Source organism: Heteronotia binoei, chromosome 13, assembly GCF_032191835.1.
Source record: "Heteronotia binoei isolate CCM8104 ecotype False Entrance Well chromosome 13, APGP_CSIRO_Hbin_v1, whole genome shotgun sequence".
Taxonomy (NCBI): Eukaryota; Metazoa; Chordata; class Lepidosauria; order Squamata; family Gekkonidae; genus Heteronotia; species Heteronotia binoei.
In genome coordinates this window covers 37,359,772-37,497,172 of record NC_083235.1, presented here as the reverse complement: position 1 = coordinate 37,497,172, position 137,401 = coordinate 37,359,772, and the positions used below count along the sequence as shown (strand labels likewise).

General features: G+C 45.2%; 2 protein-coding genes across 5 annotated transcripts; one reads left to right on the top strand and one right to left on the bottom strand.

The window, feature by feature from the left end:
* Window positions 1-6,073: 6,073 nt before the first annotated feature.
* BLOC1S1 (biogenesis of lysosomal organelles complex 1 subunit 1) lies at window positions 6,074-19,780 on the bottom strand. Its single transcript, XM_060252261.1, has 4 exons — window positions 19,527-19,780; window positions 17,292-17,364; window positions 10,846-10,978; window positions 6,074-6,591 (listed from the first exon to the last, which is right to left on the bottom strand). The coding sequence occupies exons 1-4, from the start codon at window positions 19,585-19,587 to the stop codon at window positions 6,481-6,483; spliced, it is 378 nt and encodes a 125-aa protein (XP_060108244.1). The 5' UTR covers window positions 19,588-19,780; the 3' UTR covers window positions 6,074-6,480.
* A 36,170-nt stretch (window positions 19,781-55,950) lies between these two features.
* Window positions 55,951-135,774, top strand: ITGA7 (integrin subunit alpha 7). Of its 4 annotated transcripts, none has more exons than XM_060253450.1 (26): window positions 55,951-56,126; window positions 93,132-93,259; window positions 95,405-95,484; window positions 98,841-99,096; window positions 100,896-101,018; window positions 106,408-106,615; window positions 108,647-108,840; window positions 111,338-111,426; window positions 111,594-111,721; window positions 112,881-112,976; window positions 114,269-114,330; window positions 114,638-114,807; window positions 115,470-115,619; window positions 116,963-117,075; window positions 117,452-117,641; window positions 120,792-120,878; window positions 120,985-121,064; window positions 121,394-121,471; window positions 124,955-125,057; window positions 126,612-126,794; window positions 127,466-127,567; window positions 130,068-130,181; window positions 131,056-131,154; window positions 131,772-131,897; window positions 132,627-132,739; window positions 135,205-135,342. In XM_060253450.1, the coding sequence occupies exons 1-25, from the start codon at window positions 55,951-55,953 to the stop codon at window positions 132,735-132,737; spliced, it is 3,246 nt and encodes a 1,081-aa protein (XP_060109433.1). In that variant the 3' UTR covers window positions 132,738-132,739; window positions 135,205-135,342. The 4 variants fall into 4 exon arrangements, with proteins under 4 accessions (XP_060109433.1, XP_060109434.1, XP_060109432.1 ...); XM_060253451.1 differs by having other exon boundaries at window positions 132,627-132,778; window positions 135,205-135,333; XM_060253449.1 differs by lacking the exon at window positions 132,627-132,739 and having other exon boundaries at window positions 135,205-135,774.
* Window positions 135,775-137,401: the final 1,627 nt, after the last annotated feature.

Here is a 137,401-nt window from a genome sequence, read left to right as displayed (position 1 = left end):
CAAGTTTCCACACACTCTTTGCAACATGCAAGCTTCTCAGGGCTCTCTTGGTAGTTCATAGGTAGGGGACCAACCACACAAGTACATACATAAAGTGTGAGGGGGTTTGATTTTAAAACAAAGACTTTTACAAGCCTATGCATTTTTAAAAAATCTTTTAACAAGGGGGTTGTGGCTCAGTGATTTACATGCAGAAGTTCCCAGGTTCAAGCCCCAGCATCTCCAATAGAAAGGAAAAGGCTGCAGGTAATGTGAAAGACCTCCACCTGAGACCTTGCAGAGAGTGGCTGCCATCCAGAATAGGTAATATTGACCTTGACAGACCAAGAGTTTGACTCAGCTCCATGTGTTCATAGACCATATCCAACAGGATGGTCTTGAGTTTCATTTTCTAGCTGCAAATCACTATGTGTCTCATGGAAAATTCTAGAGACAATTTATAGCCCAATTAATTGAAATTCTTCAGCCAACAGGGCTAGTCATATTTGCTTTGCTTTGCCTGGATGAATCACTTCATCTCATACTGGTTTAACTCTGTATAGGATTGCACTGCCAGTGTCTCTATTTTCCTTGCAGCATTTTGAGCTGTCATAATTTAGTATTGGGCAAGTTAGTTCAATAATACTCAAGCTGTGATGGGATCTCTGAAGTTGCGCAAACAGCAAGGACAAATTCTGTTATCAATAGATTTCTAATCCTGAAAGCAAAGAGGAAATCTCTCCAGAAATCGGTGGGGATTATTTTTTATGTGAGAGTGGAGGTATTGAGGCCAGTGATAAGATCTCTGAGTTGAAACATAGGTTAGCCTCAGTTATGGAAATATGGGAAGAATTTGAACCTGATGAGGTTCTTAGCCTGATTCATCACCTAAAACTAGGATTGCCAGGTCCAACTCAGGAAATATCTGGGCCTTGGGGTGTGGAGCCAGAAGATTTTGAGGATAGAACAAGGGTGTGAGAAGCACGATTGAACTCCAAAGATACCCAGATACCCACAGATCTCCATTCTACCTTATGGGGACCAGTCTCCATAGGATATAATGGAGTGCCCAGAAGACGTTCAACCTTCGCTCCCATCCCCACTTTTTGATAACCCTGAAGCGGCCCCCCCCCCTCTAAATTGGGGGATCCCCTGCCCTTCACTGGGGATTGGAGAAAAACAACACACTCACTCCGTGTAGAAAATACTCAGTGTAATCCACAATAAGTGATTTTTGTGAACTCATAAACAATTCAGTGATACAGATAATAAACCATCCTATGCATGACACTATTGTTCAAAGAACCATGCCATTTTAACTGTAGTCCAACTAATGATAAAAGAGCCATTGTGTTGAGCATAGGATGGTTTATTACCTGTATCACTGAATTGTTTATGAGTTCATAAAAATCACTTATTGTGGATTATACTGAGTATTTTCTACACGGAGTGAGTGTGTTGTTTTTCTCCAGTTCTGTTTACCTCCATAGTCCTGATCATTGCTGACCTCACTGGGGATTGGCAACCTACCAAACACAGTCATTTAATTCTTTTAGCAAGAAGTAATTCAGTCGAATACACAAGAAGGCTTCAAGGTATTCCCTGGATTGAAAGAAATTGTTGTGTGCCTGGAGCAACAGAGACCAGCTCAGATGTGCTGTTACACTGTCCTTTGTTTATTGAAGCTAAGTGATATATATTGGGATCTCTTGTCAGCTCTGATGCTCAGTGCTCTGGTAATTATATTATTCTTAAAATGTTGTTTTTCAAATGATGTGGGCTGGCTGGAAGCTGTTGCTTGATTTCTTTCATACGTTTTAAATGATCTTGATATTTATTGTTTTATTGATTTGCTCTGTTTTTGTTTTATCCATAATCCCACCAATCTATGGTTGAAGAGATTGAAAATGAAATAAAGAGCTCCCAGTAGATTTCTAAGCTACAAATACTGCCATTTTTCTAAGATGACAAGGGATACTGATTTTCAGCATTCCAAAGTATGGCAGGACTCTGTTTGCAGCTGTATTAAGCCCAATGTTTTCAATTAAACATTTCTCCCTCTCATTTTACACATCAGGTTATGCCATACCAGGAAACCTAAATTATGATAGAAATCTGCGTCTTTTTGAGAGCAATCCTAAAAGGTCTCCTCAGAATCTTACTCAGTTCCATTCCATTGGCATTTACCCCCAGGACAGTGATTTTAGAATGGCACTATTTGAGCTACAATCTGTTTACATAGTTTTGATTTATGTTCATTTACACCTCCCCTTTCTCCAGGGGTCTTACATTGTCTCCCATCCTCCATTTTTCCACAATAACCTTCTGAGGTTGGTTATGCTGAGAATGTGTGTGACTGGCCCAAGGTCATCAAGTGAACTTCCATGACAGAGTAGAGATTCAAACCTGAGTCTCCTGGATCCTAGTTCAACAATGTAACCACTATGCTACACCGACTGTCTTGCGGTTTGTTATAGACCATCTTTTTCAATGGAGACAGATCACAAGCTAAATCCAGTTCAGAACATTTAAATCATATTCACATCAGTAAATAGCCTGTGCTAAGACTAACAGTATGTGATCCTTACACAAATTATATGGCCCCTTGACTAGCAAGTGTACTTTAACATGTACTTAATTCGATCTGCCCAAGTGTTCTTCAGGGGTTTTCTAAATATATCTAATTTTTAAGGGGTGATTATAAATCAGTGAGATTAGATAAGGTAACATTCATTTGGAGGACCAAACTAAACTTGGAATACGTTATGAACTCCTTATAACAAAACACCAGGCTTCAATAATCACTCACATATGGATATAATTTGTCTAAATAGAATACTAATACACATGTGAATATACCACCAAACTATTTGATGGTGTACTCGTACATGTACTGGTATTGCTATTTTGACCAGTTCTGGGGCTCTGTGGTTTATTATGATTTTTTAATTGTGTGAGCGGGATAGGATATAACTGTACAAATGTTTACAACATAAGTCGCAGCTTAAGCCTGTTTACCAGAATGCATATGGGACTTTTGTCACATTTCTTGTAGATGTTTGAACTCTGTTTTTGAATTATTATATCAAATTATTTTATTTTATTACATATTGCTCATTTCTCTTCAGCCTGTAGGGAAGGGGAAGAGGAAAGGGAAGCAAAGTGAAATCACACTTGCAGAGAATGCACATATTCACTAAGCACGATTCTATCACACTGCCAGAGATCTTTTTAACTGTGGAGGTGAAGGAAAAAGGATAAAATAGAGGAGGAAGAGGAAGAAAAAGAGAAGGAAGAGATTGTATTTATATCCCGCCCTTCACTCAGAGCAATATACAGTCTTCTTCCCTTCCTCTCCCCACAGCAGAGGTGTTATCCTGCACACCACTCCTGAATAACTGAGAGTGCCTAGGTCCTTTTCAGGATTCTCATGATCTCTCATGGTCAGATCCACAAATCAAACTAGTTTATGAAGCACAATAGCACGTTATTCTGGTAGTAGCAAATAATCAAGGCAAGTGCATACAAACATTTTACATTACTTCTGATGGTTCTTATGATACCAACTGAAAGTTACAAGGTGGTCCAGCTTCAGGTAGCAGTAGAGATGATTTTGGATGGCAAGGAGGCAGCAAACACCCACAGATTGACCCTGCTACTTTAAAGGGCATAAAAAAGTATCCCTGGAGGACACTTGAAGGCAGGGGGTAGGGGAACAGTAATTCTGAACTTCTCCCACTCTTAAGGCGCTCAGAGCTTTGGTGGGCCACATACCACAAATATGAAGGAAAATGTTTCTGCTGCTTTCAGTGAACATGTCAAAAGGTCAGTTGCTTTCCCCACCCCCATGTGAACAAGCAACATCTAACCACAAAGTTTGCAATAGGTTAAGAAAATTTTGCTATCCTATGTCCAGTGTGACATCTCCCATTTCTAATGTGGATGCTTTGCTTAGTCAGTAGCTATTTATTGAACTGGTATCAATTAATAGGTAGTCCCTCCTCCCACAATATTTCAAACCATTCATGTAGACAGTCCCCAAGGTAAACTTCTGGATTCTGCTCAGTTTAGTCACGGATTAATTCTTGCTCCAAAACAATTTGCTTCTCCCTTTGGAATATGGACTCTGCAGCATTATATCCTCCTGAAGCCCCTCCCCTCCCCAGATCCTGCCCTCCTCAGGCTCCATCCCCAAAATCTCCAGGCATTTCCTAACCCAGAGCTGGCATCCCTGTACTTCCATGAGTGAGACATGCATGGGAGGCTGTTTTGGCTCCAAGAGCCTTGAAGGTGGAAAACAATGAGGCTGTTAAATAAGGATGATTTCTCTCCTACTTTTAAATGGGGTGGAGTCTCCTGACTTTAAATGAAAATGTGGGAGTTGAGGCTGTAAAGTAGGACTCCCTAACCATTTTGAGCCTGACATGCCATGGGAGGCACAGCCAGCCACAAAATGATTGTCACAGCTTAATTTCAGCAACACAGTGGAGATTCTTGTGCTGTGGCAGCAGCTGCTGCCAAAGCAACATTTTAAAAAATCTGCACAGCCAATCAGACGCCTTGCTGGGAAAAGCCCTACCTGGCCTTACCTACTTCAGAAAAGGCATTGGCAGGTGCCACGTGATCACCATCTTCCAGTACCTAAAGGGCTGTCTTTATAGAGGATGGTGCGGAGTTGTTTTCTGTTGTCCCAGAAGGTCAACCCAGAACCTGAAATTATATCAAAAGAGTTTTTGGCTAAACCTTAGGAAGAACTTCCTGACAGTGTGGTTTCTCAGTGGAACAGGCCTCCTTGGAAGGTGGTGGATTCTCCTTTTGAGGTTTTTAAATAGAGGCTAGTTGGCCATCAGATAGCAATGCTTATTCTGTGAACTTAGGGGGAGGTATTTCTGAATTTCCTACATTGTGATGACCCTGGAGGTCCCTTCCAACTCTTTAATTCTATGTCACCCACAGGCACCAATTGGAAACCTCTGCTGTAAAGGGATAAGGAAGCATCCTTCCAAGTAAAGTTAGAAAAGGTGGAGGGAGGTGTGCCCTGGAAGCAAGTATTCCATTGCCAAGTTCTGTCTCTGGGGCTGTGACTCTCTGTATTCTCATTTATAAGACCAGATATTGATAAAGCATCAATCAAGAGCTCTCATCGGCCTCTTAACAGGCTCTGTAGCTATGGAGGCAGGTGGAGGGTGGAAGTCTGCCCATGCAGATCCCTGGAGGCAATCTGCCATGAAAAACCTGCTTTGAAAAGAGCAGTGGAATTGAATAAATTAAATATTCAGTAACCAAATTGGCAAGAGGTAGAGTGGAGCCGGGGGAGGGGAGCTTTCTTGACCTAGGGAGGCCCTTTTAGAATGTTCAGAGTGCTGGGCTGGCAAGGGAGGGAGGGGCAAACCGGGACGGGGGCTGAACCCTCTTCTTTCCCCAGGCCACACCCCCCCCCCCCCCATTTAGCAAGCGTGTCCTGCATGCTGAATCACGGTAGATTAAGACAAGCTGCTCCAAGAAAGGTTCCTTTGTTAATGCTTAAAAAGAACTTTCAGAAAGGAATTTAAGAACTAAAGAGGATGAGGAGGCCAGGCAGGGAGATGCAATAGGCATGAGGCCAGTGATACAATCCTATGTGTTTTCCACCACCCCAGACTGAATACCACCAGAAGCATGGAGAGAGGAAACTGAGAGCTGGTTTTGGCTTGTATTCTCTGTCTCCCTAGATACAGATGGAAGGAAAAGGAAAGGTCCCCTGTGCAAGCACCAGTCGTTTCTCACTCTGGGGTGACGTTGCTTTCACAACGTTTTCATGGCAGACTTTTTACGGGGTGGTTTGCCATTGCCTTCCCCAGTCAGCTACACTTCCCCCCAGCAAGCTGGGTACTCATTTTACCGACCTCGGAAGGATGGAAGGCTGAGTCAACCTTGGACCAGCTACCTGAACCAGCTTTCACTGGGATAGAACTCCGGTCGTGAGCAGAGAGTTCAGATCACAGAACTGGAGTACTGCTGCTTTACCACTCTGTGCCACGGGGCCGTTAGATACAGATGAGCAGTTGACAAAGCCAACACATCCCCTGCCCACTAATAAAGGCAAAACACAATATTTCAACCATGTGTTTTATTCAGTTCTGTAATTTCACAATACGGATCAAGATAAGCTGGTCCAAAATTGGCATGACCCGTTCTCTCCCATCACGGTGTTCTTTCCTTCTCACCTTGTGGCTATCTGGTTTCGATTCACAAAGTACCATTCACACTGGGCTCAGCAGGAGCACAGGTAGAAGCCCAAAGCTATGGAATTACAGCCCAACAACACCCCTTGCAGCAGATGGGGAAAGTGCTCATTCGCTGCTGCAAAAAGGCAGCCAGGGAAGTTTAAATAAAGAACTTGCCATTCTACTGGCCCCCAGCAGGCAACTATGGCATGAAAGAAGTTGCCTCTCTTGTGCCGTTAGGGACAGGAACCCAAGTGGTGCAGGCAGCAAAAAGACCAAGAGGGACTCTCTTGCATCAGGAGGTGGAGGGCTGCAGCTGCCCTTTGTGAACATATTCCAAGGCTGTGGCAATGGTTCGCATGTCCATCTCGATGCTCCGTGCCCAGTTTTCAACATCACCAATCTCCTGCACAGAGCAAAGAAGTCATGAACAACATCCTGTCCTTTAATATTTCAATTTTCCACATGTGCATCAAAATTGCATTTCCATCTCCCCTCTCAGTTGGAACTGAGCGTCTTCTGATGTCTAGTCTCTTCTCTCTCACCTTCTCTCTCACAGAAATAATCTCCAGGAAATAAACAAAACTATCCCCCCCTCCAAGTCTTCCCTTGCTGCCCCTCATAAGTGGAACCTAAGGTGGCACCTACATGCTTTTTTTCAGAGTCTCCTTTTCAGTGAAAAGTCTGACTTCTTCATCCATGGCCAAAAGAAAGATCAAGCACACATAGCACTCTTACTTCTGCTTACCTTTTTTCATTTTGTCCTTTCCCCCACTGTTGAGATTTAGACTGCAAGTCTGTTGGGGCATGGGATCTGTTTCTGTCTCCTTTGCTTAAATCAGAGTGCTGCTGGTACATTAGAAAAATGAATGCCACTTCACAGGCAATGTTCAGTTGCTGGAGACTGTACTTTAGGAGGTCAAATTCTTTCCCTGACATACAGGCAATGTTCCCTCTAAGCTGTGGAGTCTAGTGAGCAAAAATTCTACTTTGTGAGCTACTGGCATTAAAGTTGTGAGCTACTGCATAAATTAGTTTGTTCTAAGGCCATTTTTCCTGAGCCAAGACAAAAATGTGTGTGTTGGAGGCTAAAGCATTGTGAGCTAGCTCACACTAACTCAACTTAGAGGGAACACTGCATACAGGAGAATGACATATACTGGCCTGAATCTAATCATACATGCAGAGAACACAGAATTCTCTCATATCCCTCTTCGTTCCTTCAGCCCCTTCTGACCCCCTCCCCCAGACAGGGGTGAGGATGGGGCCTATGCAGAGGAAATAGCAGGGTGGCTCAGGAGGCTAAAGTGAAGAGGGTCAAGGGGTGAAATTTATTCTTATTTATTCAGCAAATTTTCTTCCCAATGGGGTCCAAAACAGCTTGCGTTGTTCTCCTCCGCCATTTTGTCCCCATCTCTTTTCTATAAGCACAGTTCTTCTGAAGGGGTGATTTCACACCCTTGTCCTTTATCACTCCAGTTCCCTGACTAAGACAACCTCAGGGTCCAGAAAAGGTTGCAGGAATGGAGTGGAATGTGGGACAATCCTGTGTGACTTCTGAGTGCCCACAATTGCATCCAAGCCACCGGCTGCTTCTTCCAGTGGTAGCCATGACAAGGTTTCAAGAAGTGCTTCTTAAATTTTCCAGGGTGGAAAAAGATACACAACACAACACACAAGGGCCAGCACAGCAAATACAGCAGAGACTGATACATTAATAGCTTAAGCAATTCTTATCCAGTAGGTGGGGCTCTCCAACTGCACAACACCAGAGCCATCTATAGTTGGAACAAGCAAGAACTGTGTTGGCGTTCCTGTGGAAGCTTCTCTCTCCCCCCAACCCCTTTACTCAACTGCTCCCTTGCCACGAAGTGCATGACCCAACAATTCCAACCAGAACTTTCTTCTCGCAGCTCAAGGATTACCTTCCCTCTGCAGTCTGAACCTCTAATTTCTCTACTAATCTTTTACAAATACCGTCTTCACTGCCTACTGGTAGCCCTCAGCTGCTGCTTCTTCCACTCCTTCCCAGCACCAGCTCCTCAGTGGAGGAAAGAGCAAGCCAAAAGTGCACACACAGTGCGTACACCATAAACAGGACACACACAGCCAGCCAGTTGAGGACAGGTTTCTCAGTGGGAACTGGGGAACTGGCATCGTCTGGTGGTGCCCAACTGAGACAGCGGACGTGTGTGCCTGCTTGGAGTGGGCTTCTGCCAGGGAAGCAGCTGGATGGGGAGGAGGCCTTGGAATAGGAAAGTGTGCTCTCTGTTCCAAGCGCTGAAGAGGGAGCTCAGCTGGTGCCTGCTGCTTCAGTCCTTCTCCTGTCCTGGTTTCACCCAGCTAGACCACAGCAGTGGAAACTCAGCCAGTGCCAGAGAACTTACAAGAAGTCTTGAAGAGCCTCAGAAGCAACTTATGCCATTATACTGCTTTCCCCTGAACTGCAGTATTCCAGACTTGTGTTTGTGAGATAAGCATTGGGTGGAGATGGGGGTGGGAAACTGAATATTTTGGAGGAAGGAGGGGGGGAGATTGTATTTATACCCCACTCTTTGTTCAGAGTTTCAGAACGGCTTACAATCTCCTTTCCCTTCCCCACAACAGAGGTAGGTGGGGCTGAGAGAGCCCTGAAAGAACTGCTCTTGAGAGAACAGCTCTGAGAGAACTTGTGACTGACCCAAGGTCACTCCAGCAGCTGTATCTGGAGAAGTGGGAACTCAAATCTGGTTATCCAGATTAGAGTCCATGTTCTTAACCACTACACGAAACTGGCTCTCTGATCCCCCTCCCAAGACAACATTGCCAGGAAGAAAGTGTCTTTGGGACTTTGTTAGCCCACTGACAGTGCAATGCCCGGTATGCCCTGTCGTAAAATAGAGAGAACAAGGGTGCATTCATTGTACTATTAAGACTTCCTTTAAAAAGGGGAAACTGTCACCCTCTGCTTTTGTGGCTAGAGAACGTTTCTACTACCCTCAATAAAAGATGCTTCCCCTAGAGCATTGGAAAAAGTGCAGAAAAGGGCAACTAGAATGATTAAAGGTTTGGAATACTTTCCCTATGAAGAAAGGTTAAAACGCTTGGGGCTCTTTAGCTTGGAGAAACGTCGACTGCGGGGTGACATGATAGAGGTTTACAAGATTATGCATGGGATGGAGAAAGTAGAGAAAGAAGTCCTTTTCTCCCTTTCTCACAATACAAGAACTCATGGGCATTCAATTAAATTGCGGAGCAGTCAGGTTAAAACGGATAGAAGGAAGTACTTCTTCACCCAAAGAGTGATTAACATGTGGAATTCACTGCCACAGGAGGTAGTGGCGGCTACAAGCATAGCCAGCTTCAAGAGGGGTGTATATATATATATATTGGCCACTGTGTGACACAGAATGTTGGACTGGATGGGCCACTGGCCTGATCCAACATGGCTTCTCTTATGTTCTTATCCAGCAGAGTCTCTCTTCTAACACTGATGAGACAATTCAACACAATCTCTTTCACAGAAGCTTCCTCAGCTATACTTTGTCCTTTCATCTTCCAGGACAGGTGCCTGCGTGTCCTTTCCCCAGAGGAGCTGAGCAGTGGGTGCAGCTGACATTGCCACTGACAGCTACTAACAGGGCTTTTTTGTAGAAAAAGCCCAGCAGGACCTCATTTGCATATTAGGCCACACCCCCTGACATCAAGCCAGCTGAACTGCATTCCTGTGCGTTCCTGCTCAAAAAAAGCCCTGGCTACCAGGAATGCTGCTGCTGTGTGCACCGCCCACACACCCTTCCCCAGGAGTGCTAGGCAGCATATGTAGCCAAGATCATGGGTGAAAAGCACATGCAGGCTATGGAGGGGCATAAGTGTGGGCATCGGAGGAGATGCATGGGGGGGGGGGGGAGTCAGCAGCAGTGGGTCCCATCAGAAGTCCTGGCCCTGGCAGCTGCCCCACCTGAAGGCATGCTGATGCTAGCTCTGCTTTTGCTGCACAAATCCAGGCGGCAGGTATTTCTCAGCACTATAATGCTTGCACATGTAGAAATATCATTATGCTGCCTACAGATACATCTCCACCTATTCCTTAAATACTTTTTTTTTTTAAAAGCTGAACTCAAGCCTACCTTTAATCATGAATGCCAAACTGTAGTTATTGTGTAATTAGAGAAAAGCACACTGCACATGCTCATTATGGTTTCAGGGAAGAGTCCTGGCACACACTAAGCCAGGAGTGACCAAACTGTGGCTCGGGAGCCACATGTGGCTCTTTCACACATACTGTGTGGCTCTTGAAGCCTCCACCAGCCTGCCAGCCATCTTGGAGAATGCATTAAAGGTTAAAGTTGCTTTCTTTCCTGCTCTCTCCCACTCAGCCCTCCCCCATCAATTTTCCTTCCTTCCTTCCTTCCCTTCAAACATCTGAAGTTCATGCCTTGCAGCTCTCAAACATCTGATGTTTATTCTATGTGGCTCTTACATTAAGGAAGTTTGGCCACCCCTGCACGAAGCCATAGCTATATCCACCCTCCTCTAAGTCCCAAACCCTTTGTCTAGCTGTCTGTGAAAACCCACAAGGGGGACCTCCTCCCCTGCAATCCACCATGCCCAATCATTCCCTTTTAAGGGCTGATCTTGAGGCTGCTGGGCCCTTCATTCATGCAGGAACTTTACTGACCTTAAGAGCTTGGTTGAAGTTCTCCACCATGCTAATCCACTGGCCTGTCTGCTTGGCAAACTGAGCAGCCTGGATTTGCAACGTCTTCACTTCATGGTCCAGCTTCCTCTGGTTCACATAGGCCTCTGCAACCCTAGTGGGAGAGAAAGAGGTTCAGCAACAAACCAAAGCAAGCAGGGAAGGAACGGAAGCAATTTCCCTTCATCGGACACTTATTGCTATATTTTCTGCTCAGCTCTTCCACGGACCAAGTGGTTTCCCAGTTCAGGACAGGCTAACCCCAGGGGGAGAAGCAGGCGCTGAGAGTCTGCAGCTGGGTAAGTTCCCAAGCTGTAGTGGATTTAATGGCTCAGTAACATCTGGGAATCATTAGGCAGCATTGGGAACATCTGGAACTAATCTTTCTTGAACCAATGGGGAGGTAAAGTATGGGCATGGCAAAACAAGTGTGCGATTTCCCTCACTATGGGAGATGAAGGCACCCCCAAAGAAATGGAAATTGGGGGATGTCTTGTCAGTCATTCCCCAAAACTCAGTATGAGATACAGCCAAAGATGACAACATTTGGACAGTTACAACAGTTCCAAGACTAGCTGCTACATTGGTCTCTCTCACATGAAGACATTTGGGCTCCAAAGAAGATCAGAACTAGGTCACCTGCAGTTTCAAGGTAGCAAGCTTCCATGTTACACAGAACTCTGTTTCTGCCTGGAGGATATTTTAATGCAATTTCAAAGCTTGGCACTCTGCCCTATCAGAACTATTGATCCACAAGATGATACTTGAACCATTTTGAACTCCACCAATATTCAGCAAACTGGTCTGGGGCTATCCTATTCTATTTCACCGAATTACCTTTACAGTGGTACCAGGACATGTGCTCTGAAAGAAAGCATTATGGGCAGAGTGACAAGCAGTAAAAGCAGAATGCTAGTGTCCTGTCACCAAGTCTCCTCTCTTCTCCTATTCTATGCTGCTAGAAATTGCTTTCTTGCAGTAATTGGGCACAGAATTTGGGCCTCCAAAGGAATCAGAGGTTGTCGCAAACCCTTGGCATGCCACACAGACGCCATGCATATCACCTCCCTCCAAAGATCAGGATACAGCAGCAAATTGATTAAACATGTGTAAGTCTAGCTAGAAGAAAACAGAAGTATTAGTTTTTCACTCTGCTCTGCCATCCAGTATTTCAGCAGTGGTAGTGAATAGGATGCCAGATCCACAGACAGCATTCACCCAGTCCTGGAAGTCATGCAGTTGGAATCCAAATAATTTTCTCAGGGCAACAAAACACAGCAGATGTTCAGGAACACTGTGGCAAATTCATGCTTTAAAACAGCAGGTGGGAAAACAGGTGAACAAGAGCCACACTTGCAGTAAAGGAATGACGACATCTGAAAAATTACTTCAGGACTGTTCACATGCTACTTGTCCTTAGACAACCTCCTAACTTTCCACTCTTGTCTATATCATGAGAAAACAACTCAGGGAAAGACCTATCCGAGGCCTAGCAAGTCATCTCTCTCATCATAACTGAGCAATCACAATGAACCTTGAAGGCTGCTGAATAGCCCTGAGGAAGCACCGGACGGAAGCGGTAAAAGCAACTTCCTCCCTGCTCTTCAGTTAATCAGAGAAACAAAACAACAGCGGAGAGTGGACATGCCTTATCAAGGCCAGGAGTCACGCTATAAGAATCCAGCTATTCATAGTTTAGAACACAAATAGAGTATAAAAGCAAGAGGGGTGGAATAAAGGGAGCCAGTTCAGCTGCTTGACCAGAGCTTTAGGACTTCATGCCTGCCTTTTAAAATTACTGTTTATTGTAACAGGGGAGAAGAAATTCACAAGTTATGTGGGCTGCAAGAAGTTCAGTTCACCAAAAATGGGAAAGAACACACCTCACAATACCACGTTTGACCATACTAATGCTCTTGCCTTGGGAAGTTTTGCTGTCATCCTTATATTATTCCTGGCAGACCAGCAGCTCAGCCAGGAAATAATGCTTTATGCTAATACTGAGTTCAAACTCTTTAAACTCTTTACAGTCATTTTTTTAAAAATGCCACTTAAAATAAATAAGCTGCCTGCTTTGTGGATTTTGGCTCACTCTTCCAAGAATCCTCACATTAACCATGAGAACTAGTAACCTGAAAAGTTCTACAAGTACAGTTACCACAGTTATAACAAGAACTCTCAGGCTAAAGCAAATTTATTTCCTTGGCAATGTGCAGTCTGGGCTAAGACAAGTAATCAGAGAAACTGCCAAGCTAGATGAGCAAACACAGGACCTCTCTGTCACAATTCTTCAGTATCAGCAGCAGGGCTTTTTTTGAGCAGGAACACAGTTCCGGTTGGCTTGGCGTCAGGAGTGTAGCCTCATATGCAAATGAGTTCCTGCTGGGCTTTTTCTACACAAAAGCCCTGTGCAAAACAATGGTGATGTTAGGGGGTGTGGCCTAATATGCAGATGAGTTACTGCTGGGCTTTTTCTACCAAAAAAGCTCTGATTAGCAGCTTCAGGCAACTTAATAATATGCACAAGACCCTCACACTAAGATTACATAGGACAATTTCCCCCCTTTTTGCATTGTCACAGTGCCCAAGATTAATAGCAAAGCCCCAAACAAAGCCTACTCCTAATCATATGGGATGTATGCCCATCTTATAACTCATACTTACTGCTTTGTTTAATGTTGGCCGACGCCCTTTGCATAGTGGCTATGACCCACAGCAATTTGTAACAGAACCATATCCAAAGCCTGAGCTTTTGTTGTATTTCTTACTAGTGCAGTTCCCATAACCAAACAGTAAACCTGTTTTAAATCTGGTGCGTGCCACTGGCTATGGGAACTGCAGGCAGCGAAGGGTTCCAGGGTGGTACTAGAGAATCCTTACAAAGGTATGTGAAGGTCTCTTTCGCCTGCAGTCAGCTGCGACTGAAGCAATGTGTTGAACGTGGGGGAAAAGCGAAGATGGGCAGACGACAGCATAAATCCTGAACTACCCATTTTGGATATTACAATGTGCTGGAAGATCGCTGCCCTATCTCTCATGCAGTGTTCCAAGGTCACCGCATCATTTCAGGGAGCGGTTGAAAACTGCAGCCTGAATACATTTGCATTGCACTGGGGTAGTACTCACAATGTAGTTGTGTGCTTCACCAATTAGGTGCAGAAAGGAAAGGGTTCCAGGGGCCCAATTTGACTTCCAGATCATTTGCTAAGTAGTTCTACTTCATTAGGGGCTCAGCTAGTCATTTGGGGGGTGGGGTGGAATCCTGCTAAGCATTAAGGCTTTCCTATCATTGCCCCAATAGGAGCAAGCTACAGAACTCTCCAGTGATGAATTCCACTGGCTGTTTACAGACTGTAGGCAAGGACAGCCATATAATTATGAGGGAAGCTTCCAGTGCAGGCGCCTCATGGATTCAGATACAAGGCCCAAACAAGATCATTGAGAATATTAGCACTTGGCATTTATACAGCACAGCAGAATGTTCAAAGCATTTCACAAGCACTCTTTTTCAGTAATTCTTACTATAGATAAAAAAAGAAGAATTAAATAACTCCGCAGGAAATATATGTATCTCTCAACAAATTAAGATTCTACAGCAAGTTATCTATGTTAACTACGGCTGCAAGGTCTTGAGGGCTTTGGGTGTGGAGCCAGGAGCAAAGTTGTGACAAGTATGCATTCCTTTTAAATGCCTTCCTTCCATTGGAAATAATTAAGGATGGGGCATCTTCTTTTGGGGCTCATAGAATTGGACCCCCTGGTCCAATTTTGAAACTTGGAGGATCTTGAGAGGAGAGGCACTAGATGCTATGCTAAAAGTTTAGTGCCTCTACCTCAAAAAACAGCCACTGTAGAGCCCCAGATACCCATGGATTGATTCTCCATTATACCCTGTGGGAACTGGTCTCCACAGGGTATAATGGAGTGCCTAAAGGACACCCCCATCCATGCTTTCTGATAATCCTGAAGTGGGGGGAGGGCCTTCAAACCAGGGGATCTCCTGCCCCCAACTGGGGATTTAGCAACCAAACAGAGTAACATGAAAAGGTAGAGCAGGAGGAGAAAGCCACACAGGCATTCATGTTAAATCAAACTCAAGTACTTCAAAATTCAATTATATATGGCAAATTATTCATAGAAAATACAGCGTATTACAAAGTGCAAAGAAAAACTACTCCCGAAACAACCATTCCTATATTGATATCCGACAATCTGTTCCTTGAAATTGGAGTCGGGAAGTAGTGTGCAATGCCATGGAAACAGAGTCCAATGCTCCAATTCTTCTCTGTTAGCCAATATCTGGATGGAATGCAACAAGGCAATAAGACGCAACAGGGATGTGCTAAATGCCCTGTTTCACACGAGGCTTCAATGAGCTTCCGAAATATTATTATTATTATTATTAATTTTATTTATATCCCGCCCTCCCCGCCTAGGCAGGCTCAGGGCGGCTAACAACATTCAGTAAAACATGGTATAAATACAATAGTTAAAATGCATTAAATACATTAAACATATAAACACATTAAAATTATAAAACAGCATAAAAATTTTAAAACAACACTATCCAGCATCTATACTTTGTAATATATCTATTCTATAGTTTAATAGCAGCAGAGGTGTTCCGGGCGCTGTTACATATTTAAATAGTGGCAAGAGTCCTTGAGGAATCACTTTATTGGGTCCTCTGTTCAGTCATCCTCTATGAGCATTCTAAGAAAGCCTGCCTAAAGAGGATGGTCTTGCAGACCCTGCGGAACTGGTCTAAGCTTCGCAGGGCCCGCACCTCCTCCGGGAGTTGATTCCACAGGCTGGGGGCTGCCACGGAGAAAGCTCGTACCTGTGTGGTCTGTAATTTTGCCTCCCTTGGCCCAGGGACAGTCAGCATGCTCTTCCCTGCTGACCTCAGTGCTCTTTGGGGCTCGTATGGGGAGAGACGGTCCTTCAGGTAGGCAGGTCCTCGGCCATATAGGGCTTTAAAGGTAATAACCAGCACTTTGTAGCGAATCCGGTATGCAACCGGCAGCCAGTGCAGTTCACGCAGCCCCGGCTGTATATGCTCCCATTTCGGGAGTCCTAGTAACAGCCTGGCTGCTGCGTTCTGCACTAGCTGCAGCTTCCGGGTTCGATACAAAGGCAGCCCCATGTAGAGGGCATTACAGTAGTCCAATCTTGAGGTGACCGTCGCATGGATCACTGTTGCTAGGTCCCGGCGCTCTAGGAAAGGAGCCAACTGCCTTGCCCGCTTCAGATGAAAAAATGCTGACTTGGCAGTGGCAGCTACCTGGGCCTCCATCGATAGTGAAGGCTCCAGTAAAACGCCCAGGCTCTTGACCTGGCGCGCCGCTTTCAACGGCGCGCCACCAAAAACCGGGAGTGGTATTTCCCCCCCCAGAGCACCGCGACCCACGCAAAGGACCTCTGTCTTCGTCGGATTCAGCTTCAGCCCACTCAGCCTAAGCCAGGTTGCCACGGCCTGCAATGCCCGGTCCAAGTTCCCGGGGACGCAGTCAGGCCGGCCATCCATCAGCAGATAGAGCTGGGTGTCATCTGCATACTGATGACAACCCAGCCCAAACCTCCGGACAATCTGGGCAAGGGGGCGCATATAGACATTAAATAGCATCGGGGAGAGAACCGCTCCCTGGGGCACCCCACAGTCTAGTGTGCGCCTCCGGGAGAGCTCACCCCCAATTGCCACCCTTTGTCCCCGGCCTTTGAGGAAGGAGGAGAGCCATTGTAAGGCCAACCCCTTACAACTAAAACAATTCATATTGGAGACCAATGCTCCTACATTTGACATACAAATGACGGCCCTTGCTGCATTCCATCCAGATATTGGCTAACAGAGAAGAATTGGAGCACTGGACTCTGTTTCCATGGCATTGCACACTACTTCCCGACTCCAATCTCAAGGAACAGACTGTCGGATATCAATATATGAATAGTTGTTTCGGCAGTAGTTTTTCTTTGCACTTTGTGATACACTGTATTTTCTATGAACAATTTGTCATATAAATAAGTATTTGAGGTTGATTTAATGTGAATGCTGTGTGGCTTTCTCCTCCTGCCCCAACTGGGGATTGGCAACCCTATAAATAAAACTGAATTATGTAAAAAAAAACATTTCTGAATTTGCAAATAAACCCAGGAGATTGTTAGCTTATAAACTGCAAAAACAAAAAATATTGAAAATACAAGAGGGCAATAATACATATAAACAGCTACTGTGACTATACAAAAACTATTCTATCCATATTATTCAAATTTATATGCCCCCCCCTCACCTTCCCTCCCAGCGGACAAAGTTCAGTTGTCACTTTGGGGGAGATTATCTGTGATCAAGATTAATGTCTTACCTAGAATGTTATTTCTGTGTCCTGTTTTGGCACAGGCTCCATCTATTCCCAATGCTCCACTTCACTTACCCTACATTCAGGTGGTCCACTAGAGCTTCTGTTAAACAAGTGGCTGCGGCAATGGCCTCTCGGCGCCGCCGATCTGCAGAGAGAAACAGAAGCACCTTCCCATTAGCATTACTTTGGAAGGTCAATATATTTGTGTGCAGGAAGAAGCATAAGCAATATTTTTGCCTTAGTACTCTTGCCACATTACATTTATTCATTTTACTTTTCCCCTTCACATACACAGATGATTCCTCTTCTCCAAACTGGAAGTTTGATAGTGTGTAATACTTGCTTTTAGCAAATAATTGAGACAATTGCTTTTGTGCACCTGTACGTCCCAACAAAATTAATTGCAGGTTGCTGGAAATTTGAGTGGGGTACAACCAAGACTGCTACTGCACAGGAGGTTTTGTTTGCCTTGACTTTTGAATTAGAGGGCTTTTTAAAAAGTATCTGCATTACATCATGCTCTAATCATCATCTTTTCAGGTTTCGCTTGCCCCCAATATGTATTTTCCTTAACCTACTTCATTCTGATCTTCTGGAAAGAATGCAGTCCAAAAGTGTTCACTGAGCCAGAAGAAATGGTGCATAGAAGAAATAGTGCATATTTTCCTGCTGCAAAAGTCTCATCCACATTGGTGACTTCCTGATCCTTCATATTAAATATGGTAATCACTGTTTCTCTGTAGTTGTCTATTGCCACTGTATCTATTTCCCCGTCAAATTTTAATACCTGTAAATTATCTGTTTTCATTTAAACAAAATGACATCTCCAGTCTTTTTTGCTGAAGAGATATAATGGGAAAGGTGTGGACAGTTTTCCCCCTGATTCATTAGAAAGGCACAGGGAGGGGATGCTGCAATATGGCTGCAGAAATTCTGTTTATGTGTTGATACTGTTCTGTAGCATATGCGTATAGAGTTGCAACAGCAGCTGTGACAACCACATCCTCAAGAGCCAAAGCAGGATTATTGCAGAGCATGCGTAGGAAAAGTTGAAGGGGGGAGGACAGAGGAAAGCACATATAAAACTCCCGGTATGGAAGCTCTGTTGCCCAAGCCAGCATTAAGAGCAGTGATGAAACAACACAAGAATCCTCACAATGAAGAAGCAGCTCAAGGCAGAATTAGGAAGGACTTGATTTTTAGTGTCTGGCAAGCAAGTACTGGCAAGCAAAATGGTCCTGATGTCAAGATGCACAAACTCTCTTGTACCACTGCATAATACTTGGAATTTCCACTTGGTTGTGAATTTCTTCGGCTACTCTTCTAGCATTTACAATTGCTACACTGACCACCTCAATTTCTTCCCAAATCTGTACACCAAAATATTCATGTAAGAATATAAAACAAGAATACTGCAACACTTCTCAATGCAGAAATGGGTAGCCCAAGACTGTCCCACCTTAGGCTAGAGACCAAAACAAGGAACCTAATCAAGAGTTTTTAAAAACATTTTTCAAGTTAAAAACAAACAGCTCTGCTGCTGCTGTTGAGTTGTCCTGAGTGTTTGTGAATAGTATTATGGCTGTGGCATTACTGACTTCAAACTATCCTCTCTCAGGCAAATGCAAGCCAGGAGCCACAGATGAGAACCGCCACTTTAAGAGGATATCAGCAGTTGTTCCCTCACCAACCCTGTACTGCTTGAACAATCAGGCACACAAAGGTTGGGCCCATTTTTAAATTCTTTTAAAACAGGGGTGGCCAAACTGTGGCTCTTTCACACATATTGTGTCTCTCAAAGCCCCAATCATCATGCCTGGAGAAGACATTTCTCTCTTTAAATTACTTCTCCAAGCCAAGCCAAGCCAGCAGAATTTAAAATTGCTTTCTTCCCACCCCTTCCTCCATCCATTTTCCTTCTTTCCTTCCTTTTAACTCTCAAACATCTGACGTTCATGTCTTGCGACTCTCAAACATCTGAAGTTTTTTCTGTTCTATGTAGCTCTTACATTAAGCAAGTTTGGTCACCCGTGTTTTTAAAAAATGCTAAACGGTAGAGCATCACCACCTGTACTCACTTCTTTTACTACCGAAGGTAAACACGCGCTCTCCACCCCGCCCTCCTTATGACAGTCCTTTGGCCAATAACAGCCCTGAGCAGAGGCAAGGGACTTTCCTCTGGACGGGTAGACGGTCGTCTCTAACGATACCCGGAGGCGTTGCCTGCAAATCGCGCGCTATATTCTTCCCCAAGGCGAGTCAAACTACTCGAGGCCGAGGCTTCGGGAAACACGCTAGGCCGCTCACCTTGCAGCTCCTTCCTCTCATTTTGTTTTGCTTGGTGCTCCTTCAGCAGGCGAGAGAGCATGATTAAGACAAGGCTCGAGGAGGTCGGGGTAGCTGGAATGACTTCCTCCTCCTTGTCAGGTGACACTAGCCGGGCTCACATGACTTCCTCGGCTTCTCGTCTCCCTCCTGCCCCGGCGGTGAGGAAAACGCAAGGATCTACATAGACTCCGCAATATAGTGACTGTCCCCACCTCGTGTTTTTAAACAGCTGCATGACAGGCATATTCTTAACAGATGGAGCTGAACGCTCAGCGTGGGGATGGGGGAAGAAGGGAAATGATTCATTACCTGTTGGATTTCTGCCTGTCGTGGAGGCTGTAAGATGTAATGTACATCTTTTCTCCTCTTTCTTAGGAAGCTGTTTTCCATCTGCTACAATGCTGGTACTTTACTTTTATAATGCTTTTTGAGAGTGTGTCTATTAAAAAAACTCTTGGGGGACTATTTTAGCAAAACAAAATGCGATACATATAAGGCCTTAAAATCCATCTGTATGTTCTGCAAAACCCTGTGTTGCAAGCTGTGGCCATTGTACACTTGCCCCAGGAATGCCTGCATAATTTTCATTTTTCCTTTTGTGATCTGTATATTTTTCTAAGGATTATTGTGTATTTGCATACAAGCGAATAAGATTCCCATTATTGATTCCATAGCTGCCAAGTTGCTTTGAATTCCACTGAGTATTGTGAAAGTACATAAAAATTGCAGACTGCAGTTTTCTTTTACGGTTTTACTTTAAATAAGAAGGGTGGATTGATATTTCTACAGATTGGGAACAGCTACAATCTTGTGGAGAAATGTATTGCAAAAGCATTCTTCATTGCCAGCACTACAGCATTCTCATCCATCTGAGCAGCATCTTGAGCATATAAGTCTTATAATATGATTGACCAGTTACATTTTAGTTCAGTTGTCCCCAACCTTTTTGGCACCAGGGACTGGTTTTGTGGAAGACAATTTTTCCGGAGAGGGGGTGGGGCGTTATGGTTTTGGGATGATACAATTGTGCGCTTTATTTCCATTAGTTTGGTGTGGTAGTTAAGTGCGCGGACTCTTATCTGGGAGAACCGGGTTTGATTCCCCACTGCTCCACTTGCAGCTGCTGGAATGGCTTTAGGTCAGCTAGAGCTCTCGCAGAGGTGTCCTTGAAAGAGCAGCTTCTGTCAGAGCTCTCTCAGCCCCACCCACCTCACAGGGAGGAAGGTAAAGGAGATCTGAAATTTGGAGTGGAGGGCAGGATATAAATCCAATGTTGCCTTATTATTATTATTACTACATTGTAAAATATAATGGAATAATTATACAACTCACGAACCGGTTGCTAACAGGCCATGGACTGGTATTGGTCCTCAGCCCGGGGGTTGGGGACCCCAGTTTACAAGTCAGCAGTAGTAAAAATGAAGCACAAAATAAATGTAATATAAGACTCACATGCTTAATATGCTGCTAGGATTGATGGGAATGTTGTAGTGCTGGCAATGGAGGAATCTACAGCAAACCTGTTTGGAACTAAAATATCTGATGAAGGCAATAAACAAATTAACAAAGCCAGAATGGTACCCAGAGAAAAAACTATTGCTCTAGGCCCAAAAGAGACAATAACAACACCACTAGTGGTCACATACAGCTCTCAACTCAAAACAGTTCAGTGCATCATCAGTGACTTACAACCTCTACTGAATAATGACAGTTATTTTTCACAAGTACTGGGGGCAAACCTTTTCTTGCCCACAGACAGCCCCCCAATCTTAAACAGCTCCTCACCCACAATAATACATCTAATTTGAACATGTATACTGGTACCAGAGCTTGCAATAAATCCAAATGCCAACTTTGTTGCCACATCCAGCCAGACAACAACATCGCTGGATCATCATACCATTTCAGGTTCACTCACTTGCTCATCTTCTAACATTGTATATGCCGTTAAATAATGCTCTTCAGTTCTGTACATAGGGCAAACAGGTCAAACCCAATGCCAAAGGATAAATGGACACAAATCTGATATCTAGAATCACAAAATGGAAAAACCTGTAGGAGAACACTTCAGCCTCCTAGGACATTCAATGAAGGATCTCAAATAAGTTGTTTTATTGCAAAAGAGTTTCAGAAACATACTAGAATGGGAGATTGCTGAGTTACAAGTTATCACAACACTTAGGACAATGGAATCCCCAAGGCTTAACAGAGATATCAGTTTCTTATCTCACTACGCACCTTGGAGATAGTCACATACTTTGTGCATCTTGGAGATACATAGCGGCCAGAACTAGAAGGCTCTAATTGAGTTGCGGAAGTTAGTTGGCATCCTAAGCCCTCTCAGCTCAGGTTCTTATCCAACAATGGCATAATGCACTTTGGTAAAGGAGGTAGCATAAGTCTAAATATCCCCATTCAGCTCTGGATGTGAACAAAAGATCATCCTGCCCCTTTCCCAAGACAACCAGAGAATGCAGCTAGAATATGAGATGACTCAAAGGCTTGGGAAGTCATACAAAAAGGGAGAACAAGAAAATATTTTGCACCAAGCAAAAACTTACTGATTGTGTTGGAGAGACAAATATGTATGATGTCACAATTGAACCAGTATGTGAGCGCGAACCCCCTATGTTGTGTATTTATGAAAATCGTGATTACTGGCTTGGTTGCCGGGATGCCTGGAGTCCCAACTCACACACACTGCTCAAAAACATTGGCCTTGACTAAGCAGTTTCCTGACAGGCCTATGTGAATGCCGGGGGGGTCTCTTTGTTACAGCAGCTCCTTCTCTAATTGGTCCTAGCCTGAGCAAAACAACCTCCCAGCCTTCCTGTGTGCGCAGATCCCCAGCTGTTGCAATGAAAGAGGTCGCCACCATGAGCTATCCAGTCTTGTGGTCTTCAGCTCCTTGTCAATGGAAGCCATTGCCAAGCCCAACATCATCATTTTCATGCACCTCCAGATGCGATAAGGGAGAAGCGGGAGCCCCACATATCCAGTGATTGCTTCAGACATTTCCATAATGCAATCAAACTTATCTCAGATACAGATCCTGTCAGACATCCTGCATCTATTGTCAGCGGAACACCCTACAAAAGGCTGTGCCAGCCTGAAGAGGAAGAAGACAAAGACCCAGTCCAACCTGGAATTCAGTGTTGTTGTGTAAGTCGGGTGTCCCCTTAGATATCAATTCGGTCCCCTATTGTCACTTTAGATAAGTTTGTGTAGCATAGTTAATCCCTTCAACCTATGTCACTTTCCAAACATCATCAAGGAGCCACCCCTTTTCTGAGGTCATGTACCACATGTTATAGCATCATGACCCACCTGGTATCACTGGTCATCTGGCCACCTTCCCCTGAGGGCACAAGGTGGCATGCATCTGACAGTACCCCTATCCTGCTGTTCAGATATGCCCCCAAAACCTGATCAGTTGAGGGTCCTCTTAGGGAGATTCGTGGGCCGACTCTCCTTCCCCATCCTTTTTCGTCACCATTGGAACCTTCCTTGAAGACAACCGGTAATTATTGCCCTGTTTGTCCATCCCTGTGTTACCCCTGTCTATTTCATGCTTTATTTCTTAGACCTGTGTGTGTGCTGAATGAAATGATCTCCTTGTATGCTTGTCTTATTTTTAAAATAAATAATATTTGCTTTAGTCAACATCTCCTCATTATTGGGTGACTTTCCTGGGAGACATCTCCTGTATACATAGATCCTGGATCTCACTAAAGCCTTAATTACCCACCAAACTAATTCCCCAAATCTCTCTTGAGGGCAATTTGGCTTACAAGTACTTCAGCCTTTATCACAGTTCAGCTATTCTTTCTTGCTTATTCTGTTCATATATAAGATTGTGATTATCCTGGCACACTTGACTATGGTGCTGCCATTTTGAAGTGTGCCAGTGTCATTTTGAGAGTGTGCACAATTAATTATTCCTACACAGTTTTGTATTGTTTGCGTACTAGTATCTGACAAGGTGAGCTTTGCCTCATGAAAGCTTATACGCTATAAAATTTTATTGGTCTTTAAAGGTGCTACTGGACATGAATTGTGTATTATTTGTTACTGAGACAGCAACACTTAGTTCCCCCCTATTCTCTCCAGCCTGAGATGAAACAGTTTAAGTGGTTCAGCCTTCAGTCACATTTGCTGGTCCTGTAGATGCCATTTACTGATACTTTGTCATTTACCTCACCCTCTGCGCATGATGGATTGTAGATAATGAGCTAAAGGTGAGAAAAAAATCAATAAAAAGCTGGTTGTAGTTCTGAAAAAGCAGGTATGAATTTGGGCATCTCCATTCCGCAAACCAAGGAGCATTACAGTAATTAAAAATGCTCTGCAGTGTACTCTTGTCATAACATAACCATAGATAGAGGGTGACTCAGCAAAATGTGACACCACATTGATCTCATCGGACTAAAGACTGCATGAATCAGACCAGACTGAGTCTCAAAATATGGGTTGCCAGGAGACATAGGGGGCCCACCCACAACTCTAAGGCTATCATTTAATTTTTGTAAGACATAAATAAATTTTTCAAAAAATACATAAGTGGAAAAAAGGTACAATTAAAAATCTTGCGAAATAAATATGTATATTTTAGTAATTACAGTGTACATACATTGTACATATCACTGGCCGTATACAATAGATACTGAATGTAAATTCAGATTACATTTTCTCCAGGGGAACCGATCTCTGCCAGCTGGAGATCAGTTGTAAAAGTGGGAAATCCCCTGGCCCCGCCTGGAGGCCGGCAACCCGAAATACAACATAAATTTTAGTTGCATTATGAAAAAAATACTGGAACTTCTATTATATTTACAAGCTACTAAAAGGTCATTAACGTTTTTAACATATTGCCTAATGTTTAAAGGGGCCCACTTCATCAGGAGCCCGCAGGGCGCACTTGACATCAGGAAAGCTGATACCCTGGCCAGGCTGCCACTGGGAGGAGAAGAAGAGAAGGAGGAGGGGGAGGAGGAGACGTAGGGGGAGAAGTAGAAAAAGGAGGAGGAGGACAAGGAGGAGGAGGGGAGATGGAGGTGAAGGAGCAAGGGGAGGAAGAGAAGAGAAAGAGGAGAAGGGGGTGGAGGAGAAGTAGGGGGAGGAGGAGGAGGGGAGATGGAGGTGAAGGAGCAAGGGGGGAGGAGAAGAAAAGGAGGAGGAGGAGAGGGGGTGGAGGAGACGTAGGAAGAGGAGGAGAGGAGATGGAGGCGAAGGAGCAAGGGGAGGAGGAGAAGAGAAGGGGTGGAGGAGAAGTAGGGGGAGAAGTAGAAAGAGGAGGAGGAGGAGGACAAAGAGGAGCAGGAGGAGGGGAGATGGAGTCGAAGGAGCAAGGGGAGGAGGAGACGAGGAGGAGGAGGGTGGAGGAGAAGTAGGAAGAGGAGGAGAGGAGATGGAGGCGAAGGAACAAGGGGACGAGAAGGAGAGATGGAGGAAGAGGAGAGAAGAAGGAGGAGGAGAAGGGGGTGGAGGAGAAGTAGGAAGAAGAGGAGATGAGATGGACGTGAAGGAGCAAGGGGAGTAGGAAAAGAGAAAGAGAAAGAGGAGGAGGAGAAGGAGATTGGATTTATACCCCGCCCTTCACTACCCAAAGGAGTCTTTGAGCGGCTCACAATCTCCTTCTCCTCTCCACTTCAGATACCCTGTGAGGTAGGTGGAGCTGAGAGAGCTCAAATCGGAACTGCTCTTGAGAGGAACAGCTCTGCGAGAACTTGTGACTGACTCAAGGTCACATCAGCAGGTGCATGTGCAAGAGTGGGGAATCAAACCCAGTTTCCCCAGATAAGAGTCCACGCACTCAACCACTACACCAAACTGGTTCTCAGACTCGGAGTACTTTTCACGCTGTACCTTCTGGTCCCTGCTGAAACTGAAGGACAGGGAGCAGACTGAAGAGTCTCCGAGTTGCATTAAACCCCTGTTTTCTGCTCTAAAGACTAACCGCCACAGACTCTGGGAAGTTCCTGAAAGCTGGTGATGACAGCTGGTGATTCCTGCATCTCTGGCCTCTTCCAAAACGCAAAGCCCTGGACCCACCACCATATCTCCCCCGCCCCCATACGACCAGAATCCCTGACCCGGCCAATGCTACTAAAGGCTAAGAATGGACCTGTTGTAGTATAGAAATGGAGCTGCTGGGGAACCCTTTGAAGGCAAAAAAAGAGGATGAGGAAATGAAGACTGTATTCAGGTGAACTGCACTGCTGTATTTTTATTTATTTAAGGGAGTGGGAGAGTCTCCAGGCTACTCCTCAAAAGTCCCCAATTATTTCCTGAGTTGGACCTGGCAATCCTGGCATGATGCAGGTTCCCTTTTTATGCCTGTGTATGAATAAATTCCTATAGAAATTTGGGATAAACTGGTTTGTGCAAATAAGTGAGTAGACAGTGCCAAAACAAAGCAGTGTGGATCTGTCCATTGGGATACACTACACAAACAGTAGAATTTGTGTCAGCAAAATCAGTAAACTTTCCCACCATCAGCTAGTGTCTGTTAAATGTGAGGCTCACCCCATATGAGCAGAGCTGGGAGGGGACAGATAGATACAATGTGTGCAATTTTCAGAGGTGGGAAATAGTGCCATAAGCAGATTTCTCCTCTGATACCAGTTGCATTATGGGTAGGGTTGCCATCCTCTTATTCCAATTGTCTCCAAACAACTGAGGGCAGTTCCCTTGGAGACAATGCTGCTCTGGAGGGTAGACACTATGGCATTGTACCCAGCTGTGCTCCCTCCCCTCCCCAAACTCTGCCCTCCCCAAACTCCACCCCTAAAATCTCCAGATATTTCCCAATGCAAAGTTGGCAACCCTAGTAATGGGTACTAGTATCTATTGGCTAGCATCCATGCCAACACTGACAAATGAAACCCACCATGCAAAGCAAAACAAAGCACTATAACAATATGGCTGTGTGATGATTTTTTAGATTTTTATAATTTTGCAAATAATAACTATACCATGGAAAAACATCTTTCCTACAAATATAGCCCAAGAGTATACAAATGGCCTTTTTCAAAACCACACTGCTATTAAAGAGATATACAGCCATGACTCCAAACAAATCCAAAAGCACATACTGTCCCAGTATACAACATCCATATATTGTTCATATATTGATCTTAGTCACCTAGGATTGCCAGATTGGTGTTGGAAAATTATTTTATTTATTTATTTATTTGTTTGTTTGTTTGTTTGTTTGTTTATTTATTTATTTAATATCCTGCCCTCCCTGCCAAAGGCAGGCTCAGGGCAGCTCACAGATTAAAGATCACGCAATCAGATTAGCGTGATCAAACAAGATAAAACAGTAAAAACATAAGAACAATTATTAAAACATCCACAGGTGCTAGTGCAGTAGTTTCAGACAACGATTAGAATTTTAATGGTGGTAAGTAGCTAGATGGTCAATAGTAGATGTTCTAAGAGGTCCCCGGATCACCATAGTGTGATGAGATAGAACCATTGGTAGTATTTTATGGGCCTGTCCCATTGCTGCAGGTGTTGCCATTATGAAAATGTATGGCGGAAGAGTGCCGTTTTGCAGGCCCTGCGGAACTGTGAGAGCTCTCACAGGGTCCTGACCTCCTCCAGCAACTCATTCCACCAGCTAGCAGCAGCAACAGAAAAGACCTTAGTTTTAGTTGAGCCCCGTGGCACAGAGTGTTAAAGCTGCAGTGCAGTCCTAAGCTCTGCTCACGACCTGAGTTCAATCCCCGGCGGAAGCTGGGTTTTCAGGTCGCCGGCTCGAGGTTGACTCAGCCTTCCATCCTTTCGAGGTCAGTAAAATGAGTACCCAGCTTGCTGGGGGGAAAGTGTAGATGACTGGGGAAGGCAATGGCAAACGACCCTGTAAAAAGTCTGCCGTGAAAACGTTGTGAGAGCAACGTCACCCCAGAGTTGGAAACGACTGGTGCTTTCCTTTCCTAGTTGATTTAAGCCTAACTTCTCTGATGCTGGGAACTGTCAGCAAGTTTTGAGACCCGGACTGAAGTGCTCACTGGGGCATATGCAGCGAAAGATGGTCCCTAAGGTATGCAGGACCCTGGCCATATAGGGCTTTAAAGGTAATGACCAGCACATTGAAGCGAATCCAGTACACTATCGGTAGCCAGTGCAGTGCTTTCAGCACAGGCTGAATGTGTTCCTGTAAAGGAACTCCCCATTAACAGCCTGGCTGCAGCATTCTGCACTAGCTGGAGTCACCGGATTTGGGACAAGGGCAGCCCTGGAGACTTTGGGGTGGATCCGGAAAAACAATGGGGTTTGGGGAGGGGAGGGTCCTCAGCATGGTACAGTGCCACTGAGTCCACCCTTCAAAGCAGCCATTTTCTTCAGAGGAGTTGATCTCTGCCAGATGGAGAGCAGTTGTAAAAGTAGGTGATCTCCAGGCCCCACCTGGAGGCTGGCAACCCTAATTTTCTCACTTCTTCATGGCTTCTCTTCCCAGTCTCAGTCTCCTTCTGATTTCTGAGTTGCAGTCTCCCTTTTAGTTGATGATTGAACCAAGAAAGAAACAATCTCAAACAATCTCATTTTCGTCATTATCAACCTTAAGGTTGTATGATTCCCCAGCCGTGTCCCCTCTAAACTGAGTTATTATGAGCTAACTCACAGATTTTTAGCCTCCACCTCATGCATTTTTGTCCTAGCTCAGGAATCCTGGCCCCAGAGCAAACTTATTTGCACAGCAGCCAAACCCCTTGTTTACAACTTTAATGCTGTTAGTTCACAAAGTAGAATTTTTGCTCTCAAGACTCCGCAGCTTAGAGGGAGTGTTGTTTCCCAGTAGTTATTACTTTTGTCTTCTTGATGTTCTAGTTCCTACTTTGGCACTTTCTCCTTTAGACTTCATCAGTAGTCATTTCAAGTCTTCGCTATTTTATGCCAGTAATGTGATGTTATCTGCATATGTCATATTGTCAAGCCTCATTTTGGCCAGGAGCTCACAGGAGAGGAACTCCGGAACCTTTAAAGTTTATTGTTCTCTTTCTTTCTTAACACCGCCCTCCCCCCAAACAAACCCTTGCATCTAGGCTCCATTGTTCAAACTCCCTGTGAGAATTTTGCTAAACTCTAAGATCTGACAAACTTTCTAATATTTTCCCCCACAAAAAAATGGGAAAATAACCAAAACATATAGAGCAGACAGATGGAAATCTTCGTCATGCCACTGGGGCCACATAGGAGAAAGTAATTTTAAAAAGTATGATGGGAGTCAGGTTTAATTAGGACAATTATAATTCAAGAAGCATTTTAGATGCTGAGCTGATGGAATTTAGTCCACCTTTTGGTGATGTCAGGGGTGTGTGACATATGCAAATAGGTTGTGCTAATGAGCTCCAGCACCTCTTTTTCTACAAAATGACCCCTGAATATTGTTAATGTTCCTTATACCAATTTTCACTCCACATTCATCTACATCTAATCCAGTTTTTCTTAATGATATGTTCTGAATATAGATTGAACCAATAGGGAGATTAAATACTTCCTTGTCCGACACTTTAGCCAACTGAAAAACAGTTTCTCCATATTCTGTTTTAACGGAACTTTTCCAGAACAAAGGTCATGCTTCAAAGCAATCAGATGCTGTGGCACATGTGTACATTCATATACCCTTCTTTTTAAAGAAAGTTGAAAAGCTGAACAGCGTTTATTCCAAATATTAAGAGCTGGCTCCTTTGGTCAGCCCAATGATTAATTGAATAGCATGTGACCACCAGTTTCAAACCAGGCTTGTTGGTTTGCTTATACTACTTGTTGTCTGCCTTTCTTGCTGAGACTCAATGCATAACAACAACAAGCGACCAATGCTGACTAAAGTAGGGTTACAGATTAGAGAGCCATGCTCTAAAAGCTATATAGTATATACCAGGGGTGACCAAATTGCTGCTTGGGAATCACATGGGGCTTTCATACATCTTGTGTGGCTCTTGAAGCACTCCCACCAGATTGGCTGGCTTGGAAAAGGCATTTCTCTCTTTAAATTGCTTTTTCAATCAGAAAAATGGAGAATACATTTAGAGTTAAAGTTGCTTTCCTTCCACCTCTCTCCCCCTCCTCTTTCTTTCTTTCTTTCTTTCTTTCTTTCTTTCTTTCTTTCTTTCTTTCTTTCTTTCTTTCTTTCTTTCTTTCTTTCTTTCCCCTGATGTTCATGTCTTGCAGCTCTCAAACATCTGATATTTATTCTTTGAGGCTCTTACATTAAGTACATTTGGCCTCCCCTGCTCTAGTATCTCACCTGGCCAACAAAAATGATGGGAAGGAGAACTTTCTTGTCTATTTCTCCCCACCCCCCCACCCCACCACACACCCTTTTTTGATATGTTAAGGGCTCTAAATCCCTGGGAGAGGGAACATTTGGAGTTACCTGTGTCTGTGTTGGAAAATACTTGGAGGGTGGGGTTTGAGGAGGGGAGGGGCCTCAGTTTGGTACAATACCATAGAGTCCATCCTTCAAAGCAGCCACTTTCTCCAGGGGAAAGTGGTTACTATATATAGTTCACTTTCTCCAGGGGAGCTGATCTCTGCCAGCTGGAGATCAGTTGTAAAAGAAGGTGATCTCCAGGCCCCACCTGGAGGCTGGCAACCTTAGCACAATACAGTCAATTCATAGGCATTTCATTTTAGGCAGTAGCTCACAGGAGTTGAGGTCCACCAGAACCTCTACATTTTATTGTGCTTTCTTTCTTACCCTCCTGTCCATTAATTGATTCTGGGATCCATTGTTCAAACTCCCTGTGAGAACTTTGCTGAGCTTTAAGATTTGACAAACTTTCTAATGTTTCCCCCACAAAAAATGGGGAAATAACCAAAACATATAAAACAGACAGATGGAAATCTTAATCATGCCACTATGGCCACATAGGAGAAAGCAATTTTAAAAGTATGTTGGGAGTCAGGTTTGATTATGACAATTCTAATCCAAGAAGCATTTGAAGGCAGATAGCGGATATCATTTAGCAACACCTTCCCCTGATGTCAGGGGTGTGTGGCATAGGCAAATGAGTTACCCAAATGAGTTGGGCCAATGAGCTCTGGCACCTCTATTCCTACAAATGACCCCTGCATAAATTTAATTATAAAACTGGAAGCTGCTGGGAGGGTGTGTGTGAATAAAACTTTCCTGGACTAAAATCTGACCTTCTGCTACAACTTTGCTTACTTCTTTCATTCAAGCAGCACCAGTGTCCGGGTTGATCTCAGTCCCCGCGGGCCAGGCTGGCTTTCCTCTGGGGGCTGTTCTGTTTCCAACAAACACAGGGTTTGACCCAGGTGGACAAAAATGTGCAGCCTTCAAACCATCATCCCACAGGCTAGCAAACGCCGAGAGAAACACACCCACCAAGCCACCTTTCCCCACTGAGACTCTCGCTTCACTTTGGCAATCTGTCTCCGCTTTTCTTTTCTTTCTTTTTTTTTAATTTTTAAAATGCTTTATTGAATTGAGAAACATGGTACAAATACATCAACAAATCAGTAAGTGTGCACCAAGTACCAATACAGAACTGGGAAGTAGGTGCATACACCATAGGCCATCTTAGAGCAAAATTACAACAACAATTGACATGACATCAGTATAGCATGGTATGAGTTACTAGGAATATTGTTATCAGCTAACACTTTGTCTATAAAGGGACGCCATTTTTCTATAAAACTCAGGGAAGCAATTTGTTGAGAACGATGGGGGTCTAAATCATAAGTAAGCTTATCTAAAACAAAATAATCCCACAATTTCAACCACCAAGTCCGTCGTGAGGGAGGAGATTGCTGCTTCCAGACTAGGGCTATTGCAAATTTAGCAGCCACAAACATATGCGAGATCAATTCCTCTACAGGTTCGGAAGTGTTTGAGGTGCCTATAAGATTCAAAAGAGCGTATTCAGGCGTAAATGGTGGAGAGTGTGAAGTGAGAGCTAGTACTTCTTGGTAGATTTGCCTCCAAAAGCTATTTATGACTGGGCATAGCCACCAAGAGTGAAAAAATGTGCCCTTCTGGCCACAATTCTTAAAACAGAGAGGCGAGATAGAGGATGAGTGTGCTAACTGCACTGGAGTCCTGTACCATCGCGTAAGGACTTTTAAGGCTTGAATTTGAACGTTCATTGCTTTTGCTTTGTATATGGAAGAATCCGCTTTTCAGCCTGACGCCTCGGGCTGCCTTTCCGCCTCTCGCCCGCCAGGCGACCCTTCAAGCGGGAGCTGCGTGTAACAGTCAACGGCCCAGAATGCCCCGGGCCCAGCGCCCTGGGCAGGGGAAGGGGAAGTCGCTGCTTAGGGAAGGCTTTTAGGTTTTGCTGCCGGGCCCCTCCACTTCGCTCCCCCGGGTGAAAAACATCGACGAGGTGTCTTCAAATCGCCCAGCCTGAATTGCATCATTGGCAAAGCTCAATTTAAAAAATCAGTGCGCTCTAATGCATGGATCGAGGCTGGTTATCGCACCAGGAATTCTGACGAAGAATGCTGTGATAACTGGCAGCTGTCAATCTTACCCCTCCGAGGGCTGGGACCTTGGAAAACTTTGCAGAAATAATGAGTGAAGCTGCTGCAGCCGATGGTGTTCAAAGAGGCCATCCTGTGGATGTGGCAGCCTCCAGGTGCGACCTTCACTGGTCTAGGACTCACGCTTCTACAGGAGAGTCTTTTCGTGGTGAAAGCGAAGGTGCTCCTTATTCACAAGTTCCAGATCGGATTGGACTCCTTGCCGCCACCTCTGACGGAATCCCACCGGTTTGGGAATCACTCTTTCCGATTCCTTCCTCCGAGAGGGGTTCAGATGGTCACAAGCTAATAGTGACATTCCCACGTTTCAAAACGTTATTCATTCTTGCCAGCGCTTTCTACGATCGACTTAGCGTCCTGGCGGCAAGGAGTCCACTCTGATTTGGAACTTCTGAAGAACAAGCACCTCCGCTTGCATGAACTGTTGACTGTGTGGTTGTCTGCATGGAAACCTTGAAGTATATGGGGAAAGAGACTTTTGCATATTGAATTTGAACAATTACTGGCATAAGCCTTTTGGAGGTGGACACTGATACAAATTACTGAAGTGCAATTAGGACCAGGCTATATTCTTGAAATTTTGAAACGTTAGAATGTACTGTAATTTCATGGGTTTCAGGTTTTCATCATATTGGGATATAATCAAGTACCAAAAGTAATTTATTGTTGTATATATAAGGACCATGTAGCAGTGGCAAAGTGAGTCTAAAAATATTGGTTGCCAGGAGACATAGGAGGCCCACCCACAACTCGTTTAATTTTGTAATAAATAAATAAAAATTTCAAAAAACACATAAGTGGAAAAAAGGTACAATTAAAACTTTTGCATATATATATATATATATATTAGTAATTACAGTGTACATGTATCGTACATATCACTGGCAGTATACAGTAGATACTAAATGTAAATTCAGATTGCATTTTCTCCAGGGGAGCCGATCTCTGCCAGCTGGAGATCAGTTGTAAAAGCGGGAAATCCCCATGCCCCACCTGGAGGCTGGCAACCCTAAATACAACATAAATTTTAGTTGCATTACAGTAATAATACTGGAATTCTATTATATTTTCAAGCTACAAACAGGTCATTAACATTTTTAACATACTGCCTAATGTTTAAGAGGGCCCACTTGCCCTTAGGCAAGTCTGCCACTGAATCAGAGGTGGCACCGCATCATGGGAAAAAATGACTGGTCTTGGGCCAGAAGAAAGTTGTGGATTATGACAGCCCCAAGATAAAGATAAACAGGAAACAGAGTGAACAAAAAAGTCTTGAGAACTCTGGAATTCATTTGGAAGGGTGGGCCAGAGGATATATTTGATTGAGATCTGTATGATCTTGATTCCACAAGCCGTTTACTGACTGTATGCCATTTCATTATAAAGAAATCTCACTATTTCAACTTAATTTTCTTTCACACATTTCTTCAGGAGATGGACACCTTTGTATCCTATTTGGGTTGGAAATCCAGAGCCTCAGCTGGGTTGGGACTTGGGGGAAATACTGGCTCCCAACTCACCTCCATTTTGATCCCTTCATCTCCTGCCTGCCTTATTCTCCATATTTTCTATGAATTTTAGTTCTCAGAATGCCTATTAAAGATGAGGCAGGCAGCTCGCCCCATCTTTAATAGGCATTCTGAGAACATAGGCCACGGGGCCCAAGACCACTGAGTCCCTGCTCCTAAACTACCTAATTACATCCAGGGCTTTTTTAGTAAAAAAAAGTCCAGCAGAAACTCATTTGCATATTAGGCCACCCCCCCTAATTTTACCATTGTTTCACACAGGGCTTTTGTGTAGAAAGGGCCCAGCAGGAACTCATTTGCATATTGGGACACACCCCTGATGCCAAGCCAGTCAGAACTGTGTTCCTGCTCGAAAAAAGCCCTGACTACACCTAACTGCTCTACATGTCCATATGATCCAATATCTCCTGCTTACTTTTGGCTGCCTTGTCTCTCCACTTTAACATTATCCTTACAGCATTACCACATTATACTGTTAGGGCTCCTTCCCCACTGCATTCACATGCCATTGGCTCCCCTATTTGCTCAAAAACTAGAGTTTTGTTGTGCAATGTCAGCAGTGCAATGTCATTTGTGGGTGGGGCATTTGTGGGTGGGGTTTCCCTGGCTGGTGGCAGGGAGGAACCTTCAAAAGTGGGGGAAAACCCACCTGACCAGGAGGGCTGGCAACCCTGCCATGTCATCCAAACTGCCTTTTGCTCCTTGCCTCCAAACTCATGCTGCATTAACTTTCATTTCTATGTATTTTGCTGGACCCTCTATGCTCTCATTTCTCCCATTTGCTGTATGTCTTTGATTCTTCCTCCTTTTCTCCTCCTCACATCCAGTGTGTTACAGTCTTATCACATCTAGATATATAAAATGGAAAAAGACCTTCTGTTACCTTTCTGGCTTCTTTTGCTGCTCCCTCCCCCTTTTACTCTCCGTAATTTGCCCCACTGTAAAACATTTGCTTCTAGGTTCCTTGAGGCTTGGACTTTGCTTATGTTAGCCAGTAAAGTGTCATGCACACTGAAGGCTTAATAAGAATAGCGTAGGTGTAGGATTGTTGCTTTGTGGACAATTCAACCTCACAACCACCCTTTAAAAAAAGAGAAAGAAATGCTTAGCCTTGGTGAAGATATGCAGTTTTTCTTTGGAGGCTTGAAATGAACAAAAGCTTCACTCTAGGTTTAAAAAGTTTTTTTGTCTTCTCTGGGCAGAGAACATGCAGTAAGAGGGAAAGTCAGTTCAACTGCTTTCCAGACTTACCTCAGCCCACCTTCATGCAAATGCTAATAGGTCTAGCTAGAAACAATTTGATGAGTGAGCCCCCCCTAAAAAAAAAACCAGGGAAAAGAGATTTGGAGGAATTAAGACTTGAAAGTATGCCTGTGAACATTTTCTTTTTAATAAATATCTTATGACATTTGATGCTGACTGTGGTTCTCAGAATCACATAGACCTCTACCGTCTTGGCAGGGCTGGCCCTGACACTAGGTAAACTAGGCAATTGCCTAGGGCTCTGACCTTCTAGGGGCACCAAATTGGGCACCCCCCATGTGACTCAGTGACGTTATCAGTGCAGGGGAGGGGTGCCAGAAGTAAGCCTTGCCTAGGGTGCTAGACAATCTAGGGCTTGCCCTGTGTCTTGGACACAGGATTGTAAAAGTTGCCAGGGGGAAGGCAGTCAGTTGGCAAGTGACTATCCCTCCACTGATCCTTGTGACCAGATGATGGGCAGTGGGAGACACAAAGGCAAGGCCTCAGAACTTGGAAGGGAATCTGGGAGTCCTGTTTTAAAACAATTTTATTCCAGTAACTTATGGTTACAATCAATTCTTGCATTATTAATGATTTCTTTTTATCTATCCCATATATTACTTTTTTAACCCCTCCTCCCCCCGTTACTTGACCCCTACTGGTGTTGTATACTTAAAATACTGATATTTAAAGGTACCCTTAACTAATAAAACCAAAATTTCTATTTTTCTTTCTTTTAAGACTTAATCATTAACAAGAATTGTCCAATGTCCTTTTATTTTCCACTCTTTTTCTATATAACTTCTAAACTTCTTCCACTCCAACTTAAAAGTTTCTAGATCATAGTCTTTTAAAATTCTTGTCAATTTATCCATTTCACTCCTTGTTATAACTTTTTAAATTCAATCCCATTTCTCTGGTATTTTTTCTTGCTTCCACAACTGCGCATAGAATGTCCTAGCAGCTGAGAGCAAGTACCAAATTATGGTTCTATCTTCTTTTGGAAATTTTTCCTATATATAATCCCAACAGAAAAGTCTCTGCAACTTTCTTGATTTTATATCCCAAGATCCTAGATATTGAATCATCTCTTTCACAAGTCCACCACATATGGTAAAAAGAACCTTCATGTTTTTTACACTTCCAACATCTATCCGGCATCTTATTGTTCATCTTTGCCAACTTTTTAGGAGTTATATACCATCTATACATCATTTTAAAACAGTTCTCTTTAATACTATGACATGTTGAAAGCTTTATAGAATTCTTCCAAAGATATTCCCAAATTTCCATCTGTATTTCTTTATTTACATTAATTGCCTACTTAATCATTTGAGATTTCACTACTTCATCTTCTGTAGACCATTTCAAAAGCAGTTTATTTGGTTTTGAAATTAATTTTTCATTATCTCCAAGCAGAACTATTTCCATTTCTGTTTGTTCTTTTCTTATTCCTTCAGTTTTAATGTCTTTTTCGACCAAACTCTTTATTTGTTGCATTTGAAACCAGTCATATTTATTGTTCAACTCTTTCGCAGTTTTCAGCTCTATTTTACCGCCTTGTATTTTTAATAGCTGATTGTATGACAACCACTTTTCTTCACCCACTTCAGCCGTTATTTTTATCACTTCTGCTGGCACTATCCATAACAGTTTTCTCTCATCACCATATTTTTTATATTTCATCCACATATTCAACAAATTATTTCTTATATAATGGTGTGAGAAAAAAACATCCATCTTTTTTCCCATAGAATCTGGGAGTCCTGATCCTCCCAGTGGGCAATTCTTTATAAAGGTCAAGTGGTAGCAGTGGTTACCTAAGAGAGAAAGAAAAGCCTCTCCAGGTGTTGAGAAAACCTTGGCGAACAGGGTGGAACAGGGCCTGTTCCTGCCTTAATGCTGCCAATATTAAATGGGAAATAATGGCCAATATCTATATATCGAATTCTCAACAGTCCCCTCTGCCTGCAGATACTTATTTCTGCAGAGTGAACACTCTCCCCGAACAGGTTTTTCTACAGATTTAGGGGCCTCTGTGGGGCTGCAGAAAAAAATCCAACAAGTTTTTTAAAACTCAGGGAGTGCTGAATTCCACCCCCCTTACCTTTGATACCTTTTGAAATGGCCACCACAGGAATCTTCTCCAGGCCCCACCGCATCGACAGTGAGCAATAGACTGGTTGATGATAGCCAGAGAGAGAGAGAGAGATTGGGGTGGGGGGGAACAAAAGGAGAACTGGAGCTGGGATTGGAGAGAATTCCTCCTGCAGTATGAATGGCTAAATATCAGAGGGCATTTTAAAAGGACATCTGAGCTTCTACCCCCTACTTCTTTTGCTGCAGACTCCACTGTCCTCTTAAAACTTTCTGGGGGAGGGCAGGTGGCTTCTAACTACTTCTCCCTAGCCACCATAGAGTTGTCAAGTTCCCCCTGGCCATGGGCGGGAGATGGGGGTAAGGTTGCCAAATCCAGGTTGGGAAACTCCTGGAGATCTGGAGATGGAACCTGGGGAGGACAGGGTCCTCAGCAGGGTACAATACGATAGAGCCCCCCTTTCAAAGCATCCATTTTCTCTAGGGGAACATATCTCTTTAGTCTGGAGATGAACTGTAATTCTGGGGGATCTGCAGGTCCCACCTGGAGGCTGGCATCCCTACTCCACCAGATCATGAAAGACTGACTGACTAAGAATGAGAGAGACAGACAGAGATAATGGATAGGGGAAGACAGGAGGAAGCAAAAGCAGAACTGGAGCAGGGATTGTTTTTACTGCAGTATGAATGGCTAAATATCTGTGGGAAGTTTTAAAAGGACATCTGAGCCTGAAACTACTGTGGTTGCATGTGGACTCATCACAGGTTGAAGAAGACTGGAGCTCTGCAACTACACAATGCTTCGCAGAAAGACGAGACTGAACAAGCAAAGGTGCCTTAGGCTGATCCATTGATAAACCAATGGCCATTTAAACAGCTGCTTTTGGCAAGAAACACACAAAAACATACATAAACACACACACAAAAACCAAGGAAACAAAATAAAAGGATTAGTGCTTTACATACATTCTGTGTATTGAGTGGGTCTCATAACAAGGATTATATACATTTAGTAATTACAAATCCTACACCGTAGTTTCAAAAAATGCAATTACAACTTAAACAACACATTACACAACATTTTGTTGTGGGTACCCAATTGTGTAGTGGAATCACACACTCACAAAAAAAAGGTAGCTGAAAAGGATTTCTGTGATCAGTCTCTTCTCTGCTGCCCATATCCATTCCCTCAAAACTAACAGAAGCAAATTAAGTTATATAAAACTCGCAAATGTTTGCAGACTTCCTTAATTTTGCAGAATTAATTAAGGTTGTAGAATTCAGGCAGACAAGCACAGAGTAACCACAGCCCTTCACAGCAGTAGCATTTGATAAGCAGTTCCTCTGGAGAAGAAACTTTAATAGCTGCTTGGCTGGAGTTATCAATGTTCTTTATCTAGTGAGGCACAGCCAGAAAAATCTTAAGAGTTTCCAGATGGTCACGCACGTGATTCAGTTTGTTTATGATAGTGATCAGAGCTGGTTGCTTAACTAAAACAAATAAAGGAAGCTGGAAAACAGGTAGACTGATGCCCTCCATCCGAAAGCCCAGCAGTGTAGAGGTTATTTAATCTATTTATATATTTTATTTTAAACATTTTAAATCGCCGTTCCATCTCACTTAGAGTCCCCAAAGTGGCAAACATTAAAACAAAAATTTAAAAATGTGTTTTTTAAATACATATAAACACATAAATCCATAAAAACATGAATGGTCAACAAAAGTCAAAGAGGGGACATCAGACAATCAGAAAAGTCTTCACCTGTGCAGGAGGAAAATGATTATTGTATAGAAGACAATGATAAGCATGAGGAAACCTATGATGAGCATGCAATAACAAATAGTGGTCATTTAAGCTAATGCCAGTTAGTGGTACCATTATCAATTCATTTTCTGATCCTGTGGTACCATTATCAATTCATTTTCTGATCCTTTGGCATTGCAATCTTTTGGGAGCAATTTTTTCCACAATTTGATGAAATTCCTTATTTATTCTGTGATTGCTATACAAATAATAAAATACGGTTTACAATTTAATAGACATTTCACAAAAGGAAGACGGGCCAATAGAAAAAAAAGAGGACATTTTAAAAGTTCATTATTTGGATACAATTTAAGATCAAAATAAATAAGCAGTAGGGGCAAGCATTAGTTCAAAGACAAAACTCAACATGTTTTTGAGCTAAAATTATGTTTTTCACAAGAGAATAACAGAATGATCATACTTACAAAGGTATACCATAATAAAGAATGTAATAAACATGTACATATAAATGCAACCCCCCCAAAAAAAACCTATCATGCAGTTTCTTAGTAATCACAAAAAAGCAGATCAAAGTTATACAATATTAAATCTATTTTATGTGATGGTTGTGTAGGTAGCCTAAAAACCAAACTGAAAAGTTACCAGTTGTGATATGATATAATCAGTGATCTGAACCAATGCATGGCTATTTTGTTAATCCAAAGAGACAAGGGCCCTTTATGCACACACAGCTTACTGCAGGGAAACAGAGCAGTCAGGCCTTTAAGCTTGACTTTGGATTCTGTCGTACACACCATTCTTTTTCTCTGGTGTATTTATTCTGGTTTGAACGGCATTAGAAGGCCGCCCAGCCATGCTTGCTGTACTTGCTGGGAGCCAATAGCCCCAGACAGGTGCAGCTAGGTGTGCTTACTTTGCTTGTGGGGAGCTGGCAAGCTGATGGCACATGGCAAGGGCAGCTCAGCACTGCCTTCTGGTGTTGCCCGGTTCAACACAGGTGGCATGAGAGGGCAGCCCAGCGAGGAGTCTTTTTTTTTAACAAGTGGCATGAGACTAGCAATGGTCTCCTATCTATAACTATTGTTATAAACTATATCAATAGTTATACACAAAAGTACACTTTGTAGGGACCCAAATGAAGCCTCATAAAATCATCAATGTGACAAATGCACATGAAAGAACCATGTATGACCTGGGTAGTATGATATCAATCAATAGATATAAAATTTCTCAATATAGCATTCCATTTTGGGTCCTATATTAATTGTTTATTGATTTACCAATGTTAACAGGGACTTTGCTGTATGTTGTAATTTGTATTATTTGACCTATGCAGAAGGCATCTGCAGGCTGAAACATGTCAGGTTGTCTATAACTATTGATGTTTTTAACTTCTGGCCTCTTACGTATTCTAAACTTCCTTTGGAGGATTCAAGAGGGCGACCCGGGAGTATGGCTGGAACCCTTCCTGTCACACTGCTCATTCGCTGATTCCAGCCTGGCTCCAGGATCATCCTGCCTTGGGCAGCCTTCTGACCAGCAAGTCCATCTCACTCACCTGCTTCTATGCTAAGGACAGCTCAGCCTGTCTCCCCTGGAGCATAGTATAAACAACAGGGGAATCACAGTGAGGATAAATACAGAAGCCAAAACCAGAGTTTTTCTGCCAGCAATAAAGAAAGATTTTGGTCCTGCTTTAAATGAAAAATAGTTTACTCTTTATATATATTGGATCTCATTGCTGCATAGTTTACTACTAGAGAGCATCATGCCATATGTAGAAGTGAAGATTTGGAACCACATATATAAGTGGCTTGCTCCTTATAGAAAAAATATAGTGCAACAATGGGTATTTCCTTCATGAAGCCTCAGTACTTATATTAAGAGTTTTTTGGCCAGCAATGGAGTTGAAGGCTTTGTTATGCTTCTGATAAAAGGAACTGGCTTACTCCCTTGTAATATACAGCACAAGTGGAAGATATCATAATACTGAAGAAGTGGGAACACGAAACGCGTCTATTATATTATATCATTAAGTAGTTATTTGTATGCCGTATCAGTTCATTATGGGCTCTAAGGATGAATTGTATTTTATGGTTGTCATTGTGGACTTTTGTATTAAATATATTAAGTTTGAAGCAGTTTTATATTTAAAAAGCATATAAATATATTAAAAAGTATTAAAAAGTTGGGTCGTGTGGTCACAGATGTTTTTTGGTTTCTGTCTCCCCTGGAGAGCTGCTCACAACAGGACAGGTGCGTGCGAGACTGGAGAGTGGGTTGGCAACTTTACTTGGCAATATTCAAGATTGCCTGGGGTGTTCCGCAGCTCTGGCTCTGCAGATGATACGTGCTCCACGGTTGGCCCTCCCTGTCCCATCGCCTCCCTCCCCTCCCCTCCCCCCATCTGTGGCTTTCCCTTCGGGCTGTCCCTTTGCATATCTAAGCGAGGGGGCTGGGGCTGTGACTCAGAGATTCACGCGCTGCGATCGCTTGCCTTGCCTGGTTTTCAAAACAAATCTCTACACACCGAGGCTCCACCCCCTTCTCCCAGGGCATACAGTGCAAAGGAGGAGTTCCCAGCACGCTGCAGCAGAAGCCATGGGCAGCTGTTTTGCGCTGGTCACCGCCTCTTCTCAGAGCAAGCAGCATGAAGCACACCGGTTGCCCTGCAGGGGAGCAAGCAGCCCCAACTCGGGGCAGCAGCCGTTGCTACTGCTTGGCGCTGAACCCCGCCGCTGCCGCTGCCGCCGCCGCCTCCCAAGGCAAGCAGCATTCTGAGCGTGCCGTTTGCCCTCGCCAGGGGATCACTCAGCATGATGCGGCAGCGGCTGCTCCCCGCGTGGGCTGCCTCGGCGCTGCCTTCTCCTCCCGAACAGCGGGTTTCGCGCTGTGCAAAGTAGCCAGTTGATCTGGTATTTTTTCGGTGTTCTTTCCAGACAGTCAGTGAAAATACCGGACTATCCGAGTCAGCGCTGGACACCTGGCAGCCTGACAGTTTGCTGTTGGTGTTTCAGGCGTCACTGGACTTCTGTTTTGTTCAGCTGCAGTAACACACAATAGAGGTCCAGCAGCGTCTTGAAGTCTGACACGTTGGTCCTCATCCCCCTCCTCCCCCGCCCCCCCCCCCCACTCTCACTCTGCCGGCTGCTGTGTGCAGCTCGCAAAGGAAATGGGCCAAGGTTGCCAAATCTGTGTTGGAAAATACCTAGAAACTTTAGCGGAGGAGGCGGGGTTTGGGGAGGGGCCTCAGCATAGTGCAATGCCCTAGAGCAGGGGTGTTAAAACATGCTGCAGGGAGCCGAATCAAGGGGGGCTCCTATCAGGCCCTCAAGCGACTCCTATCAGGCCCTCCCTCTCTCTTGCTTCCTTCTGCATAACATCTTCTTTTGCAAGACTTGCTAAATCGCACAGAGCAAAACTTCTATTTGTTTCCATTGGCTGAGGCTCCTCCCTTGGGGAGGACTGGGAGGAGGGATAACTTGCTTTGCCAGGCTCTCTCAATAGCACAGCAGAGCTACTGAGCCAAGCCTCTCTTCCTGCTACCAAGTAATACACCGTCTTTCAATTTGCAAAAATATATTACAAGGATTGTGTACAGCACATAATAAACAATACAATAAAGGCCAGCGGGCTCTTTTGTCCGATGTTCACACTGAAATGAGAAGCTTAATGCTGTGATTAGAAAATGTAGAACAGGGTTCCTAAATAATTGAGTTGCTAAACTGAAGAAGGAATTGAAAAGTCATCAGAATCTAGAGAGATGTCTTTTTAAGAAAGCAGCTGCGTTCAAGCTACATTCCTTAGGAGCACCCAGCTTGTGAATTTCAGTTGGACTATTTCCAAGTTTAAATTTATATCTATTCATTTGGGGACAGGTGTTTTTTTTTGCCCCCTTGGGGTTTCTGTTACTTTAAAGGCCCTAGCACCGCCGGCCTTTGTCATTATTGTATTGTTTATTATGTGCTGTACACAATCTTTGTAATATATTTTCGCAAACTGAAAGACGGTGTATTACTTGGTGGCTTTGATCAGTCTACTAATTACACCAAGTGCCCTTCAAGCAGCAGCTCTCTTCCTTCTGTTGGCTGAGGCTCCTCCCCCTCCACATCTCCTGGGGAAGGAAGGAAAGAGGCAGTGCTTCCTTTGCCCAGTTCACAGGATCCCATGAGAAGAGTGGGATACAAATAGGGTTGCCAAGTCCAATTCAAGAAATATCTGGGGACTTTGGGGGTGGAGCCAGGAGCACAGTTATGAGAAGCATAACTGAACTCCAAAGGGAGTTCTGGCCATCATATTTAAAGGGACTGCACACCTTCTAAATGCCTTCCCTCTATTGGAAAGAATGGATAGGGGCACCTTCTTTGGGGGTTCATAGAACTGGACCCCCTGCTCCAATCCTTTTGAAACTTGGCGGGTATTTTGGGGAGAGGCACTGGATGCTATGCTGCAAATCTGGTGTCTCTACCTTGAAAAAACAGACCTCCCAGAGCCCCAGATACTGGCAGATCAATTCTCCATTATACCCTAGTATTTTTTAAAAGTTGCTTTAATGATGTGCTGAGCTGAATGAAGAATACTGCTGTCCAGGGCAATGCTTAGAATCATTGTGTCGATCCTACTGTCAAATGAAAGAGTGAAGGGGAATTGAGTAGGACTCCTACTGAAACTGTCTTTAATTCACTTCAGTCCAGAGATTCTTGCATGTAGCAGCAAAATACACACTCCTAGGTGTGCAAATCTTCTAACGCTACTTAATAACATGTTTTTGGTGTGGGATTATGGCAGAGTACAGTTTGTGAAGGGAACTTGCATTTCAGACTGTTTGAAAAATGCTGCCTCAGGGTGTATGCGACTCCTGTCTTGCGACGATTTGCTTTTTTAAAACCAGAGATCAATATTGCTGTTTTGACCCTTGGGATTCTGAGCTGTGGTGCTGTAGGGGAGGAGATAATTAGACCAGCCTGAGAGCATTAAGACATCATCATTATCCTTGTTGTTCACTGCCAGACCTGTTAGAGGAGAAGTGGGGGAGCAGAGGAAGACGAGGAACAACAGGGAATACCATTAGGTTAAAGATCAGTAAGGGATTTCTTGTCTATGAGTACTTTAGAAATGAAACAGGTTGCTTAGGAAACATTGCAGCATCTCTTTTAAAACCTGGGGGGGACACTTTAGATTAAACATGCCTCAGAAGAAGGGCAAATGAAGTAGTATCTGGGAATGGTTATCCAGTTGTTTTGATTTCAGCAGCAGAAATGTGTTAAGGATGCATGTGACAATCAAAAGTCAGTTCAGTTTCCTGTGCCATTAGTAAAATGTGTCGTTCTTCTACTGCAAAAATGACACATGCATTGTAGAACGTGCACGTGTGTATGTATATGATGATGATATTGGATTTATATCCCGCCCTCCACTCCGAATCTCACAGCGGCTCACAATCTCCTTGATCTTTCTCCCCCACAACAGACACCCTGTGAGGTGGGTGGGGCTGGAGAGGGCTCTCAGAGCAGCTGCCCTTTCAAGGACAACCTCTGCCAGAGCTATGGCTGACCCAAGACCATACCAGGAGGTGCAAGTGGAGGAGTGGGGGATCAAACACGGTTCTCCCAGATAAGAGTCTGCACACTTAACCACTACACCAAACTGGCTCTTTAGTGTGTGTGTGTATGTGTGTGTGGAATGTAGTTGTAGATCAGCCTTTCTGCCTGACCTTCAACCAATTCAGAAATCTGGTACATGCCTATTTAAAACTGCTTTTTCACATGTCAGAAATCTGAGGCTTACAGACTTACAAGTATATTTCTGTTTTTCTACACACATTGTCAGTGGGAAAATGTCTGTAAAGTGTTTTCAGTGGCTCCTGTGAAATTAGCCAATCATAATTCTGTTGGGGATGACTTTTGTTCTGGTTCCCTGTACCTTCTGGCCTAGCAATATTTCTCAAAATAGGATAAAAAGGGAGAGGAACCATGGTTGATAAAATAGTCAAATAGTTACTTTCACGAAGAAGGAGAAATTATATCCCGGAGACTACAACTAGTGCAGAACGCTGCGGCACGGCTGTTAATGGGGCTACCACGACGGGAGCACATTCAGCCGGTGCTGAGAGAGCTGCACTGGCTGCCTGTTGTGTTCCGAGTTCGCTTCAAGGTGTTGGTATTAACCTTTAAAGCCCTTTATGGTCAGGGGCCTGCCTATCTACGGGACCGCCTTTCCCCATATATCCCCCAGAGAGCACTGCGATCAGGGACAAAAAATCTGTTGTCTGCCCCTGTCCCAAAAGAAGCCAAGTTATGCATAACAAGATCCAGGGCTTTCTCGGTGGCAGCACCAGAACTCTGGAACACCCTCCCAGAAGCTATAAGGGCCCTGCGGGATTTGTCGGCGTTCCGCAGGGCCTGTAAGACCGAACTGTTCAAACAGGCTTTTGTGGTTGACTGAAAATGAGCTGCCACCGGACATCCCACAGAATGCTGGCGAGCATAGTCAGAAGTCAATACCGCCTAGATTGGACTGAGACAGCGCTAATAGTTTTAAATTGATAAGTAAATTATGGTTTTATATGTTTTATTGAATTGATTGTTTTATGATGTTGTGAGTCGCCCTGAGTCCGCTTGCGGAGAGGGCGGGATATAAATGTAAAGTAATAAATAAATAAATAATAGAAGAATGACAGATAAGACAATGGAGGTGGTAAGCTTGCGAGGAGACACTGGGTAAAGAAGGAGGGAATGGCAGAGTTCGTGCATAAACTGCTAGGGGGCGAATCAAGTGGATTGCAAGTGGGGCTTTTTTTGAGCAGGAACATGCAGGAACACAGTTCCGCTTGGCTTGGTTTCAGGAGGTGTGGCCTAATATGCAAATGAGTTCCTGCTGGACTTTTTCTACAAAATATTCTGTAAAACAATGGTGATGTCAGGGTGTATGGCCCAATATGCAAATGAGTACCTGCTGGTTTTTTTTTCTATAAAAAAAGCCCTGCTTGCAAGGAACCAAATGGCAGTTCAAGTCAAGGGAGATAACTTGTTTGCTTACTCCCTGCATATTTGCATGTACAACCCTGGCCATAAAATACCACAAAACAGAGAATTCTTCCTAAAAAGATCTGTCTAGAGCCAGAGCTCCAAATGATTCTGATTACATTATTTGACCATTCAGGAAGGGTTTCATGGCTATGATGAAAGCTCAGTCACTCAGAAAAGAGGAATTTGTCCAGTGTTTTGATTTGTCCATTTGTCTTTTGTTGGGCATGTTCCATTGGTAGTACACTGTATTGTGGAATAATTAGGAGAGGTTTTAAGTGGTGTGGCTGTTAATGGAATTCACATAATAGGTGTGGTTCACTGGATGATTCCTCTGTCTCCTTGTCTATCCTCCCCTTTTCATTGGCCAGGAAATGGAAGTCAATGAACCCCATGTGCCTCTGCCTGCACCCACTTCTTCCACATGTAGTTCTAGCCTACACCTGTTTGTCACTTGAAAGAGAGGATCGATGAGTTGCAGCCATGAGTGGCTGTTGTGAATCACCAAATGAAGCCCTCACGGCTGGCTGCTGTCTTGGCTGTCAGACTCCCTCATCCTAATCTGTCAAAAGTTGATCAGATAGTTTTGGCTGCCTCTCAAAAAACCAGTGTGATCAGAGGTTGAGTGTTCTAGATTTTGTCAAGTCCAAGAAAGGGCTTAAGAGCTAAATCTAACCATCTAACCAAAGAATACTTTTCACTTGTTAGATTCTACTGGGTTTCTTTGCATGCCCCCTTCTTAGTTGTTAGGGAAAGCTGCTCCCACAACGGGACTGAGAGAGAGAGAGAGAGAGAACTCTTCAGTCTATTTTGGAAGAAAAACTGTATCCATTCCAAGAAGGACATACACACTTGCACTCATCTGGAGGCAATAACTGCCATTTATATAACGCCTTTTGTTCTTTCCAAAACAAGTGTTTAGATTCAGCTAGAGGACAATCCCCTCACTTCCATGCTAAACTTCTCACTCTGAACATTGCAATTCTGATGCAGCACAAAGTCTGCCCTTTTAAGACTGTTAAGGCTGCCTAGTGTATGCAGCAGAATGAGGTGGAAAGGTCTAGGGTTGGTAGAATGTGTTTTCCATTTCAGGCACTGGGGGAAGGGGGGGGTCACATTTTTCATACAAAAGCTGCTTGACAATAATAAAAAATTACCACATCTGTGAGAAAAGGTTCCAGACTAGCCTTTCACATGCTACGTTGGTTTCCCACTTACAGGGGATTATTAATATATGGGGAACTTTGAGAAAAACATAACCCACACCACCAGTCTGAAGTAGTGGAAGTTCTACCACCTTTGTGCTCTGCAACCTCATTGCACTGCATATGTGGAGAACTGAAAGAAGTTGTGGTAAAATGCTGAGATGATTGAATGGACTGTCCCACATCAGGCTACAGGTAATGGGTGGCCAAACTTGCTTAACGTAAGAGCCACATAGAATAAACATCAGATGTTTGAGAGCCACAAGGAAGGAAGGAAGGGATACAGATGGGAGGGAGGGAAAGATGGGAAGAAAGCAACTTTAACTTTAAATGCATTCTCCAAGCTGCTACCTGGCTTGGCTTAGAGAAGTGATTTAAAGAGAGAAATGCCTTTTCCTAGCTGGTCAACGAGGCAGTGGGGGTTCTGAGAGCCATACAATATATGTGAAAGAGCCACATGTGGCTCCTGAGCTGCTGTTTGGCCACCGCTGCTATAGGTGGAGGATTGCATTTTAGAATGTCCCCCTATGTAAAAACAAAACAAAACTCTCTACAAAAGCCAGTGTGGTGTTAAGAGATTTGGAAGACCCAGTTTTGAACTCCCTACTTGGCCATGGAAGCTTGCTGGGTGACGTTGGGCCAATCACACTCTGTCAGCCTTACTCACCTCACAGGATTGTTGTGACATAAAATGGAGGAGAGGAGAATGGTGTAAGTTGGTTTGCATCCCCATTGGGGAGAAAGTCAAGGTATAAATAAATTACATAAATAATAAATAATTAAAAAACCAGAGCAGCAGCTGTGAAGTGAAGGGGTGGAAGTTCTTCCCTCTTGGTGGGCTAATTCTTGAGATTTTTATGTGAAGGAACATTCTCAAACTGGAATCCACCACCTGCAGTTTGCAGTGTTGTGGTCCGCTTTACCACTCCCTTCATGCATAAATGGGGCATGAAGTCATGGGGAATAATTTCATGATGATAAGAGACTGAGTTGTTGATCCTTATGCTACATGGTTGTCATGTTGATCCATCAAGTGTCACACCTTGATTAGGATCAATGAAAACATCACAAAATAGTTAACAAGGTTTGGAGTTTACTGCAAAAAGCGTTTGCTCTCCTGCAGGCTGGCTGTTAAGAAAAAGTGGGAACCTTTCCTTTCGTGGAATATGGGCTCTCAAGTTCAATGTGGTTTGATATCATCTACAGACTATCTTTCTCTACTAGCATTGCGCTGATCTCCTCTGCCATTTCATTCCTATTCCTCTCTCTCCTTAACCCCCTTCCTCTTTCTTTCTTTCTTTCTTTCTTTCTTTCTTTCTTTCTTTCTTTCTTTCTTTCTTTCTTTCTTTCTTTCTTTCTTTTTCTTTCTTGTTGTGTTTGTTTGTTTCTTTGTATTTTTATGTGCACCCAGCACTATTTATATGGTCACCAGAATTGATAACATTCATTTTTTCCCAAGATTTTGGAAATGTACTTTGTTCTTATATTTGCCAATGTCTGGTATACAAAGAAAGTTATGTATATGTTGGTATTTACTCTTTTAATAAGGTTTGATTTAATTTTTTAAAATCGAGCAAGCTTTTAAATGAATATTTAGTTTGAAGGATCCAGTGAACCAGAGAGCTTACTAAGGAGTGAACTTTTCAGAAAGGACAATTACCTGTGTCGTATTTGCATAAGTGCCCTCCACTTCCCTATTTCAAAATATCCCTACTTCAAAATAAGTTCAATAGTACTAGAATGATTTGCTTACATTGCTTGCTCCATCACACCATTGTACAAAATGTACAAATGGTTTTTTTCCCTTTGTGGCATACCATGCTGGTGCTCTTTCTACTAATTAATGTTCTGTTGCTCAAGGCTGCCTGTTTTCCTTTCACATTTATGCTGCCTGGGTTTTATTTAACATTTTATTGAGACCACATTATTAACAGTTGCAGAGGAGTTGATGTACATGTTTACACAAATTGCCGTGTGCATATATTGTAGGTCATTTGCAATGTTCCCTCTAAGCTGCAGAGTCCTGTGAGCAAAAATTCTACTGCGTGAGCTAGGCTTCCCAACCCCCCCCCCCCTTTGCCGGGAGACTTCTGGGTTCGCAGCTTCATCCCCCGGTCTCCAGAAATTGGGAAGCGGGGGGGGGGGTGGAAGGGGGGGGAGAACATACCTGTAGGGTCCATGTTGGTGTAGAGCTCCGTCCTGAGCAGTTTGTAAAACGTCTGCCCCTTTAAGGCTGGGCAGGAAGGAGGAAACAGGAAGGGCTTCGGAGAACGGCCCCTCCCTTTCTTTGCTTTCGTTTTCACAGCAGGCAGAAGAAGACCAAGTAAGTATTTGTGTGTGTGAGAGAGGGAGGGGGCAGGGAGGGGGGATTCCCTGGTATGGAGGCCCTCCCCCCCTTTAGAAAGCGTGTTGGGGGGGGGGAGGGAAATGTCTACTAGGCACTCTGTTATTCCCTATGGAGAACAATTCCCATAGGGAATAATAGGGAATTAATCCGTGGGTATTGGGGGCTCTGGGGGGGGCTATTTTTTGAGGTAGAGGCACCAAATTTTTAGTATAGCATCTAGTGCCTCTCCCCAAAATACCCCCCAAGTTTCAAAACGATTGGACCAGAGCCCCAAAAGATGGTGCCCCTATCCTTAATTATTTCCTATGGAAGAAAGGCATTTAAAAAGGTGAGCTGTCCCTTTAAATGTGATGGCCAGAACTCCCTTGGAGTTCAATTATGCTTGTCACATCCTTGTTCCTGGCTCCACCCCCAATGTCTCCTGGCTCCACCCCCAAAGTCTCCTGGCTCCGCCCCCAAAGTCCCCAGATTTTTCTTTAATTGAACTTGGCAACCCTAGTGTGAGCTACTGGTATTAAAGATGCGAGCTACTGCATAAATTATTGTGCTTTGGGGCCATTTTTCCTGAGCTAAGGCAAAAATCTGTGAGCTGGAGGCTAAAAATCTGTGAGCTAGCTCACACTAACTCAGCTTAGAGAGAACACTGGTCATTTGTACTCTTTGCAAGATTTGGATCTCATGAAGAAGCAGGGAGGAGCAAGAAGCTGCTTCATATCTGGGATATTGGCAATATACCAATCCAGGCAGGACAATGGTACGGTCCAGGCAAGAAAGAATGAAGTCTAGGGAAGCCCAGTTTATTAGAGAAGGATCAATACCCAAATAATCAAATTGTAAATTCACACTGGTGGGCAGTAAGTTTGTAAGAATTGACAGCTATCCTGCAATTAATGCAGGAGGGACCATGATACGATTGCCATTGTTTTCCTGGCAAGGCTCCTCTGCTTTAAGAACTGTATGAGAAGCAGACATTTGGCTGTTGGTGTCGTCCCCCCACACCCCCAAATGAGGATGCAGTGCTGGGGAATTTTTCACATGCTGGGCTTCTGCCTTCATTTAAGTTGGGAATAAGATTAGAGTCTTTCCATGAAAATATTGGTAATTCAAGACAATCCAGTCTTACCATCTAAGATTGTGTTGTGTAGTGGTTAGGAGTGTCAGACTAGTATATGGAAGACCAGAATTTTACTCCCACTAGTGCCACAGAAGCACACTGAGTGACCTTGGATTGGTCAAGCTCTCGCAGCCTAACCTTCTTCACAGGGCTGTTGTGAAGATAAAAAAAGAGGAAAGGAGAACAACGTAAACTATTTTGCATCCCCATACCAGAGAAAGACAGGGTATAAATAAGTAAATAAGACTGCAGTTGCTATGTTGACTTATTTGAGACTGAATCCTATTAATTTTAGTGGGACTTCTTTCTCAGTAATCTTACATAGCATTGCAGTACATAAGTCAAATTTGGATTCCTTCTTTTTTCATTTTAAAGAAGGTATAAATGGGCAAACTTGAGTTCAGAGTGATGAAGAGAACATGAAACCGGGTGGTCTCAGAGTACCTTCTTCCATCACATGGCTATTTTGTTGTATGCACAGACACTGTGAAAAGTAAACAGCTTTGCTATATGCATGCTGAAGCATCTCTCTGAGTAGGCATGACATTATGAGCTTGAACTAAACCTACCAGAATGGCTAAAAGGGGAGATCTGATTGCCGCTAACTGCTCAGTGGACAGTCTATCCCATTGAATCCAGCAATCCCAGTTATTTCAGCAAATCCCAGATTCTATTTATTTAAGACAGCCTCTGATTCTCTTGTATCCTGTAACCCCAGATTCTGTTTATAGTGGTCTAAGCTGACCCTTGACCTCTTCCCAGGAGGGTATTTTAAATATATTACTAAGAGAGAAGGGCATGCAGACTGGAATCTTTGCTTCTATGCTAGCAGCTAGATATAGCATATAGCATCTATTTAGAGATGTGTGTGTGCATATGTGTGTAAAGTAGTGGGCTGCAGGATTAAAAAAATACTCCCTGGGGTCTTCAGAAGGAATTGGGTTGGTTCCCAGAATTTGGACTACAGCATCCACTTCCCACCAGTGATTGTGCCCTGCTTACAACAGTGTAGATCAGCTATAGCAAAAAGTTGGAAAGCAGCCAAGTTTGTGTGAGTGTACGGGGGAAACTGGTATAGAAGCAGGGCACCAAAATGGTTATGGGCTCCCCAAGTGAAAAGTCCTCACCTTCTGCCCAGTAAAGCTGCAAAATGACTTGAGCAAAGGTCAGTCTTGCTAAAATCAGACCAGGAATCCCCAAGGGACAGGAGTACATCCAAGACGGTGTGACCCTTTGTGCTCTTTCACAATTGCTGTATCCTGCAAATGAGCTGGATTTCCAAGGATGAGGGGATGCTGCCAACACTTCAATGTCTTTTAAAACTTTCACAGCAGTTTAAAAATAGCTCCCGTGTACTGGAAAATGTGACAGTCACTTTGCTCCTGTGTGTAGCTTAAGGCCACTGGTTTGAATTAACTCTATGCTTGCTGTCTGTTGTTGAGTGTTAGGCATCCCCACTGTGATTTGGTTTGAGCTAGAGTTCATCAGGCCTGGGTTCCAGAACCTTTCGGTCTCAGGGATCAAACTGGAAAGTTAGGAAGCAGGATGTTTGGCCATATGCATTGCTCAAGAAAGTCTTGCAGGCCAGTAGCACCAAATTTTAGAAGCTTGGATAAACAGGCAATTGGGATTTTGCAAGCTCCAGGTATCCCATTTAAAGAAGTCCCTGCTTAAATCTGGTTACCATCCAGTCAAAAGGATGTAATTTATCTTTCAGCTATCTATGTTGCATTTGTTGCTAGCAGAGAGGGACCAATTTTAAATTGTTTACTAATGCTGAACCCTAAGAACTTTTTTAAAATGTTGAGAGCCCTGGAATGTGAGTCTCACACATCTTGCATTAGTCCTAGCCTAGGTATTATTCTGTGCCCAAGCAAGAGAGTACATCTTAGAGGGTCATATAGGGCATAGTGTGGTATAGTGGTTAGGAGCAGCAGACTCTTATCTGGAGAACTGGGTTTGATTCCCCCTTCCTCCACATGAAGCCTGCTGGGTGACCTTGGGCCAGTCACAGTTGTCTCAGAACTTTCTCAGCCCCACCTGCCTGTTGTGGGGAGAGGAAGGCAAGGCAATTGTAAGCCACTTTGAGGCTGCTTAGGGTAGAGAAAAGTGGGGTACAAAAACCAGCTCTTCTTTTTCTTCTTCCTTCTTTATGGAGTTACTATTGTCAATCTTGTGAAGGTCTACTTAGTAGGTCTGAGGTCTGGCAGATATATTTGTTTACTTATCTGGAGAGCACTGCAGTTTGCTAGCAAGAAGAATTTGGAAACCGTCTTACTGCTGTTGCAGTTTCCAAGATTTTGTAAGGAAGCCCTAGCAAGATGTAGCAAGAAAATAACAGTCTGGGCTGTGTCTCAGTGCAGTCTTTGCATGCAGAAGTTCCCATGTTCAATCCTCGGGATCTCTGGGTAAAAAGGACCAGGCAACAGGATCCGTTATCTGCATAAGACCTGGAAACCCACTGCTAGTTTGAGTAGACAATACAAATCTTGGTTCACCAATGATCTGAATCAGTATAAGCAGCTTAATGTGTGTTCAAGAAATAGCATGGATCTATAGATGTAAAAGTTCTGTGTTTTCAGAATATTAATTAGGCAAGAATAGGCAGTTGACAAGAAAAGGGCTATAAATTATGGAACAGGAGACATCCCATGTGATTGACAGCGCAGCCCTATTTGATTTACATCCTTTTTCAGACTTCTCCCTGCAGTGATGAAAGCTAGAGATGAGCCTTGTTATCAAATGGACTGTGTTTTAAAAGAACCCACATTTTGCTTGATGTTCAGATTTCCTCCTGTGTGACAAGAAACACATACAGGCCTGTACATATGATTCATTCTTGAAGATGGGGAAAGCGACATCTATTTTTGGTCAAACTTTCTCTACAGGTATTGTTAATGTTTGATTAGGAGCAGAGCGTTCATCTCAATGTCTATGACTCCAGAAGAAAATGAAACAGGGAGTAAAGCAGGAATGAAGTTCCTGTCTATTCCAGACCCATGTTGTAAAAGAATAGTGTGAACACTTGGTGTGAGATACACCATCAGGCCAAGAGTATTCAGATTTCACTGAAGTCAGCATCTTAAATTGGTAAAACATGCAACAAAGGGCACACTTTTATGGAGTGGGAATTAGATGTATTCATTCAACATGTGGATTCCTTTGTGGCATGGCACACTGTGAGTGGGCCATGGTCAGCATGGCATAGTGATTAGAATACAATCAAGGAAACCCAGGTTCAAATCCCCACTCTGCCTTGCCGGTTGACTGTTGGCCTGTCATTCCCCTAAGCCCAATTTACCTCACAAAGTTGTTATGAGTATATGATGGCGGAGAGGAGAATGATGTTTTGAGTTACTATGGGTCCTTGTAGGGGAGAAAAGCAGAGGTATAAATATCAGCTGTTCTTACCAAATGCATTGCAGATAGACAGAACTGTGGACCAAGTGCAAGCAATTCGGTAAGCGTGCAAGCAATTTGGCTGTGACATTAAGCGCCCCAACATGGAATTAAACGTCAGGGTGATACGGGAAAACACAGCCTCCTTTTGGGAGTGATTCCTATCTGCCAGCTGCTGTGTTTAGAATCACTTGCTATGTGGATCACTAACACCATAAGAGGGATGACACATACCCCTCCAGCGGCTGCCAAGAACATTCAAGAGAATATTGAGGCTCTCTGGATGACAGTTCTGATTCATGTGGTAAGTAGTTCTAAAGAACATAGGGCAGTGTTCACAAGAGGCTAGTCATGATGGCACCCTCATGACATGTATAACAGGCAGGGCTTTATTTGAGCAGGAACGCACAGGAATGCAGTTCCGACTGGCTTGGCATCAGGAGGTGTGGCCTAATATGCAGATGAGTTCCTGCTGAGCTTTTTCTATTAAAAGCCCTGGGTAATTGTGATTTTGTTTGACACCCATATTTGTTTAACAAACATATTTTGTTTGCCATCCATCAAACATTTTGTGTGGGCTGATGAGGGGATCTATTGATCATTAGACATCAGAGGCCAGCTTTTATTCAATTCCATATTCAGTTATTCAAATACAGGCTGAGAGACTGTGACATCAGTGACTCATGCAATGAAACCTTGCTGTTTAGTTTGTAGACCCTTGATGTTGGACCCAAGTTAGTTGACGGTTGCTGTTGGACTGCCAACAGGATGCAGTTCTTAGAATGTTGTGCTATGATCTGGGAGACCTGTCTGAATCTGCACTCTGCCATGGAAGCTCTCCGGGTGATCTTGGGCCAGTCACACATTTTTCTAAAGCTTATTTACTACATTTGAATCCTATTACTCTTCGAAGGAGCACATGGCAGGCATGGATCTCATGGAGGATTTCTGCAAACAGAATGTGAGGGAGAGATTTTTGTTGATTTCCCCCCTCCTGCTACAAAATGTATGATACTCCAGAAAGTTCTCTATCACCCAGGAGCAGCATTTCAGGGGACATTTTGTGCTGGGGTGAGAAAGGCAGCAAAGTCATACTCCATATACACCCCTCCCCTCCTGGTCCATGGAAATTACTGTTGGAACAAAGTAGCAGTTCTCTCCTCTTCTGTTTTATCCTCACAACAACCCTGTGGGGTAGGTGAGGTTGAGGAAGAGTAGTTGAGCACATTAACCACTACTCCACCCTGTTGCCAATCAGATTATTTTTTTTCCAAAGAGGGAAATCACTGCTCATAATCGCTTTTACCTTTGATTAATAGGTATTTGTGTTCTTTAAAGACCTGCTTGTTTGGAAGTGACAGTGGCGCAGAATAAACAAGTTAGGTTGCCAGGTCTCAGTTGGAAAATACCTGGAAATTTTGGGGGTGGATACAGGAGAGGGTGGGATTTGGTGTGGGGAAGGACTTCAGCATGGAACAATGGCATAGAGTCCACCCTTCAAAGCAGCCATTTTTTCCAGGGGAGCTGATCTCTGCCAGCTGGAGATCAGTTGTAAAAGCGGGAGATCTCCAGGCCCCCGGCAACTCTAAAACGACTCTATACCGTGGAAAGCGCGACCCCTCTCGAAACCACTTCTCTAGAATTCTGCTTGACTCCTATCATTCTAGATCGAAGGCATATATCCTTGATGGGATCTTGCGTTAGAGTTTCCTTCCTCCCAAAAGTTGCTGAATGACAGCCCAGGCAGGCAGGAGACAAGGCTGGGATTTGTGGCTCCGGGTTTCTCCCCACCTGCTTTCCCTCCTGGATCTCTCTGTCTCTTTCTCTCCTATCATCTGCAGCAGCGGCTGTGTTGTTGGAGGCAGGGGGCGTGTTTGCCGTATGGAAGCGGCGCTCCTCCTAGCTGCGAGACAGAATGGAAAAAGAGAGCGAGGAGGAGGAGGAGGAGGAGGGCGGGCGGGGAGAGGGCAGAGATGTGAAGCAAGGGCGCCTGAGAATTTCCACAATCCCCAACTGGCCGGGCGGGCAGCAGCCGGCCAAGAAAGCGAGAGGGCGAGTGGCAGAGCCGGCCGACGCGCTGAAGCTGCTACGCAAAGCGGGGTGGGGGGGAAGCCTGCGAATAGTTGCCGCCGCAATTCCCAAGCCCTGCGCCCGCTGCCCAGCATGCCGGGGGCGCTCTCCTTCGGCTGGCTCTTCTGCCTCCTCAGCCTCTACCTCCCGCAGAGTTCCGCCTTCAATTTAGACGTGAGCGAAACCATCCTCAAGTATGGCGAGAACGGCAGTTTTTTTGGCTTCTCCGTGGCGCTGCACCAGCAGCTCAGCCCGCAGCCGGTCAGCTGGTGAGTTGCCTTGCAGCCTCGCGGGCCTGCGCCTCTTGTAACGTTTTCTCCTTATATAGCAACATGTGCACAGATGGGGCGCGCGCGAAGAGAGGCTGAGCAGGTAGTCCAAGCCCTCCTGCCTGCGGGCAGCACCTATTCCAACTTGGCCAGAATTAGCGTACGTTTGGTAGATTTTGGCTTCTGAATTGGAAACTGCGCCTGTGACTTCAACAGCCTCTGCCTCATTCCCTGGTTGCTATAATTAAAACATGTGCCAGTTGTGTCTTTCCTCTCTGGGACTGGAACATGTGACATGTGTGATCAGTAATATTTCCTCCGCTGCTGCTGCTGCTAAGGTATTTACCAGAGGCTGCCTCCCTGCTATGATTTGCCATGATTGAGCGGTTATAAGGACTGGCGGAAGATGCTGATGGTGGTAATACTTGGTTTTCTTTGACCAAGTGGGGGTGTTTATTATTTTTTAAAATTCCATTCTTATGATGTTTTTGATACACTATTTGCAGGGTGGAAAGGTGGACACACAAACTCTCTCTGCATTCTTCACTGCCCATCCCTAAATATTTATAATATTTCTGTAGAGAGAATGTAATCTTTGACCTGCCTTTGATATTTCCAGAGTTTGCATTTATTGTGTTGCTAACCATCGTCCTAAGAGTCTATTTACTTTTCCCGTTTCGCTTCTCCCACTAGTAGGAATTCCACTAATGACCTAGCTGGTATATTTTATTCTTTCATGCATAAGAGCTATTTTCTCAAATTCATCCTGTTGTCCCGCCCCCCCCTTCCTCCTTCATCCTGGAAGGTAAAATTCTGATCACTTTCCAGAAACAAATGCAGATGCATTTGGCAAGTGCATTTACATCATGGTTGGATTTGAGGGCAGGGTCTCAGTTTTCCCTGGGTTGAATTCATAGCCAGCCACTGATTCCCACAGAGCTAGGATGGACTATAATCTTTGCTTCCAGGAGGAGAAATGTAGCATCATCCTCTTAATTCTTTTATCATCTCCAGGATACAACACAAAGATGCTGTGTGCTGGTGTTCTCTCTTTGCTCTGCCTTGCATAGGAGAGATGTATTATTTTAAGATGTGGGAAACTGGCTGTGTGGCAGAGGAGCATGTTGGAAAAGCCAGGTCTTGGGGACATTAACCTCTCATTGTGTTGGTTTTGCAAATATATTTGGAAGGTCTATGCTTGTAGTTTGAATAGGAGTTTGTAGTTTGAATAGGAGGTTTGTAGTCCCAAATGACTAGAGTGAGATTATCTGCCTTTAATTGGCAGGAGTGAGGGAATTCTGATGACTCTCTTAAGTGTGCGTGTTCCCACATGGCTGGGAGATGTTTTGCTTTAGGCACGGCCTGCCCTCTAACCCTGCCCAGAGAGGAATACATTGCATGAAGCTCCTAATCACTGTGCAGGCTCCCCCAAGCAAGCCCCTGGGCCTCCTCAGCAGAGATACTGTGACCCACTCAATCCCCTGGAGCCCCCCATTGGTTGGTTGTTGTGCTTGCTGTTAGCCTTGTTTCAGCCACATTGTTTCTGGATTTCACAGGGTCATTTATGTTGGGGCATTGGCAAGCGGAAAGCACACAGGATGGGAAATGGTCCAAGGGTGGCAGGTCAGGAATTGGATCAGTCACCCCATCCCACAATTTAACAGTGCCTTTAGGCAGATGTTTCTTCAGCTCCGACAGTTTCTGCTGGAATTACTTAGGACTGTTGGGGAATGGCCATTTTATGATCCTGGGCAGCAGAGAAAGGAAAAGGAATAATACTTAAACCAGTATGTTCCTGTGGTTGGAGAACTTGAGCATGGATGCATTCCATGGCTTTGATCCTCAGTTTTCTTCCTCTAAAATGGGGATAATAGTAACCCAGTACACAGTGCTTTGAAGGCAGACCAAATGCACGTTGTAAAGCCTTTTGCAAGCTAAAATAACCCATAGGTGACTGATAGGAGTACTATTTATTCAACTGGAGCTTCATCATGTGCCTTCAGACCAAACATGGGAGATGTCTAAATTAGGAAAGGGTTATCCTGTAGTGAGGAGGATTGTGTTGTGTTACAGTTTTCAAAGGATGTATATGAGTGTGCAAGTGAAACATCTTATCTCTGCCATTCTACAGTGCAGAGAGGGCCAGGTATAGCAAAGTTAGTATTGGGTTCTTTGATACATTATGCGCTGCTTAGACAGGATAATTCTGGAAAGATACCATTTCTCTTACAAGAACTCTGAGAAATCTGCAAGTGCCATCACAAATTACATTTATAGAACTAAGCAGTAGACAAGTGCACCTTTAAGACCAACTAAGTTTTATTCAGAATATAAGCTTTCGTATGCTCTTAAGCAGACTTCATCAGCAGCTTACATTCTGAATAAAACTTAGCTGGTCTTAAAGGTGCCACTTGTCCACTGCTTTGTTCTATTGCTTCAGACCAACACGGCTGCCCATTTGGATCTAAATTACATTTATGTGATTCTGTATAATTAGGTATGGCCAGCATCTTTATTCTCAGAGAATCCTTTTTGAACAGTGGACTAGGAGCCAGAAATATATTCAGACGTAAGAATTAACCCTTCAGACAGCATAACCACGTTGGTGTCCCCTAATAGCAAAGGCCACCATAATATTGGAGTGCATACATCCAGGCCAAACCAGGACGCTGCATACATCCATAGAGAGATGTAACATTTTTCTATCTTTACAACTTTGGAATATTTCCCTTTTCCTTGTGGGTGAAACTACACACAAATTTTATAAAATCAGACCTTAATTAAAATCTGTTATGGATGCCAGAAACCAGAGGCCAGATCGAGTCCCTGGAGTGAGCTATTGCTGCCTGTGAAGATCTCTGTGGCAGGCACAGGCAGTTTTTAGGGACGTATGAGGCTCCTTTTGCCATTCTTCCACCACAGCGTACAGATAAAGTACGCTGATGACACCCAGCCAGATCTGTTACTGGATGGCCAGGGCTTTTTTTTTTTTTCTTAGCAAGAGCTCCTTTGCATATTAGGCTGCACCTCCCTGATATAGCCAATCCTCCAACAGCTTACAGGACTTTTAGTACAGGGCCTACTGTAAGCTCCAAGAGGATTGGCTACATTAGGGGTGTGTGGCCTAATATGCAAAGGAATTCCTGCCTAAAAAAAAGCCCTGTGGACAGCCATCTGGATACTGCCCCTGATAATCTGGCTGAGGGTTTGGAGGCTGTGGTGGGGTGCCTAAAAAGAGCAGGTTGAGACTGACTCTGGTAAAGACGGAGGTTTTCTGGTGGGAGGGGGGCTTTGGGGTTGGGGCACAGACTTCCCACTCTTGATGGGATGCCATTGATATGGTGCCATCCATCAGGAGTTTGGGTGTGACTTTGGATGCCTTCTTGACTATGGAGGCCCAGGTCACGAATATTGCCAGGCTAGTGTTATTCCATCTACACCCAAGCTCGGCAACTGGCCCCTTTCCTGTTGTGCCCTGATCTAGCCACTGTAATCCATGCAATGGCCACCTGCAGGTTAGACTGCTGCCACTCATTCTATGCTGGCCTGCCCTTGAGACTGACCTAGAAGCTCCAGCTGGTCCAGAATGCGGCAGCGCAAGTCCTGATGGGAATGCCACAGACAGTGCATGTACAACCTGTGCTGCACCAGCTATACTGGCTCCCAGTGGGATACTGAGTTAGATTAAAGGTTTTGGTTTTTACTTTTAAAGCCTTGAGTGGTCTGGGATCTGCATATCTTTGGGACCACTTCCTCCAGTATGTCTCCGGAAGAGCACTATGCTCTGCTGAGAACAATCTATTGGTGATCCCAATCCCTAAAGATATCCGGCTGTCTTCTACCAGGCCAAAAAAGCCCTGGCCCTGACCTGGTGGAACTCTCTGCCAAATATCACCAGGGCCCTGTGGGACTTGATGCAATTCTGCAGGGCCTGTAAGGCAGAAATGTTTTGCCAGGCCTTTAGTTGAGGACAGTGATGGTTCCATCATAGCTGACACCCTCCTCTTCTTTTCTCCTCCATCTTTGTTTTGGATCACTCCTCACCTGCCTGCAAGTTTACAGCACAGTTTGGAGTGGGGTAGTAAAATATCTGATGCCATCTGAAGTAACATAGCTGTTCTTTGGTCTTTGTTTTTAACTTCTTTTTATGAGTTGTAAATTGCCTAGAGCCCTACATTGTGGTGAAAAGGTGATTTATATATATATAAATAAAAATACCCTAACAGCTTTGGGGTGTTCTTTTATATGTACCCTGCTTGTTTCTTCTTGTGGTGACCAATTCCTCCTTAGAGGGTGATGGTCCTTGAAGAAGGGATTTAACTCTTTATCTCTATACACGATGGGAGGGGGTACATATGGAAGAAGTCACTTCTTCAAATATAAATCGTTGTTCTTCCTGATGTTCTACCATTGAATTTTCTGATTTAACCCCAAACTACTATTGGAAGAGAGTGGCCAGCTCTGTGTTTGGAAATACCAGGAGATTTAGGGGGTTGGATCCTGTGGAGGCAGGGTTTGGGAAGGGGCAGGGACTTCAGCAGAATCCAATGCAATAGAGTCCACATTCCAAAGCTGTCATTTTCTTTGTGATCTGATCTCTATTGTCTGGAGATCAGTTGTTATAGGGGGAAATCTCTAGGCCTTACCTGGAGGCTGGTGACCCTAAGTGCAAACCATACACTTTGTGAATACACTCCCAGTGGTAATCAGCAGTAAAATGTTATTGCAGAACATTAGTATGTTGGGGCATGACTACATATATATTTGGGGTTTTTTGCATGTGTATATAATCTTCCTTAAACAGATTTTCCTGCTGGAGGCAAAATCACATTAGGTCCCTTTCAACTGTTCCCCACCAAGGGCATCATTGTGCTTAAAGGGACTGTGTAGAGTTAATGGATGCCATGATGAATATTTATAGCACAACTCCTCGAGTTGCTGACTGCACATAGAATCACTAATGGGACATTTGAGCAATGACACCTAAACCCTTCCCTCCCTTCCCCGCCCCCTCACACAGAACACACAGATGCTCCAAGCTGGACTTCCCAGTGAGCCTCCCAGGAGATGAAATAAATCCTCCCATCTAGGAACCGGGGAAGCTTCCTCCATCCCACATGTCTTCACTGCTGCAGACCCTTCACGGAGGACCAAGATGCTCAACCCACACGCTTCTCAATTATTCAAAAGCAGCTGAAATCAATAATCCAGTTGGAAAGGGGAAATTGGTCTGGCCCATAGTGAGGGCTGCGGATATATAATATAAGAAACAAATAAAATCCTTATGTGTGTTTTTAAAAAGTACTTTAAAGCTCATTTGTAATATCTATAACAACTACCATTAAACCATAACATGCCTTTGGTGGGGAAGGGCAGGGGCATAACCATATCTGTGTAAAATGAAATTGATATTGAATGTCAAGGCTTTTTAAAAAAAAAGAAAAAGCCCAGCAGGAATTCATTTGCATATTAGGCCACACACCCCAACAGCACCATTGTTTCACACAGGGCTTTTTTGTAGAAAAAGCCCAGCAGGAATTCATTTGCATATTAGGCCACACCCCTGATGCAAGCCAGCCGCAACTGTGTTCTGCTTTAAAAAGCCCTGATAACTGTTATGTATCTTGGGAGTGGACAGTCATCCACTCTCAATCAGTCTCCTGTCTTGTAGTGGTGAACAGAATTCTCAGCTTTGTTAGCATCCAGCATCCACAGAGCTAGTGATCTAATGTTGTAAAAACCCTCAGATCTGACCACGCTTGAAATCTTGGATGCAAAGGATAAAGCATGGATAATATTTCTACAGAGAACTTCCAGTGTGCCTACATGACCACTTGCAGCTGGCCTGGTGTAATTGTTCTGGAGTAAGTCCACTTGTGACAGATGCTATAACAAATGACTTAAGAAACTCTGGCTATGGCTTCTTCCACCCACTTGGTTAGTGTAGTGCAGGGCGGATGGGTGGGTCTTGAACCAGACCTTCTACTGGCCAGGTCCCAGCACCATGACCTTGTACCAAGAGACTACAAGTTCTTTTGTGGGCAGATCTCACCTAGACTGAAGGCTCAACAGAAGAGCATAGTTCTTGGTCGTCCATAAAATGCCAATTGTAGGCTCATATAACCTCAGTTTGCCTTGGAGGCCATGCAATGAAGAAAGAAAGGATTTAACCCTTCATCCTCCTCTTGGAAAGGGTTGTCCTTATTTCATTTTTTTGAGCCATAAGCTTGAGCTTTCCTGATTTATTCACTCTACTATATCTGTCCCCCTACCCCTGTGCATTAGTTCTTGCTTTCTCATGGCTGGGCCTGTTGTCTCTGGCCCTTTTGATTTTTACTGGAACCCTTTGAGAACTTTCTACTGCCTGATGCTGGCCAACTCTTTTCTGGCCCTTTGCCTCTCTGGATTGAGTCCAGGTACAGTGACATAGGGAGAACCTGCAGCTAATCCCACCTTTCAAGCCAAGCATGCATTTGTTTAGGATAGTGTCAAGAATATATAGATCTAGTCACTGCTAACCCTAGGAATCTAGGTACCCTATAAGGATTTTAAGTTTTCTCCTCTTCCTCAGCCTTTGTGATGTCTGCTGCTTTCTCTGCTTCTCTGTCATTATTATTTAGGAGTTTCTGAGCACTGTTCAGTATATAGAGCACTTGGTACTACTTGTTCTTTCATTTGTTCTCTCTGTTAATGACACAGACTTTGCCCATGGCTGAACTTGCCTCCCATGTCCAGCCCCAGAACTCTTTGGGTTACATACTCCTCTGTGGCTCATAACTCTCCACTGTTTGCTTCTCCCATTGTGCTTCTACTTTCTGCTGCTGAAAGAGCATTTGGCGGCATGGTGCTCCTGTAGCACTAGCAGTGTGGAGAAATGTAATGCCTGCTTAATTAAAATACTGTGCATATGAAGAGGCAGCCATGAATTTGCAATGGAGAGATGGTATTGCTGTCAGCCTCACGGACAATGCCACTGGCATGGATGCAGTGAGCACACCGTATTGTGACTGAGAACAGAAATGGGAGTGTGGAATTGATTTGGCCCTTTGACATGACTTTCTTGCAATCCAAAGAAACACCTGTTGCCCCACAATTGATTCACAGAAGGCGCCACGCTTGACCAGCGGCTGCAGCCCTGTTCATTGTGACTCAGAGGCTGAGCAGGCAGCAGAGGAAGGAATGTGCAGCAAGGGCACCTTCAGTATTCCCGACTCTGTGTGTAAGCTCTTTGTTGGTCGGCTGTCAGGGTCAGGCGAGCGCCCACAGAGATTCCAGGATGGCATTAGCTGACTTCCTGGCAGGACTGTCTTGGACTGTGAGTCTGGCAGTGTAAACTTTGTGCTGTCTCCAGATCATGCTGTGCGCCTCCTCTGTACAATGCCAATCACTGCAAATTCCTGCCAGGCAAAGGGCGAGAAAGACCTTCTACACACTATGAACATAGGAAGCTGCCTTATACTGAATCAGACCCCCCTCGGTCCATCAAAGTCAGTATTGTCTACTCAGACTGGCAGCAGCTCTCCAGGGTCTCAAGCTGAGGTTTTTCACGCCTATTTGCCTGGACCCTTTTTAGTTGAAGATGCCAGAGTTTGAACCTGGGACCTTCTGCTTACCAAGCAGATGCTCTACCAATGAGCCACCGTCCCTCCCCAAAGTGTAGTAGTATGCTACACCGAAGGAAACTGGAGGACTGTATTTACTCCTCTTGAATGCTACACTACAGGTTGCTTCCCTTTCACTTTTTGTGTTGCTTCTACCATCCTGAGTCTGGGGGCTGCTTACTCACCTACTAACTTGGTCTTAGAAGGTGGATCATTCAGGGATGGTTTTTTAGGCTAATATCTTTTCTGAAAGGGAAGGGAAGGCAGCATGGTATAGCCCGATCCTGTCAGATCTTGGAAGCTGAGCAGGGTTGGTATTGGGTGGGGGACCACCAAGGAAGACTGCAGGGGAAGGCAGTGGCAACCCACCTCCGCTTACTCTCTTGCCTTGAAAACCACTTGCTGAGGTCGCATTAAGTCAGCCAAGGCCAGACCTGCCACTAGAACTTACTAACAATCCCTGGGCCAAGAGAAGTTAGGTTGAAGGCTACTAGGGAGCAGGCCTTCTCGGTGATAGCCCCTCGCTGGTGGAACGACCTTCCAGAGATGGTGCGAGCCCTGCGGGACCTGAACCAATTCCGCAGGGCTTGCAAAACATTTCTTTTCCAGCTGGCTTTTGAGATAGAACCTGATTAATCCAACGAGCGGACATCTAGCCATCTTGTGTACATTATGATTACAGTATTTTAGCACCTATTTTATATATTTTATCTATTTAAATAATTTATTTGTAATTGATATATTTAAAATTGTTTATGTTGTTTTATATGAATCATGGGACTCCCATGTCTGTTAGCCGCCCTGAGCCCGCTTGGTGGGGAGGGCGGGATACAAAAATAAAATATTATTATTATTATTAGGCAAACTAGGTGATTGCCTAGGGCACCAGTCTTCTGGGGGCACAGGATTGGGCACCCCCATGTGACTCAGTGACGTTATCAGTGCAGGCTGTGCCAGAAGTTAGCCTTGCCTAGGGTGCCAGACAGTCTAGGGTCGGCCCTGAACTCAGCTGTAACTTGATGGTCCCCCCCCCCACCTTTTCTGCAAGAATACCAGCAATCTGGAGTGTTCCCTTGCGCTTCATTGGTTGTGTGTATGTGTGCACATGTGTGTGTGCTTAAGGGACTGTAAATTGCATTATTTTTCTCCATTGTTTAAAGCCTCCATCAAACATTCTCAGCATTCCTCTTCTTGGAGAGGATTTGCTGAGCCTTTCCAAGCAACTGAAAGAAGGCAAGACAGCAGCTTAGCATAAATAAATAAATGGTCTTTTGCAGCTTCTATAGGAGGGCACTGATGGGGCCGGAAGGCTTGCCTTTAGTATCCTCCATCCTCTTATATAGGCTTGGTTCCCTTTTTTCCTCCTCCCCAGTTCCCTCCTCCCTTCTTGTTTCAAGTGCCTGGGAGAGTGGAGAATCCCCATGTGATTGTCTTAGGGTTCATAAGGAGTTCTCAACTGATTTTCTGGGTGGGTGAAGCTTGTTGATTACCCAAGATGACAGCGTATTCTTCTGATCTTATCTGACACCCTGTTGAAAACATGTGCTTGTGGGTTATCTTCTGCTTCATCTTTGTGGTATCTACGGGCCACTGACCAATGTTTGATTTTGAGTTTGGCCTTGGCCCTGAAACTTGTATAGAACGCTAGTCCTGGCAGATAATAAGCTATAATGATGGAAGAAAATGTCTCTAAGCATATGGAGAGTGCATTTCCCCCACTGAATAACCCCAGCTAGGCTGTGCACATATGGGAAGTTTTGTTAATCACAGGAAGTGGCTACCTGGCAGGTCTGAAACATGGGCCTGCTGTTTAACACTGTCCAGCATATCAAGATCTGTAAAAACCCTGCTGTGTTGAATGCCCAAACAGGGCAGATTGTCAAAAAGTGATACTGATACACTACTAGCACCTCTATTATCTCTCTGGTCCCTTATCTGCTTGAGAACCATTGGCCATCTGCTATGGAGAGCTGGCAGACAGTATTCTAAACAGGGAAGAACCTGAATTGACTGGGGAAGGCCTTTTCAGGAGGCAGTAGGGATGTGATAAAATGAAACTGTGAAGCAGGACACTTTTAATATTGGGAATAGGACTGTCATTTTTAATTGTGAAAATTTTAAGACAGTTTTCTCTTTCCTCTCCCATATTGCAGTGTTCATTGGATTTATGATAATATCTCTATTCCATTGTACTCTAATTGTATAATTCTTATTGCATTATATATTGTATGTATTATAATGGTCTTTATTGCATTATTTTTATAATTCTGTGATCTGCCTTGTCTCAACATAAAAGGTAAACAATAAATGAAGTAGATAAGTAAACAAAGAGGATTTAACAGATTGCTGGTATGTGGGCAAGCACTGGTTAAGGTACATTTACCATCCTTGAACCTGACTGGTTAGTCTACCTAATGGCTAGACTAGGGGTGGACACAAGACATGAACGTGAGATGTTGGAGGGAAGGGAAGGGAAGGGATGGAAGGAAAGAAGGAAAATAGACAGGGGAGGGGGAGGTAGAATAGGTGGGGGGAAAGCAACTTTAAATGTATTCTCCAAACCACCAGCTGTCTTGGCTTGGAGAAGTGATTTAAAGAGACAAATGCCTTCTGCAAGATGGGGTGGTAGGGGCTTCAAAAGCCACACAATATGTGTGACAGAGCCACAGTCTGGCCACGCCTGGGCTAAACTATCTCTGAAGTCACAGCCGTATTTATTTCTTATCTTGCTACAGACAGTTGAGCATGCCATAATAATAAATGATTTATTTGGAAAAATTGTAGGCTGCCACTCCCAGAACCTGACCAAGGTTGCTTACAAAATAAATAATAAAAACTAAACATTAAAGGAGCATTAATTAAAATCTAGCATTAAAAAACCTAACTGTATAAAAACATAGACCATATAAACAGGTCACTTACAACTTAAAATAAATGTCTGCAATTAAAGTAGCATTAAAAATCAACTCTTTAATTAAAACCTGGGTGAACAGAAACATGTTGGCATGACACTAGAAGAAGACAACATAGGTGCCAAGGAAAGTTGCCAGTTCTGGGTTGGGAAATACCTGGAGATATTAGGGGTGGAGCCTGAGAAGAGTAGGGTTTGCAGAAAGGAAGGGCTTCAGCAGGGTACAATGCCACAGAATCTACCCTCCAAATCAGGCATTTTCCTGCCACTCCCCTCACTCTTCATAGCATTTGAAGTCATGCAGAGCAACATGGGTTTTATACCCAGGGCCATGCAGAACAAGATGAGTTATACCCAGGGCCAGCGTGTAGGAGTAGGCCAGGTAGGTGGTTGCCTAGGGTGCCCCGGCCCACTGCTCTCACCTTCCCAGATCTGCGCAGACCTGGGAAGGTGAAAGTGGCCAGGCAGCGGGGTAGGGAAGGCAGGCTATAGCAGCGCCCGCCTCACGGCCTCACTGGATCTCTTTATCTTAGTCTCTTCGGGGTATTTTACTTTGTTATCTGATGGAAATAGAATTCACTTCATAGGGGACCACAGCAGTATAGTTAGTTTTTCCCAAATATAGGCTCCAGAGAAACTTTAACATGAACCACAGATATTTATTATAACACAAAGTCTTAACTGGGGATATGGGAGATATTTACACAGGCTAACACATTGCTCAGTTGTTTCAGGCTTTACAATAACTTTTTCTTTCTTAAGTCTCTCAGTTTCACAGTTCACATATAATACACACTCCACCTCTAGCAAAGGCTGGCCTCTTGGGTATGATGTGCCAAGTCTCACCCGTCGACTGGAGCCTCTACTCCTAGCCCTTCTGACTTCTTAGACCCACATCTGCTCCCTCAACCACCTCACTAGTTCTTCAGAGATGTATATAGGTGTCTGTGACCGTTCAGGTCTTGACTGACTCACACTTGTCCCACACACAGCCCTCCTGGTTGTTTTTGTCGAGCTTGCAGTCAGCTTGTTCTCTCTGAAAGACTTTCCCGCCACTGTCTCAAGCTCCTTCAAAGAATCAGCTGCCCTCTCAGCCTCTGTCAGGCACGAACTGACTCTCTCAGATTCTGTCAGGCTCCCTGCCTCAGACTCTGACAGGCACCAACTCTGTCAGACACGAACTGACTGACTGCCTCAGCTGTTAGCTGTCACTCACACACTTTCCCTCCCTGAGAGTTCCAAGCCCTCTGGCCCCCACCCTCAGGTCACCTGACACAGGCCGTGTGCATCTTCAGTTTCTGGTTAACCCATAGCTTTCCGTCACACAGGCTCAAAGGAGAGCACATCCCGCCCTGCCACTCTTGCCTTGAAGGCAAGAGTGGCTCAGTGGCACATCTGTGCACGCTCTCCTCTGAGCCTCTGAGCAAGGGAAGGCGGGCTTGGAGGAGAGCATGCCCCATACCGCCACTCTCACCTTGAAGGTGAGAGCGGCCAGGCAGTGCATCAGCCTGTGCATTCCTGGGAGTCCTCCTTCAGTGGGCTCTGAGGAGCACATAGGCCACCACCCTGCCCTGCCCTGCCCTTGCCTTTCTGGACCTGCCCGGGGCAGGGCCAGGGCCTAGGGCACTGGGAACTCTGGTGCTGGGCCTGGTTATACCAATCCAATATGTGATGAGTTGGGTCAGGCACCCATGTCCCAAGTCATATCACAGGTATCATGCGTTTTAGACCTTGTATCTTTGCACTTCATTTGTTGGCAGTTGACCATTTGGCCAAACTGGGAGAAATGTAAAGTCTGATTGTAGGAATATGTTGAAGTAATTGAGGGGTACATGCTGTGGTCATCTGAAGAGCACTACTATTTATTTCTCTCTTCCACTTTTTGTGCTGGTCAAAAATAGCTTGAGCCTTGAGGGCGTGTGCTATGAATGGAAAAATGGCCATAGGAGAAAGGGCTACACAGTCACCCACCTTTCCACCATTCTTTTAATCAAATTCTCAGTCTCCCTTGGATGGTTTTATTTTTGAAAGTCTCCTGGGTAACATTTATGGAGGCCTTCATTGGGTAACATTTATGGAGTGCCCTGGGACAAATGTTCCAATTATCTAATCAACAGACAAGTGAAGGATTATCTTATTGAAAGAGATTCCCTATCTAAAGAACTTAACACTTTAATGGGCAAAGGGAAAGAGGGAGAGATATTAGAAGGGCCTAACTGTGAATCTCCCTGTTTAGTTGCCTCCTTGACTGGATGAAGCCAGGGTTAATCCTTGCTTTCCAAAGCGGGGGCAGGACTCTTTCTGTCAACTGCCCTCCTTACTCATATGCTTAACAAGAAGCTGGTGCCTGATCTAGCCAGAGCAGAGTGAACAAGCACTCAAAATTCTTGTCATAGCTTTGGTTATTTTTGATTGTTCCTTTAGCGTATTGTCCCAGACAAGTGTTTGTGTCATGGACTCATGGAGTAGGTCACATTCACTCAGTCATGCTATTTGAGGAGGGCACTCTTATAGCCTAACCAAGTCACTGCTTTAGCAGGGTTCAGGAAAGATCAAGGCCAGGCATGGTAGGGTTGCCAGGTCCATCTCAAGAAATATCTGGGGACTTTGCAGGTGGAGCCAGGAGCAAGGGTGTGACAAGCATGACTGAATTCCAAAGGGAGTTCTGACCATCACATTTAAAGGGACTGCACACTTTTAAAATGCCTTCCCTCCATTTGGAAATAATGAAAGATAGGGGCACCATCTTTGGGGGCTCATACGATTGAACCCCCTGGTCCAATCTTTTTGAAACTTGGGGGTTGTTTTGAGGAAGTACACTGGTTGCTATGTTGAAGATTTGGTGCTTCTACCTCTAAAAACATCCCCCTAGATCCCCAGATACCCACAGGTCAATTCTCCATGATACCCTATGAGAATCAGTCCCCATAGGTATAATGGAGTGCCCAGCAGGCTTCCCCCCCGCTCAACTTTCTGATAACCCTGAAGCTGGAGAAGGGCCTCCAAACTGGGGGATCCCCTGCCCCCGACTGTGGATTGGCAACCCTAAGACATGGTGAGGCAGTTTTGTTGCCAAAGGAAAGCTGTAAGCAGACCAATCAAGGTATTTGAAGGCCTTTAGAAATAGTACAATAAAAACTACATTAACTGACAATCTGCTGCCTGAAATGGTAATCCCAAATCTATTACCTGTGGTGGCCATTTTGCCATACCTAATGATAAGGCCAACCCTGCTTGGATAGATTGAAGGAGGCTGAAGGGAAGCTGCCAGTTTCCAGCAGGTGGTGTTGACAATAAAGGAACTTCTCCCTTCCCTTTTTACTATGCCAGGACTAAGTGCGAGGAAAGCATTTGGAGCTAGTGGAAGTTGTGTTGCCAACCTGGAGATCTCCTAGAATTATAGTTGAACTCCAGAAAACAGAGACCAGTTCCCCTGGAGAAAATGGCTGCTTTGGAAGGTACACTCTATGGCATTGTACCTCACTGATGTCTCTTTCCTCACCAGACTCCACCCTTCCGATGCTTCACTCCCAAATCTCCAGGAATTTCCCATTCCAGAGCCTGACAAACCCTATAATGGACATCTCAGATACAGCCTCCTCTGAGAAGCGTATATCCAGGCTGCCAGTGTCTCTCATCCAGGTGGGCAGCCATGTTTGCTCTGAAGCAATAGAACAAAGTTGGAGTCCAATAGCATCTTTAAGTCCAACAAAGTTTTATTCAGAATGTAAGCTTTTGTGTGCATGTGCACTTTGTCAGTGGGCAGTAGTTAAGCATGCAAAGTAGTACAAAGTTAGAATCCAGTGGCAAAATAGTGAAATTAATAAACTGAAAGAATAACAAGTGTGGTCTGGATAGCATCAGTTGTGTGGGAAAACAGCAAAGGCAATAAACATGCCAGAATTGGAAAATGATGGTGGGAGTCCACCATCACAAGGCAATAAATGTCTGACAAAGTGTGCATGCACATGAAAGCGCACATTCTGAATAAAACTGTGTTGGTCTTAAAGGTGTTACTGGACTTCAACTTTGTTGTCGTGTCTTTCGTGGTAGCTTATGCTGATGCCCCAGGGGCAGCACAGAGACAGTTGCATGAATATTTCTGGCCCCCTCCTTTTTTGGACATGCTGCTGGATGCGAAGTTATTTTGAATGAATTCCTGTTTATTTTTATCAGCTCTCTCTCTGTGTCTCTGTTCCCCCTCCCTATGCTCTTTCCTGCCTCCAAATTATCCTCTTTCCTTTAGACAGATCAATGGCAGAGCAATGAAATGGGAGCTCCTGGCTAATCCAGGCACTGCAGATAGAATCTAGGCAGCAGCAGCATTATTATTATTGTGGGTGCCAGCATAACCCCGACTGGTGTCCCAAGATCCCTTGGAAAACCACAGTGGATGCTGCAACACAGTTCTCAGTTTATGTCAAACAAGCATGGGTGTTTTAATAAAGATTATAGCCAGGGTTGTGTTCAAACTATAACATTAAATGGCATCATATCAAGGAACATCAGAGAGCAACTGTGTGCATTAGTGCATTGGCATTTTTACACACTTACCTTTTCTGGTTGGAAGTTAACCCAGATTTTCCTGTTTTAATGGATTTACATTTAGTGAAAGGTGGGGTGCTCGGTTTCCCGGATTATGACATGACACAGGCTGCTCTATCTGCCATTCAAAGATTTTTCAGGATTGTATCATAATTGGTAAAGCTCGTTAAGACTTGCATATCCACCAGCCAAAGCAAATTGTACTGACTTAAAACCATCAAGTGGTGGTTTGAGACTGGACAAAAGGTCCTTGCTTTTAGACACAGAAAACTTAACAGCTGTTATCTTGTTAAGTAGGTACGTGCTGCCAAGTCACAACTGACTTACGGCAACCCGAGCAAGAGGCTTTCAAGACAAGTGTGAAGCAGAAGTGGTTTGCCATTGCCTTCTTCGGCAAAGTTTCCCTTGGTGGGCTCCCACCCAAGTACTGACCCTGCTTAGCTTCCAAGATCTGATGAGATCAGGCATACCGTACCATTCCACCTCCTGTTCAGTTGTTAGAGCTCATGGAAATGGGTGTGGTCCTAGGTTGTCTGGCACCCTAGGCAAGGCTAATTTCTGGCACCCCTCCCTGTACTGATAATGTCACTGAGTCGCATGAGGGGGCTCAATTCAGCACCCCCAGATGGCTGGCACCATAGGCAATCACTTAGCCTGCCTAGCGGCAGGGCCAGGCCTGCATGGAAATGCCTTCTTGTTAAAGGCCCATAGAGATACAATCAAAGAGCAATGGGGTGGGGAAGCTACCTTTCAGATGTGCCGCCTTGCAGCATCAGAGCTGTTCCTAGAGAGCACAGTCCCCCTTTCCCTCTTTCAGCCAGCTTCTGTAATTGTTCCAGGGTGGTCCTTGCGTGATCTTATGGCAGCAGGCACTTGATTACAGCTCAGTTACACTTTGTCTCTATTCCTTTATGTAGATGCTTTTCCCGTCTCTTTTCTGTGTGCTATATCAGATGTGCCAGATGGCCAGAGCAGCCTCTGAGACCAGAATTAGGTTCTGGCTTCGCACAACCCATTAAGGCTATTCTATGACTGTGCTGATTTTCATTTGCACAGACATAGCTGAGATCAGAGGCTTTGCTTTGTCCAGATTCTGCAGCCTAAGATTGGTGGAAGCAGAGGGGGAGTATGGGGGTGCTGTTCTCCTGCTGACCCTGGCATCTCTTCTGTGACTGTCTTGCTGTCTCTCTCGATGGCTCATTTTGTCTTGCAGATTAATTACTAAGAGTCAGATTATTTATTGTCGACGCCAGTTCCTGGCATTGCCACAGCTGTGCTCATCAGACATCATTCCTTTTTCATTACAAATACAGCCCCCAGCTAGTTTGCCATTAGTTCCAGATCAATGCCTGACATTTCAGTTGAGAATAAACATATTGCATGGATTGGGTTTGGGTTTTTTGGATTTTGCGTCCCTTGCCATGTGGTGCAGAGGTGTGCAAGGCTTTGTCTTCCTTGTATGCCCAAAGCTGCAGTTCCGGTTCCAACAGCATCCTAATTCTGCTCACACCCACATGCATAGCTTGCCAGAGACAAAGCTTTATTTATTTATTTATTTATTTTGCTATCAAGTCAAGCTGACTTCTGTCAGCTTGAAGGCAAAGGGACATTCAGAGGTGGCTTGCCATTGCCTGCCTTTGTGTCACAACCCTGATATTCCTCAGAAATCTCTCATCTAGGCTTTTTTGAGCAGGAATGCACAGGAATGCAGTTCCGGTTGGTTTGGTGTCAGGGGGTGTGGCCTAATATCCAAATGAGTTCCTCTAGAGAGCACAGTCCCCGCTAGAGAGCACAAATGAGTTTTTCTACAAAAAAGTCTTCTGTCATCCAAATACTAGCCAGAGTCAGCCTGCTTAGCTTTCAAGATCTGAAGAGCTTGGGCTTACCTGGGCACCAGAGACAAAGCTTTAGACAGCCATGCCTGCTTCCTTCAGGTAGTTCTTCTGGGAAAGAACACTGGATCAAGGGACCTCATGCTCTCTATTTACCCTGGAACAGCAGCCTATTCTATGTGCAAGAACAAAGAATTACTTCGAGGTCAGGCTGTTCTTTTCTGCCTTGTCTTAACATTGGGAATATTCCACTTTGTCCCAACATGGAAAGCAATGCCCTTAATAATATAAAATACACATCTGTAGAAGTAAAAGAAAGATTCTCTGGCACCATAAAGTCTAACAAATATATTGTAGCATAAACATAAGTAATTCTGTGTATGAATGTTGACCAAAGTAGACCCATTTTTTTTGCTGGAATCCAAAAAGCTAAGGCTCTGGAATCCAAAAGCTAAGTTTTGAGAGAGAGTCTTTAGTCACCAGTATGTATGGGAAACATTTTGCATTGGTTATGGTGCTATTCAGTATCACATGGTTTTTGAATTTGGAATTTTTAGTTGGTTTTTTTTTTTTTGCAGACTAACATGCTAACTTGCAAATTGTATTTATTTTAGTTGCCTGCTTTTCTCCTAAAAAGGACGCATGGAGGGTAGGGTTGCCAATCCCCAGGTGGGGGCAGGGGATCCCCCAGTTTGGAGGCCTTCCCCCCAATTCAGGGTTATCAGAAAGCGGGGGGGGGAATGTCTGCTGGACACTCCATTATACCCTATGGAGATCAATTCCATGGGTATCTGGGGCACTGCGGGGCCGTTTTTTGAGGCAGAGGCACCACATTTTCAGCACAGCATCCAGTGCCTCTCCTCAAAACACCCTCCAAGTTTCAAAAATATTGAATCAAGGGGTCCAATTCTATTAATTTTCAAAGAAGATGCTCCTATCCTCCATTATTTCCTATGTAAGGAAGGAATTTAAAAGGAGCACAGTCCCTTTAAATGTGATGGCCAGAACTCCCCTTGGAGTTCAGTCCTGCTTGTCACACCCTTGCTCCTGGCTCCACCCCCAAAGTCCGCAAATATTTCTTGAGTCAAACTTGGCAACCCTAATGGAGGGCTACAGTGTTAGCTAAAATAAATTAAAGGTATAATAAAACCACAAAATACAAGTTAAGATATCATCACAATATCCCCAGAAGCTGATCCAGTATAAACAGTAGCCATTGTTGTCTCTCAAAGTGGCCTGCCTCCATTGAAACATTTTGTCTAAGTTGTTCAGCCTTGCAGTTCTTCCAAAACTGCTGTAAAGTGGGATGTCTTCCTGACATATTCATGAAGGCTCGCTGTTCTGCAGGACTGGAACTAATGCTGAAAACGCTCTGGTGTTAGTGAAGACTGACCTTACTTTGCCTCCATAGCTCTAAAAAGCACTTGCCTTATGGGAGTGTAGTGGGAGAGATGGCCTTGTAGATGCATGAGTTCTGAGCCATAAAGGGCTTTAGAGGTAACAACCAGGAGAATGAATTGGCCTTGGAAAGTTTAAACCAGTAGGCAGCTAGCAGAATGCTTTTAATACCAAAGTAATGTGTCAGTTATGGCCATTTCCAGAAAACAAACAAGCAGCTATATTCTACGCTAGCTGCAGCTTCCAAGTTGGTTCCAAGGGCAGCCAAGTGCAGAATGCATTCCAGTAGTCTAGCATTGTAGTTACTGTTACGTAGATCAATGTGGCCAGAATGGCTGAGTCCAAACAAGGGGCAATTTCCTCACTAAATAGAAATGGTAAAAAAAAATGCCATAGCATTAACCTGTTTTTTCCATCAGAAGAGCAGGGTCCGGCATGACTCTGTTAACAGAGTTGAGCAAGTGTGTGTGTAAAGTGCCTTCAAGTCACAGCTGGCCTAGGGTGACCCCCAGCAAGATTGCACTATATACCATGCTGCCTGTCCTCTCAGACAATTTTACCCTATCAAAAATGGGGAAAGTAATGTCCTCCAAGAACTCAGTCTTACCAACCAGCACCACTACTGTCTTGTCAGTATTCAGCTTCTTGTTTATCCTGAGCCAAGGGCCAAACTACGTTTTTGGGCTTTTAATGAGTTAAGTTTGGATTTCCTAGGCCCAGCGCAGGTTTCCTGCATGTCACACAGCAGCTGTGGGGAATGGCTTTTTAAAACACAAAGGAGAGCCCAAATGAGCTTAGAATGCTGCTGGGGTGGGGAGTGGAGGTTCCATCCTTCCTCCCCAAACTGTTAACCTGTGTGGAATCAGTGCTGGAAGACAGTTATTTCTCCATTCCATGTAGAGTATTCTGGGAACCTGGACCCAACTTGTTTAAAACTCAAGCATGTAGTTTGGCCTCAGTTGATGACAGCTGACAGGCACTGCTCCAGGTAGGGTTGTCAAGTCCAATTAAAGAAATATCTGGGGACTTTGGAGGTGGAGCCAGGAGACTTTGGGGTGGAGCCAGAAGATACTGGTGGTGGAGCCAGGAGCAAGGGTGTGACAAGCATAATTGAACTCCAATGGGAGTTCTGGCCATCACATTTAAGGGGACTACACACCTTTTAAAGAGCCCCATGGCACAGAGTGGTAAAGCTGCAGTACTGCAGTCCGAGCTCTCTGCTCATGACCTGAGTTTGATCCCAGCAAAAGCTGGGCTCAGGTAGCTGGCTCAAGGTTGACTCAGCCTTCCATCCTTCCGAGGTTGGTAAAATGAGTACCCAGCTTGTAGATGACTGAGGAAGGCAATGGCAAACCACCCCATAAAAAATCTGCCATGACAACGTCATGATGCGATGTCACCCCAGAGTCAGAAATGACCTTTACCTTTTTTACACCTTTTAAATGCCTTCCCTCCATTGGAAATAATGAAGGATAGGGGCACTTTCTTTTGGGGCTCATAGAATTGGCCCTCCTGTTCCAATCCTTTTGAAACTTGGAAGGTGTTTTGAGGAGAGGCATCAGATGCTGTGCTGCAAATGTGGTGCCTCTACCTCAAAAAACAGCCCCCCCAGAGCCCATACCGGATAGTGATGTTTGTAAGCATATTGGATACAAGTGTTTGTTAGTAACAGCATGAAAATTTAATGAGATTGTCTGTAAGCTCATAGAAGCTATAGCAAAACGACGGATCAAGTACTGTCGCATTGTGTTCAATTCATCGTGCCTTGCTGTATGGAGTTAGAACTTTTGGAAGTCTTGCACTCCGTGGATGACTTCACCATGGGAACTACTGCCTGCACCTTTTCTAAAGTCTGGACATTTATTTGTATTCAAGTGACTTTGGGTGTGGGTTTGTGGTCCCTGATGTATTGACTTTCATACTTATATCAGAACAGACTGTTTTTGATACCTTAATTTTTTTTTTGCATTATTATTTGTGGAGGGTTCCTTTACCTTTTTCCCTGCCCCACCTGGAGATTGGCAACCCTAGCTCCAGGACAAAGATGGCAAACTCTACTGGCTTTTGTAGAGAAACAGAGAGCCTGGGTGTTGTCAACAAGACCACAGGCTGTCTCCCAATGGACTCGCACAGATATTGAAAAGTATTGGAGACAGCCTAGAAAGGGTTGCCAGGCCTGTGTTGTAAAATCCCTGGAGACTTTGGGGGTGAATCCAGGTGAGGGCAGGGTTTGAGGAGAGGAGGGGCCTCAGCAGGGTACAGTGTCCTAGAGTCCACCCTTCCAAGCAGCCATTTTCTCTAGGGGAGCTGATCTCTGCCAACTGGAGATCAGTTGTAAAAGTGGGATATCCTTAGGCCCCACCTGGAGGCTGGCAACCCTAGATCATGGAGCCGTACAAGAAAGGACCTGCACTGCTGATTCAGAATTACCAACTATAACCCTCTGGACATGACTCACAATTTTAAAAAAAACACAAAAAACCTGCAGTGCCTGATTCATACTTCAAACTTAAATGTTTGACAGCATCAGAGGCCCGACAGATCTGACAGTAATAGCAGTGGTGCACAGCTGTTATCCATTGATAAACAGCTAAAGTCCTCCAGGATCACTGGTACTATTTCTGTACTATAGCTGAGGCCGAAGCCAGACTGAACCAGGGTCAAGGGCAGATGTGTCATCCAGGAGGCTCTGGAGTTGCTCTGCCACCACTCTCAATCTTTGTGTGTGCAATTTGTTTTTTCCTGGCAGATAAGACCCTATAGGAAATGTGCAGATCCCATCTGGCTATTTTCCCTTTTCTAGTTTTCAGTTTAGAGATAATCTACATGCTAAGGTGGGCCTTTGTTTATATAAGATGGTTGTCCGCTCACTTCTGCATCTTTAGATGACTCCTAGCTTTCTTTCTTTCTTTCTTTCTTTCTTTCTTTCTTTCTTTCTTTCTTTCTTTCTTTCTTTCTTTCTTTCTTTCTTTCTTTCTTTCTTTCTTTCTTTCTTTCTTTCTTTCTTTCTTTCTTTCTTTCTTTCTTTCTTTCTTTCTTTCTTTCTTTCTTTCTTTCTTTCTTTCTTCCTTCCTTCCTTCCTTCCTTCCTTCCTTTCTTTCTTTCTTCCTTTCTTTCTTTCTTCCTTCCTTCCTTCCTTCCTTCCTTCCTTCCTTCCTTCCTTCCTTCCTTCCTTCCTTCCTTCCTTCCTTCCTTCCTTCCTTCCAAATATTTTATGTCTGTTCTCTCACATACCTAAATGTATGTTTTGTCCTGTTTTCCCCCTAAATAAATATTGGATTTGGATGAAATTATTTAATCTTACACTATGCTAAACTTCTGTCTTGCCAGTTATACTACTATCTGACACTATGACGCTTGGATGTTCTTTAAAATTATTAAGTTGGGAAGCTTTGGTTATTGATGAGCAGGGGTGGAATTCTAGCAGGAGCTCCTTTGCATATTAGGCCACACCACTCTGCTGAGGTTACAAGGTTCTTTTTTGTAAGCTCTTGGAGGATGGGCTACATCAGGGGTATATGGCCTAATATGCAAATACATTCCTGCTAGAATTCCACCCCTGTTGATGAGGAAAGAAGTGCATTGTCTTACATCCAGTTCTGTAATTGTTTCTATTAACAAGCTATTATATTTTGAAATTGGATTTTTGCAGTAGGTTTACAATAATGAGGATGGCATTTATACACAATGCTTTACAGTTGTGGTTCCCCCTTTTGGTGTTAGACAGCAGGCCATTGTTATTTCTGTGTTACTGGTAACAAAAGTGTGGTATAATAGGTAGAATGGCATATTACATGAGATGTGTAACATGAATCATATTACATGTCTTGTGTAACAAGGCACTTAGACTGACAGCAGGGCAGGGAAACTTAGGTTTAGATCCCTGCTTGCCATGAAAATGAGGACCAATTCACAGTACAAAATTCAGCTGTCCCCACATGTGGACTTTCTTCAGATGTGTTCTGGAAGTTTCCAGCTGGGAGCTTAATTCTCAGGCAGGTGCAGACCTGGTTTGATTGGGACTATGGTAGGGTTGCCATATCTCCCCCAGTCACCAATGGGAGATGGCGAGGTAGGGTTGCCAGCTCCAGGTTAGGAGACTCCTGGAGATTTGTGGGTGGAGTCTGAGGAGGAGAGGGACAACAGTGAGCTACAATGCTGTAGGGTTCATCCTACAAGCATCCGTGTTCTCCAGAGAAACTGATCTCTATAGTCTGGAGCTGAACTGTAATTCCAGGAGATCCCCAGGCCCCACTTGGAGGCTGGCAGCCCTAGGGCAAAGGGATTTAGGCTTCCCCCTTTCCATCATGCCATCTTCCTGACCTGAGATGGCACCTGGGAAGCCGTGATTCGAGCATTGCAGAAACTTGAATATACTGGTGGCTATGCGTAAGATTCTCCAGTGAGGCAAATAGTGGCTCTCCAGAACCATTTCAGCCCAGGAATGTTGTGTGTGAGAGTGTGAGGGGATGCTGAGGTACCTTTGCTATGCATGCCACAGTCCTGATATGGCTCAGGTCTCCATGTGCCTTGGAACTGAGTCCCAAGCATGGAAATCCAGGCACACATCTTGCCCATAGTCCTTGTAGCAAGCATGTTAATTGACTAAACTGGGTAACTCTGGACCAGCTATTCTTAGCCTGACCTGCCTCCAGAATTCTTTTTCAGGCTGGATGTTTCAATTTAAAAAAAAGGAATAAAAAGATGCTAGGAGATGCTGCAAAATCCTGTTGCAGCCCACTTCTATGTTGTACTCAGATATTAGATGCAACACTGGTGCTGGTATCCAGTGGTTTCATCTAGATCCCAACTAAAGTTGTCAGACAGATCAGTTACCATAAATGTAAGCAGCAAGATTAGTTCCCACACCCCAGCTGCAGATGTATGTACCAGTTAAAAGTAGCTTTTGTGTTGTGTGCTTCCTGCAATTGCCAGACTCTGACCCTAGCCCTACTTCTGAGACACTCTGGACTCCAGGGCTTTTTTTGTAGGAAAAGCCCAGCAGGAACTCATTTGCATATTAGGCCACACCCCCTGATACCAAGCCAGACAGAACTGCATTCCTGCTTAAAAAAAAAAAAAAAGTCCTGCTGGGCTCTTAACTGGAAGGCATTTTCCAGCAAGGGTAAGCATGGAAATCCTACCCAGCATTTTCAGTAAACATTGTATTGTATCTACTTCTTGAACTTTGCCTGTCTGAATCTGATCCGAGGATAATAGTATAGATGTGTTGTTATAGGTTTTTGTCTGGGGGAAGGGGAATTTAAAGGGTTAAGATTTTGTGAATATTTGACTGCACTTGTATATCGTTTTTTTTAAAAGTTTAATTTAAAAAAGAGAATGAAAAAGTAAACATTGTATTATATACAGAGAGAGAAAGAGAGATGAGGCACCCTAGCATCCCTGAGCTATTTAATTCAGAAATGAAATCTCTGCTGAAGGGTCAGAGAGCAGTTTGTACATTCCTAATAACTTCCAAGATTTCTGGAAGGAAGTTTACCTTACACTTTGAACCCATGTTTTGAAACTATTAATGTTCTGTGTGTTGTTTTTAAAAGGTAACCATCACTGAGCTGTAATCTGTTCCATCTCATTCAAGTTATTCCTTTTTTATTGCTTATTATTTTGCCAAAAAAGTTATGAAAGTTAACCTTTACAAACTTTGTGTATGTGTGTCACGAACTGGCATTTTCTCCACTGTGGTCTTATTGTAGATGGCAGATCTTGCTTGTTCTGCCAGGGTACTGTGTGGGTTTTTCTCATTCCACAGAGAACAGATTTAGGATTGTCCAATCCTTTGTATGTGCAGAATTATGCAAGGGGATGCATTTCTGCATGCACTGCTTTTATGGTATGATGGATTGCCTCTCTGACCTCTGCAAAGCTCCTGGGTCTGTGCAGATTTCTCTGTGTTTATATATTACTATGTTATGTAGATTAATGTTGCAGAGGACTGCAATTTGCAAATGTCAGCTTTTTAGATGGCATCAAATCCACCTGGCTCACTGTACAAATTCTGCCTGAATTTGGAGACAAAGAACTCAAACTGAACACGCAAAATATCAAGGTTTAAGTGAACTTAGAACTGGGAGACCTGAATTCAAATCCCCTTTCATCCATGTTTGTTTGTTTATTTTATTTTACAAAATTAATACTTCCTTTCCACCCTAGTAGTGACCATCAGGGTGGCTAACAAATTAAAACACAGTAAAAAATCAAATCTTAAAAACAATTTAAACTCAAGAGACACGTCATTAAGCCCTGACCTGGATAGCCCAGGCAAGCTTGATGTCATCAGATCTTGGCAGCTAAGCAGGGACCACTCTGGCAAGTACTTGGATGGGAGACCTTGGAATACCAGCAGTTGGAGGACAGATGCAGGCTTTATTCAGCCACCTCTCTGTTTAGGGTTGCCAGGTCTGTGTTGGAAAGAACCTGGAGATTTTGGGAGTAGATCCAGGAGAGGGTGGGGTTTGGGGAAGGGAGAGGCCTCAGCGGGGTACAATGCCTTAGAGTCCAACGCAGCCATTTTCTCCAGGGGAGCTGATCTCTGCCAGCTGGAGATCAGTTGTAAAAGCAGGAGATCTCCAGGTCCCAGCTGGAGGCTGGCAACCCTATCTGAATACCTGCCAGGACCTCAATAGCGGTCAGTCACTATAGGTTGCCATGACTTCCTGGTGCATACACACACACAATACAAAAATATAAAGGAAGAAACATTTTAAAAATTAAAACCAGAGCTTAAATACATACAAAAACATAACAGCAACAACTGAAGCATTGGACTGTTAGGAGGGATCACTGAGGGAACACCAAACAAAACCAAAAAAAGTCTTCACTCTAGGGTTCCCAGCCTCCTGCTGGGGGCAGTTTCCCCCAGTTTGGGGGCCTCCAACCCACCAGCATAGAGCTGACTGGTGGGGGGATCCCCACCCCCGAGAAGCTCTATTGACGCCTGACGTGCCTGACACAATGATGTCACTTCTGGGTGATGCCATCACACTGGACATGCTTTGCATGCACGAGAGGCTTCTCTGCTAGCAGCCAGGTAAGACTTGGGAACACTACTTCACTCCCTGGCAGAAGATGGCAAAGAATGGATCAGACAAGTCTCCCTGGAGAGAGAGTTCCTTTCAGTGTTTTGGTGTCACAACTGAGAAGGCCCTCTGCTGGGTTGCTACCCACCTAATCTCAAAAGGTGGGGGCACCTGAAGCAGGCCCTCAGAAGATTATCATAGTGGTCAATATGTTAGTTCAGAAGGGAGTAGGCAGTCTTTCAGATTAGTTGGTTTGAAACCACATAGTGCTTTAAAGGTCAACACCAGTACCTTGAATTATGCCTGGAAATGGATTGGGCAACACTGGTCCAACACCAGAGTGACCTGATCCCTGAAACCCACTCCAGACAACATCATGGCTACAGAATTCTGTACCAACTGAAATTTCTGGACACTTTTCAAAGGCAGCCCCAGGCTGAGCACATTGCAGTAATCTAGTCTAGATGTAACCAGGACATGCACCATAGTAGTGACATCTTTTCTGCCCAGGAAAGGCTGCAGAGGCTAACCAATCAGAGCTGGCAAAAGACATTCTTGGCCACCTGCTTATCCAGCAATAGGCCTAGGTCCAAGATCACCCCCAGCCTATGCACTTGTTCCTTCAAGAGGCATGGAACTCCATTCAGAAGGGGTGTTAACCTTAAATCCTAAATCAGATCCTGTTTGCTCTGGTTATCTTGTCACTATTATTTCATTGTACCTCACCGGGGCTTAGGTTGCCAAGTCCAATTCAAGAAATATCTGGGGACTTTGGGGGTGGAGCCAGGAGACATTAGGAGCGGAGCCAGGAGCAAGGGTGTGACAAGCATAACTGAACTTTGAAGGGAGTTCTGGCCGAAGGGAGCTCGGAGCCCAGCCCGGCCCAGACGCCCCCTCCTCCCCGCGGGAGCCATCGGAGGGGGGGGAGCAAGGCCAAAAGCGGCCAGCCCTGCCAGCCAGCCAGCCTGCCGCCCCACAGCGCCCCGCCGCCCCTGCCACTCACCGGGCCATGTTCTCTCTGGCGGCGCCACGACGCACACTGCCCGCGTAACCCCCACCCCAGCCCCGGGCCGGCTGCTGCTGCCAGTCATTGGCCGCCCACCCGCACAGCCCCTCGGGGGGCCAGCCCAGCCCCTCGGGGGGCCAGCCCAGCCAGCCAGCCAGCATAGCAGCTCTTGCTGGCCCAGCAGGGATGGGGCCAACTTCAGAAAGGGGGTGGCCCGGTCAGCCGCGGCCGAAGGGGACTCGGAGCCCAGCCCGGCCCAGACGCCCCTCCTCCCCGCGGGAGCCGCCAAGGGGGGGGGAGCAAGGCCAAAAGCAGCCAGAGGGCGGCCAGCCCGGGACAATCGCCATGGTCCCGCCGCCCCTGCCACTCACCGGGCCACACTCCTTGGTGCCGTTTCCCCCCCTCCTCCCGCTTCCGTTTTTTTGGGGAGCGGGGGAAGAGGCTGGAAATCCTGGGGTCCTCCGCCAGGGCGGGAGGGTTGGGAAGCCTACTGGGGCTGTTGTGAGGAGCAAGGAGCCATACATCATCTTGAAGAAAAGGCAGAATGATCTGTAGGAAGTAAGTCCTGAGCACAGGGTTGCCAGATCCTGCTTGGAAAATACCTGAAGATTTTGAGGATGGAGCCTGAGAAGGGCAGGGTTTGGGAAGGGGAGGGACTTCAATAGGGTATAATGCCATAGAGTTCACTTTCCAAATCAGCCATTTTCTCCAGGCAAACTAACGGGTGTTTTTACATTCAGTTTTATCCAGAGTTTAAATCGCCTGCCACTATTCCGCTTTAATTATTTTCCTTTTACATTCAAGCATTTCAATTTTTTTGGGGGGGGGAGTGTCTCTGATTAGAGGGCAGCCGGAATACCAGTGCTTAGTTAAATGTATACGATTGCTTGCAAATCGTATCAACACTGCAAAAACAATACAAATTTAAATCACTAGATGAGGCAAGCAATGATATGTAAAAATTTCACATGCTCTCAGTTCTCATGCAAATTACTGCACCTTGTGGTTTTTGGAGGAGTCTTTTAAAACACAGGAAAACATTTACGATACAAGTTTGCAACGCCCGTAGAGAAAAGACCAGACCAAAACTAGTCTTGAGAAAAACGAAACTCATCTCACTGAAACAAATATCAATGCCTTGGGAAACAACAATGCGAAACAATTATGGGAACGTTATGTAATGTAAAAGGTGAGTTTACAATGCGGAGATAGAGAGTCACAAACTGCCAGTGTAAAAACACCCAAACTCTGTCACCTGGAGAGCAGTTGTAATAGCAGGTGATCTCCAGCCATCCCCTGGAGGTTGGCAACCATGCTTGAGCAGGATCATGTCAGGAGTATTATGAATGAAGACAATGAGGGTGCCTTGGTAAGGGGACATGACCTGGAGGCTGGTAACTGCACTAAACATAGAAACTTAGACCTCAGGTTAGACAATGAAGAGCTTATTGCATTTTTAATATATCTTCTCTAATGCTAGGAACTATTTTTAAAGCTGAAATTCTCTGCAATCCAGATTCTATGCCAGATGCAAGATTGATTTTTTGCATGGAATCTCAGTAGGCTAATGGGTCGTGGCTGTCTTTCTTTGCTCCATCCAGTCTTAGTATAGAACTTTTCCCCTCCCTTCTGCCAGAGAGCCACCCCATTCTGATGAACACAAACACACTCTTTTGCAACAAGCATAGAGAGGTCAGTCATTCATAGGCTGGTACGTTCAGATTGGCTTTTCCTCAACTTTGTCTTTAGCCAAATAACCAGGAACCCTACCAGGATCCGGTACTGGGTGGGGTTCCTCTATAGCAATAACACAGAGTGCAAGCAGCAGCTGTTTGTCACACCAATTACTGCAATGCCTATGATGCACTGGCAGCTGCCTTGATGGAAGAGAGAGTAGGAATTAGATACCAGTTCTTGTGGTCGCCCATCTTCCTTTACTATTTTCAAGTATTCCAGGTTCCAGCTTTCTTCTTTAAACCTACCCTAATCTGCAAAGACCCTTTTCTGGCAAGCACAGAAGCTGGAATCTGATACTCTACTTGATTCTTTTGAGGATGATAATTCATTTCCAAAGAGACTCTCCCATATGGACTAATGCAACCCATCCCTTTGGCTATCTTCATGGAAAAAGCTCTGTCCAGAAGCCATGACTGTGTAGATGGAAGAGCATCTGGTCCCCTTGAGGATATGGAGTGTGGGTGAGAAAGCAGAGGCCTGTCCAAGCATCATTCCCTAAAGGCTTTAACATTCACAAGGAGTGGCAGTGAACTTGGGGCTTTGGTATTTACTGTGAGCCATAGAAGGGCGTGGATAGACCACATACACTGAATACTGATAGTTTCGAAGTCTGTTTTATGTAGGGTTAGGAAGGGACTCCACACTTCATCTTCCAGATGAGTCTAGGAGATGCAGGTCTAGGGTTGTCACCACAGTGGGAAGATTTGGAGGGCATTGTGGGGGTGGGTGAGGTCATCACATGATGCCCTGATGCCATCTGAAACTGATGTTATGTTAGTGATGTTGGAGGTAATGCTCTGCTTTTGGGGCAAAACTCTATGGTGAAATTGGCAGCAACCATAGAGTTTTGCCCTCAGACCAGAGCACTACCTCATGATGATGATAATAATAATAATAATAAATTTTATTTCTACCCCGCCCTCCCCACCTCGGCAGGCTCAGGGCGGCTGACAACACTTTATAAAAACATACAATAATAGATAAAACCTTTAAATTTAACAATATAAAAACATTAAACTTAACATTAAATCCAATAATCCAGTACATACGGTTAAGTAACTTCGACTGACAGTGCTGATGGTGTTTAACGCTAGTTCTGCCAGTTTATACACAGCGGTATAGGTCTTTAAAACCGCATTGGCGGATCCTTGATTAACAAACTTCTTTAGCAGTCCGAATATGCAAGTTTAAAAAGGGTGGTCTTGCAGGCCCTGCGGAACTGATCGAGGTTCCGCAGGGCCCGCACCTCCTCGGGGAGTTGGTTCCATAGGGCCGGGGCCGCGATTGAAAAGGCCCGTGTTCTAGTATTCTGGTATTTACTCTCCTTCGGCCCAGGGATAGTCATTAGGTTTTTCCCGGCTGACCTTAGTGCTCTCTGGGGTTCATATGGGGAAAGACAGTCCCTCAGGTAGGCGGGTCCTCGGCCATATAAGGCTTTAAAGGTAATGACCAACACTTTGTACTGGACCCGGTATGTAATCAGCAGCCAGTGCAGTTCACGCAGCTCCGGCCGTATATGCTCCCGTTTCGGGAGCCCCAACAACAGCCTGGCTGCCGCGTTCTGCACTAGCTGCAGTCTCCAGGTCCGGCACAGAGGTAGCCCCAAGTAGAGGGCATTACAGTAGTCTAATCTTGAGGTGACCGTTGCGTGGATCACTGTTGCGAGGTCCCGGCGCTCAAGGAAAGGGGCCAACTGCCTTGCCCGCTTCAGATGGAAGAATGCTGACTTGGCAGTGGCTGCTATCTGGGCCTCCATCGACAATGAAGGCTCCAGTAAAACACCCAGGCTCTTTACCTGGCGCGCTGCTTTCAATGGCGCGCCTTCGAAGGCCGGGAGAGCTATTTCCCTTCCCAGAGCGCCACGGCCTACGCAAAGGACCTCTGTCTTCGCTGGGTTCAACTTCAGCCCACTCAGCCTGAGCCATGTCGCAACAGCCTGTAAAGCCCGGTCGAGATTCCCTGGGGCGGAGTCGGGCCGGCCGTCCATTAGTAAATAGAGCTGGGTGTCATCTGCATATTGATGGCAACCCAGCCCAAACCACCGGGCAATCTGGGCAAGGGGGCGCATATAGATGTTGAACAACATCGGGGAGAGCACTGCTCCCTGAGGCACCCCACAATCCAGTGTGCGCCTCCGGGACCACTCACCCGCAATAGCCACCCTCTGTCCCCGACCCAGGAGAAAGGAGGAAAGCCATTGCAAGGCCAACCCCTCAATCCCAATGTCGGTGAGGCGGCGCGTCAGTAGCCGATGGTCGACTATATCGAATGCAGCTGACAGATCTAACAGCATCAGCACCGCAACGCCGCCTCGATCCAGTTGCCGTTGGAGGTCATCCACCAAGGCGACCAACACCGTCTCCGTCCCATGGCCCGGCCGAAAGCCAGACTGACATGGGTCTAGGACAGAAGCGTCCTAGATGATGTCCCCAATGTAAAGATGTCTGTTCCACATAACATCAACACATTGGGGATGTTACACAGAGGTATTACCACTTGGGGTGGGGTTTCCCCCATGGGCCAGCTGACCTGTGGCAGGAAGCAGCACACACAAGTGGTGGATCCCCTGCCCAGACTTGGGGAATTGTAAGCCTAAATGGGACCGGTAAAATCAGCAGGTTGTTGGAATGAGATGCAGGGATTTTCCTTGAAAGATGGTGGTTCACAAAAATGTCAAATAAAAGAACACATGGGACTTTTTGTCCCTTCTGTCCTAAGTCAGTAAGTCCTCAATTTTTGGAAGCTGTATGTTTCTTAGAGCTCAGTTCCTGAAGTCCCTGTTAAGCGACACTCATGAGCATATATTTTCATATTTTGATTGATTGATTTACTTTATTACAGCCTACCTGTAAGCTAATGCAATCAAGTGGCGTGAGACATCTAATAAGCAATGCAATAGGACTGGGATTACCAAAATTCAAAATGGTACAAAAAAGTATTGAATACAATATGTCAAATAATGCAGAGAATGGAATTGCAGAAGTAGAAAACAATGCAGTAAGCACAGGATAATACATGCAATAAACAGATTATACATACCATATTCAGTGGCATAGAGTACGGTCCTGATCCCTCTACAAAAGTGAATTCCCAAACCACTTTGTTATGCCTAGCTCTATTCTCTTTGTAAAAATGCCCTCCTGAAGAGTTCTGTTTTACACTGTTTGCAGAATGACAGAAATGTGGGAGCTTTCTGGACTCCCTAAAGCAGGCCATTATCAGACTACAGACATGCATTTATATATGGTTAGTCATCTCACTCTTATCTTGTCCTCCCTCCAGGGATCTTGGTGTGATTTACATAGCCTGGCCCTTTAAAGTAAGTTATGGTGAATGAGAGTGACTGTCTTAAGGCCACCCAGAGAACTTCATGGCAGAGAGGATAGTTTTCTTACATCATGTCTTATAGGCTGTTTTTGTTCGTGTTTTCTAGCTTAGCATTTCAATCCTGTTTCAGTGTTTATTGTATGTATTATACTGTTCCTATTGCATTGTTAAATTTTGTAATCTATCTTGAGTCTCAGCGAAAAAGATGGACTATACGTAAAATAAACAAATACATAAAAATAAGTAATTATTTGAACCCAAGGCTCTCTGGTCCTAATTCTCTAACCACAATAACCAAATCAATTAGGGCATACGATGTATAGATGGGACAAGCTCTAGAAATGTTGCATGTCACTCTAGGAATGTTGAACGCTCTGATAGCTACATCACAGACAGGATTTTCATTATCCAAAAGTGCACTGTAATGTAGGGCTGTAGAAAACCTGGGACTGCTGTTAAGGAACAAGTTATCTCTTGGTCGGGCAGTTAGGTGCTAAGCAACATTACCCCAGTTTTCTAACTTTCTGGTTTGGTATTAATTATGTATCGTAATGCACATGCAACCTGATTGCCATAGATGGATGAATGAAATTCTTCAGTTTTTTGTGCTGATGCTCGCTGTGCATGCAGGTATGCAAGATCACATCATTGTACACCAGGTTTATTAAGAGCTATCATGAGCAGGAGGGAAGGCAGCATGGATAGCTCGATCTTATCAGATCTCAGAAGCTAAGCAAGGTCACTACTTGGATGAGAGACCACCAAGGAAAACTCTGCAGTGGAAGGCAATGGCAAACCACCTCTGCTTCTCACCTGCCTCGAAAGCCCCTTGCTGCTTATATTTAACTTATGGTTTACCTGTACCCCAAGATCTTGTTCACACACACTGCTACCCAGAAGTGTATCCCCCCATCCAGTATGCCCTTATGCAGCCCTAAGACAGCTGCAACTTGACAGCATATAATAGAATCATAGAATCACAGAGTTGGAAGGGGTCATACAGGCCATCTAGTTTAACCCCCCGCTCAATGCAGGAGCATCCTAGAGCAGTGAGGGTGAACCTATGGTACACGTGCCAGACCCGGCACTCAGAGCCCTCTCTATGGGCATGCGCACCGTCGCCTACACACAGAGACAAAACACACGCTGGGAAGCCGAGCCAGCATCAGGTTAAATTGCTGTGTTGCCACTTTGCGATAAATAAGTGAGTTTTGGGTTGCAGTTTGGGCACGCGGTCTCTAAAAGGTTCGTCATCACTGTCCTAGAGCATTCCTGACAAGCCCCTTGTAGCTTCCTCCCACCATTTGATGAAGGAAATTGCTGGCCAGACAAGTCAGGGACGTGTGTGACTGTGGACACTTTGCAGAGTTTGTCTCCCAGCACACATCAGTCACCCATAAATACAAGATCATGTTGTTTGGATACCCTGTCAAGCTGTTCAAAGAGGGCAGTATCCACCTCCTTATCCTGATCAGGAGGTCTGTAGCAGACTCCAGCCACAATATTGTTTGTCCTTCCTTCCCTTTTCCTCACCTAGATACTTTTCACTGGACTGTTGCTCTCCTCTTCCAGTGTTTCCTGACAAACAAACCTTCTCCTCACATACAGCTACCAGAGACAAGAATACTTACTTCTTCTATAAGTGTGCATTGAAAGTGGAGAAGAGAATCCACTCATCCATCACTTAAGTGCCCTGATTAGGGTGGTTATGACACAGTGGAGGGAATAGTTATCTATGACCACAGAGAAGAATCAGATGGGGGCTTGCATTGTTTAAGTCTAGTTCTAGCCCTAGGACCAGTGTTCCCTCTAAACTGAGTTAGAGTGAGCTAGCTCACAGATTTTTAGCCTCCAGCTCACACATTTTTGTCTTAGCTCAGGAAGGATGACCCCAGAGCAAACTAATTTATGCAGTTGCTCACAACTTTAATGACAGTAGCTCAAAACTTTAATACCAGTAGCTCACAAAGTAGAATTTTTGCTCACAAGACTCTGCAGCTTAGAGGGAACATTGCCTAGGACATGTTGGATTAAGAGTGGGAAAGTGTCCTGATCATTAAAGCAAGTGTGAAATGGCTATTATAGTCTGATCCACATAATTTTGTGTTCCTGACTAGGAATTCTAAGAGCTGGGAAGGGGCAGGGATGGGATTGACAGCTGTGTTGAAGAATTAGGAACAGCTGTTGGCTGCAAACTTTGTGGTAGGAGGCAGATTACTGTCCAGTGGGCGCATGTGACTTCTGTTTTGGCAGGCCGAAGGAGGGTTTGGAAACTCTCCCCCCCCCCTCAAAAAAAAAGAGACATCTGCCTGTGCTGGAATCTGATTTCCATTTTCTCTTTAACACATTGATACCTTTATTGAATGAATTAACATAATTTGTGTGGTTGAGGAAACCTTCATTGACATTCTCTCACACCAAGGTCACTGAGGTTCATCAGGAGGCTGGGGAGGCATGCAGCAGAAATCAAGTCTCCTTTGTGTTTTCTCATTACATAGTAATGTGAATGATAGATAGGTCATGGAATACAGCTTTTCTGATAGCCAGAATTTAGTTACTTTGGCAAAGTGTACCCCTCCATTTTGTTACTGTTCTTGATATCTATTAGCCATCCTCCCTTTTTACACTCAAAGAAAAAAATTGTATAATGTATACAATGTGTGGCAGTTCAAACTTTATTTTGGAATGTAAAGGGCATGCAGTCATTCCAGTTCCTTATTCAAATTTCCCTTGAAATACAGGTCTCTTGGTGGCAGCCCAAATAGAAGCTTGTGGTACCAGAACCACTGTTTGGACTGGGCACCATTCTGTGTCTTCTTCCAGGGGACAATACGTGGAGTGTAGGTATGTGTCATTTGGGGTGGTCCAAAGATTGTTTTGGGGTACAGCCTGGCCCCTGTGTCCACCTGTGTGATTGACCTGGGGGCACCCTGCCTTGGAGCAGCTGGCATGAGAACTGGGCTTTGGACCAGAAAACACCATATGTCTCCTCAAAGGGGAGAGTCCCCTGGATGTGGGGGTGTATGGTTTATGGTAGTCCAAACCTTATTTTGAGGTTCCGAGCTTTTAAATTCTCCTCAATGTTCTTTGGCTTAAGTCATCATGAATAAGGAACTGGAAACCAACTTCAGCCTCTTAGTGGCCATTTCCTTGCCTTAAAGCAGGGGGTCCAGGGCCAGCTCTGCCACTAGGCAAACTAGGCAATTGCCTAGGGCGCTGGCCTTCTGAGGGTGCCAAATTGGGCACCCCCCATGTGACCCAGTGACATTATCAGTGCAGGGGGGGGGGGTGCCAGAAGTTAGTCTTGCCTTGGATGGCAGACAGTCTAGGGCTGATCCGGAGGGGGTCAATAGCTGTGCTGCCAGACTGAGGAAAATTTAGGAAAAGATTAACATGTGCAGAGGTGGAAGTTTTATTAGGAATGGTCCACCCTTGGAAATGGATCCATGTGCATTCCTAAACATTTGTGGGGATTTTCCTCCTCTCATATAGTCAGTCCCATTGAAGCCCTATTTGAACTGTGTAGTAAAGAAATGGCTCTTGTGACCACCTTTATTGGAAGTTAGGGATTTCACTGGGCCCTGCCAGGAGCTGGAACCCCCAGCCGCTGACTGTGACAGTTTGGCAGATCAAATAGTTCTTATTTGCTCCAACTTGGATTCTGCATTGAATGTACTTGCTATACATCTTTGTGAGGCTTCCATTGGTCCTGTTTCTATGGCTGTTTTTCACTTGATGCAGCCTGAGGATGTGGACAGAACCCTGAAGGGATAGATGCTGCACCTTGTGTTCTCAACCTTTGTCCCTCGTGACTTAACATTCTGCCTTGGAAGGGTTGCATCCAGGGCTTTTTTTCTTTGCAGAAAAAGCCCAGCAGGAACTCATTTGCATATGACACCAAACCACACTCCTGACACCAAACCAGACGGAACTGCGTTCCTGTGCATTCCTGCTCAAAAAAGGCCCTGGTTGCACTAAAGGCTGGAACAGATGAAAGCCGCTTCCTCATGCAGGATTGCTTCGGTTTGGTGTCCAGACCAAAGCAGATTTTGGGGGGCATCTGCAGAATGTGTTCCTCTTTGTTGGGATCTTTCCCAAACCTGGTTTGGTAGTCTTTTTGGGAAAACCATGGTCAATGTATCTTTGTATGCCATGTAGATGAGAAGATATACATTTTTCATATCTTTGTATGCTTGTGGATGAGAGAGATACATTTTTTTGCAGGTCCCACCCACATTGGCACCATTTTCTTTGCCTCAGCCCCTCACTCCAGCGACCATTCTATCCCACCGCTGGAGGCAGATCTCAGCAACACAAGGGGCTAGCAGCTTACTTTAAAAATTAAAGTTGAGAATTTGAGTGAGTTAATATATAGACTGTGATGATGTATAACACTACAGCATTATCTCAAAGGATGATTTTTATAAAGCCCCCCAAAGCCCTCTGGTGGTATCGATAGGGAAATGGAGGTCACAGGCAGCAGAGACAGGGAAACTGCAGGGAAAACTGCCATGTGAATTTTCTGTTGCCACTGGAAATGTCTCTGTATTTGCAGAAGAATTGAAAGTGATATGGAGAATTTTGGGTGAGTGGAAGCAGCTACTAAGAATCTCCTTTCCAGCAGTCTCAAAGAGCCTCTTACTCAGCCTTGGCTGGATAAAAAACAAAACAAATACCAGTCCTCAGATTAAAATAATTTCCATCCTTTTGGGGCAAAGTGCTCAAGAAAGTGGTAGCATTGTGACTGCAGGGTTTTCTGGAAGGGTTGCCAGGTCTGACTCAGGAAATATCCGGGGACTTTGGGGTGGAGACAGGAGCAAGGTTGTGACAAGCACGACTGAACGCCAAAGGGCCGTCATATGCCTTCTCTTTATTGGAAATTATGAAAGATGGGGGCACCTTCTTTGGGGGCTCATAGAATTGGACCCCCTTGTCCAATCTTTTTGAAACTTGGGAGGGTTTTCTGAGGAGAGGCACCAGATGCTATGCTGAAACTTTGGTGTCTCTACCGCAAAACACATCCCCCAGAACCCCAGATACCCGCAGATCAATTCTTCATTATACTCTCTGGGGATTGGTCTCCATAGAGTATAACAGAGTACCCAGCAGACATTGCCCTCCCTCTACTTTCTGATAACCCTGAAGCGGGGAGAGAGCCTCTAAACCAGGGGATCCCATGCCCCCAACTGGGGATTGGCAACCCTAATTTCTGGATAAAATTATCATCTACCTTGAAGGACTCTCCTTACAAAGTAATTGTTTGCATGCCAGACTTTGCTTTTTATAATTGTCTGGTTATAAAATAATGGCGACAACAACAACAACAAATTCTTGTTGCTGTTGTTTTAAGATTTGAGTTATAAGTTTCTGGTGGTATCTTCATTTTTCACTTGTTCCTCTTTGGGTTGATCTAGTCTGTTATTTGTATTGTTAATTTATTGTTGCCGTAATCTGATTTAGTATGTGGATAGGCCACGGAGTCTCTAGCCTTAACCTGTCTTTGCTTCCATCATCCCACGATTGCCCAGTTGTGAGAAGATCAGCATGCAGAGCTTCCTTCTAAGGTTACCAAAATGTTCTTCCTACTGACAGTCTGTTCTGTCTCTTGCAGGCTATTGGTGGGAGCACCACAGGCAGCTGCTTTGCCAGGTCAAAAGGCCGACAGGACTGGCGGGTTGTACGCTTGCCCCATGACCCATGAGATAAATGACTGCAAACGTGTGGCCATCGATGAGGGAGGTAGGGGAACTGCGTGATTGCATCTAGGTGAAAAATCTCTCTCTCACACACACACAACATTGTTCAGTGACTGATTTGGATAGGGGTGAGAATCTGGGTTGGATAGGAATCCTGGGACCTGTGTATGGCTTGAATTGGGTTTAAGTTTACTGTAACAAAGCTGGAAGCTGTTCTCAATCAGTGGCTGCGCTCTGCCCCCAAAAGGCATGACACAAGAATACCATTTTTAAAAAATGCTCCTGTGCGTTTGTAACCTGTCTTTACCTTGTTCTCTTACTCTGGGGTGAGAGGGCATGTTTTAATGGCAAGTTGGACCCCTAGCTGCTCATATTTACAAAATTTAGCACTAATCATATGGAAGCCAGTGGGGACTGATTCCTATTTAAGTCCATTCAGTTCTGATCTGTGTCTGTTTACCCTTACCATGGCAGCCTCATCTCTGCTGCTCTTGCTATTGTTCCCAAACCTGCTTCCTTGCTCTTCCCTCTTTTTTGCAGTTGCAGGTGTGCAAAACTGCAGCATGATTGCAATTTTGGTGCCCCACTATGGCTCAGTTATCCCCTTTTTCTCTCCCTGCTGAGCTGTGTTGTAGTGCCATCCCACTGCTCAACTGGGAAAGGAAGAAAGCCATTTAAATAGGGTTGCCAGGTCCAACTCAGAAAATTCTTGGGGGCTTTGGGAGTGGAGCCAGGAGACTTTCCCATTCCCCAGAATACAGCCTTCATTTCCTCATCCCCAGCAGCTGGCTCCACTTACACTAAATGAAAGCTAACCCACACGCACTCACAAAGCAGCCAAAATAAATGCAGTTTGCAAGCACACACTTTTGTGATCTCACTGGGGCAGTTTACTCACAGGAGTTGCTGAATGTAACCATCTGTTCTATTTCCACCAACTTCTTCAGACTAACCCAGGAAACAAAAGACTCTCATTTACTCTTTACTAAGCAAACAACTTCTGAAAGGAATGTAAAACAAACAGAGGGACTGTGTTGGCTTCTCTTCTTTTCTCACAGCTTCACAGACTCACAGGAACAGCCACATGGCTCTGCCAGCTTGCCCCGCCCCCATTCAGCCTTGTTCTTACTGAGATTTAAAGGCACACACACCTTCCATGTTTCCAAGCTTCTTTTAAGCTTTCTGAGGTGGAAAGGCTCATTGTGGCTGTTGGGGTGGGGCTTCCGCCAGCCAGCCAGCTGGCTAGTGGCAGAGAGGAGCCTGCAAAACCAGGGGGATCCCCCACTGGGACCTGGGGCTTTGCAAGCCTACCTTTAAAGTTCTGAAAAGGTGCAGGGGAGGTGGAGCTTAGGACTGCCACTTTCCTTGTAGCAACTGTGGACAAAGCTTCTGCCGTTAGCCCCTGCATAGTTTACGCATTGTGCTGGATCAAAGGAGGTTTTTTGATCTGACTCAAAGGGGAAGGGTACTGGAGTCATGCATGCTATGATTGGTCATGATGTCATCTAGATGCTCCCAAATACTCTTGGGGGGGATCCTCATGTGTGTGCAGCCTCCTGTATTATTTGTGGGACTGTCCTCTGTATTCTGGTACAGAGGATGCATTACCTGGCCTAGCACTCCCTTTTGGCTAAGGATTGCATTGCTACGTGGCCATTTCCAGTGCAACCCATTCTTTAGGGCCACTATAAATGAAAACATGACTGTATCTCTTGTGTTGCTGGTATATTTTCCCTCCCCAATCAAAGCAAATGCAGCGTCTGTGGAACTGGCTTAGTGAAACAACTTTAGGTGATTGAGTGTTCATTTCTCTTCTCCACAGTTTTCCTGCTTTACCCCTTTCTTTGTTCCACTGGGGAAAATTCTGATAACTACTATATATGGTACCTGTTCATCTTTCCTGGGCCTACTGGATTTGTTGAGACATCTTATACACCAGGGGTGGCCAACAGTAGCTCTCCAGATGTTTTTGCCTACAACTCCCATCAGCCCCAGCCATTGGTCATGCTGGCTGGGGCTGATGGGAGTTGTAGGCAAAAAAACATCTGGAGAGTTACCGTTGGCCACCCTTGTTGTACACTACCACATGTCAGAAAGGAGCAAGCCCAATGCACTGGAGAGATGGAATAGAATCCCCTCTCTACACTGATTCTGACACAGTTTCTCTTTTCTCCTGTACCCCCGACAGTTGACTTGAAGAAGGAAAGCAAGGAGAACCAGTGGCTGGGAGTCAGCGTCAAGAGCCAGGGTCCTGGCGGCAAGATCGTGGTCAGTGGCCAAGGCTGGATGGGTGGGTGGTCACTCTGTTAACCCGTTTGGGGCTAAAGTGTGAGACATAGTGTGGTATAGTGATTAGAGGGTTGGATGAGGACTGCGGAAATTTGGGTTGAAATACAGCCAAGCCATGAAGTCACTTAGCCATAAAAAAAATAACCACCAAGCCAGAAGCTCCCTTGGGTCTAGAAGCCTAACCAACAACATAAGTCTGTTATGAGGACAATAGAGAGGAGCTGATAATCATGTATGTGACCCTGGGCTCCTTGGAGGGGCAGCCTATTCTGTCCTCTGTATGTAGGCTGAGAGGGACCCACCTTTCTTAGCATGAGAAAACACATGTAATGAATTAATGTGGAAAGGGATTATGTGTGATTGAGAGGCATCTGAGAAAAGAACAGATTTCAAAGTGGACATGGCAAAAAAGAGAGGGAGGGTCACCATAAATTATTTAGCTGTGGTTGTATTTACATGGGTGGGGGGAAGAGAGAGAAAGGTGGTAAACCTCAGACAGGTACTGAAGAAGAATATATCTGGTATCTCCATTGGGTTGACTACTGCAAGGGCTTTCTGTTGCATTAGCAAAGGGTTCTGTAAACCTAAATACACTAGAAGTATCTTTTAACCACAGAAACCTGCAGTTTTTGCTTGGACAACAGATTTTTTTCTCAGTGCCTGTTTCAGGCTCACTTCCTATAACTTGGTGGTGCCCTTTTCTTTTTAAACTTTTGCTGCATTCATGTTATTGGAAGAAAAAATTTCTATGAGGGCTCTTCTAAAGGGTGGGCCTGGGTTTTATACTGTGCTCATACTCTCCATGTACATTTTGGCTTCTCAATCCTCATAAGAACAATCACATTCAGTATATGAGGATATCCCAGAGATCTGTTCCATTTTCTGGAAGAAAAGCTACCTTTCCTTGTCAGTGAATGGAATCACCACAGGAAGAGAACAGAGTGGGAACTACTTCAGAAATGATTAGAGAAATAAACTGTTCTGGAAGAGGAGTGTATACTCAAGAAGAGTGCCTACTTTTTCACTTCCTCATCACTCCAGCACTCAGTTCATTTCTCATAGAGACAGACCAGCAGTTGGACTGCCAAGACCCCGGACCAGGTGGGGGTTCCCCTGCCTGGGAGGTTCCCAACCCACCAGCCCAATGTGAGCCAGTGGGGGGAACCTCCCCCTATGTCGCTGGCGCAATGACATCACCCAGAAGTGATGTCATCATGCCAGTGATGCTGCGTGCAGCCACTCTAGGCATTTCCAGGAAAACTCTATGGTTTTCCCAGATGCTCTAGCCATTTGGGAGGGGAAAACTCTATGGTACCTATGGCTCTGGGATGCAGGGGACTTGGCAACCCTAACCAGCAGCCAAAATATGTTCTTTGCTGAACTGAAGTAAATGCTCAAGAGAATATGGCTCATGACTAAGTCAATTCACACAATTAGAAAAAGCACACAATACTTCCTTTGCGTTTGGAAGCTAGCATGTCTTAGGCTGATATTGCTAGTTTTTCATTTGCAAGGAGCCTTCATCTCAAGGCATGGTATTAAAGGTTCTGCTTCATGGGTTGAGGCCAGAACCTGAGCTATCCAGGGCTGTGTGTTCAGATCCCAAAGCCTGCTTCAGGCAACTTCCCTACAACATAAGCGTTATGAGGCTTCCAGAATGACTAGGCCTGTATATAGCCTAAGGACCTGGTATTCTGACCTTTCTCCATCGCCAGAGCCTGCCTACTCACTGGATTCCTAGCCTGTCCTCCAGGCCCAACTTCAGCTACTACTGATTGTAAAAACTGGGCTGGAGAAACTGCACCCCAGATCTGGTTGCTAGCCTGGCCATTGCAAAACCTGGCCTGGACTAACCATCAGGAACCTTTCCCTGCAAGCTGCAGTGATACGTTCAAGAAGGGGACACGTGCTTTCCCTGGTTCTCTGAGAGAATTTGGAGGATATTCTGAGCAACAGGAGGAGGAAGAAGGAAGACAAAGCAAGTTGCACTCCCACTTTATACACTTGTTTTGATTGTCTGACCTAGGGTTGCCAATCCCCAGTTGGGTTGGGGAAAATCAGTAGCTCCGTGTAAAAAAATACCTCTTATAATACAATTAGTTCTCAACAATGTCCAATAAAGATGTTTTATCACACTTGTAGTAGAAAGTTGATTCCTTTATTCATATCAAAATTTTCCAATATCATAAAAATACTGATAAAAAATTTGATACGAATTTTTTTTGATATGAATAAAGGAATCAACTTTCTACTACAAGTGTGATAAAACATCTTTATTGGACATTGTTGAGAACTAATTGCATTATAAGAGGTATTTTTTACACGGAGCTACTGCTTTTTTCCCAACCTTTTGTCTGTGTGGCTTTTGCCGTGTTTTACAATCCCCAGTTGGGGGCAGGGGATCCCCTGGTTTGGAGGCCTTCTCCCCACTTCAGGGTCATCAGAAAGCGGGTGTGTGTGTGTGGGATGAATGTCTGCTGGGCACTCCATAGGAGCCATAGGGTATAATGGGGAATCAATCTGTGGATATCTGGGGCTCGGGGTGGGTGGGTGTGGTTTTTGAGGTAGAGGCACCAAATTTCAGCGTAGCATCCGGTGCCTCTCCCCCAAATACCCTCTAAGTTTCAAAAAGTTTGGGCCGGGAGGTCTAATTCTATGAGCCCCAAAAGAAGGTGCCCCACCCTCCATTATTTCTGATGAAGGAAATGCATTTCAAAGGAGCGCGGTCCCTTTAAATGGGATGGCAAGGACTCCCTTTGGAGTTCAATCATGCTTGTCACAACCTTGCTCCTGGCTCCACCCCCGAAGTCCCTAGATATTTCCTGAGTTGGACCTGGCAACCCTATATCTGACTTGGTCCATGTATTTCTCTCCATGGGTGAAGTGCAGGTTCTGCATCTAGAATACAGACATCTCCCTTAGGGGAAGGAGAGAACAGAATGCAGGTTTAATGGTGACTGTTCTGAGCAAGTTTTGGATAATCAGAGGAAGCACAACTGTACTTTTAAAATGCCCAGAGCCATTATGTATTTCTTAGCCTTGGTGGGGCAAGAAATGTCATGTTCTGATCACAATGTTGTGAAACCCTGTGCTACCCACAGACATTTGACCCACCTGTGGTGTTACCTGAGTGCTGATTAACCTGGGAGGGAAAGTGCATTCAGACGGGTACCATCTGCTCTGATACCACAAAGGAGCAGCTGCCACAGCAGGCGCAAATGTTAGCTGTGATCTCCACCTTTTACATGAAGATATTTTGTATAGGAATGTTGGTTGGCAAGGTACTTTCTAGCCCACTCCCTACTTTGTTCTGTCCCCCTTTCCCTGTATCCCAGACCTGTGCCCATTTGTATGAAGCTCGTAACCGGGTGAATGATTCTCTGGAGACGAGGGATGTCATAGGCCGATGCTACGTCCTCAGTGAGGGACTGAAGGTGTCTGATGAGTTGGATGGCGGAGAGTGGAAATTCTGTGAAGGGCGGCCCCTGGGGCATGATCGCTTCGGCTTCTGCCAGCAGGGGGTGGCAACTGGTTTCACTGCAGACAGGCACTATATCCTCTTTGGGGCACCTGGCACCTACAACTGGAAAGGTAAGCAGGCAAGCATATGCCTGGGACCAAAGATATTCCCTGGCCTGGATGGTCCAGGCTAGCCCATTCTCGTCAGATCTCAGAAGCTAAGCAGGGTCAGCCCTGGTTTGTACTTGGATGGGGGAGATCACCAAGTTAGTCCGGGAGGGAGGCAATGGCGGACCACGTTTGTTTCTTTCTTGCCTTGAAAACCCTACAGGGTCACCATAAGTTGGCTACGACTTGATAGCACTTCCCCCCTAGGAAATTAGATAGTACAGCCCAGTTGTCAGTCTTGTTTACAAAGCTCAGCCATGCAGAAACTTCATTTGAAAGCTCCAGCAGCCTTGGGTTGAACAGCAGAAGTCCCCCAAAGGTGGAGTATGACCAGTAGGTTCTTGCCATCATGTCTACATTATTGCCTTTAGATCATTCTGTAAGCGGCAGAACAAACGATTTGGATGAAGGAATAGAAGGAATGCTTATTAAATTTGCTGATGATACTAAAATGGGTTGAAATTAAATCAAAAGAGTTTCCATCTCAACATTAGGAAGAACTCCTGACAGTTAGAGCGATTCCTCAGTGGAACAGGCTTCCTCGGGAGGTGGTGGGCTCTCCTTCCTTGGAGGTTTTTAAACAGAGGCTGGATGGCCATCTGACAGCAATGAAGATCCTGTAAATTTAGGGGGAGGTGTTTGTGAGTTTCCTGCATTGTGCAGGGGGTTGGATAAGATGACCCTGGAGGTCCCTTCCATCTCTATGATTCTAAAGCTTGAGTCCCATGGCACCTTTAAGACCAACATGTCTGAAGAAGTGTGCATGCGCACAAAAGCTTATGCCTTGAAAAAAACTTTGTTGGTCTTAAAGGTGCCACTAGACTCAAACTTTGTTCTGCTTTTTGATCATGTCTTAGTTGGCCAAACATGATCAGTGCTGGCAGACCTGCCCTTCTGTTCCAGACAGAAACATTCCCACCCTCTTGCTGACTGCCCCGTCCTGGTCTGAGTTGTGGATGAGCATATCCATCTGCAATGATTCAATGGAAATGGCAGCATGCATGTACCAGTCTTAGTCTCTGACTCTCTTAAAGGAAGGAGAACAGGCGAACCTATTAGGAAAATCTCTCTTGTACATTGTGTTGGTTCCAAAGTTTTAGAGGGCCTTGGGCAAAACACTCACCATTTGGGGCCCCTTAGTGCAGAAGTAGTGGGGCATGCAGACTGAGAATGGTCTAAATACTACCTTTTTGTTGTTCCATGTGTCATGAGAATGGTGCTGCTCTTAGAGCAGTGGGCTCTTTGCATATATTGGAGCACCAGTAAAATGGCTAGTGGCCCTGACCATATGTGTTTCTTGGGAAGACATCCAACACATAGCCACTTGGAATGCCCAATAAACAGACTGAGGCCAAACCAAACCTCTCATTCTACTGCCTAGAGGTGTGTCCATCCAGGCTAGAGTTGCCATCCTCCAGGTGGGACCTGGATATCTCCTGGAATTACAACTTCTCTCCAGACAACAGAGATCATTTCCACTGGCTGCTTTCCCCACTGGAGTCCCTCCTGTTGCCAAACTCTGCCCTCCCCAGACTCACCCCCCCCCAAATCTCCAGGAATTGCTTAACCAGAAGATGGCAACCCTAATCCAGACTCTCTTTGCAGGCCAGGTGCATAAAAACTAGTGGCTACTTCAACTTGACATAGTTGGACAAACGTGTTCACCCCCAAATCATTGCCTTCCTATATCATGTTGTGAGGACATGCATGCTTCCTCAAACTTCCCTGTTCCACCAGTCGCTAATGGGTGTTTGGTTTGGCAGGAACCTTGCGGGCAGAAGTGAGTGGTTTGGATCTGAGTCACTACGACGATGGGCCATATGAAGCCGGGGGAGAAAAGGACCAGGACCCCTCGCTCATCCCCTTGCCTGCCAACAGCTACCTTGGTATGGGGTTGCGCCCGGCAGGCCAAGCACCACAGAACACCCAGGCAGGCCAACCTCAGGGTGGGGTGTTGGCAAGTGGAATCTTGAGACTGAGGGGATATCTGGCCTGAAGAAGTGAATATCCATGCTTAATCACCAAAATCTTGGTTGAAAAAGCATCCCATAGTGGTGGGATTCCTGATAAGTGGTGAGTGCTTCCTTCTCCGGGCCTCAGGCCTGAGCAAAACCAATAGGTTTGATTGGCAATTGTTTTGACAGAAAATCTGTGCTAGTAAGAGCCCTGTTCAGGTGTGAAGTATATATAGAATGACCTCGACCCTGCTGGTCTCAGACTCCTGCCAAAATGTTCTGTGGTGCTTCCCCTGCCTGGGCGCCATGGTTTCTCACACTGCTAACCCTTTGTTTCTCTCTCTTTCCTTCCATCGGCCTTGCAGGGATATTGTTTGTGACAAACATTGATAGCTCAGACCCTGACCAGCTGGTCTATAAAACGCCAGAGCCCAGCGAGAGGGTTCCCAGGAATGCTGGAGACGTGGCCCAGAATAGCTACTTAGGTTTGTAAGGTGTCGGTGTGCCCGTCTCAGTGGTTTCTGCCTCTCCCCCCCCTCCTCTCAGAAATCCCTCTCCTTCCTCAGTATTTTTTAGCTAGCAGCTATTGCTTTTTCTCCTCTGTTGTGTTTTGTTCCTCCCTCCCTCAAATCAAATCAAAGCTCTTGAGACTGGTTGCTCCCAAACAGCAGAGGGCGCTGTTCACAGCTCCTACAGGCACTGGTAGGATTATTTGGGTTGGAGTAGACAGGGAAGTTTAGAGATTCTGCTCTTGCAATCAGCAATCCAGGACAGAACATTTGGGAGATGAAAATAGTTTAAAATTACTGGCTGACCATTAGAGGCAGTTTTTCTCAGGAAGGGTTAGTGTCAAAAACTCTGGCCTCAAGAACACTGTGGATATTAAATTGGGAGTTGTTTGTTCTTTTAAACAATTAGAGGACAAAAAATGGAGGAATGAGACAAGCTTATATTTTATCCTTTAGATCTGTAAGGTGCTGGTGTGTCTGTTTCAGTGATTTCTGCCTCTCACCTCTTCCCTTTGGAAGCCTCTCTCTTGTGTACAGCATTTTAAACCTAGAAGCCATTGTCTTTCCCCCACTGTTGTGTGTAGCTAAGAGAGGATACCTTCGACTATCTGAGTTCCTATCAGAGTGATGTGAACAAGGGACTTCCTGCTTCATAGCTAAAGAGTGCAATCCTGTGCAAAGTTACACTGGTATAAGCCAGCTGATTTCTGCCTAGGATTGTACTGTTAAGCCTGTTAGCAGTCTTGCTGTACTAGCTCCCTAGGTACAATGGGAACGGGAGCACAGCAGAAGGCCCTTGGGGTTGGCATTACTAGCTAATTAAGGGTAGGTTTTGGTTTAGGCTCAAAAACTGGATCCTTTTTAATAAATACTAGCACTCACATAGCTAACTGCCCAATATAGACCCATGCTCAATGAGCATGTGTAACCCTTTCTAAAATTATTTACACTAGCAGGCATCACAACATCATCCTTTGGCAATGATTCCCATAAGTTAATAGCACTCTGCATCATGTTGTTTCCCTGATGAATCCCAGTAAATTCTAACCTTTTGAGGAAGAGTGAATAAGTTCTCTATAGCACTTGCAAGGATCTTCTTCTTATTCCCTGTTAACATCTAGGCGCAATTTATGTCTGCACCTTGTGTGAGATCTTTCTTATTCCAATATCTATATTATGCAGGTAGGCATAAGGGAGACACCCCAGGCTCTGTGGTTGCTGGGGTACTGAAAACCTTGATTTGTTACTGAGTTGGAGAGGGAATGAAAGTTGAGCTTCCTCAGGCTAAGCAAAATGAAAACTGAGCCACAGAATTTAATTAAAACCTGCTAATCTGTGGTTTGTTATCTGTGGTAGTTCTGTTATTGAAGAAGTTCAAGTGTGGTCTTGACCAGTACCAGAATCATTCTCTGCTGTAGCACCAGAACTCCTTAGGGCAGTATACAGCTACATATATGTTCAAGGAGGCACCTCAGTTCTGTCACAGTAGCCTGTGAATCCCTGTTTGGAAAGAGATTTCCTAGATCTGACCAACAGATGTGGTCTTAGGGGTTCTTTGTTCACAATTTGATTCTCAGCTGTATGGAGGCTGAATTGGACAGGAACGGTGCTGTGTAGGGCTTTAAGCCTCCCTCTCATATTGCTTTTCTGACCTGAAACAGTCTGAGAAAACCACAGTTCGTGTAATGTTCTGTCAGGGCTGGCCTGGATGTGCTACCCCCTGCTGGCTGGCCTGGTTGAGGGGTGGGCACATTCCAAGCCATCCAATGGGCTGAGCAGGCATGCTCTGAGCCACCAGCTGGCCTAGGCAACTGCACCTGAAACTGCAGCTCAGGCATGCATACCCTGAGCCACCCACCAGCCTATGCCTGTCCTGAGCTGGGGCCCAGTATGTGCCCAGCTGCCACCTTGTTAGCTGGTCTGGGTGGGTGTGCCTTGTGCTGCCAGCCAGCCATGTTGGAGCTGAGTATCCTAGGGCTGCCCCTGGCTCCCACCACCCTCAGCCACATAGGAGGTGGGCCACCCCTGTGTATTGGGAGAGGTGCATTTTGCCTGGACATTGCCAGTTGCTTACCCTTACTGTAAATCAGGGGTGGCCAATGGTAGCTCTCCAGATGTTTTTTGCCTACAACTCCCATCAGCCCCAGCCATTGGCCATGCTGGCTGGGGCTGATGGGAGTTGTAGGCAAAAACATCTGGAGAGCTACCGTTGGCCACCCCTGCTGTAAATGGTAGTCAATGGAGATCCCTTGCCACAATCCAGACTGGTGCATTGACAAGCTGAGAGTAGGAATGAAAAAGTTAGTAGCTGAGGTTGGGGCTGAAGCTACAATTTAGTTTTCAGAGATAAATTGACTAGAAAACTTTGCATTCTTCAGGAGCATGGACAGGAAAGGTAAAGGAGAAAGGGGAAATGTGAGGGACCTCTTTGTTATGTGAGGAGGAAGAGGAGGAGGGGACAGTAGAACGCAGAGTTTTGCAGAATGGTAGGGCTTTTCCACATTCTAATTTTCCTTGCTTGTGTGTTCCTGTTTTTTTTTTTTTAGGTGTGGGGCGGTCTATTCTTCCTGTGTTTTGTTGCCTGTAGTGGTCACTCTACAGCACTTTGTAGCATATCAACCTGCAGTTTAAATCTGAAGGGAGGTTTGCCCAACAAAAGTAATATAATATCTAACTGACCAGTAGAGGGAGCAAAATACATGCAGAATAGAGGGGAAAACCCAAAGCAAGAAGAATGCACAAGCGAGGCAAATGAGAATGTGGGAAAGCCCTCTAGTAGTTAGGGAGCCTGGAACAGCCTTTTTGCTCATCCCTTGCTGCATGATACCTGTGCTGCCTGCATGGTACCTGTGATGCTTGTGTCTGCCTGCATGTTTACTGCTAAACAGTGGGGAAGCCTGCTCTTTTGGGATCAGCTCACCAGTGCTGATCCTACCTTACCCTGGGCAGGACCTGCCTTCATGCTTGGTGCACTTTATCATATGCCTTCCACCCTCTTATGAATCAAACAACTTATACAGAATCACAGTGGGACAATCACCCTGTGTGCCATTCTCCTTCTCAGTGTTAGCAGGAAATTGGGTATCAGCCCCTTCTTCTGGCCCAGAGAAGAATATTCTTTGGCTTTGAGAAGTACAGAACCTACTAGGACAAGAGAGGCAACCCTCTGCCTGCATGCCAAACAACAGCAAGACAGGCCATTTCACTTGGCACGATTCACTGGCAGCACTGCTGTGACTGCTTGGGAGAAGGCCCCTGGGCATGGTTGAAGCCCACCATCACCCTCTAGACCTGCACAGCTGCCAGTCAGCGGGGTCCAAGGAGAACAAGGGGTCAGCAAAGACGAACACTGCCCATTGAAGGACTGAGGGTGGGACCTTGTGGGGAGAGGCAATCTGAGAACAAAGAAGCCTCAACGCTGGTCTCTTGCAAAGGATCCTGCTTTTTCCCCTGCCTCATCTTGCTCCAGCTGCCTTCATGCCTCCCTCCCACTGCTTTTGCATGCGAGCAGCTGAGTCCCCTTGCTTCCCACCAGGTGCCATTCCCCTCTGCACAAGTGACCAGATCTTCCTCTCCAGAACTGGAACATTGCCAAGGGACCAAAGCCTACCCTCTCCCCTTCTGCCTCAAATTTATTTTCCATGGCTCTATGAAAGATATATTAAGTCCTTATTCACCTTGGCATAGAATTCTCACCCTACTGCTCAACTAGATTTTGCTACCATTCCACAGCAGGGAGCTCTGTGCCTGGCATGTCCCTGTTTCTTTTCTTCTTTCCATTTTAAGTTCTGTATGCTGTGTGGGCTGAGAGAATGGAATCCGGATGTCCCTAAGGACTGAGGAAGAGAGAGGCCTCAACCACTTTCTGAGGAGGCCCACTCCCAGTGAAAAGTCACAAGGCCTGTTGCCGTGGGAGAGACTTGCCGTGGCCAAGTCAAGAACAAATATGGAAAGCTGACTGGAGGTTCTCCAGATTTCAGAGCATTCACCCATACCTCCAAGCCCATTCACCTCCCGCTAGGTCCGCAGAGTGGTGGCATAACTGACACTGAAGGAGTGCTTGCATTTCTGGCCAATGACCCACCCTCAGCCCTGGACTCTCTCCCATTTTTTGTCCCCCAAGGCAGTGGGAAGAACAGTCCTGAGGGCAACAGGCAGAACATGATGGAATTGTGAATGCAGTGAGATCACTTTCAGAAAGGAGGTCTTAACTGTGAAGAGAATTTGACTTGCTTTCTTAAGTTATGAGAGTGAGCTGGGCACTGTCAGTCACACATCAATCCAAAGGCAGGTGGGAGCTGTGGTCTGTCTCTGGGCCTTGGTCTCCCTATATTCCTGCTTAGGCACATTCATACCTTGTGATCCAACCTATCAAGGAACATGAAGGGCTGCTAATCTAACCCCACACAGCAGAGGGAGCCACGGTCATAGTAACTGATGACACTCACCCTGGGATAAGTGACAACATTGTGGGTGGAGAAAGACAAATCAAGTTGCCTAGATCTTGGGAAATTTAATTATTAATTCATATTTTTAAATGGCTTTCCTCCTATGAACCACTGTAACAAAAGGTAATTATAGCTCTCATTTTACAAAACCAACAAGCAAGACGAGTTTCTCAGATTTGTACATTTAGAAATGTGATTTTTGTGCATGTCCAGAAGTTGAACCGATCTTGAAATCTCATGCTTTTTCAAGCTGATCTTGTGAGTTTTGAACGTCTGATAATACTAACCCTGCCTTCAATGCCACTGCTCTCTCCAGTAACTAAGATGCTTCCTCCCCACCCCCCCACCCCCACCTATTTCCAGGCTTTTCTCTTGACTCGGGTGTGGGGATCATCAAGAAGAATGAGCTGAGTTTTGTGACAGGAGCACCACGGGCCAACCACACCGGGGCAGTGGTCATCCTGCAACGAGACAATGTCAACCGGCTGGTGCCAGAGTTCATCCTTTGGGGGGAGAAGCTCACCTCTTCCTTTGGCTATTCCCTGGCTGTGGTGGACCTCAATGGTGATGGGTGAGTAATCTACTAGTGTGGGAGGGAGAATAGTACTTGAGCACCTAGGCCATCACCATTTTCCTTTGCAAATCTTGGCCTGGTTCATTGTGTTTTCAGCATAATTTTTTAAAATTGAACTGCCCAGACTAGCAGTCATTATAGCACACGATGGGTAAAAGGTAAGTGAGAGATTGTGGCAAAAGTAAGCTTGAAGACTTTTTTTTGGGGGGGGGGGGTATTTTTTGACTTTTTGTGTGTGTGTGTGTGTGTGTGGAAATAATAGCAACATCTAATGACTAATCCCTACTGAGAGTCTGGAGGATATCCAGAGAGGTGGCTGAATGAAGTCTGCCCCTGTCCTCTCGACTGCTGCTATTCCAAGGAGGCCTCCCATCCAAGTACTTGCCAGAGTTGACCCTGCTTAGCTTCTGAGATCTGATTAGATCAGACTTGCCTGGGCTATCCAGGTTGGGACATAAGCTTGAAAACTTGTTGGGTACATACCTGGTGAAATAACCTTACATGCCCAAGACAGCAATGCTTTTCTCTGTGCCATGAGATCAGGCCCGTAGCCACAGGGGGGGGGCACAGCCCATCCACCCAACCCCCCTTCAACATGGATGGCCCCTCCTTTCTCCCTCCCCCCCCCCCCGCCACTAGCCCCTTCCGGCTCGCTGCCACCCCTGTCAGCGCAGCCACCACAGCAGCGCTCCGCTCGCCCCCTTCCTCTCCTTGGCTCGCCACGACTAAAACTAAGTCCTACTGTCCAGTTCTTCTTGCAGCCCGTGCCTGCATGTTTTGATGAAATGCGCAGGCACGGACTGCGAGAAGAAGCCGGCAGCAGGACTTAGTTTTAGTTGCGGTGAGCCAGGGGGGAGGGGCCGAGCGGAGCGCTGCCGCACTGGTGGTGCTGGTGGGGGGGGGGGTGGCAGCAAGCCGGAGCGCCATGAGGAGGGGTGGCGGGGGGGGGCAAACGAAGTGCAGCAGCAGGGGGTGGCAGTGAGCCGGAGCCCCGTGAGGAGGCAAGGCAAAAAAAGGGCGGGCGAGTGGAGTGCTGTGGCGGCGGTGGGGGCCGCCTGGCTAGGTGCTATTCGCCTTAGAGCCGCTCCTGCCCCCACACGAACTCCTCACTGCTCTTGCGGCCCTGCGGGCCCCCCACCAGTTTTTTTTTCTTTGGTGCCCCTCCACCAGAAATTTTCTGACTATGGGCCTGCATGAGATGTTTTACCTGTTGGTTTCTGTGCGTCATCCTACTGATAAAGGCATCAGAAACTGTAATTTTTTCCTAGCCAGTCACTCTACCAAAGGAGAATTTTAGGAGAAGATGAAAATAGCTTTCCCATCTAAAATTAGGATTTCTGTTATTCCACAGATGGGCAACTGGCTAAGATTAACAGAAAAAATATCTGAGTAGAAAATATGAGCTGGATACAAACAACTAGAGTTTAGTCCAAGGACAAGCATTGACAGTCCACAAGTGTGCATGCTTCCTGCTCACCTTGTGCAGCTTGCTGTGTTGTCCAGATTAGGTGAAATGGCAAATTGCGATTGATTTCTAGCTCACAGGCCAGGATACCAAGCTAAGGTGAACTTGAGGAATTCCAAGTCTTGTTTTCAGACTGAACTCTCTGGATGCATTCCTAGCTACTAATCAAGTCCAGCAGCATGCTAAGAGACCAGCAAGACTTTCAGGGTATGAGCTTTTGGGAGTCAAAGCTCTGATGAAGGGAGTGTTGACTCACAAAAGCTTATATCCCAGAAACTTTGCTGATCTCGAAGATTCCATCTTCTTGGACAATAAAGTCTTCTCTCATGCACTTCTAAACAGGTGGCCCCAGCCAAAGAGAATAAGACTGGCTCATGCCACAGTTGAATAACAGTATTGAGGAGCTCAAAAGCAGACCTCCAAAACTAAGCACACATAAGTCTGGTGAAAAGTGTTGCATCTTTTGCTTGTGTTTCTTGTTCTGCACAACTGATGTAGTAAGTGATGCTCTGAAAGCAGTAGGTGTTTCTGTAATAGTCATACTCATAGTTTGTTCTCTCCAGCTGGATGGACTTGGTGGTTGGGGCACCAAACCTCTTTGATCGCAAGGAAGGGATTGGAGGCGCAGTCTACGTCTACATCAATCAAGCAGGGGACTGGGATAACGTCCACCCCATCCGTCTCAATGGCTCATATGACTCCATGTTCGGTATCACCGTGGGTGCTGTTGGTGACCTCAACCAGGATAGCTTCCAAGGTGAGAAGAAAAACAGCAGTTGCTCATTCGTGCACATTCAATGTTCTGCCACCTATTGTGCGGAATGGTCTGCTGGAGGGTAGCAGAATTTTGCAAAATATGTACAACACAATTGTTCAGGAGGATATTCTTGTGGAGGGAGCAATGCTGCAGTGTAATGGATTAGCTAAGGAGGTGACTTTTATTAGGGATAAAGTCTTCCATACACTTTATTGCCTTGTTGCCTTAAACAGAGAGGTTTGCATGCATTTGTTTCCCCTTTTCTTTTCCCTATTCTGTAGTCTCCCCTCAACTGTATCATTTTGTCTTACTATAAATATTTGCTGTTAGATTTAGCTGTTGTCATATCTCTCAGCAATTGCCTGGCATTACCATATTTTGTAATCTGCTTGCTGATTGACTGACATTTCTTAGTACGAATGCTAGTCTACTTGGGTCCCAGTGAGAAATTAAAATAATAAATCAATAATACAAACAGTGGTAGATGGGGATTCTTGAATAAGCATGCATGAGATGCCCCATGAATGTGGGCTATGGGGTAAGGAGTTTATAGGGGCCAAAGTAAATGTTCATACTTAGAATGTGCAGGGCTTTTTAAAAGCAGGAACGCAGTTCTGGCTGGCTTTGTGTCAGGGGTGTGGCCTAATATGCATATGAGTGCTTGCTGGGCTTTTTCTACAAAAAAGTCCTGTGTGAAACAATGGTGATTTCAGTGGGTGTGGCCTAATATGCAAATTAAACTCTGCTGGACTTTTTCTTCAAAAAAAGCCCTGAGAATCTCCATACTTTCCAGTGCCCATTTAGGATTTGGGAGTTTAACTCTTGGGGAAGCAAACAACAAGGAAAGCACTGGCAACTATAAGAAAACAAGTACTTAAGAAGGGCATGGATCACTTATAGAACATCTGCTTTGCATGCAGAAGGTCCCAGGTTCAGTCCCTGGCATCTCATGTCAAATGGAGCAGGGAGTCAGTGATGTGAAAGGCCTCTGCTTGAGACCCATAATAGCTGCTGCCAGCCAGAGGAGGCAATATTCACCTTGGCAGGCCAAGGATCTCACTTATTATAAGGCAACTTCATGTGTTCAAGAATATATGAATGGGAAAGGGAAAAAGAGGAAGTGCAAGCTTGAGTGTACCTTTCATGGATCTGGTTTATGTCATGTTTGTGGGAACAGAATATAATGCAAGTGTAAGAAAATGTGTGCGTAATAAATAAAAATGAAAATCAGACACCTAAGGTCTTAAAACTTATCTGTTATATAAACCACAAGGTCTGCAAAGAATATCTTGACACGTCTTTAAAAGCCAAATTCTGTCAGAGCCAATGCTGTAGCCATCTGCACTCTGACATCTTGTTTCTCATCACTTGCCATTAAAATGTGCATGTATTGTGTCCTGCAGCATACAGACAGATAATATCTGGTGGTACAAGTGTGCATGAGAGATTAAATTAGGTTGGATATCTATGGAACTATGCAGGCCTGAGGATGCCATGTTTGTCTGGCTGAATTTTGTAATGTGTCAGGGGTCCCAAGCACCATGGTGCCCACCAACACCTTTTCAGGTGCCTGCCAAGTGTTTTTAGGAAGTGGGCAGGGCCAGGTGTGACTTCTGCCTGGAAAGGTTTCTGATTGGCCCATGGAGATTTGATTGGCTGCACAGATTTTTAAAAATATTGCTTTGGCAGCAGCTGCCAACACAGCACATGGCTCTACACTGTGCGACTGAAGGGCAAGCTGGGGCAACCATTTTGTAACTGGCTCCATTTCCTGCGGCAGCCATTTTGAGGCTTTGCTAACCATGCTGTCAGAATTCCAAAGGTGTCTACAAGCTCAAAAAGGTTGGGGTCAGGGACCCCTGGTGTACAAGCTGCCTGGTGTTGGCCTTTTGATGTCTGAATATATGTGTGTAACCGATGCTGCAGTGGGGTGGAACCAACCATCCTCCAAGTAGGGTTGCCAGCTCTGGATTGGGAAATACTGGAGATTTGGGGGGTGGAGCCTGTGGAGGGGAGGGTTTTTTGGGGGGGGAAGCTCAGCAGAGTATATTGCCATACAATCCACCCTCTTAAGTATCCATTTTCTCCAGGGGAACTGATCCTGGTCATCTATTGTAATAGCAGGAGATCTTTGGGTGCCACCTGGAGATTGGCACCTTACCTCCAAGTAGCCTTCCTCTAGCCTAAGGAAGCTTTCTGCAACTTAAGAGAGTCTTCCAATGGAGGAGGTTAAAAGGACCCTCCAATGGAATAGCGCTTAAGTTGGAGCAGGTCTCCTTAGATTGGAAGGGAGCTTCAAACTTGAGCCAAAAGGAAAAGTGGGGTATAAGTATATGAATGAACGAATGAATGAATGAATGCTTTGCTCAATGGAGTGGTAGGCTAGGGGTGAGATCTACCCCATTCTTTCTGTGCAGTTGAAAGCCAAAAATCAGGAAGGTAGAGTGGTGCTCAGAGTGCATTTTCCCCTAATCTTTTGCTGCTGCTTTCCTTCCAGACTTTGCAGTAGGAGCCCCACTGGATGGTGATGGCAAGGTCTACATCTATCATGGCAGTAATTCGGGGTTTGTGATCAAACCTGTTCAGGTGAGAACCCTTCACTCACTATTGACTTTGCAGCAGGGCAGGTATGATTCTGGAAATCCTCTGCTCTCTTGGTAGTTACCTGTGTCTTCCCGTTTTTGACCCCCACCCCAGACATGTGCTGTTGTGTGCATCATTATTTCACTTTTCTGCAACCCCACCCATTGCAGACACTGACTGGGGAGAGTGTAGGCATCAAGATGTTCGGATATTCCTTTTCTGGAGCGCTGGATGTTGATGGCAACCTTTACCCAGATCTACTGGTGGGATCACTCTCTGACACAGTAGTGCTGTACAGGTGAGCATAACAACGAGCACGTGGGCTGAATCTGCATTGACTAAACTGCATAAGAAAACCAGTGTGAGAGCATGTGTGATGTAGTGATTACAGTGTTGGACTAGGATCTGAGAGACCCAGGTTCAATTCCCCACTCTGCCATTGAAGTTTGCTGGGTGACCTTGGGCCAGTCACAATCTCAGGTTGTTGTGAGGATAAAATGAAGGAGAGGAGAATGATGTAAACTGCTTTGGATCCCCAATGCAAAGAAAGAAGAAGTCAATAAAAATAGAATAAAGAAAGCCTGTAGAGTGACAACTAGATCTGTTGATGTCCCAGATCTCTCTTGACTGCAGGGCTTCTTTTGTAGAAAAAGTCCAGCAGGGCCTCATTTGCATATTAGGACATACCCCCTGACATCACCATTGTTTCACACAGGGCTTTTTTGTAGAAATTTGCATATTAGGCCACACCCCCTGGTGCCAAGCCAGCCAGAACTGCATTCCTGTGTGTTCCTGTTAAAAAACCCCCTGCCTGACTGTATCCCCAATTTCCCTCCTGTCTTTACCCTAGTCTGTCTCACCCTGCAGCCTTCTATTTAGTAGAAGATTTACAGAAGTGGTGTGCCTTTCCCATGAGTTCATTAGGGAATTCCCTGAGGACTGCTTTGTATCATTGAAAATTCTACATAGAACCTAATGAGGGATAGCAGTAGGGCATAGGGCACAGGTGGGTCTGAATCTGGAATTCCTGTCCTTATTTTACAGACTAACAACAAAGTGTAAAGGTGATTGCTTGTGAGTGCAAGAAAGGTCTGGCTTTTGGGATCTATTAGTTCTGTGATCATTGACTTTTCAGGTTTTTATGAAATTTTCTGGCCTACTACTGTTGTAGAATACTGTAAAATGGGTTGAGAAATAAGCATGGAGGGAATGGAGGCATCCTGAGGGGAATCACAGAAGAGCAGACAAGGAAATTAAAGGATTTCTGTTATAGCTTAAAGCTTTTTCAGCCCACTTGGAAAGGGGATCCTTGAGCCACTCTAGAAGCTGTAGCCCACTCAAGAACGTTGCATTACTAGGCTGGGCCCTTGCCTTTCCAAACATGATGGCCTGGCTGTATCAGAGGCTATGAATATGCAACAGCCCAGTCTCTCACAAGTCTTGTATGCACATTTCAGGACCCGGCCTGTTGTCCACATCTCCAGAACCATCACCATCTCACCACAGAATGTCGACCTGGAGAATATGAACTGCCGCCACCAAGTAGGCATTTGGTGAGCAATTGTATGTCTTTCCTTCTGTCCCCCCACCCCTTCTTCTTGACAGCTGATCATAAAAGCAGCTTCCAGAATGTGTCTGCACCTGTGTTTCCCTATCTTGTTGCATCTTGCCTATCTTGTTGCATTTTGCAGCCGCAAAAAGATAGAGGGTCTTGTGGGTTGAAGGCAAAGAAGTGGGGAGGCTGGTCTACCCTCAGCTCCAGGGAGAAAGAAATCTCAGCCTGAGTAACAGAGGGCACATGTCCCTTTGTAAAATGTATGTGTGTGTTGATGTGTGTTTTGCTTGCCTGATGGTTCCCATTTAAATTGTAGTGATTTGTCCCATGATTGTAGCTCCTGCTTGAGCTGAAGCAAGCATGGAAGAATCCTGTGGTGCAGGAGTGGTCTTTGAGACACATCTAATGAATCACTGGTGCAATGCAGGGACAATCACTTTTGCACACTGATCTTATTTTGCATAGAAGAATGAAATGTCAGCCTCAGTAGCTGGACTAGACTTGTTTAATTCTGGATAGAAAGGCTGCCTCTTCCCCAAGACAGACTCAGGACTCAAGCGGACCATGCACCTCTTGTTCCATCCATAAAATACAAATTGCAGACTTGTGCAGCCTCAGCCTGCCTAGAGATGTGTGGAGAAGGGTGGGGTTCAACATCCATTCCATTCTTCTATTCAAGGCCAGCTCCTCCAATCTAAAGAGGAAGAGACTGTCCTTTAAAATCTACTTAAAATGCTACTAACTTTAAAATGCAACTAACAAAGCAGGTCCCCCTCCCCACTTTCCCCCATTAAAATGCTAGTAGCAAAAGCAGGGAATTCAGTTTTTGAATAGTGAAAACCTGGAAGGTGGATGGTTAAACCTTTTCTCCCTTTCATGTGCAGTCTCAAGGTCAACTGAGCTTGCATGAATCTCCAATTTACCATTATATGGACCAATGGAGATGTATGACCTTCTTTCCTTCAGAGTCCAGTAGCACCTTAAAAACTAACAAAATTTGTGGTGGGATATGAGCTTTCAGGAGTCACTGCTCACTTCTTCAGATCCAACTAGAATGCGAGTCCATCTGTCATATATTAAAAGTGATTTCAGATGCAAAGTAACATCAGCAGGCAAATGGCAATAGAAGGTGTGATTGGATTAGTGTGCGATATGCATCTTGATGTATATTCATTCAGTCAGTTTGAGCTAGCAAAGGCTGATGCCCCAAGCCCTGATACAAGAAAGGACCACTCCCATGTTCATAAGACTCAGTTGCTGAGTGAGTCTCTTTCCTGTTTGTTTTCTCAGTATGGATGTGAAAGTCTGCTTCAGCTACACAGCCAACCCCCCGAGCTACAGCCCTCCCATCAGTGAGTACTGGCTAGATGGACCTCATCAAATGCATATGGCAGATATGCTTCTACTGATCCTCTATCCCTATTTGGATGTCCTTACTATAATTTCAGAGGGAGGGCCTGGGTGCAGTCAGAGCACAGGGACATGCTCTGGAATATAGTAGTAGAGTCTGTGGCTTGGCACCAGATAAAGGAACTTAATGGGAGCAGCTGGTTCTCTCCAGAGGCAGCTGCATCTTGGCATCCACAGAAGGTGCTTTCTGTCTCTTCTCTCTCACCCTTCCCCCCCAGCCCAACTCACAGCCTCCACTCCTTCCCCCAGTGCTCGAATACACTTTCGATGCTGATACTGATCGGCGGCAACTGGGCCAAACTTCCAGAGTCACCTTCCTGGGCCGGAAGATCACGGACCCTGAGCACCAATACTCTGGTGTCGTGGAACTACCAACACAGCATGCCCGAGTCTGTGCCAGGGCCACACTGCAGCTCAAGGTGGGTCCTGCAACGGGAGATGCTGGGAAGCTAAGCAGTGAATCTCCTGGGGCCGTCTGAATCCTTGGCCTCTTGCAGAGCTGGGTCAAGGTAGTTTCCAACCTCAAGCAATAAGGGGTACTTACCGCTAGCCTTATGGATCCATCATCAGATAGATCCAGATGGGCAGCTGTGTTGGCCTGAAGCAGTAGAACAAAGCAGGAGTCAAGTGTCACCTTTAAGACCAACATTTAAGACCAACAAAGTTTTATTCAGAATGTAAGCTTTCGTGTGACTCACTGTACCTGATTCCTTCTCTGATGAAGTGTGCTTAGAGCACACAAAAGCTTACATTCTGAATAAAACTTTGTTGGTCTTAAAGGTGATACTTGGCTCCTGCTTTGTTCTACTGATCTCATCAGATCTTGGATGCTAAGCAGAGTCTGGCTTGGTTAGGACTTGGATGGGAGACCTCCAAAGAAGTCCAGGATTGCTATGAAGAGGCAGGCCACGGCAAACCATCTCTGCTTGTCTCTCGCCCTGAAAACCCTGTGAGGTCAGCTTCATAAGTCAGCAGCAACAGGGAGGGATCCATGCAAGGGGTGAAACCCCTGACAAAGTAGTTTCTGGAAAGGAGCAGCATGCCTGTATTTCCTCTGTCTAAATCTATGACTTTATTGCAGGACAAAATCCGTGACAAGCTACGTCCCATTGTGGTGGTGGTGAGCTACAACATCAAGCATCCCCGCATCAAGCGCCAGGCCCAAGGTGCCACTTTGGGCCCTCTCATGCCTGTGCTGAATCCCATGCCACCGCGTACACAGAAAACAGAGGTAGGCAGCCCACTGAAGAGGACATCGTACTATTGCAAATCGTATCATGTTCAAAATATGGTCCAGCAATCTAAATCAGAAGTACTTCAGCCCTGGAGAATGAAAACACACACCCTTTCTTTTTCCCCCAATAATTTTTATTGGTTGTTTTGTTATGTAGCAATACAAACTTATGTATTATTTAACAGTATTAACAAACAAATACTTTTCCAAACACACTTTCTTCAGAAAACTTTTGTTAAAAAATATACACAAGTTGGCTAGATATTGCTGCAAAGGAACAGGATCTTCTAACAGGTATTTCTGTTGTGTTCTGTTGTGTCTCTTACTTTAGTGGTAAAATAAAGACCTCTAAAAAGGTTAGTTTTGTTAATAATGACCTTGATCAGAAGGAAGTGAGTTGTGTTAATTCATCACAATGGAAGTTAAGTTCAACTCCCTTTAATGTTTGTTCCTGCAATTGTTGGTTGCTTTGTGTTCTACAGATAGCATTGGTAGGAGGTGATGTGAAAGACCTCTGCCTGAGACCTTGGAGAGCCACTGCCAGTCTGAGTAGACAATAGTGACCTTGATGGGCAAAGATTCAGTCTAAGGCAGCTTCATGTATCCATGTTTCTAAAGCACAAAGCACAAACCAAGTAATAACACACACATAAAGCTATAATGACATGGGCTGGGAATGACTATGTTGCTTGTCACAAGCATATCCAAGAAATGCCCTGGCATATGTGGAGAGGGGCTGTGGCTCAATAGAAGAGCCTCTGCTTTGCATGCAGAAGTTCCCAGATCTAACCCCCAGATTCTCCAGTTAAAAGGACCAGGCAGTAGCGATGTAAAAGACCTCTGCCTGAGACCCTGGAGAGCAGCTGCCAGTCTGAGTAGACAATACTGACCTTGTTGGAGCAATGGTCTGATTCAATATAAGGCAGCTTCTTGTGTTCATATGAAGCCACACTCCACATACTACTCTCACTTGGACACTCTAGCAGGGGGTGAGAAGAAATGGCACATTCCAAGTGGCAGAATGTTGAAGATGATATGAAGAAAAAATGTAGAGCCCTTGCAGCAGAAGTGTAGTACTGAGGGAAAATATCTGGATCCCCTGCAACACATAAGCTCAAAAGGAAATGACACAAAACATCTGGAGTGTTCTTGTATCTGCATGCTTGCTCACTCTTAATTCCAAATCCATTGGACATTGGCACTGTTGGTGGATGTGCTTTGGGACTGAGCAAGAAGTTTGTCATAACAGCTTGCTTCAGCCACTGAAACCCTCAGCAAACATTAATGGGGTCTCCTTAGAGCTACTTAGCCCAGACAGGGGCTGCTGTGTGTTCCTACAGGTGAATTTCCTGAAACAGGGATGCGGTGAAGACAAGATCTGTCAGAGTAACCTGCAACTGAGCTACCGGTTCTGTTCTCGCATTGATGATGCTACATTCCATCCCCTGCCCAGGTATGCGCAGGGTAGGGATTCCTCCGGGGGGGGGGGGGGGGGTAGCATTGACTTTAGTACCTGATGTTCATTTAGCACCACAGTACAGATGCTGAGCAGAACACAAATAGCAATGAGTGAGTAAAAACACACTGGTTTCCCTCACTGGAGTAACGTTGTCATTCCAGCTTTCTGGTATCCCTACCCAAGCTTGTAAAGTGGATCTGAACCCCTTCTCCAGAACTGGTTCTCATTGGTCCATCTTGATGCAGTTTTACTGGTCTGGTTTGACAGAAGCTAATCTCCCAACTTGGAGTTCTCTCTTTGAGCCCTCCTGGTTTGCAGTGATTCCAAAAGACCAATAACTTCATATTTTGAACATGTTCTTTTCCTCCAGGGGTCCTGATGGCTTGGATAAATTCTCCATGAGTGACCAAAAAGTCATAGCCCTTGAGATCCACATTACCAACTATCCCTCGGATGCAGCAGAGCCGCAGCGGGATGGAGATGATGCCCATGAAGCCATGCTGCTTGTCGTCCTCCCACCTACCTTGCCTTATTCTGCTTTACGCCCCTACAATGCTACGGTATACTTTGGAAAACAGTATGATATAGTAACCTAAAGGGTAGCAAAGGGAAGGGCTGAACTCATGGCATCCAGAACAGTAGTTCCAGGAAAGGGATTTGTGTTGAGTTCTAAGGGAAGCTGAAACACTAGGATGAGCATGGGAGGTTGAGCTGGTATAGCTGGGTTTGAAAGATGCAGGTGTACTAGAGTTAGCAATTTTGGCATTAAGGGGAGGGGATATACAGGCCTGTTGGAAGTGTGGGTTCGTTGTTTTTTTAAGTTCAGCACACTGCCTGAAAACTGGGTTATAGGCTAGCATAGAGAATTGTTGGAGCCACTTCTGTAACCTGTTTGAAATTGCTCAGAAGATGAGATAGAACAAGGAGACACGTGATTTCTGCTCACCCATGATGCACGTTACTTTTATTGCAACTGGAAATAAAAGCATAACTGATAAAGAGCAGAGGGACCATGTTGGGTGGCCACGTCAAGCGTGAATAGCTGCTATGCTTTATGCTAAGAGAGTAAGCAGTGGGCACACAGTTGTATCAGACTGATGTCCAGTTACTGGGTAATCTCTCTCTCTCCAGCTTGATTCAGCCTTAGTCTTTGTCTTATATGGCCCTGTGGCCCTCTCTCCTTCTGGCAGCTGACACCTCAGCAGAATCTGGTTGAGACCAATCAGTCTGCAAGCTTTGAATTCTGTCACTCATTGCTGACTTGTGAGAAACTTGTGTCTGTCCATCCTCACTGACTCCATCTTTGACATCTGGGGTGCTGCGTCTGCTTTTCCCCAACCTGCAGGTTTTTCTCAGATTTAAGAACATAAGAAGAGCCCTGCTGATCAGACCAGTGGTCCATCTAGTCCAGCATCCTGTCTCATGCAGTGACCAACCATTTCCTCTGGAGTGCCAACAGCAGGGCATAGAGGCCGAAGCCTTTCCCTGATGTTGCCTCCTGGCTCTGGGATTCAGAGGTTTATTGCTTCTGAATGTGGAGGTTCCCCTCATGTCACCATGCATAGTAGCCACTAATAGACTTATCCGTCATGAATTTATCTAATCCCCTTTTAAAGCTGTTTACTCCTGTGGCCATCACTACATCCTCTGACAGCAAATTCCACGGTTAATCACTTTCTGTATAAATATTTTCTTTTGTCTGTTCTGAATATACTGCCCATTAGCTTCATTGGATGCCTTTGAGTTCTAGTATTTGGGAAGGGGGGGAAATTTCTCAAGAAAGGCATTTATTGTTTGTTACTTCTGCTACTCCTTCTTCAGTCTTTTTGAATCCTTCTTTCACAATCACTTGACCTATCATTCACCCTTCTGCTCAAATACAGAGTTACAAAGGTTAAAAGTTTGGGCCATAATTCCTCCCTTGGACTCTTAGGTTGTATTGACTGTATGTTGATCACACTTCAATTCTGGTGTCTGTTGAGATTTTGCAGATAGTATTGTTGTGATGCTAGTAGATGGGAAGAAGATAAAGTTGCCAGGTCCCCCTTGGTTACCAGAAGGAAAGGAGGGGTGAAGTTGCCAGTTCCAGGTTGGAAAGCTCCTAGAAATACAGGAATGGATTCTGGGGAGTGTAAAGACCTCAGTAGGATACTAAGAGCCCCATGGCGCAGAGTGGTAAAGCTGCAGTACTACAGTTGGAGCCCTCTGCTCACAACTTGAGTTCGATCCCAGTGGAAGCTGGTTCAGGTAGCCGGCTCGAGGTTGACTCAGCCTTCCATCCTTCTGAGGTTGGTAAAATGAGTACCCAGCTTGCTGGGGGGGAAGTGTAGATGACTGGGGAAGGCAATGGCAAACCACCCCGTAAAAAGTCTGCCATGAAAACATGAAAGCAACATCATCCCAGAGTCAAAAACGACTGGTGCTTGCACAGGGGACTACCTTTACCTTTTTAGGATACAATGTCATAGAGCAGGGGTGGCCAACGGTAGCTCTCCAGATGTTTTTTGCCTACAACTCCCATCAGCCCCAGCCAGCATGGCCAATGGCTGGGGTTGATGGGAGTTGTAGGCAAAAACATCTGAAGAGCTACCGTTGGCCACCCCTGCCATAGAGTCCACCCTCCAAAAATGCCATTTTCTCTAGGGGACAAGGTTTCTGTAGTTTGGAGATGAGTTGTAATACCGGGGGATCCTGAGGTTCCACCTGAGGCTGGCTTCCCTAGGAGAAGACCTCTAGAGTAGCAGAGAGTGATAGAAAGTGGCCCTTTCTTTGTGGAGGTACAAAGGAAAAGGCATCTCTCTACAAGGAAAGGAACTAGAGATTTTTTTTTAAAAAACCAAAGCTAGAAGCTCAGAGAACCTGATAATATATTGTTATAACAGTATATCAGTATAATAGTATTCCGTCTCCAGTTTTGAAAATAATAAAACTACTGGGGGAACCTGCTGTGTGGAAACTCTGCTGCCGCCCTGTGTTAGCAGCCGCAACAACAACAACAACAACAGGGGAACTATACAATCCTGTCACTGAGCAGAAAGCACTGTGCTGCCAATGTGAGAGTGTGTGGGGCTGGTGCAATGACTGGGAGGTTCCATAGCTTTGGGGGAGGACAAGTATGGCTGTGCTGCCGTTGTTAAGGACCAGCCGATGAACAGTGCTATGGTTATGGGGGTGGCACTACAGAATTGTTTACCCCTCTGTGGAGTTGAATATTTCCAGGTCTGTATGGGCTCAAGTCAAGTACAAAACTGAATGTCTGGTGGAAATTTTTGTAAAGAATGGCTGTGAAGGAAGGTCTGAGAACATTCTGGGCAGCAAGGGACGGCATCTTAGAAGCCAGGCTGGGACAGGCCAAGGTTTTCCCATGTGTCCCACTGTAGAAACTGCTGTTTATAGCCCACGTAGCTCAGGGCAGATCACAGCAAGAGAACAGAGTCAGTGACTCATCACAATAAAATTTCAATTAAATATACAATAATTATATAAATATACAGGTAATAAGACAAAACAAGTAGCAACAATTGCATAAAGACCTCTGTAGGCCACATAGATGGATGCTTCAACAGAATGGGAACCACATCTTTCTATAGCCCAGTTGTATGTGTTCTTTTATAGATGTATTATTTTCAGTGTTTTGTTTCGGGGTGGGGAAGCACAAAATGCTAGCAGCTCCTTAATCTGTTCTCCTTATTCCACCTTGTCCTTTGCAGGAGAAGGCCCCATCCTGTATTGTGTCCAACCAGAATGCCTCCCTCGTGGAATGTGAGCTTGGGAACCCCATGAAACGTGGAGCACAGGTGATACGCTGCACAACTTCAACCCCCCCCCCCCTTAACACAGATCATGTTTTCACACGCAGACAGACACACAAGAGGATTTACTTTCTCTCCATTTCCCTCTCAGGTTCGGTTCTATCTGGTTATGGGTACCTCTGGCATTACCTTAGAGACCACAGATCTGGAAGTGCAACTAGAGCTTAGCACGTGAGTACTGTCTGCCTCCCTTCCCAAGAACAGAGCTTGTTTATGTCAAGACCCCGTCACCTATGCAAGTTCAGGATGAGTTGCTACCCTCTGCGAGATGATCTGGCTAGTCCTAGAGCCATCATACAATTGGGGTTTAGCAAAATATCTATAGTTCCTTCATTTAGATATCTTTGGCCATCTGCAGGAGATTCTGGAGAGCCATCACATCATGGTTTGGTTGGTTGGCTGTAGAGAGGTCAGGCAGATTAGAGAGGCAAGATGGCAGATGATAGTCATCAAGCACTGCCACAGCTTATTCCCACTGACTATCTGTCTCTCTCTTACAGGATCTCAGAGCAGCCTGGACTTGCCCCTGTGGTAGCACGAGCCCTTGTGGTTATGGAGCTTCCTCTCTCTATCAGTGGGTAAGGGCTTTCTCAGAACAGTGTTCAGGTTTACTTTCTGGGCTAAAGTATAGACATTGATTACTGCACTGTAAAGAAAGATTCTTCCTTAAGACACAGTAAGAACCAGAGGAGGATTTAGGAAATATATATAAGGAACCATCTGAAATCCAATAAGTGCTCATTGATCTTTCTTGGGGGGGCGAAATCCATGTGGGTTTTCAGTTCTGATGTAGCATTTTCCTTATGTTATTTGTCTCTGAGCATCATTCAGAAGCATTCCCATGGCAAAAGCATTTTTGGTGTAATGCTTTGCAAGAGTCCCCTGGGCATCCTCGTCATTTGCCTGCCCTCGTCACTGTGTACCTCTGAGGGGTAGATTCTTGGACCACATCTGCATTAGCCAAGTGCAAAGGAGAGAATACACTGGATGCCTGCTGATTAGCAGGTGCCTCAGGTGATGTGCACTGCAGAGGAGGTCAGACCTGGTGCCAAAATCTGCATATTGTGCAGATCTCCATTGATATGGGTTACCTACTTGCAGCATTTTTATTTGATTTTATTTATATCCTGCCTCAAGTTCAGGGCGGCTCACAATATAAAAATCCACAATAGTAAAATATACAAGCTATAAAATAATACATTCGATACAATTATACATTCAGAATTAAAATCAGCATTACATGTCATTTGGTGCTAAGATCTAGGTATTATTCCATTTTCCAGTGTGACGGCATTCCATCTGCACTGTAGGCACCATGTTAGTTAAAGGCCAGCTTGAAGAGGATGGTTTTGCAGGCCCTGCGGAATTGGCCAAGGTCCCACAAGGCCTGTACTTCTGGTAGCTGGTTCCACCAGTGGGGGGGCGGCGATCGAAAAGGCCCTTTCCCTGGTGACTTTCAGTTTGGCCTCCTTCGGCCTGGGGATTACCAGTAAGTTTTGAGAGCCAGATCAAAGTACCCTCTGGGGAATATATGGGGAGAGACGGTCCCTAAGGTAGACAGGTCCTCGACCATATAGGGATTTATAGGTAATAACCAGCACCTTGTAATGAATCCGGTACACTATTGGCAGCCAGTGCAGTTCCCGCAGTTCTGCACTAGCTGTAGTTTCTGGGTTCGGCACAGGGGCAGCCCCATGTAGAGGGCATTACAGTAGTCCAGCCTCGAGGTGACCATTGCGTGGATCACTGTTGCCAGGTCGTCGCGATCCAGGAAGGGGACCAACTGCCTCACCCGCCTAAGATGAAAGAAAGCGGATTTAGCAGTGGCTGCTATCTGGGCCTCCATTGTCAGGGCAGGCTCCAGTAGTACCCCCAAGCTCTTGACCTTGTGCGCCACTTTCAGTGGCTCACTGTCAAGCGCTGATAGGGGAATTTCCATTCCCGGACTTTCCCGACTCAGGCAAAGGACCTCTGTCTTTGCTGGATTCAACTTCAACCTACTCAGTCTGAGCCACCGCACCACAGCCTGCAGCGCCAGATCTAGATTTTTTGGGACACAGTCAGGCCGGCCGTCCATCAATAGATAGAGCTGGGTGTCATCAGCATATTGGTGACAGCCCAACCCATACCTCCAGGCAATCTGGACAAGGGGGCGCATGTAGATGTTGAACAACATCAGGGAGAGAACTGCCCTCGCATAGACAGTTCCTGGTTTTAGAGAAATTATGCCTCTTTCCCCTTGCTCCAATACTTAGTCTGCTGGTGTAGCCACAGCCTCATCCACTAGAAAAAAATACTGAAATCTCTGAATTTCTAGAATTCCTTTTAGTAAGTCAAAAGATTATACTACCAGGCAGAATTTTGCTTTGAGCAGTATGATGGTAGTCATGTAGACAGCAAGACCTCATTTCACTCATTTATGATGTGGTTTTAGCATAACCTTCCTTCCAATGAGTCCTGGGCTGGGTATGTAGTTTCGTTCATTCTCCCTTGTAGCCTCCCGACAATCCAAAGAAGGTGAGTTAGACCGAGAGATCAATTTTGCACTCACCTTACACTGCTCTCATGTTCGTCTTCTCAGCATAGCTTTCTACCAATTTCCCACTATCTGCCCTGGGGCTGCAGCAAGAATTAGCGTTTTCGCGCAGCAAACAGAAACTGCTAAAAACCAGTTTCTGTTTGCTGTGCGAAAATGCCAATCCTTGCTGCAGCCCCAGGGCAGATAGTGGGAAATTGGAAGGAAGCCGTGCTGAGAAGACAAATGTGAGAGCGGGGTAAGGTGAGTGCGAAATCGGTCATTATGACAGGTCTGAGGACATGGACTGAGATTTCTTGGCTGGGTCACTCTCAGCCTAACCTACCTCACAGGGTGGTTGGTGTGGAGATGAATGTGAGGGTGGGAAGAATGATGTTGGGTCCGCTGTGGGGTATGAGGATCTAAATAAATAGGAACTTCTCAGAGTGTCAGCTAGTCAGGACTATCAGCACTCTCAGGAGGCAGAACCTAAGTCATCCATGTAACTACCACCTTTGTGACAACTGAAATCAGAGTCTGCTATTCTAAATCAAGAAACATATGCAAGCGTGTTCTATTAGCATACTTTAGTCATGCCCCAGGAGTTTGAGTTACCTTGATACAGAATTTGGTGTTTCTGTGCATGGCCCTAAACATCCATGCCCATTCTAGATATTAATGGATTTGTTCTCCCTTACTCCATGGTGAAAAGCATGGTGAAATAGTTAAGAGTATCAAACCAAGATCTGGAAGATGCAGGTTCAAATCCCCACTCTTCCATAGAATCACAGAATTGGAAGTACCTCCAGAGTTCAAGAGGGGTTTAGATAAAAATATGGAGCAGAGGTCCATCTGTGGCTATTAGCCACAGTGTGTGTGTGTATATATAATTTTTTGGGGCCACTGTGTGACACAGTGTTGGACTGGATGGGCCATTGGCCTGATCTAACATGGCTTCTCTTATGTTCTTAGTAATCTAGTCCAACCCTCTACACAATGCAGGAAATTCACAAATACCTCTCCCCACACACACCCAGTGACCCCTGCTCCATGCCCAGAAGATAGCAGGATCCCTGATCAAACTGGCCTGGACAAAAATTGCCTCCTAACCCCAAAGTGGCAATCAGAATTTCCCTGCGCATATAAGAAAGGACCAGGAGAACTGAGCACAGATGGATTCCCTTGGCGAGAACTAAGTCTGTTGGGTTTCCTTGGGCCAGTCACAAACACTCAGCCTAACCTACATGACAGAGTTGTTGTGAAGATAACATGGAAAAGAGAAGAATGATGTAAGCCACATTGGGTCCTCATTGGGAGAACAGTGGTGGGGTAGAAATGAAATAAACAGTAAAATGAATTAAACCAGTTCACTGGTCCCAGAGACTTGGGTCCACATGGCCATCAGGTACATAATGGAAGAAACAGGTTTATTTGTACTCAGGTGGCCTTGGGGGCCTATGCATGTGGTGCAGTCATTTGCAGACTGGCAGCTGTACATCTAATGTGATTTTACACATTCGTGTCCAACCCATCCTTATCCCTGCAGCATTGCTGAGCCTCAGCAGCTCTTCTTCAGTGGGCAGGTGCGGGGGGAGAGCGCCATGAAGCGAGAGAGTGAGGTGGGCAGCCCGGTGCGCTACAAAGTGACGGTGAGTGATGGGGCTGAGTCCTGAGCCCTTCCAGGTGTCCCCTGCCGCTATCAGCAAGTTATAATTTATTTTAATTTAATTTTTCAATTTATACCCTGCCCTATCCCACAAGTGGCTCAGAGTGACTTACAGCATTGAAACAACATTAAAATGAACCACATCAAAATTAAACAACATCATAACTACAGATATGTCAAGTCAGATCATAGCTAGAGGGGGAGAAGGTTTAGAGCTAGGAGTTGATTTGAACACTGCAGCTGTGGTGGGGGTGATGGGGTGTGTGCAGGATTGATAGGAGTTAGGAAATGGTGGGCTAAGGTAGTTAAGAGCATAAGAAGAGCCTGGCTGCGTCAGACCAGTAGCCTATCTGGTCCAGCATCTTCTGTTACGCAGTGGCCACATAGTTGCCCTGATGGACCAACACACAAGCAGGGCATAGATGTCCTTCTGATCACTACACCCTAGCACAAGATTTCAATGGTTTACTGTTTCTGAGTTCTTGGGTTACAGCTAAGTCTTTGCTATACATCACTAATTTATCTTTGATCCCTTGGCATATATTATGGAATATATGGATGCTCCTGTCCCAGTAGGGTTTTTTTTTTTAAATGATTGCATAAAGTAGATAATGTACTTCTTAATCATCCTACAGTGTGAATAGCAGGGTTGCCACGTCCCTCCTGGCCACTGGCAGGGGAAGGGGGTTAAGGTTGACAGATCCAGATTGGGAAACTCCTGGAGAGTTGGGGGTGGAGTCTGAGGAGGACAGGGATCTCCGTCAGGTACAATGCAATGGAATCCACCCTCCAAACCATCCATTTTCTCCTTGGGAATTGATCTCTGTAGTCTGGAGATGAGCGTTAATTGCAGGCAGGGCCAGCTCAACCACTAGGCAAACTAGGCATTTGCCTAGGGTGCCAGGAGGGGAGGTGCCAAATTGGGCTCTCCCACTCCCTGCACCCATGACAAATGCCTAGTTTGCCTTCCCCCCACACACTGCCTCTTCCCTCCCCCCTTCCTTTCTGTGGCACCACGTGCCGCTGCCCCACCCCTCTCTGGCATCTTCAGAGGAGCACTGCTAGAATCGCCCCTACCCTTTTAGACATGGCCTGGGCATTTCCGTGCTCTCTCTTGAGAGAAAGCTCGACGAGGCTTTGCTTCCCCCTCACTTCCAGAACCACTTCCAGGCGGCAGCAGCCCTGCTCCTGGGATGTGTGCACGTGCACCTAGGGCCCCCAGGGGCAGGGGGTGGCAGACAGTGAGTCTGCCTGGGGCACCAAGTGCCCTTGGGCCGTCCCTGTTTGCAGAAGTTCCCCAGGTCCCACTTGGAGGCTGACATCCACAGTGAATACCAAGCTTTAAAAAAAAAAAGAATGCATTTTTTAAATCCTTCCAGTGTGGGGGAAAGCATGTCTATAAAGCCAAAGAGTGGTACATTTGTATGTGGAATAAAACCCTTATAGTGAGTAGTAGAAATTGCTTCCCTTTGCGTTGGTTGGCACTTTTATCCCTGTTTGGCTTGCATTTAACTTCACACTCTTCGTCCTGCATCAGGTCTCCAACAGAGGCCAGTCATTGAACACACTGGGCTCAGCCTTCCTCAATGTCCTGTGGCCACATGAGATCGCCAATGGAAAGTGGCTTCTCTACCCACTCTGGATGGAGCTAGAAATGTCGACTCAGCCACAGAGGCATACAGCTTGCACCCCAGTTCCAAACACGCTACACCTGGCTCTGGTAAGAAGCTTAAAAATTGACATATGGAGGGAAGGCATTGCATAGTGGTGAGAGTACTGGATCTTCTCGTCTCACCTTTTCTGAGCAGATACCGCTGTGACCGTGGCACCCTCTGCAACATGTGCTAAAGCAGCCCTCCTAAGGGGACTGCCTGTCTGACTCCTTTTAGGGACATCCAAAACATAATCATTTATTTTCCCAAATATTTCAGCCAGCACTGGCATCCTACAATTGGGACGTTTATCAGCAAAAGACAATTTTTTTTAACCTCCAATATGCCTGCAATTCTTGGACTTTGCATTGTGCATTGTTTCCCCCTACTAAAGGTTAAACCTGGGTTTTATTGTGTATGGTCCCTTATACAAAAGCACAGCCGTCACTATTGTTCATTGTTCCCCTTTCAAAAACATAGATCTGAATTCTTTAATGCATATCCTGCTCCCTGTGCAGGAACAAAGGCATGGCTTTATTCCATGTTATTTCTCATTCAAAAACTCAACACTGATTTCAATCATTGTGGCACATGATTGCAGAGCTGCTGCTTTTTTTAATGGAGCCTGTTACTTACCTGAGACAAGCTTGCTGTCATGTGATTTATTTGTTTATTTGCCTCCACAGCAGTAAATCACAACTATCTGCTGCGATCTCTAATCCTGCCCTCTTCTCTTTAGGAGCCTCCTCACCACCAGGGCAGGAAGAAGCGAGAGGCCGGCCAGGCAGCCACTGCTAGTCAGACGCTGACTTATTGGGAGAGGCGAAAAAATGTCACCTTGGTGAGTGAGGCCAGGCACAGGGATGTTTGTTGGGGCTGTGTGTTTTCCATAAAATTGCTGTGCAAGGGTGAGATCTTGTCGCAGAATACGACATTCTGCAATTCCTAGTATGGTAATAACGGCATTGTAAGGGGCGAACTAACATGTTCCCTAAAATGATAGAGCTACAATTATACACATGCAGCCGCTTTCCCTCTGGGGGGTGGGACGACAGCTGGGAACTTTATTGGAATGGAAAATGATCAGCAATGAAAGAGTTTATCTCCTCTTCTCTTCCACACATACCCCATTTCCCTGCACTGTCTTTTGTGGGTAAAGTGCCCTCAAGTTGCAGCCGACTTATGGCGACCCCAGCAAGGGGCTTTCAAGGCAAGTGGGAAAAAGCAGGGATGGTTTGCCATTGCCTGCCTCTACAGAGTCTTCCTTGGTGGTCTCCTTTCCAAGTACCAGCCCTGCTTAGGTTCCGAGATTGGTCTATATATACCATGCTGCCTTCCCTCCCCTTCCACTGTTGCTCTACTCAAAAGTTCAATCTGCCCAAAGTTGTCTTTTTTCATTAAAAAGGGGGAGGCATCACATGCATTTGTGTGTAGAGTGGTATCCCCTAAGTTTCACAGTTAGGGAAATTTTAAAAGAATCTGGCTCCCGTGCATTTACCTGAGAGTTCAGCCTCTCTCTTGTTCTATGGGCCAGATGGGACCAGCTGAATACTGAGTCTCAGCAGGCAAAAAAAGACACTAGCTTGCCTTGCACAAAGTTCTATTTTATTGATCCTTAAGCAGAATAACAGAAAGGCTCAGAGCATAGAACTTAAAACACAGTGAATACTGGATAACCTAAGTTAAGAAAGCAATATCTCTTGACTGCCGGCCAATAGTCTGGGGCAATGGAACATCGATAATATTTATAGCTTTTTGCAAGATCAAAAGACATACATCAAATATCCCATGGGAATGTCACGAGTGCACCAATAGCCAGACCCTTCGCCTTGATGGCACCATAAAACCATAAACTTTGCTCACCAATAGATTATCAGTCAGGTCGAAGCCTCTGGCCAGAGCAAGAGAGATATAAATACAGTGATCTCTAGATATTTAACCTTGAGGCTGATACATTTGGTTCAAAGAATGTAAACTATGTGTGGAACAGAGTTCACAGCCAGCCACCGCTTTGCTGCTGGAAAGCAGGCACTGGACAGACTGCAATGCCTTATTCATCAACGGGCAAGTCTCCCTTAAACTAAATTCTGCCACACACAGCCTGTCCAGTCACTACATTCGACAAGCTCACTGAAAATGTCAATACAGTGTGTGATTGCAATAAAAAAGGCCAACGCCATGTTGGGAATTATTAGGAAGGGAATTGAAAACAAATCAGCCAGTATCATAATGCCCCTGTATAAATAGATGGTGAGGTCTCATTTGGAATACTGTGTGCAATTCTGGTCACCGCGCCTCAAAAAGGATATTATAGCATTGGAAAAAGTCCAGAGAAGGGCAACTAGAATGATTAAAGGTTTGGAACACTTTCCCTATGAAGAAATGTTAAAACGCTTGGGGCTCTTTAGCTTGGAGAAACGTCGACTGCGGGTTGACATGATAGAGGTTTACAAGATTATGCATGGGATAGAGAAAGTAGAGAAAGAAGTCCTTTTCTCCCTTTTTCACAATACAAGAACTCATGGGCATTCAATGAAATTGCTGAGCAGTAGGGTTAGAACGGATAAAAGGACGTGGTGGCGGCTACAAGCATAGCCCGCTTCAAGAGGGGTTTGGATAAAAATATGGAGTGGAGGTCCACCAGTGGCTATTAGCCACAGCATATTATTGGAACTGTCTGGGGCAGTGATGCTCTGTATTCTTGGTGCTTGGTGGGGGGGGGGGGGCGGCGGCAAAGTGGAAGCGCTTCTAGCCCCACTTGTGAACCTCCTTTTTTTTGCCACTGTGTGACACAGAGTATTGGACTGGATGGGCCATTGGCCTGATCCAACATGGCTTCTCTTATGTTCTTATGTTCTTAAGCTTCTCATTGTGAATACAGCTTATGCACAGGGAAAACGTGTGGTCATGGTATGGTGCTATGTCTCCTCACACCATTGTGTGTCGCAGAGGGGGATAAAATATTTTCTCATCTTACTGTGTTCTAAGAACTTGGAGCAGACTCTGTGTTCATCTTGTCATTACCCCTCTGAAACAATGAAGGCTGGAAACTTTTTTTTTCTTAAATGGACGCCAGGGCTCTCAAGAATCTGAGGAACACTGTGCTAGAATCCAGACTCTTGTCATTTACAGAGCATGACTGTTTAGGCAGTAATATGCATGAAAGCACTGCAGACAGCAACTCAGCTGGTACTGTATTTTCCAACAGCAACAAAACCCCTCTGCCTTAATTTTTTTTCTATACAATGGTTAATGTTGGGGCTAAAAAAACCTTGGCTGCTTGGAACCAGGGTCCTTTCCTATGCCAAGCAATCTACATACTTTCCCCCCTCCTGCTTCAGGACTGTGATTTGGGCACTGCTCACTGTCAGCACTTCCAGTGTCCTCTCTACAGCTTTGACCGCTCAGCTGTGCTCACCATCTGGGGCCGCCTCTGGAACAGTACCTTTTTGGAAGTGAGTCTCATTTTCCTTGCTTGGGGACAGCATGTTAGGCATATTAAAATGTCAAGAGTAGGGCACTGCCACTCTTACGTAGGGGACTCACCCCAGCAGATCTATATTTGGTTCAGGATACATAACAGCCAGAATGGTGTAATGGTAAGAGTGTTGGACTAGGATCTGGGAGACCCTCCACATGCAGCTGCTAGGTGGCTTTGGGTCAGTCACAGTTCTCCTGGAGCTGTTCTCTCAAGACCAGTTCTCTCAAGAGTTCTCTCAGCCCCAACCACCTCACAGGGTGTCTGTTGTAGGGAGAGGAAGGGAAGGAGACTGTAAGCCACTCTGAGACTCCCAAGTGAAGGGCAGGGTATAAATCCAATCTCTTCACAACTGTGGTGGTATGCAGTCCTTGAACAAAGTTTCTTAAAATGCCTTCGAGAAGTGGCACAGTGACGTATGCAAGATAATCAAGTATTAGCTAACGCTTGACTGTCATTCCTGAGGGACATCCCAGTGATCTCTGGCTGTGCTGATCAGGGCTGGCTTATCCATTAGGCACAGAGCCTAGGGCCCATGATAATTTTAGGGGCCCATGAAAATGTTTTAATTTCTTTTAAAACCAGAAGAAGAAAAATAAGTTTTAGGATCAAAGAGCATTGTTAAAAAAAAATTTCTCACATCAGAATAAAATAAAATTTTAGGGTCAACAAAAATCTATTAAATTTTGCTTAGGACTGAAAAAAATGTTGAAGTGTTTAAAGTTATATCAAAAATAATTTTCATATTGCTATTATTGTGGTGGGAGGGGCCCTGGAAGGCCAAAGTGCAGAGGGCCCACAAAAGTCATTATGCAGCCCTGGTTCCAATCTCTGCTCTCTCTTGCCCTCAGGAATACTCAACAGTGACGTCAGTGGATGTGATTGTGCGGGCCAGCATCACAGTGAAATCCACTATCCGCAACCTGTTTCTGAAGGATTCCACAACACAGGTGCCAGAGGACTCCCAGTATAGTTCCTTTGTCTGCTTTCCCCTTCCTTACACAATGCAAAATATTGTTCAGGAAGAGTTCTCAGGGTGTACCCTTTGACCCCAACCTCTGCCCTGCACACAGTTGCTAATTCAGGGGAAAGCAGAATCATAAGCTGCAGTGCAACCCCCATTTCTCCCTGTCTCAGCAAAATATCAGGGCTTTGGAAAGAGGCAGAAAGTGAAGAAGGGTCTGCAGTCAGCCAGGAAGGAGGCCTACAGAAGACTTCTGTTCAGACCAACCACACAAAAAATTTGTACCTTCTTAATGAAATATATTTGGTGTACAGAAAAACAGGGAATGGGGGGACATCTGGAGATGGGTTGTGGGCCACTCCTTATCCTGAACTGGTGTGTTATGCATCCATCCCTATCTGTCCACCTGGATGCACCTTTTGTACAAACACCATTTTGTAGTTCAGCAAATCTCAGTTATAGTCTGTTCCATTGAGGTTGACAATGGACAACTTGTACATTTGGACTCATCACAGAGTGGGATCAGTTCATCCAGTGATTGCTCTTATTTCTCACTACATTTGGGTTGGCTTCTCACACTCGCTACTACATTCTTTTCCCCAGATCCCAGTGACTGTCTACTTGGACCCTAGTGTGGCCGTGGCACGTGGAGTGCCATGGTGGATCATCCTCATTGCTATTCTCGCTGGGATCCTTGTGCTGGGCCTCTTGGTTTCCATCCTGTGGAAGGTATGCTGGCCTGGAGGAAGCGGCAGCGGTGGGTGGGAGGATTTCACAGGACTCAGTTTAGAGCTGAGCTTCCTTCCTTCAGCCTTTAGATTCTGTCATTGCCTTGACAATGGAGTTTACCAGAATAATCCCAATTTGTTTAGGCATGTCAAAACATGCCCACAGGCAGCAACATCAGGAATAAATGCTTTGCAAATGGCATCTCCTGGCTCTAGGAGATGACTTCTCTTGCAACAGGAACCCAGTCCCAAGGGGCCATTTCCCATAGCGGTGGGAGTCAGACACATGAAGCTGCCCATGAGCCAGCCCATCAGTCCAAAAAGCTCTGTATTGTCTACTCAGACTGGCAGTGAGTCTCCAGGGTCTCAGGAAAAGGTCTTTTACATCATCTACTACCTCATCCTCTTTAACTGCAGAGGCTGGGGATTGAACATGGGATCTTCTGCATGCCAAGCAGATGAGCCATGGCTCCTCTCCACATATTGTCCAAACAACTGCACCATACCAGCTGAGAGACACTTGTCTGTGGGCGAGAGCTTGAAGTGTCTGCCCTGTGGCGTGTGGTAGGATACTAGAGTCCTGCTTGAGTGCCATTGGGTACAGATGAATCTTAGGAATGCCATCGCCTTCAAGTCAGCTACTCCCCCTTTCTGCTCTAAACTTTAGACCCCATTTTTGGGGAATCGTCACCAGTCTGATTATTCCCTTCATACTTCTCCCCACTCCCAGTGTGGCTTCTTCAAGAGGACCAGCCAGGAATCCAAGTACTCCACAAACTATTACCGGGCCCGACTAGCCATACAGCCCTCTGATGCTGACAGGCAGGCCATGGAGGCCTAGCGGTAATGCCTGGCCTCACCCACCTGACTGACCCTCTGCTTGTATGTGTGCAGCAATGAGAACACACATGGAAAAGGGGAATAGCAAAAAATGGACGGCTATCCCTATGAGATCACTAAGAATACTAGTGCATGTGCAAGCAAACAGTGCTACCTGTGCACTGCCAAGTGCATATAGGAGTGTGTGTGCAGGTCTCTGCAGATTACAGCACAGTATAACAGGAGAAACTGCAGTGCTCATGTGCATGTGTGTGGTGAGGATACTGATTGTAGTGATGCATGATCATGGAATGATCGCTGGATATTCAAGGGGTTTTGGAAATGGGCACCAGAAAACTGAAGCATCAAGATAACTCTTGGAAATGACAACATGGCAGAGTGCAACAGAACATAATTCTGCAACTGTTTGGGAAGTCAAATACGTGCATGCAAAATAACATGCATTAAAAACACTAGAGTGTGCTGCTACAAGGATTCTGGATAGAAGGCTGTTGTGTGAGAGAACATGAGTGTGTGTAAAGGGATTCAATCAATGATACATAAGTGAATCTCCAGTAGTTCTGGTTCATGGGATCAGGTAGCTCTCCTGTTACTTCTGGTTCCCTCATCATTCAGAAGTGCAGGTGTTTCAGACTATATCAGTCCCTCTGCCCCATAGCTAGTTGGGCCAGAATGAAATGTATGCAGGCCCAGAGCTATAGTGGGGCCCCAGGATCCTCACCCCACTACTTCAGCATCAAGGCCAGGATCCCAGCCCCACTACTTACCAGCCCTCATTTCCAATTCTTGCCGTCACCACCAGCAGCCTCTCTTGCCAGCCACTGTTTTGAAGCACCCAGCCACACCACCTCCTACCTCCCCTCTGTGATTTCCAGGATAGCAGAGCTGGTTGCTTTGGTGCAGAGCAGGAGAGGCAGATGCTGGACCATGGCAGGTAAGGGGAGAGAGGAACAGAAGCAAATGGGGTGGAGGGGTGAGAGTCTCACACACCAGCAGGTTTCTTGCAGGGCCCCACTGGTGAGAATGGTTAAGGGCAGCAAGGAACCAAGCTTGCAAAGAAGGTTCCAAGGGAAGAGAGGGGGAAGCTGGACTGCTGCTTTGGGGCGGGGGGGAGGTGGAATTTGGGTGCCTCTGAACAAGCCAGCCAGCCCCACCCCCACCCCCCGAGCCTGGTTGAGGGTGACTTGCAAGGGGCAGCACATGAGTTCACCTGCTCATGTGTGTGCAGGCCTAATGCGTGTCTTTCTCAGTGTCAGGGTGCCCAGGGGACTTTCCTGTGGAGGAAGGAGGGGAAAGGGGGCCACTTTTGGCTTCTCAGTAAGGGGGGGAGTTCTTCCTGTGACCCCTACAGACCACTGTGGTGGTGCCAACAAAACAAAAAATCCTGGCTCCAAGCCCCATTAAATGAAAAATCCTGGCTACAGTCCTGAATGTGTGGCCCATGTGGCTGGCTTTCTACGTTTATTGAAGGAGCATCTTTGATGGGACAGGCAACTGTTTTTGCCCAGAGAACTTTGTACTACTGATTGTATTTTAGAGCATTTGATTATGAGGATAAGCTATTACATGGGTGTGAGTTGAGTGTGTGACTGAATACAAGTATGTGAGACACTATGCATACAGATGTATACAGGAAGAGAGTGTGAAGATGCATGCAAGAGTATAGGGGTGCCTGGATAGATGAATCTTCGTGAATGGTAGTGAGGGCATGTCAGAATGCATGGTTATGTGTGGTGTGTTCCAGAAGCATGATTCATGTTGAGCTGATGAATGTGGGTTGGGAGCCAAAACAGGAATCTTATCACTTCTAAGATGGTGAATGTAGCCCATGGTCTGTTGGCCAAACACAAGACATCCTGCCTTCCAGCAGCTTCACATGATGGCCTGTTGACTATATTCATTGTCTTAACAAAATAGGAGTCAATTGCACCTTTAAGACCAACTTAGTTTTATTCAGAACGTAAGCTTTCATGTGCATGCACACTTCTTCAGACAAGGAATGAGGTACAGTAAACAGAGCCACATATAGCTGTTGGGGTTTGGAATGCCAAGTGGTACAAAGTTAAAATCTTTCTTTAGAAATACCGTCATTTTGACCCAGGTTTATCAGCAATAGAATAATTAACAGGCATTCTCACATTCTGACATGTTACTGTTTTATGACTTCCCACGTTAATGCAACCCAGATCAAAGGTTTTTTGAATTTGTTAATTTTACTATTCTGCTATTGGATTTTAACTTTGTACCACTTGGCATTCCAAACTCCACCAGCTATATGTGGCTCTGTTTACTGTACCTCATTCCTTGTCTGAAGAAGTGTGCATACCACGAAATCTTACGTTCTGAATAAAACTAAGTTGGTCTTAAAGGAGCAACCGACTCCTATTTTGTTCTACAACATCAGACCAACATGGCTGCCTACTTGGATCTATTGACTTAACAGTCAGGGTTTCTTCCCTTCTATCTAGCTGGGCTTTTTCAAGCGTACCCGCTATGAAGAAGCCAAGGTACCACAGTATCATGCAGTCAAGATCCCCCGGCAGGAGCGCCAGCTTTTCCGTGAGGAGAAGACAGGCACCATCACCAAGAAGGACTGGATTACCAATTGGAATGGGGACGCTGGCGGCCATGTTCCTGCCTCAGCCTAGATGCGGCCACATTTCAACCTCCTGTGGCAAGCCACTGACTTGTGGGAAGTGGCCACCAAGGGACATATCTGGTGGCACTGGCCTGCGATTCTCTCTGGAAGATCTATGAACACTAGACTGACCCTTCCTGAGGGGATTGCCAGCAGACAATTCAGGGAGATGTGTGCTTTAGCACCTACAATGAACAGATTCTACAAGGCCAAAGATTCTTAGGGTTTATCCTGGTACTCTTTTTTTCCTTGTAAAGCTGGATAGAACCTGACATGAGAAACTGATCAGGTGCCAAAAGGTACCTCTGCTTTGCTTGGGTCACCCGCTTTCCCAGTTCCCCTGAAGAATCATCTGATGAGAATAAATCAGTGCACTCTGCTGTTGAGTGCTGGAACTGTACATCATCACCTCTTCACTGTGAATGTGAAATTTATTTGCTCTGAGAGCCAATTTTATTGGGGGAGCGGGGGCGGGGGGGAGGGGACAGAACTTAGATTCTTTGGGTTTGTTACAGAGTTTCCAAGTCTGCAAGCTTTTTGTAATTTATATAGTCTCTCTAATTATACTTAAGGCCTGAACTTGATGGCCAGGGTGGCTCTAAAATGACATGCTTTACTACTAGATGTTTTTACTACTGTTACCAAAGGGGTACCACTGTAAGATCCTCTCAGTTGCTCTCCTGGGGATTGCTAACTTCTCCAAAACCAAACGAGACAGTCACATCCCTAACTCTGCAACAAACATGCATGGGTCGATACAGCCTAGGAAGGCAATTTCGTTCACCATTGCAGTGCAGCAACTAGCAGTGGAAGGACATGTGTCTCTGAGAAACAGGCTTGAAAAACGCAACAGGATACTTTCCCACGCTTTCTAACACCTCCTTGGTAACCACATGGCAGTGGCAGCCTTGGCTACATTGGCACACACAGAGACAAATACATATCTTGGGTAACCTTAGACACCTGCCTTTCTGGCCACAGTTCTTCAGAACATTTAAAAAATAGACTGATTTAATACTCCTGGTGTTTCTCAGTTCCTTTGGGTGTTCCTGCCTCCTTTGATGCATGTATCCACATGGTGATGTGCAGTTATATACACACAGTTGCAGTCTTTTCCCTCCTTCATGGCATACAAAGCAAGTGCAACAAGTGCTCTGCTCTAGAATGTACGTATTTCAGCTTCAGGAAGAACAGGGGCCCGTGCTTCCTGCTTCTCTTCATGCCGTAATCCAACTCCAGGTTTTTCTTCTTTTCAAAGTGTTGAGGCTGGGCTGGGCTATTGCTGTTGACCTTCCAGAACCTCTATCCTATACAGATTGTAACCCCAGGGGTTCAAATATATGGCCCATGGGCCAGAACTGGCCCGTCCAGGGCTCTTATCCAGCCAGCAAGCAACTGGTCATTATATTTATTACCATATGACAGAGGCTGCACATTATGTCCCAGTGCTAATGAGCAGGCCTCGGATTCAGTGGGAGCTCACAGGAGCACAGCTCCTGAACCTTTCTGAGAGTTCCACCTTCTTGTTCATTGAATAGTAGGTGCAGCTGCATAACAATCCCTGGATGAGCTCTACCACCTATTTTTCTACAAAACGACCCCTGCTAATGAGAAACGGGGCGGTAGGAGTGGGAGGCATCAGGCAGATACTCTGATGAAATATTGTAAGGGTGCTAAACTTTAAGGCATATTTGTATTTTGAGTAAAATATAATATTGTTAATTGGAGACAAATCAAGATGGGTAGCTGTGTTAGTCTGTCTGTAGCAGTAGAAAAGAACAAGAATCCAGCAGCACTTTAAAGACTAGCAAAATTTGTGGCAGCATATGAGCTTTTGTGACACACTGCTTACTTTTTCAGATATCTGAAGAAGTGAGCAGTGACTCACAAAAGCTCATACCCTGCCACAAATTTCATTAGTCTTTAAGGTGCTACTGGACTCTTGCTCTTTTCTATTGTTAACTGGGTTTGCCTGTATAAAAATCATATCTCCTGTACTTGGCATTACATTTTATGGCACACAAGGC

Excerpts from the sequence above, each read along its gene's own strand:
- BLOC1S1 (XM_060252261.1), bottom strand. The coding sequence starts at position 19,587 with ATGCTCTCTCGCCTGCTGAAGGAGCACCAAGCAAAACAAAATGAGAGG. Across the intron at positions 17,365-19,526 it reads TGAGAGGAAGGAGCTGCAAG|ATCGGCGGCGCCGAGAGGCC; the intron begins GTGAGCGGCCTA and ends TTCTCTCTGCAG. Across the intron at positions 10,979-17,291 it reads GTGGACCACCTGAATGTAGG|GGTTGCAGAGGCCTATGTGA; the intron begins GTAAGTGAAGTG and ends CTCTCCCACTAG.
- ITGA7 (XM_060253449.1), top strand. The coding sequence starts at position 55,951 with ATGCCGGGGGCGCTCTCCTTCGGCTGGCTCTTCTGCCTCCTCAGCCTC. Across the intron at positions 111,427-111,593 it reads TTGTGATCAAACCTGTTCAG|ACACTGACTGGGGAGAGTGT; the intron begins GTGAGAACCCTT and ends CACCCATTGCAG. Across the intron at positions 111,722-112,880 it reads GACACAGTAGTGCTGTACAG|GACCCGGCCTGTTGTCCACA; the intron begins GTGAGCATAACA and ends TGCACATTTCAG.